General features: G+C 40.5%; 3 protein-coding genes across 4 annotated transcripts in view; 2 read left to right on the top strand and 1 right to left on the bottom strand.

Annotated features, from left to right (window-relative positions):
- The first annotated feature begins 55722 nt into the window (after positions 1-55722).
- On the top strand, positions 55723-128359 carry LOC139445024 (FMRFamide receptor-like). 2 transcript variants are annotated; one of them, XM_071226096.1, is made up of 2 exons: positions 55723-55944; positions 126216-128359. In XM_071226096.1, the coding sequence occupies exon 2, from the start codon at positions 126618-126620 to the stop codon at positions 127743-127745; it is 1128 nt and encodes a 375-aa protein (XP_071082197.1). In that variant the 5' UTR covers positions 55723-55944; positions 126216-126617; the 3' UTR covers positions 127746-128359. The 2 variants fall into 2 exon arrangements, with proteins under 2 accessions (XP_071082197.1, XP_071082189.1); XM_071226088.1 differs by having other exon boundaries at positions 55723-56017.
- Positions 113241-114866, bottom strand: LOC139444624 (uncharacterized). Its single transcript, XM_071225539.1, has one exon. The coding sequence runs from the start codon at positions 114864-114866 to the stop codon at positions 113241-113243; it is 1626 nt and encodes a 541-aa protein (XP_071081640.1).
- An 11765-nt stretch (positions 128360-140124) lies between the features above and the next one.
- The window catches only part of LOC139444615 (cell surface glycoprotein 1-like), a 5402-nt gene continuing 1347 nt past the window's right edge, over positions 140125-144179 (top strand). Inside the window, exons 1-2 of the mRNA XM_071225527.1 lie at positions 140125-140196; positions 143155-144179. The exon at positions 143155-144179 is cut by the window's right edge and continues 100 nt beyond it. Coding sequence (XP_071081628.1) covers positions 140125-140196; positions 143155-144179 — 1097 coding nt within the window. The remainder of the gene's footprint in view (positions 140197-143154) is intronic.

Here is a 144179-nt window from a genome sequence, read left to right as displayed (position 1 = left end):
GATAACAATCTTTTAGCCTTTGTACAAAGGTGTCAATAAATATTTTACAATAACCAACTTCTTGTGAAATCCAAACAAATCCCAATCCATAATCAAATAACATCTTTTTGACATATGTGACCCATGTAATGCGACCAGCAGCATCTAGAGACTTCAGTAGTATATAACATTGCTTTGAGTATCTAGTATTAGGTAAATATAATAAATGGAACCAATATTTAATACACCTTTTACAGTAATCAACATACAATCCATATCTACCACAATCTCCTAATACAGCTGCACTTGTTACATGATTTCCAACACCCAAAACAAACTTACAAATTTCACATGATTTTTTTCAACTGCTGACATTTTGTTTAAACCCCACTTGCTTTATTTGCATATCAAAAATCTTAAATAAGGTTGAGGTAGGAATATTCTTAAAACGAATTCTTATTTGCTTCAATGCAAATTCACCTTAGCCTTATTCACCAGGGTATTGACGCCCGAAGTCCAACACAAACGGTTTGAACATATTAAACCTATTTAGCTGTAATCAGGAGTAACTTTAAAATTAATGTTTCCAAATTTCCAATTCTCTGTATTTCTAAATTTGCCACCATTCCTGAAAACTAAAATTTCAGTTTTATCCAAGTTTACTTGCAATCCCCATTTCAAGCAAAATATGTTAAGTATATCAATCTTTCTTTGTAGACTAATAACGTTGTCATCAAATAAACATAAGTCATCTGCATATTATAACAACAAAATATCCCAAAGTCCTGCCCAACAAAAATACCTCTCTGCCCTGAACATTGCAACATAAGTTCTAGCTCAACAATAAATAAAGAAGACAACAGGGGACCCAATGGACTTCCCTGTCTGACACAACTTAAAGTATCAGAGAAACATGTAATTTCATAATTAGATAACTTAACGGCTGATGTAACTTATCTTTAATTACCCCAAGAGCTGTACCATGTATACCCTTTCTTAACAAGATATACCACAACAGTCTACGATAAACACAATCAAAGGCTTTTTTTTTAAATCAACAAATAAACAATAAAATCGTCCATTTGTCTTAGATAAGAAGTTTTGAATCAAACACTGTTATCAAGCAAGTATGTGAACCTACATTACTTAATTCATTTCATGGTGGTATGACAACAAAAGGTCACAAACAACCGTCACGCTTGGCCATCAACCTGGAGACATGTTGTACCCTAGAGTGGCTAGAAAATATCAAAATGTAACAGTTATGACAAAACCGCACACAATACGTTATATCGTGTGCACTAAGAAGGGTTCAGCATCATTACTCCACGGAGATGTCGGGGGCTTGGGTGGCCCGGTCATCTAAGGCGCCGAAATTCGCTGTGCAGAGTTGCGTCTCTTGGGCACGAAAGAAACCTATGATTGTGGGTTCGAATCCCGGTTCGCCCCGATTATGTTTCTAGGTTTGTTAGCAGCGTACCCGTTCTCCCGTGGTAAATATCTGAGACCTGCATTACTTGGGGCTTTCCTCCCACATTAAGCTGACACGACGTGATATACAGTAAACTACGGTTATAACGAACACGCTTATAACGAACTGACGGATATAACGAACTTACTTTTTTGTCCCTAAAATTTGCTGTAGTTATGCTGTATATATACTTAAAACGAACTACGGTTATAACGAACTAAAATTAGTGATCCCTTTGTGTTCGTTATAACCGTAGTTTACTGTAACTGGAACACTGTTGAAAGTGGCGTTAAACCCAACTCACTCACTCACCCAAAGGAAATGTCGGAAATGTGTCTGGACGACAGTCTTCTCTCTTTGTCAGTTTTTCAACTTTGCACACCACATGACAAACTTAGGGTACAACTTCATTCCTTGATCCACCAGATCAATGTGACATTCATGGGTGTCACGGATAGTGGTGACAATAGATGGAGTTACATATCTATCTTCAGTGTTTCAGGGGCATTTGTCAAAAATGAAAGCAAATGCCATGGCAAGTTTACTGCGATAACAAAATGTGAATTGCTAGATTTGCTGATTGATAACATCCATGTAAAATGTTGGGGTAAGATTTTTCGGCAAGACGTCGGCATGCCCATGGGCAAAAATTGCACTCCCTTCTTGCTGATCTGTTTCTTTATGCATATGAATCAGAATTTACCTTCAAATTCAGATATTATCGATGTTCTGATATCATTGAATAACCATCAAGTAGCCAGTTCCCTTCCACTGAGCAATATTCCTGCAGCTCCAGCCCTTGGTGTTTACATTTCACAATATTTGAGCATGTTCTGTCTACCGAGATTTCAAAGAGTGTCATACGACTCTAGATCAGAAGCTGTTTGATCAAAGTTATGACTCTGAAGGCCTCAGTAGTGCTTTCAAACGTAGACATGTGGAGGACCGGACATTTCCAAGGTTGACACATCAGTGACAAGATTGATGTCCGATGCAATTCCCTCTTTGGACTTGTACCATATGTTCCCGTGTTTGTACAGTTGAACAAATGACTTGCTTTTACATGTGTTTGTGATGGGTGCCATCGGTGGGGCAGGATACGTTCAACTGTTGGCGAACACCCCATGTCATCACTATTTGATAGTGATTCATTATATAGTCCGAAACATCGACTTCTCTTTTGGTAGAATTGTTTTATGAATATGGAAAGGGTTTTGTCGCTTTTAAGTCCAGTTGTATATGAAAGAGATAAACAAGCAAGTACAGTTCGGTCCTTTATCTGTTTGCAATGATTTTATGGAAATGTCGGTAAGCATTGCATGATATGTTGGAAAAGCAGGGAGCCATTTCAGGCAATAGTACACGACGTTTTGTTCAAATGACGTCATAATGTCATGTTCTGAATGATGTCGCCTCGGAGTGAGTGAGTGAGTGAGTTGAGTTTAACGCCGCTTTTAACAGTATTCCAGTTATATCGCGGCGTGAAAGCCCGAAGTGATGCAGGTCTCAGACGTTTACCACTTCGGGGAAACCCATGAGCACGGGTATGGTGCTGACAAACCTAGAAACATAATCGGGGCGAACCGGGAATTGAACCCACAATCATAGGTTACTGGCGTGCCCAAGGGACGCAACTCTGCACAGCAAATAGCGGCGCCTTGGCGACTGGGCCACCCGTGCCCCCTGTCGCCTCGGAGGAAAGCTAATCGTCGTTCTGAATTTCATAAACGTCCCTTGTGTGCAGTTGATCAAAATAATGACTGACTTTTCAAGGAAACGTGTCTGTCGTACAATTGCTTAAAGTGTGTGATCTTCAGAGATTTCAAAGAATACAAACTCAGTTAAATACAGATTACCTTCCAATTGAGACGCATCATAGGAGTCATACCAACATGTGTTCATTAGTAGTTCGCTTCGTTTGAGGTACGTGTGGAATTAACAGGATTATTACATCATTGCACATCTACAGTAGTATCAGATATGAGATTTCCTAAACACGAGTGAATTCTTTTGATCATTGTTTACATAAACAAGAACTTGAATACATAGACCATTTGATAAGTCACATGTTAGCAGCTTGTTTCTATCACATTCGCCAAAGAAAACTTCTTGATATCACATATGGCAGGGAGTAGGTAATGTATAGAGGCAAACACGTTATCCATGATATTTCAAGATTTAATGATGGAATTAAAAAAGCTGTGATGTGTATAGCGTACTTTCCTGAGTGTGGTAGGATTTGGCCACCTAATGCCGTGACACACACAGTGGCAGTGAGATGTGTGACTCATTTGCTACCCTAATGGTATTGAGATAACGCTCAGGTGTTGTATTAATTGTTATAAAGCTTCCTCATTTCCTTGATGCCAAATCTATTAAACGTAAACGTCTTAAAACGTACACTTGTACAACTGATGGCGCGTTTAGCAAAGTTGATGATTTCCCTGAAATAGGTCTTACTTATACTCACACACAAGTTGTTGTCACTCAGACGTTTCACTGAGCGGCATGTGCGTGTAGTAAGTGGGCGAAGCATCTGGACTTTATTACTAATGAGCAACGACTCAACAGCAGTTTGATTCTTCGTGCAATAGTGAACAGAAGACGAATGAAGCACAGAAGTACACCTTCCTTATTATGAATGATTTCCATTGACAGGTTTTGGAGGTTTAAACGATACCATGAGACGGGAACATTCCACTTCTTTCACTGTTAATATTTCAAGTATTTAATAGTGACGAGGCTGTGAGAGGTGATCAGAATATTTTCAAATAATTATGCTTCTTTATGCACGATTCTCCTAGACAAAATGTATGCATTTCATTATTGACTTATAAACCCTTTGGCCTGGCGCTCGGCATTTAGGGTTGAATCCGCCCGGGTTCGATTCCCAGCCGCGTCATACCAAAAGACGTTAAAAGATGGTACTTGTTGTTACCCTTAAGGGGTTAAAACAAGGACTGGTCGGCTCGGAGTCAGTAAATTGTGTCTGAGTGGGGTATTCATGTTAAACTGCGGCATGGTATCTCAGTGAGCTAGCACTATTAATCGGAATCAGTCCGGACTTGTACAATCAGCCACACAAACACACACACGTACATGCACATCGCTATATAAGTGCAATTATCTTGGACGCGACGTTAAACCCAATTTAACCTCACTTCACATTAAGGGTTGAAGCTGGTCGACCCGGATTCAGTGTATTGTGTCTGAGTGGGGTATCCGTGATAAACTGCGGCATGTTACCACACACACGCGCGCGCGCTCGCACACACACACACATACACACACACACACACACACACACATGCGTGCATGTTCATCGTGGAATGATCTTGAACACGACGTTAAAACCCATTTCATCTTCTCCTCACTTCACTTTGAGCACCATACAAGAATGGTTTGTTGCTGGCATGATAGATAACTCTTGCCCATATCTATTGTTACATTTGATTACATGTAGCATGCAGACGAATATATGCATTCTATATAGAAAGTTGAAAAGACATTTATTGATACATCAGGTTTATTCCATCATCTGTGAAACATATACATGTCATCTTCCCGACTACTGACTGTAAAATTCCAGTTGAACCCTAGTCGAACTAGGCTGCAATTATGGAGTTAGATTTTGGCTGGACTAACGAGTCTATGCATAGTCCAATAAAAATCGCGTAATGAACAAGACATCCGGTTCGTAAACGACATGGATTTCTACGTGCAGGCTTCTGTCGATTGAAGGATTTACAAAGCATGTGTACCGCCAACTTTCGCCATATATTTTGCAAATTCTTTCACGTTTTTAATAAAGGTACTCAATGATTTGATGCACTTCGCGGGTTAGACCCGTTTTATTACAATACCGATGTTGACTGTCGAGAAGATCGTCTTGTTAGACGCCGCCGTTTTGATTGAAGCAAATGCAAGTGATATGAGATGGAATCTGATTGATCAATAGGAAGACATAGAAGGGACATAACTCATAATAGCCACTGGTGGCGCTACGATAGTTCGGCAAGGGTGGAAACTGGACGTTTATAGTCAGTTAAAACCCTTGCCGCGGGAAGATGTACACATGTATGCATCTAAGATAAAACACTCTTGTTACATTTATTGATTTCAATTTGATTTCGTCTGCAACAAACAAACGGGAAATGAGGCAGTAATACCAGTGTCTTGAAACTTCGTGTGTCAGTTAATCGTAAGCCTACACATCTGTGTACGTCATACTGTCGGGTCCACAACACGAGATGGGTCCACAAAGTAGAAGCCGTGCTTTGTGTACCACCGAGTTTCAAGGAAACGTGTCTGTCGTACGAATTGCTTGAAGTGTGTGATCTTCAGAGGTTTCAAAGAATACAAACTCAGTTAAATACAGACTACCTTCCAATTGAGACGCATCATAGGAGTCATACCAACATGTTTTCATTAGTAGTTCGCATCGTTTCAGGTACGTGTGGAATTAACAGGATTATTACATCATTGCACATCTACAGTAGTATCAGATATGAGATTTCCTAAACACGAGTGAATTCTTTTGAGCATTGTTTACATAAACAAGAACTTGAATACATAAACCATTTGATAAGTCACATGTTAGCAGCTTGTTTCTATCACATTCGCCAAAGAAAACTTCTTGATATCACATATGGCAGGGAGTAGGTAATGTATAGAGTCAAACACGCTATCCATGATATCGCAAGATTTAATGATGGAATTAAAAAAGCTGTGATGTGTATAACATACTTTCCTGAGTGTGGTAGGATTTGGCCACCTAATGCCGTGACACACACAGTGGCAGTGAGATGTGTATTGAGATAACTCTCAGCTGTTGCATTATTTGTTATAAAGCTTCCTCATTTCCTTGATGCCAAATCTATTAAACGTTAACGTCTTAAAACGTACACTTGTACAACTGATGGCAAGTTTAGCAAAGTTGATGATTTCCCTGAAAAAGGTCTTACTTATACTCACACACAAGTTGTTGTCACTCAGACGTTTCACTGAGCGGCATGTGCGTGTAGTAAGTGGGCGAAGCATCTGGACTTTATTACTAAAGAGCAACGACTCAACAGCAGTTTGATTCTGCGTGCAATAGTGATCAGAAGACGAATGAAGCACAGAAGTACACCTTCCTTATTATGAATGATTTCCATTGACAGGTTTTGGAGGTTTAAACGATACCATGAGACGGGAACATTCCACTTCTTTCACTGTTAATATTTCAAGTATTTAATAGTGACGAGGCTGTGAGAGGTGATCAGAATATTTTCAAATAATTATGCTTCTTTATGCACGATTCTCCTAGACAAAATGTATGCATTTCATTATTGACTTATAAACCCTTTGGCCTGGCGCTCGGCATTTAGGGTTGAATCCGCCCGGGTTCGATTCCCAGCCGCGTCATACCAAAAGACGTTAAAAGATGGTACTTGTTGTTACCCTTAAGGGGTTAAAACAAGGACTGGTCGGCTCGGAGTCAGTAAATTGTGTCTGAGTGGGGTATTCATGTTAAACTGCGGCATGGTATCTCAGTGAGCTAGCACTATTAATCGGAATCAGTCCGGACTAGTACAAGCAGCCACACAAACACACACACGTACATGCACGTCGCTATATAAGTGCAATAATATTGGACGCGACGTTAAACCCAATTTAACCTCACTTCACATTAAGGGTTGAAACTGGTCGACCCGGATTCAGTGTATTGTGTCTGAGTGGGGTATCCGTGATAAACTGCGGCATGCTACCACACACACACGCGCGCGCGCGCACACACGCACACAAACATGCGTGCATGCTCATCGTGGAATGATCTTGAACACGACGTTAAAACCCATTTCATCTTCTCCTCACTTCACTTTGAGCACCATACAAGAATGGTTTGTTGCTGGCATGATAGATAACTCTTGCCGGATCTATTGTTACATTTGATTACATGTAGCATGCAGACGAATATATGCATTCTATATAGAAAGTTGACAAGACATTTATTGATACATCAGGTTTATTCCATCATCTGTGAAACATATTATACATGTCATCTTCCAGACTACTGACTGTAAAATTCCAGTTGAACCCTTGTCGAACTAGGCTGCAATTATGGAGTTAGATTTTGGCTGGACTAACGAGTCTATGCATAGTCCAATAAAAATCGCGTAACGAACAAGACATCCGGTTCGTAAACGACATGGATTTCTACGTGCAGGCTTCTGTCGATTGAAGGATTTACAAAGCATGTGTACCGCCAACTTTCGCCATATATTTTGCAAATTCTTTCACGTTTTTAATCAAGGTACTCAATGATTTGATGCACTTCGCGGGATAAGACCCGTTTTATTACAATACCGATGTTGACTGTAGAGCAGATCGTCTTGACTAGACGCCGCCGTTTTGTTTGAAGCAAATGCAAGTGATATGAGATGGAATCTGATTGATCAATAGGAAGACATAGAAGGGACATAACTCATAATAGCCACTGGTGGCGCTACGATAGTTCGGCAAGGGTGGAAACTGGACGTTTATAGTCAGTTAAAACCCTTGCCGCGGGAAGATGTACACATGTATGCATCTAAGATAAAACACTCTTGTTACATTCATTGATTTCAATTTGATTTCGTCTGCAACAAACAAACGGTAAATGAGGCAGTAATACCAGAGAGGTGAAACTTCGCGTGTCATTTAATCGTAAGCCTTCACATTTGTGTACGTCATACTGCCGGGGCCACAACACGAGATGGGTCCACAAAGTACAAGCCGTGCTTTGTGTACCACCGAGTACTCCGTACGTACCTGAATGTATGTCATAAACCGCCTTGCCATGATTACTAAAAACCCACAAAAATAACGATATAACAAAGCTCTATTACGTTAGTGTGCGTATTTTGATGTTGTTTTCGCAACACGAATGAAATCATTATCTCTTTATGCTGGTAAGATCGAGACTATGTTCATGATGTAATCAATACATTACCTCGAAGACTTGCAACAGTAACATGAAGCAGTCTCAAGATACGTGAGTTCATATGTACGTGCCATTGATTCACATGATGAAACAATAAGTATAACCTTATGTTTTTACGTGACAGACAAATGCATTGACATTATACAACGTGAATGCATTGGGTGAGGAGAGTGCCTATTTCAACATACATGCATATCTCGTTCAGTGAAAGCAATGTAACACATTATGATATGAAGGGATATTTTCAATAAATTCGCTAAAACCATTTCCACAATCATAATTAATCTCCACAAAAGACAGGATCCACTGTGTCACTCCGACCATATCATATTTCAGAGTTTTGTTAAGAATCGTAAACAAGTAGGTGCAGTCGACGACTTTTGTTTATGCCATAAGCTCGTCTGTAGGATTCCACTAGATTTGGATAGAAGAGACACTGGGGAAAGTAATTCACAGGGCTATAAACAGGTGACGATTGCTTCATTTATCCACATATCTATTCTATTAGCGGGACGGTCGGGTAGCCTAGTGGTTAAAGCGTTCGTTCGTCACGCCGAAGACCCGGGTTCGATTCCCGACATGGGTACAATGTCCATTTCTGGTGTCCCCCACCGTGATATTGATGGAATATTGCTAAAAGCGGCGTAAAACCATACTCACTCACTCCCTATTCTATTAGCGACCTGTTGAATCTTGTATCACTACACATGCATCGTCACATGGACAGTGAGCTCACCGCCAGCTAGAGTTTATTCATGAAAGAGTTCACGTGACACAAAGTTATTTCCTGAAACAATGTGTACCTATCGATTGAGAAAAATGCACATATAAATTAACAGTTTGTCAGGCGATCCCATTCCGCGTACTTTTTAACCTTTCTTTGAGAAGGCGATGGAGCCAAATATAGGTTCAGTGTTGGGTGTTCCTGTCAGTAGCGGTATGTTATATTTTGAAAGTCACAGATGGTGCTGACAGTTCCTGTGTTCGGGGCCGCCTTCGTGGTCTAGTAGCAGAGCGGCCGCTCAGAGAGCGGAACGTCAGGGTTGGATCACAAGTCATGTCAAACCAAAAGACGTTAAAATATGGTACTTGTTGTTACCCTGCCAGGTACTCCGGATTAAAGGGCTAAGGCAGGCACGTCGCTATATACGTGCTATAATACCTTGAACGCGACGTTAATCTCATTTCACCTTCTCTCATAATGTTTTGTGTTTTGTTATATTTTGTAAGCCACAGCTGGTGAGAATAGTTCTCTGTGTAACTGTGAGATAAGTGTGTAACATATGTTTTGGTATACGAGCATAAGGTTCCCATCCTCTCCCCCCCACCACCACACACACACACCCCTCTCCCCCATGATGGTGAATCATCACATCAAATCAGAGGTCAAATAATATGTTATTGGTCGGTTGGATTTTATTCGGCAATATTGACAATACCGGACTTTGTGCTACACTGTGTCATATATGATTGGTACACGTTTCCCAAAGAAAATCAACAACATCAATATCTACTTAGAAAATGCAGTACGAGTTACGAGAGGTACGAAGTATCTAACCAAAGTGAATAAATTGTGTATGTCCCGAACTAGGGCGACAGAAGTAGATATATACTTTAACGATTGACGCATTTTATCAACCTTAGCAACCAGACGGCATGCATCGCTGTTTAGGACACAACATACTTGTTTAAGTGATAAAGCTAGATCAGTATTAAACTGACGTGGTGTGCAGTACCATCAATGCCTGCATCGTCAACTATCCACCTAAAATCATAAATACAGAATGTTCAATGTTCCAAAAGGAATGTATGTAAGGAAGGAACATTGTGTTGTTCTCAGAAGGAGACATTGTTATGACATGGACCACCTTGGCTGACACAAGGTTACACTTCCGCAAAACAAGTGTTTAACGACATAAAAGGTGTTCCGCATAAAAAATGATTTGTAACTTCAGATCGATAAACGGTGTGATTGCTTGGATCCATGTCGTGTTTTATGTTTTGCTCATTCCGCTTACAATGACGTGGGAGGTAGGAGAATTAATGAAAAGATGGGGGGAACTCACATCAAACAATTAATTGGCAAAATCTTCATGTTTTAAGTTGGTTTTTTACTCATCTGCATTGGAATTAAGTAAATTAAAACGAAAATTTCTTAGGATCTAGTATGATTCTCATTTGCTCCCACTGACTTAATTAGAGCAACTTATTTGTAGGGTTAGTGCTTTTCATGGAGTACATTTCATCTCATGTCAACTATTAACATGAGGCACTGAATGATACCGCAGTATTCTCTCACACTTACCACTGCAGTGCGAGATGATTCACTTCTGATTTCAAGGTCATGTCACTGTTTCGACGTGTGAGCCGCTTTGTCATAATCCGTTTGACGGAGAGCTTTACACTTCTCTTGAGGGTAAAAACAAACGTTATGCCTGTTAAACTGACAACGACGTTTTCACAACAGTCAACATGTTTACGATGTTTGTTTACACTCAGTCTGCACTTTTGAGTTTGTCTACTGATTATATATTTTTTTAGTTATATCTAATTATCCTGTTTATTATTTTTCGCTTGTGTGTTATGTTTGTCAAACTATATTATACACCTACAGTTAATGTGTTGGTGGCAGCGTGTGAATGCATGCTGCTTCATAATAGCTTCCCCAATTATGTTTTGCAAAAACCTGTTTGTTATTCTCATTTAACAAGGTGTAAGTCATAACATTAGCATCAAGTGTGGAGATTTTCTGTGATACCTGCATGGATATTTCCTCCACGTAGAACAGAGAAAGGGTTTTACTCACGTATCACGTTTGTTTCAAGAAAAGTATGTGTCTGTAAAAAATGCAGAGCATTGTTTATCTGTTCAAAGATGTGAAATCGTTTAATTGACACTTTTTGTCATGTATAACTCATCCTATATAAATTCAGCCTCAAAAGGCAGCAGGTCTCGTGCCCGGAAACTAAATATGATATATTTTTGGAACGATCAGATAAAACTTCCAATTTTATACCAGTATGATATCTTTCTCGTAAGAAATGTCAACTTTTAAATTTACCAGTCTCATTCTCTGCATGTTACGAAGAGAACGTTGCAATTGAGTTGTACCATAACCTGACACCGACGATGTCTCCCATGTTTCCTACATGTATGCGTGTTGGCACTGCACCACACTCGACGGCTCCACACAATTGGTTACCGTCAACGACCTGCGTGACATTTGGGTTACTCCCACTGCACGAATTTATATATGATGCTCCCATTGACTGCTGTTATGATTATCCGGCTGAAATAAATTCGGTTTCGAACGTCAGTTACCCTTTTCACGCCTGTTCTCGCGGTGAGTTTAGTGAAGCTATGAAGCCTACAAAACTACTTCAAGTAAATAATAAATAAATAAATAAAACTTCAAGTAAATAAAACGATCAAATCTTTTCAATATTCTTTAGAAATCTCTGACAAAAGCAGAGTCGATTGCACATTATGAGCATGTGCTTATGAATCACTATCAAATAGTGATGACACCAGGTGTTCAAGAAAAGATGGGCGTATCCTGCCTCACCGATGGCCTCCGTGAAAGCCCCGTGTTCTGGCTACGTGGGAGATATATGGAGGAAGGTCTTTTTGTAAATTTCAACCCATGATTCTTATGTTACAACTTACGCATGGTTAAATGAGAACAACAAACATGATTGTGCAAAACCAGTTGCTAAGGTAAAGGTGTTTTGAAGCAGCATGAATTAAACACAGCCACCAACACATTCCCGTGAAGTGTATAAACAGGTTAAATAAATATAAGACAGACGCGTACAAAAACAAACAGGAAAATTGGATTTAACTTTGTATGATCGGTAGGCAAAACCAAAAGTGCAGACTGCGGGAGAAGGAACATCGTGAACATGTTAACTGTTGTGCAGAAGTAGTTTTCAGTTTAACAGGCATAACGGTTTATTTTCGCTTACGAGAGCTGTTGAGGTCTGGTAACAACGACACACGTGGAAACACTGACATAACTTTGAAAACAGATTGGAAGCATCTCGCACTCCGTCATTCAATGACCATATGGTAAGAGTTAATATCACAGACAAAAATCACAATTAAAAGGGCCAGCATTACGAGTCAGTGGTTCGAATCAACAGGGCACAACGGTAATCATACTTCATCTTAAAAGGTCTGAGATGTTTTTTTAACTGCTTAATTCTCACAGTGTGCACATGGATATAAAACAGCTTAATGGGAAACAGCACTCCAACTTTGAAAGTATTAAAATATGTGTGGGCTTTTTCTTTTGCCGATTCAAAATTTGGTTACTGTTGATTACATTTTCGCCTGTTTTGACTTCGTCGCTATTGTCACTGCACTGCGAGAAGTAGACATTCCAAATCTGACGCATCAGTGACAAAAAATGATGCCCGATGCAGTTCCCTATTTTGAATTTACCATATGATTCCGTGTGTTTTTAGTAAATACTTGACATGTCTTTGCATGTGTTTGTGACGGGTGCCACCGATAGCTCAGGATACGCTCATCTTTTCGCGAACACCTAGTATCATCACTTTTTGACAGTGATTCATAAACACATGCTCACGATAAAGACGGAATCGACAATCTCTTCTGATGAATATGAAATGGTTTTATGCCTTCTGTTTACAGCGTATTATCAGCTAATCCTTTGAACAAAGTATGTTGTTTTCACATAGACATTTCGCGCCCAGATACGTGTGTATTCCGTCTGCTTTTGTAATCTCTACAAACATAAACATTTTCGTTTGACAAATCCGTTGTGCAAGATAACAGTAATTAATTAATCAACGTATCATCTGTCAATCCTTTGATCGATGTTAGTTTAAACTCAACTGAATATTCCCTTCTCCGCAGCCCCGTGCATCTTAAATAATATGTTATACTTTCGCCACATCGGGCCTCGATTTTTTACCCACGAGCAATGCCAAATGCGAACCATTGATTGCTATACATCCGTTTCACCCTCAGAGGTATGGGTTAACGTTATTGAGTTATTTTGCACGGTCTTGGTTTGGTATAATTAGCATCAAGCATGAACTCATGAACCATTCAATATTTCACATCAGGCATACACTGAACTGGTGTCATTTGATATTCAGACAATAATAATTACACCTTCATGTCTACAAGTTGGATTTTAAATGAGGATAGGGATCGTTTCTAGAGCATAACGATGTTTTGCTGTTGGTTTATATTCTAAACCATATATGAAACACGGAATGGAATCCTAATCAATCTTACCATCCACTCATTCAGAAATCCGAACAAGCTTTCACTGCGGGCATACTTTTTGTCATCAAAGTATAATCATCAGGGGTATTTCCAAATACTGGCATCCGATGAGTTGCTACGGTTTTATTTGTCTGTTTGTTTAGGTCGAAGAAATCAATTTACATGCGCCTTTGAAATGTCAAAAACTTCATAGATCACGGGAAGCAAATCACTTATATCCAACCAATCACACTGTTTATTGAGCCGAAATAACAAAACGTCTTTCAAACAGAACCCGTTCTGATTCTATATGTGTCCTACATTTAATTTTCATACACGTTTATCAAACTACACAACGCATTAATTTACATCTTTAACAAACCATGCCTGCACTAAGCCAATTTGAATAACATGCTCCTGTGAGAAAGTGTAAAATTGTGTCAGTCAAGGTGGTCCATTTTGGTCTCCAGTTGAGGAACACACAACGCTCAATCCTTACAAATGATCTTATTCGAACATTCAATTTTTGTGGTGTTAATTATAATGGTACTGTACATCACGTCTGTTACTGATCTAGCTTTATCAAACACGTATGCTAAACAGCGATGCACGCCGTCGGGTGGAAGATGCTATGTCTTGTAAAGCGGGACATTTGGTACGAATCGAAAATGTGCAGGACTTCGGAATCCACTTACGAATCGCGTGTACCAATCACATATACACAAAGTATACCAACCAGGCCGGTATTTCAGTCGATATTGTGAAACCAAACCAATAACATAATTCTGGGACCTCTGATGACAGTGCTCGGATGCACTGGATGCATTCGATAAGCCTTTTTCTGAAGCGACTTTGTGATAATACACCACCCCGTCGGGGAACCTTGTGTTCGTCAGCATCTTCAGCATCTCTTTCCCCATGAGACATCATATCAAAACATGGGTTACATAGTTATCTCTTAACTCGTTTATCATTTAACTCTTACACAGGTTACACAAGAACATTCCTCACCGTCCGTGGCTAACACAATATAACACAACACTATTATCACTACTTTTACAAGTTTATAATTAATGTGTATTGGTCTCATTTGATAAAAACACATTGATTCAGGAAATGGTACTGTCACGCCAGCTGTTTTATGAAGACACAATCACTGCAGGTAGTGATGAGTTCAATGTCAATGTGATCAGGTATTTGTAGTGATACAAAATTCCAAGTACACGTCGCAGAATATAGATCTCTGGTTATAATAAAGCAATTTTCCCCTGTTAATAGCACTGTGAAGTCCTTTACCCAATGTCTGATTCCGGCTATACAAATTGAATAGAGTGCTACCGAAGAACTTATGGCATAAACGAAAGTCGTCGAACTCATGACTGCACCTGGTATCCTCACTAATTGATGACGACTCATTAGCATATGCTTTAATATAGTATAGTTTGAGTCGCACAATGGACCTTGCTTTCAGAAGAGATTGCTTATAAGTGTGAAAAGAGTTCTAACGTATTTATTGAAAGGCTAATAACCCTTCAAACGCTCATCTGGAAGATGTGTTACCTCTCCTTCAGGACCCATTGGGACTGTCATTGAAAGAAATTAAACGAATCTAGCAACTTCTGCTGATGGATCGGTCTACAAACAATAATAGCCCACAGTATCGACTAGAAAGTATAGTTCTTGATATCGCTTTGAAACGTTTGACCAAACAGACTCCACTAAATCAGACAAAGACCGCAATTTCTTGATTTTGAGTGAGTGAGTATGGTTTTACGCCGCTTTTAGCAATATTCCAGCAAGATCACGGTGGGGGACACCAGAAATGGGCTTCACACATTGTACCCATGTAGGGAATCAAACCCGGGCCTTCGGCGTGACGAGCAAACGCTTTAACCACTAGGCTACCCGACCACCCCTTGATTTTGAAGTTTGCAAACAAGGAAATTGATGCCTTAAATTTAAGTGACATTCTCAGACAAAGATCAGGAACCACCAATAATGTCATTTCCCTTTACGAACACAATTTCATCCAGGTTGTTCAATAATAGGAACGTGTTGCAGAACGTGGACTTGGCAGCTCATGATGTAAAGTCCACTACTTGTGGCTGCCAAGACTCATCATACAGCTATCAACCTGCATGTCTTATAATCACAGGTGACTTTGTCTATTGTTGACAATGAGAATCTTCGTCAGTTATTCAAATACGGACCAAAATACCGTGGGCAACCTCCTACCAATTGGGATCAGACCATTATAATCATTTTTGATGCTGCCGAAAAATATGCCAAGAAATGGGCCAAAAGAGGAAAGGAACCTGTTGAATGTCTTTCAGCGTGGGTAAAGTCAGTGCGTGATGTTGTCATTAGTAGAATGCAAAAACTTAAACAGAGGCAGCTGAATTGGAATAAACCCATTCCGTCCCAGCCAGCTGTGATCCAATGTCTGACTGCCCTACATGAAACGTTTGTAGTTGTTCCCACTGGCAAGGCCTCAACTAACATAACCATTATATGTAAGCATCACTACATTAATTGTTTGATTAAAGAACTTGGTATAAATGTCATACCAAATAATGCCCCATATAAGGCCAGTATTTTAACTGAGAAATAAATAAATCATAAATCGTAAACCACAAATCAGTACTGACAACTTTTGACTTGACTCTAAAATCTGAAGACATGTCCATTCCTTTTTTACTGGATTCCAAAGCTCCATAAAAATCCATACATAGTGAGATATATTGATGGGTGCAGCAAATGTACCACCAAATCCCTGTCTCAAAGACTATCCATAATCCTTAATACAATCAATGAAGGACTTCCTTTATATTCACAAAATATTTGAGACACGTGGAATTAATACCATGTGGATTCACAAAAATTCAAAGGATTTGCTTGCCTTTTTGCAATCTCAGAAAAGAACCAAGTTCCATTTTGTCAAAACATTTGATTTTTCAACTTTGTACACCACTATCACACATGAGAAACTAAAGGAAAAACTTCATTCCTTGATCAATGGGGCTTTTCTTACAAAACGTGGTGACCACAGATACAGTGACATCCCCATGGGCACCAATTGTGCTCCCCTTCTTGTTGATCTGTTCCTTTATGCATATATGAATCGAAATTTCTGTTCGGATTGTGAAAGTCAAAACAGGGTAATTTGGCCTAGAAGTTTAACTTAAGCTTCAGGTGTATTGATGATTTGATATCGTTCAATAACAATCAAATAGCCAGATTCCTTCCACTGATTTACCTACCTGAACTTTAAATAAACGAGGTCATTGAGACTGCCTCGTGTGTTTCATATTTAGATCTCTGCATAAAGCTTCAGAGCGACAAAACATTCTCCTCAAGACTCCTCACCCCACCTTCGCCTCAAAGAAATGACCAAATGTGTACAACATATGCTGACGTATGGCGTCACAACCGGTGATCAACTTTTATGAAAATGGGGTGTCCATTGACATCAGTATGCGGGATTGTACGTGGGGATTGATGGGGCCATACATAAATGTGCCATATAAGTAGTCAGGAACACTATGGAAATCTGCGTCTTGTTACTTTTCTTTATGTTTTCTTTTGCAATCAAGAGAAAGCGTTGTCGTTTTGCGAGATTTTGCGTTGTCCATGCCGTCATATAGGACGGAAACTTTTACAATTTCTGCTGAATTGACAAAATCATTGTAATGCATTCTTTTTCTAATTCCCTAATTCTTCCTACGATACTCTTCCCGTGCAATATCTAAATACAGAGCCACTGTATAACTGAAAATAGGAGAAAATGCTACACAGTGTAATATCCGAATTTTGCTTTGTTTACCTTTCAAACAAGAAAAGTTTTCCGAACACAGCAGTGCGTTTTCACACCTAATTTATATGGCTTGAGTTCAGCTGGACAGTATGATTTTGAAATGTATGAGGAATTCAGTGATGCATGTAGCGTTGCTGAGTTTGAAAAATACATGATGTAACAGGCGTCTCGTAACCGGCATACGTGAACGTAAACACTGTCCAATATGGCCGAAAGTTACTTCGGCGTTCGTGTTTGCGTAGTTTCTTAAACATTCTAAACGATTGTTGGTTATCACATTGATCATTGGTGAATTGATAAAAAACAACATATATCCGAGATCAACAATATGTTAGTTTTAAAATTCATCTCTCTGGGTAAATTTCCAAGTTTTCTTTTTATTTGAAAACAAACCGAATAACGCTGAGAATACTCATTTAGCAATTTGTCAAAGATGGTGAGATTTAAGATGTTCCTATTTTTCAGAGGTCACTTTGAGTAATTTCCCTTTGCCTCAAATGTGATTGCATGAAATCACTGAAAAGGGAATTTCCCACGGAATTGAAAACCTTGAAGAGTATTTGTGTGCGTTATGTATTTTGCATTTCATTCGACTTCAGCGTAAGGCTTGAAGATGAGTACATAGGTCTATATGTCACTCTGGCATCCATGGGTTCATGCGAATATGTAAATAAGTGTTTTAATGAAATATTGTGTAAAAAGAAATGTTAATATAGTGTCCAACATAGCATATCCTCCCGATCGAGGTAAGCAGGGGTATACGTAGAGACAGCAGCGAACTGTTCAACTCGGGGATCCCCCATGAAAACTAGTTCCGGTCAAAACTCTTGTAAACGTCAAAAGATAAAGTTTATACTTTATAAAAGTCACTTTTTAAAAGTTTTGTGAAAAACAACAGGTCATGTGATCAGCCAGTAAACCAATAAAATCATCGGAAATCCCTCAAATAATAAAATACGAATTTATATGTAATTTAATAGGCATGACCTCAAGAAAATTGTGCATATTGTGATACAGCTGAATGAATTTGCCTTTAAGACATTTTTGCTGAGTCTAACGTTATCAATGGATGAAGTCCATTCGTGTGAGATACATGTCTTATAGCCGCTCACACTCGCGTCATATTGAACGAATTTAATACTTGAAATATTTATTGTGAAAGAAGTCGAAAGTTCCTGTCTCATGGCATCGTTTGGGGAAGAATAGACCTTCAGCAATCCATCCTTGTCGTAAAAGGCGACTACGCTTGGCGTAAGAGGCGACTAACAGGATCGGGTGGTCAGACTCGGTTGATGCTTGTCATCGATCCCAATTGCGTGGATCGATGTTCATGATGTCCATCACTGGATTGTGTTGTCCAGACTCGATTATTTACAGACCGCCGTCACATAGCTGGAATATTGCGGTGCGACGTTAAACAACAAACAAACATGGCATCGTTTAAAACGTCCGGCTAAAAAACGTGTTGATAGAAATCATTCATATCATGGAACAAGTTGTACTTCTGTCTGTATATTTTTCTTCGAAAGGCTATTGCAGGAAGAACCAAATTGCTGTTGAATCGTTGCCCATTCGTCAAAAAGTCCTGCTTCACCTAAGTATGTCAGTGAACCCTGTGAGAGGCAACAACACGGGTGTGAATGTTATTACACAACTTTTTTTTAGGGAAAATATAAAATTTGCTAACCGTGCCATCAGTTGTACACATGTATAATTTTAGACCTAGCACTGATGCATTTGGCATAAATAAAAATAAGGTAGTTACAATTGTAAGCTACATATGTGTCTTGACATAAGGTGAGAAGATTATTCCACACCCACGAAACTACGTCATTCATACAGTTTTTGCTCTCCGGAAGATTTCTTTTTTATACGCAATCTGGCGATTATGGATACTGTATGTGCCTGTATTTCTTACCTACCTGTCACGTGTAATGTGATAACGTTTCCTTTGGGGAATGTGACAGAAGCAAACTGCTAAAATGTGATGTATCAAATGATCTATACATTTAAACCAGCGTTTGTTTAAACAATACCCAAAGAATTCACTCGTGTTTAGGAGATATCCTATGTAATGAAATGTTAGTTGTGCAATGACGTAATCATCCTGCAATTCCACACGTACCGGAAATAATGCGATAATGCAGTAATAAAAACATATTAAAACATTTGAAATATCAATTACAATAAAACAAACAAGTAAGTAAGATTCATATGATCGCGACGCTAAAAGAAGGCATTCTGAAGTTAACTGTGCATGTGTTCTGTGAAACCTCTGTAGATTACACACAACCAACAATTCTTATGAAAGACACGTTTCCCAGCAATGTCACGTTTTATAATTTTGATTAAATGCACACATTGAAAATGAAATGAACCGTATCATATTCAGACGCCTACCAATGTTTCCTTCTTGGCGACTTAAAGAACTTCGTTTAGAACATGACATTACGACATCATTTAAACAAAGCATTGTGTACTTTTGCCTGAAAGGGCTCTCTGATTTACCAACACACATGTCCCGTGATCGTGAGTTCGAATCTCAGATTCGCCCTGAAAATGATTCTTGATTTGTCCGTGCTCGTCGGTTTCGCCAGAGTAGTAGACTTCTAGGATTCGCATCATTTTGGAATAACTGCCGTAATAAAGTTGGAATATTGGTGAGTGCGGCGTTAAACAACAAACAAAATAATTTGTTAATTCATTCCACATTTACCTGACACTTCTGGTTATTACCGAAATACTGTTTAAAGCGGCGTTAACCCCATTGTTCCATGCCAAGTTGCTGTTGATTGATGGTGGCCCTGATTACATGCAGTTCAAATAACCTCGTCAAGTCCAAGGATTCACGGCAGTTTACTTTGGAGAGTAATTTCACGCAGCTCGTATGCTCTCGTTGACGAAATTATAATGGATTTCGTATTTCATCTGTTTTCGTTTTTACAATAATCACAAAAAATATGAGGTTCATAATAGTCACAGGATTGATTTGTTTCATCATATCTTTTCAGCTCCGATATACAGACTGTGATGACTACCATTTGATACAAGGACTAATATATGTAGATATGAATGAAATTTTATTGTGACAAATGAGTGAGTTAGTGAGTGAGTGAGTGAGTTGGGTTTAACGCCGCTTTTAACAGTATTCCAGTTATATCACGGCGTGTCAGCTTAATGTGGGAGGAAAGCCCGAAGTGATGCAGGTCTAAGACGTTTACCACTTCGGTGAAACCCACGAGCACGGGTATGGTGCTGGCAAACCTAGAAACATAATTTGGGCGAACCGGGATTCGAACCCACAATCATAGGTTCTGGCGTGCCCAAGGGACGCAACTCTGCACAGCGAATCGCTTGTGACAAATGAACACTTGTAAAACGTTATAAAGACAACCAATATAATATCGACGCTGAAGGTAATATACTCACACACTTGGATTTGCAACTTACACAATGATGCTGTGAGTGATCTTACATACGATCCAAGCTAGGCATTAAACCAATAACAGAATGGTTGGGTCGTTGGTTTGTTGTTTAACGACACCCTCAGCAATATTACAGCTACATGACGGCGGTCTGTAAATAATCGAATCTAGACCAGACAATCCAGTGATTAATGTCATGAGCATCGATCCACGCAATTGGGATTGATGACAAGCATCAACCAAGTCAGCGAGCCTGGCCACCCGATCCCGTTAGTCGCCTTTTACGACAAGCATAGTTATCTTTTACGGCAAGCCTGGGTTGCTGAAGACCAATTCTACCCCGGAATCTTCACGTGTTAATAACAGAATGGAAAGCGTACAGACGAGGACCTATGGCTTCTGTTCAAGTCTAGAAACCTTGCTTATATGTGGTTTTGAAAAGTAATAATGTCTCATCCAAACGTCAGCTTCGTAAAAGATCAAAAGGGGCCCACGTGTACCCGCTTATGAGTTTAAACAATGCATGTATAAAAAGAGCTCTGAAATCAGCATCGTGCATCATGAGTAAGCGGTGGAAAGTGCTGATGATTACAGATTTTATCTCTCACGATCAAAGGAAGTAGAAGTGTCGATCAAGAGTCATCAATGGAGCTTTCTGATAATGAGAGAAACTGGCAGCGTGGATCTTGAGTCAGCGATGGAGCGCTCTGAAGACTGAAGACGTTAGCAGCGTGGATCTTGAGTAAATGATTATTTGCTCAGATGATGGGGGAATTTAGCAGCTTGGTGCTGATGTAAGCGATTTGAGAGCTCTGACGGTTAAAGGCATTAGCACGGAGATTAGGATGGTGAGAATAGGTAACAGTGTGGACTTGGAAATAGGAGATGAAAAGAATAAATGATTAAAAACATTAGCAGGGGTGGATCTAGACTAAGCAAATATGTATTCGGATGATGCGGGAAATTAGTAAAATAGAGCTGGTGAAAGCGATTTGAGAGCTCTGATGATTAAAGACATTAGCAAAGTGGATCGAGAATATGGAAAGACGAGTTCACATGATGAGAGTAGCTGACACTGTAGACAGGGAGATTAGAGGTGAAAAGCTCTCTAATGATTAAAGATATGCACAGGGTGGAACCAGAATACGCAAATACGAATTAGATGGATGATAGTGGTTAGCAGCATGGAGCTAGAGTAAGCGATTTAAGAGCTCTGATGATTAACTATGTTAGCAGCATTGAAACGTTCATGTGACGTGAGACACTAACACAGTGCACAAGGAAACGCTAATTTGACGTGACACACTAACACAGTGGACAAGGAAACGTTTATGTGACGAGAGACACAAAGACAGTGCACAAGGAAACGTTCATGCGACGTGAGACACTAACACAGTGGACAAGGAAACGTTTATGTGACGTGAGACAGTAACACAGTGCACAGGGAATTGTCTATGTGACGTGAGACACTAACACGGTGGACAAGGAAACGTTGATGTGACGTGAGACACAAACACAGTGCACAAGGAAACGTTGATGTGACGTGAGACACAAACACAGTGCACAAGGAAACGTTCATGTGACGTGAGACACTAACACAGTGCACAAGGAAACGTTCATGTGACGTGAGACATAAAGACAGTGCACAAGGAAACGTTTATGTGACGTGAGACACAAAGACAGTGCACAAGGAAACGTTTATGTGACGTGAGACACAAAGACTGTGCACAAGGAAACGTTTATGTGACGTCAGACACAAACACAGTGCACAAGGAAACGTTCATGTGACGTGAGACACAAAGACAGAACACAAGGAAACGTTTATGTGACGTGAGACGCTAACACAGTGCACAAGGAAACGTTCGTGTGTCGTGAGACACAAAGACAGTGCACAAAAAAACGTTCATGTGACGTGAGACATAAAGACAGTGCACAAGGAAACGTTGATGTGACGTGAGACACAAAGACAGTGCACAAGGAAACGTTTATGTGACGTGAGACACAAAGACAGTGCACAAGGAAACGTTTATGTGACGTGAGACATAAAGACAGTGCACAAGGAAACGTTGATGTGACGTGAGACACAAACACAGTGCACAAGGAAACGTTGATGTGACGTGAGACACAAACACAGTGCACAAGGAAACGTTGATGTGACGTGAGACACAAAACACAGTGCACAAGGAAACTTTAATGTGACGCGAGACGCTAACACAGTGCACAAGGAAACGTTCATGTGACGAGAGACACCAACACAGTGCACAAGGAAACGTTCATGGGACGTGAGACACAAACATAGTGCACAAGGAAACGTTCATGTGATGTGAGACACTAACACAGTGCACAAGGAAGAGTTATATTGGATGGAAATCTGGGGAGAGACACGACCACAGTGGACAAAGAAGAGCTCATATAATATGGGACACTACCACAGTGAACAAAAAAGAGCTCACATGGTGTGAGAAACTAACGAGAACTTATCCTAATGAACTTAATTATGAAAGACACTAACAAAGTGGACAAGGCAGAACTCGTAAGACTCAGTGATATGAATATCAATCGGTGAATATCAATCGAGGAATAGATATTTGTTTCTTTGATATTACCCAATGTACCTAGGAGCACAGGCCTTTACACCACATTCGCCTTGCGTGACTATTTACTTCATATTGTGAGTAAACTCATAGCGTGAAAGAGAGCAAATGAGGTATTTGCTGTTTAACGCCGTATTATAAAAAATGTATTTCAACCCTATAATTACAATAGCAGTCAGTGCGAGAAAACATACAGGACGCAGGGCGTTGACTGAAAACTAGTTGTGTGAAACCGACGAACGTAGTCTGAGTGAGTGAGTGTGGGAGGAAAGCTCGAAGTGATGCAGGTCTCAGATGTTAACCACTTCGGTGAAACCCACGAGCACGGGTATGGTGCTGACAAACCAAGAAACATAATCGGGGCGAACCGGGATTCGAACCCACAATCATCAGATTCTGGCGTACCCAAGGGATGCAACTCTGCACAGCGAATCACGGCGCCTTAGACTACTGGGCCACCCGTGCCCCCGACGAGCGTATTGTTGCGCTGACATGCATATGAGGCATGGGAGACAGATCGGTGTTAGATTTGTGTTCTTAAATGATATGATAAAACTCAATGTTCAGTTCGTAACATGCTGTCTGATGAGAGTCGTGAATGATAAGGTTGACATTTTTCACAAGAAAGAAACATACCGGTATACGAGTATAAGTTACATCTGATCGTTCAAAAATATATATTATGTTTAGTTTACGAGCTCAGGTATGGTAAGAGAGATGGTTTCAGCCTGCATCTAGATAAGATGCATGAAAAACAATGATGATTAAATGATTTTACATCTTGAGGAGATACACCTTGCCGTGCATCTTTAATGGACAGATACGTTGTTGAAGATACCGTAAATATAAAACATTTTATGTAAATATTCTTATCAGGTTTTTTTGAAACGTCAAAGGGTCCCTACAATAATTACATCAAGGCACACGCCAAATACATTTGGGAGATAGCGTAGTAATCATGTAAGAGAGAATATATTAACATTCGTCAATACAACAATTTTATGACGGCTATCTGTAAAATGTTACAGTTGGTATTGACAAACCAGTAGCCGATAACGTAAGCAAACATGCCAACGCCTGGTCACTCAATGTACATAGCTAGCCGATCCCCCCTGTATTTGCTCCTTACCACAGCAGAGGGAGCCTACAACACGACAAGAAGTAAATAGCACATACCGAGTAAGCAACGACTATATAAATCCAGTGCGCTGTTCTACGTGGCGGATTTATGTATGTAGGAGTAATTGTTAATCTCACCCCGTCGTGCTGATGTTACAACTTACGCCTCGTTAAATGAGAATAACAAACACGATTTTGCAAAACAAATTGCTCAGGTAAAGATAGTATGAAGCAGCAAGTACCAAACGAGCTGCCACCTGTACATTCACGCTAAGTTTTCATAAAGTTTGACAAACATAAGACACAAGCGAACAAAAACAAACAGCCAAAATAGATTTAACCCAGAAAACATATATGTGAGAACAAACGTGTTCACTGTTGCTACAAAGTCGTCGTCAGTTTAACATCCACACTGCTGATGAAGCTACTCACACGGCGAAACTCTGACGTGACCTTGAAAACAGATGAGAACTATCTCGCACCTCAGTGGTAAATGCAAGTAAATATTACACCATTGAACGACCCCAAATTAATGGTTAATATCAGAGAAAAGGTTCACTATGAGAAGCAACATCATGAAGAATCAGTAGTTCTAATGGGGCAAGACGAGGACTATGCTTGATCTTAACATATTTTATTTAGATTCACTCATTCTTACAGTTTGCAAACGGGTATAAAACAACTTAAAACATTAAGTTTGGCCAATTAACTGTTTCATAGTGGGTTACCTCCATATTTTCATATATTCATTTATTCTGCGAACTCCCACGTCAACGTTACCAGAATGAACAAAACATAAAACACAACATGGATCAAACCAATCACACTGTTTACGGAGCCGAAATTACAAAACAGTTTTGAAATAGAACATCAATTTCGTTATGCATTTATCAAACTACAAAACACATTAATTGACATCTTTAACAAAACATCCATGCATTAAGCCAACTTGAAAAACATGATTTTTACCGAAGTGTAAAATTGTGTCAGCGTTCATTCGTTACATACGTTCCTATTTAAGCACCCAAAATTGTGTATTTGTAAGATTTAGGGTGTTTACGATGCAGGCAGCAATGCTTATGTTTATCACGTCTGTTTGTTACTAATGTAGATGAAATGCGTCCATCCTTAAAAGATATATCTACTTGTGTCGCACAAAACTAATTCACTCGGTTTATATACCCTGTAATTACCCATAACTCGCTCTATCTTCTCTAAGTAGATATTTGATCTTGGTAATACAGGTTGGAAAACGTTGTCAGGTTATGTCGAGCATAAGTATGAATCGAAAATGTATTAAATGGCTGCACTTTCAAATCCACTAACTCGCGTGTGCCAACCATAAATTGTACAACAAAGGCCGGTATTTCAGTCAATATTGCACTGTGAAACCAACCGACAAATAACATATTCTGTGCCCGGATGTAGTTAGAAAGTTGAATATGTCTTTTTTGTGATTTGACGTAGTGATAACCCACCGCCCTCGCCGGGGAACCTTGTGTTGTTCTGAATCGATTGCATCTCTTTCCCCATGAGGCAGCATATCAACGCATGTGGTACATTGTTATCTCTTTTATAATGTGATACTTGAACAGAACACATGAATATTTCTCACCATATGGGGCTAACAAAATATAACACAACACACACCAGGAACATTCAACCCTAAGACTATGTCTGTCTCCGACCGCCTCTGTGGTCTAATGGTAGAGCGTCCGCCCGGAGAGCGGAAGGTCCGGAGTTCGATCCTCAGCCGCGTCATACCAAAAGACGTTAAAAGATGGCACTTGTTGTTACCCTGTCTGGCGCTCGGCATTAAGGGGCTAAAACAAGGACTGGTCGGCTCGGAGTCAGTATACTGTGTCTGAGTGGTGTATTCATGTTAAACTGCGGCATGGTATCTCAGTGTGCTAGCACTATAAATCGGCATCAGTCCGGCCTAGTACAAGCAGCCACACACACACACACACACATATGCATGCACGTCGCTATATAAGTGCAAAATCTTGGACGCGACGTTAAACCTCTCCAACAGTTTGATTTCCCTGGCAAACAGTTATAAACGTTTACATTTCGGTTTCTCTCTTGTCTCACTCAGTAGGTACACATTGTTTTAGGAAATCCACAGTGCCACCTCAACTGTTTCCTGAAGACACTTTCCCTCCAGGTCGTAGTCACCGTCAATGTTATATATTCATTTGAAGTGATACAAGGTTCAACAAGTCGCAAAGACTACGTGGATAATTACCTCTTTTAATAGTACTGTGAATTACTTTACCCAATGCCTCGACTCGGAAGTATAAGACGTGGGACGTAAACGCCATCTTGAACGACTTGTTATATGAAGCAAGTACAGTTTTATAGCATTGCTACTTTGATGTCCGGAAGTATGGTAGACAGCCATCGTTTAAGATGTTTACCACCGTGCTAGACTATTTCTGAACCCAATCACTGATTTCCGTTATGAATCACTACTATATAGTCGTCACGTACTGAAGTAACCTCAAACACAGATTAAGTTTTGAAAGATTTTATTACTTCACTTGAGATGTATTTAAACCCCAGTAACAATAGTTAGTTCCAATTAATTCCGAATTAACTAACAAAACTAACTAAACCTACACTCCTAGCCTACTTCTATAATTACTAATGTCCTACTACTACTACTACTACTACTACTACCATCTGACACTTCCACTATCACGATACTGTTACATGAATACTGATAGTTACTTCGGACAACATCACGTCTATTCATAAGCGGAAGGGAGCCGTGAAGATTCGGGATAGAAAACGTCTTCAGCAACTCATGCTTGCCGTAAAAGGTGACTATGCTTGTCGTAAGAGGCGACTAATGGGATCAGGTGGTCAGGCTCGCTGACTTGGTTGATGCATGCTATCGATCCCAATTGCGTGGATCGAAGCTCATGATATTAATAGTTGTCCAGACTCGATTATTTACAGACCGCCGTCATATAGCTGTAATATAATTGGTGAGTGCGGCGTAAAACAACAAACCAACCAACCAATCACCAACATATTTAGTCATCGTTACGACTCGAAAACGACATGTTTCGTATGCCACAAGTGAACATGAACAAGGATGTCATATTTCTGTTCAGTCATGTGTTTTAGCGAATATCAATCCAAGCCAATTTAAAAAGTAATGGATTAGCTTTCCGTCTGCACTTATTCCCTTTCTCCGAATGTAGAGCAGTTGTGTAATAGCCCTTCGTCATAAAGTTGGACATGAGAAGACGCAAGAATGTAAATTAACTGTCGGGATGTTTTGCTTTTGATGTTAGACAGCAGGGAAAAACTATGTGTTGTATGCTTGGTTGTAATACAAACTCCCGTGGGGCAATGAGTCATACTCCGATGTCCAAGACACGTGATTTGGACACGATTCTTCACTCATGTAACTAAAGTGAAGTCTTCATGTGCTTATATTAGAGTTTTATACCGTAGGCGTGCGAGTGATTCATCTGCACATGCACACACATATCAGCGTTGTTGTTGGCGCTGAAAACCCAGCACCATAGTTCAAGTTAATATATCAGGAGCACATGAATGACAAATCTCCTGTTGGTTCTTCACGAAGAAACTGAGTAAGGTGGCAAAGTTGACCACAATGTTTTAAGTGGGATGTCCATCTGAATTACGGACATATCCACCATATTCGTTAAATAAAGTACACAATGTACATGTTTACACTGTTCACGAACACCTGGTGTCATCACTGACTTTTAGTGATCCAGTCATATGATTTTCACGCCTAATGGGGTCTGGTTTGTCGGATAATCGAGACTTTGACGTTAACGTTTTATATGTTAAACTTAGGTATACATCGCCAGTCTCCATCATGGCTTGAGAGCCCTTAAATGTGTGACATCACAGTCGGCTATAGAAAGTTTCAGTGCCAAATTTTCAGTCGTGTTTTCTGCCTCAAATTTATATATCAATGGCATTTTCTATTTTAGGGTAGAATTAGCTGTAGTCATGCTATTTCATGGGTCAAACAAGAATAGAGAGAATCATTACATTATTAAAACAAGAATTGACTTTTACTTTGTGTGAGTTCAATGGAGTTAGAACCTTCACAGAGCGAGGGCTTGCGACGGCGTTATACAATGTTTGGCCCCTACTCTATGAACACGCTGGAGGTTCATACTCCATTGAACTCACACAAAATGAAAGACACGTCCCATTTTAATTATGGAAACCCAAAAGTCCAGAAACTCTACGGTCTTTGCCCAGTTTGGGTCAAAGGTATTCACAAAATTAAACATGCTGTTTTCATGGGAACATAGTTACCAAGGAAGACAAAATGAAAAAAAAATTGTTCAAAAACTTAATATTTACACTATGTCGCCCATGGGTCTGCCCATGGGTAGGCCCATGGGCGAGAATATGTTCCTTTACTTAAAACTCATGTTTTTGTTTCGCAAATACATAAGTGTATTTCTTTCAAGTATCATGACACATAATTTAACTCATTTTAACTTAATTCAACGATTTTATAGCGATATTGAAATATTTCGCCCATGGGCGAGAAAAAGGTTTGGCCCATGGGCCATTAGTGCAGTCAGCCATGGTAAATGGAGAGATAATAATAAGGTGATCAATTATTGTCTGTTGCAGAATATGCGGTAAAACTGTAGTCATTTATACATATACAGATGAAACACACGACATGATACAGTGCAAGAACAAACTAAGGTACGGTTTCTATTAAAAATAATTATACGATTATGGATTTAATTAGCATGTTCAGGCCAACGCGGTTGAGAAACAGCATCGGCATACTCAACTGGAGTTGTTTTCTGTCGGTCGTAAGGTAATTGTTTGACTGAGCACACTTGTGTCGAGGTTGCGATATTTTCTTCTCTTTGTTGACAGCCTGCCACCGGCCTGAATTTTGAGAAAGGTCTCAGCATGGGACTGTTAATTTCTTCTTAATGATGTCAACAAGCTTACAAACTTGTAGATGTTGGGGCGGTAAGGACCAAACTTGTTCAGTGCCACTCTTCCCAGTGTTAGTGGTCCTGGAACCAATAGTGTCAAATAGGTTCTGCACAATACGTCCATCAGATTCAACTGTTCAGCAACATTGTCACTGAATTTCAGAACTCTGTCATGATCAAGGATTTCGAAGGTGAACGAGGGGAAAGGCAGACGCACCTGGATTTACCCTTAGGTTATTATTGTCTAGAGTTCACATTTTGGGGCATTTCACATACTAATTGAACACAGTTCACCTGCATATGTCCACTTTAGTGAGACAGACTGTAACCAACAATGCAATGAGCTGTAGCTCTCAATCCCTTATAACAACGACAACAACAACCAGGGTGAGGGCACAGTAAGGTTAAACCGTGTCCACCAGACAATCTTACACATATCAATTTACGGACTTACAGACAAGCACTACCAAGATTTAGATGCGGATGCCACAATTTAATGATTGGACTTGGACGAAGAATGGGATTAGATGAAGAAATCAGATTATGTTCATACTGTAGCCGTTATGGAATAGATGTAATTGAAAACGAATATCATTTTTTACTTGTCTGCAAAGCCTTCTCTCAACTCCGGGAATCTTATATTCCACCAATTTAATATAAACATCCTTCTGTTACAACATTTGGAAAGTTAATTAATTCCAAATGCCCTCAAACACTATTAAATTTAAGTAAATACATATGTTTCGCTTTTAAACTGTATCCTACACTTCATCAATAATTGCTTGTTGTTATGTATATATATTGTTTTAATCCTCTCGTGTCTATTGTAACTATCTATTTCGTTTTAATATTGACAATGTATGTCCTGTGGGCCAATGGCCTTTTTTACTTGAATAAACACACATAGCAAGGCAACTGCTTTGATGACAGACAATCTCAGGTGGCAAACGTTATATCTCCCATCAAGTCAGCTCTATTTTTCAGCGCATAATTATTTTTTTACATTTTGAATAAAAGGAATTTAAGAAATCATATTTAACAAACCTACACATTACCAAATACAAAACTTTATAACCCTTTCTAAACTTCGTTCCAATTAACCTGAATCATTCAACTCGCTCGCGAAGGTCGTATACGACTTTAAAGTGAATACATCTACAGTGTACAAGTAACTTTTAACTGAATCATATTTACTCATGATAAGCAATTATTTTCGTTCCCAATTCGAATGAGCACATTCTGGGGCTAAGTCTACAAAAGGACAGACAAAATATTTCTTTGTACAATGCAAACGATATAAACGTAGCGGCTGATAATAATCTGCAATATATCATTTGTTCTCGTTCAATCTATTGTACATATTGAAGTGATTATAAATTTTCAGGGAGTACTAAAATGTTGTGGTATAATGAATGAATTTAGAATATGAATAGCGAAAAACAGTCACCATATGGCATGTACATGTATAACTTGTCTTCCAGCACCACGCTTGTGCCGAGGCCCGTAGTAATAAAGTAATCGGTCCCATAAAAGGGGCAACAATCACGCTTTACTTGCTATGGTTCACTGCCAATTGTCAGACGACCTAAACATCAGACAGACCAGTGAAGTGTGACCAGTGTACCTGCCTGATCTTACCTCCTAATTGGTGAGCTGCCCAATACTGTCATACTGTGGATAGAGTAAGCTACTCCAACTCGTTGAGTGATACAGATTAACCAGATTATGATTGTGTTTGTAAGTTGCGTTGGATCTGTGTCGGGTTGCAGTTGTTTTATTCGGCAAGACCAGGGGTAGTTTTTTCAATGAAATCTTTTCACCGTTGAGTTTGTTTTGCATTCATTTCGTTAAATACATTGTTAGGTAGAATAATAACACGTTATATAGATTAAACATCTCCCTAACCTGAGTATAATCTCACATGTTCTCTAAGTACTGTACTATATTACTTTGAGGAGACATTGAGTAGGCATTGTATGCTGTCGGAATGACTTTACGCAAATCCCTGCGTCAATGGACCCGTGAAGATCCGGGATAGAACAAATCTTCAACAACCCATTCTTGGCGTAAAAGGGCGACAGCGCTTGTCGTAAGAGGCGACTACCGGGATCGGGTGGTCAGGTTCGCTCACCTGGTTGATGCATGTCACCGTATCCTAATTACGTGGATCGATGCACATGATGTCAATCACTGGATTGTCTCGTCCAGACTCGATTATTTACAGACCGCCGTCATAGAGCTGAAATATTGCTTAGTGCGGCATTAAACAACTAACAAACAAACAAAACTTTGAGGAATTTTCAACAATCACTATGTCGAGGTATGCATATCTTGCAATCAACCTGAATCCAGTTACTGGAATGTCAAACCCGGACTTGGTTAAAACAGGAATTGCAGTTATGTTGTAGATCTCCTGTAGTCAAGAGATGCAACAGCGAGGCAGCAATGTCAATTTATGAGGGACAGACAACTACTCGAACATATATAAACAGAGCAGCCAAAGATAAAAATGAAATCATATCATGTACGAAAATAGAAATCATATCAACACAAAAAGAGAATGTGTATGAGTACTAAAACTTGCAATAGATATGTGTACCCTACGTACACGCATGAGTCCCATTCGACAGTCTACAACACACGAATACCTGTCAAACAAGTTTGGGTACCCCTTGTGTTTAGGCAAGTTATTTAATTCAATAATTTTGTATTAAAATCCTTTTCAATTTGTTTTCATCATTTTCCCTATTCCATTCCATGCATGTTTATGTTTCTACATCTTATTGCTCATGTTCCCAAGTATTATAAAACACTTTATTGTTTCTCCTTCCTAATCTAACGTTGAAACATTTCAGGTCATTACCATCATCTAATACACAAGCGATTATACCAAGACATATTTAATTCGGTTTTATGGTCTATGCGGTCTTACAATTGATTTTATTAGTCTTTCAATCTTATGTCTAGTACATATTTTCAGAAACAGGGCTGTTAGCTGATATAAGGAAGGTAACTTCCTGTTGAATTCCCAGTTGACGTATTTACTTTTTTTTTATCAAATATGAGGACTGTATACGACATACGTTAGTCTCTTAACGACGTTTCTACATTTAATGTTTTGAATAAACCGTTAATATGCCAGTTGTGACAGGCCTAGGAATGGTATGGTAGCTGTAGCAGACAGATTGACAGTCGTTGTTACGTGCGAGATTAATTATTGCGAGATTTCGCAAGAATGTGAGATATTCAGCCAGACGTTATGCAATGAAAGACGAATCGGGTTTTTTCCCCATTAAAATACGCGCACGTGTACCTGTATATTGCATATCTAGTGTCACATAATTTCCCAGTGTGATGTATCAACGAGACATAAAATGGGAAATAAAAAAGAAACAAACTAAACTTTGGAAAATAACGCCAATGAATTGGTGTGCACGCGCATGAATTCGTATGATAAACTGTCAAAACGTTTTGAGAGATAAGGCCGGGTTCATTAAAGATCGTTCATTAAAGATACTGTTGAGCAAAGGAAAATATTCTTTTTCTCGAACATGCGCGAAATATTTCAATATCGCTATAAAATAGCGTTAACGTTTCGTGTCATGATACTTGAAAGATATACATATCTGTATTTGCGAAACAAAAACAAGAGTTTTGAGTAAATGAAAATATTCTCGCCCATGGGCCTGCCCATGGCACAAACTTTTTTCTCGCCCATGGGCGAAATATTTCAATATCGCTATAAAATCGTTGAATTAAGTTAAAATGAGTTCAATTTTGTGTATGATACTTGATTGAATACAAGTTAAGTATTTGCGAAACAAAAACATGAGTTTTGAGTAAAGGAAAATATTCTCCCCAATGGACCAGGCGAGATGGTGTAAATATTGAGTTTTTAAACCTTTTTTTTTCATTTTTTCTTCCTTGGTATGTTCCCATGAAAACAGCATGCTTATTTTTGTAAATACCTTTAACCGAGACTGGGAAAAGACCGTAGAGTTTCTGGACTTTTGGGTTTCCAGAATTAAAATGGGACGTGTTATATATATATATATATATATATATATATATATATATATATATATATATATAAACGTCGAGACAGTTTTCAATACATCAAACTTACGGTGCTTCCTTGAAACGTTGACCATTGTTCTAACAATATATGGGTCTCCATAGTAACAATATGCTATTTTAGGCATTAATAATCAACTAACAGACGCGTTAATTAAACCTTTGCCTTAATCGTTATATTCTATGAGATCCGACTATGAACGACACTGGCACGCCTTTTGATTGAGACCATAACTGGGAAGCATCTTTTGAGTCCTTCTGGTAACGAATGATCTCTTCACAAGGCGAAATCGGTCACCATAACCACCAAGATATTAGTGTGTAGTGTGGACGTGACAACTAAAGAATTACTGTCATATCACGGCTGTCAGGGCACAATTTTCAAGTAATGATCTATGATTCGAAATCTAGCAATAATCTATGATTCGAAACCTACACCTGATGGATTCTGATAACTAGGCGACGCAGCCCTACACAGAGGTTTGCAGAAGCGCCACCTAGAAATAAAAGACATATCATGAAGTTGATGACTACCCACTACAAAAGCACGACAGTGGTATCCATACTACGAGTAAAACGCTGAAATGTATATAAACTGCTGGGCAAAAGAACGTATACACCCTTTTTTAAAGGTGGCTGCGAAGGAAAAAAACAAGAAATGATTATTCGATGGTGATGTCATGTATGTGTTACGGGTGTCACAAATGCAATCTTCAAGTGTATAAACAAAAATTCAAGTCTTGTTTGACAACAGTATAAGGATCTATACCGAAACGTCGCTTTTTACAGTATTTAAGAAGTTGTTATCCATAAAATTGTGTCTACCTTGCGACTATGCTTGTCTTTAGAGGCGATGAACGGGATCCGGGTGGTCAGTCTTCAATTCTTCAGTCTTCAATGCCATCTTCAAGTGTATAATTTTGTTTTCAAGTCTTGCTTGACAACAGTATAAGGATCTATACCGAAACGTCGCTTTTTACAGTATTTAAGAAGTTGTTATCCATAAAATTGTGTCTACCTTGTGACTGTGCTTGTCGCAAGAGGCGAAGAACGGGATCGAGTGGTCAGGCTCCGTGACTTGTTTGATGTATGTCATCGTATCCCAATTGCGTAGGTTGATGCTCATGGTGTCAACCATTGTCTTGTCTTTACAGACCGCCGCCATATAGAAGGCATGTTGCTGAGTGCGGCGTTAAACAACAAACATTTCGGTAAACAGATGGAATAAATGTCATGGTCATATGTAAGACCATTATTGGGAAAACGTGTTCCTGGGAACAATAAAGAATACAAGAGGTGTGGCACGGCGAGGGCATGCTAGTCAGCGTTCATACCAGTTAAGGGGTAGATCGGTATGTTTTAGGAATTCATTTCAGAAAAGAGTGTTCTAGCCTCCACACTGACCACCATAAATCAACGCACCATTAGTCCACGAATACGACGTATGATAGATAATGTTTCAACTTCGCCATTTATCATAAACAACATTGTTATAATAATTGACCAATTAAGTTTCTCTGGGCTGTTAAAAAACATAATTCCTCTCCTAATATGACATCTCTCCGAACCATACCCTAATGATGGAATAATGACAAAAACACGATATAACTCACGGGGAATGCTATGGAAATATAACATCAGCAACCAACTTTCGCCACCTTTTCTATCAGGAGAAGTCAGCCAAAACTCGCAGCTAATGTATTAGTGGGTGAGTTAGGTTTAACGCCGCTTGGAACAGTATTCCAGTTGTATCACGGCGTGTCAGCTTAATGTGGGAGAAAAGCCTGAAGTGATGCGGGTTTCAGACTTTTACCACGTTGGTGACATCCACCAGCAAATGTGAAATGATGACGCCGAGTATTTGGAAAGCAGGTCAGCCTGTCCGTAGATACCATCAGCACCGGACTTGAAGGTCGAGATGAAAAGGGTTTTAACAACGTTTTACGATTGTCTGGAACGTAATGTGCGTCTCAGTTCTTGTTACACATACCAGACCGGAAGGCTGCAGCGAACAAGGAATAATATCCCCCGAAGGAACAATTAGGTCATCTGCGTCTGAAGACCTACAGAACATATCTGTCAGCCACAGACTTTCATTTTATTCCTAATTGTATACCACCTAACACAGCACATAATGACACACGCCCACCACATAAACGTCATCTCGGACGTTCGTCCTACTTTGTTGGTGATATAAGCAGGGACTGAAATAAATTGTTTCTCCGTGTTCTATTAGGTACGGAATGATTATGAGCTTAAGGAACTGAAGCACGGCTATCACTTCAAACAGAAGCTTACCTTTTTACAGCATCTCCAGGATCCTTTCTCGGTAGTTGTGACTTATCCTTGTAACTTACTTATATACTTGGAAATCGATATAACAGCTATAACTGGAAAATACAATATCGGCGTTGATCAAAAGTTGAGATCAACACTGCATAAACAGATTGTTTTTAAATTCAAATTCAAATGGATTGCATTCAATGTATGGTTAAATGAAGGACATGTGGAGGACATGTTCAAATGTGAAGCTTTAGTGACCAAAATGATGCCCGAAGCCATTCCCCTACTCTGACTTGTACCATATGTCCTCGCGTGTTTTTCACTTGGACAATCAACTTGCCTTTGCATGTGTTTGTGACGGTTGTCGCCGGTGTGTTAGTGAAACCCACAAGCACGATTGTAGTGCTGACAACCCGGGAAACATAATCGGGGCTAACCGGGATTCGAACCCACAATCATAGGTTTCTGGTGTGCCAAAGGCACGCAACTCTGCACAGCGAATCGCGGCGCCTTAGAAGACTGGGCCGCACGTGCCCCCTCTTAGTATTACGGTTTCCAAAGGCACTGAGAAGTGAAACACGTAACGACAGGTGAAGGCGTAAGCAAGTACATGTACTCCGTAACATTGAGTTTCTTATAATAAAGAAGATGACATCCATATATTCTCTTCCTCATCTTAGTAGTGTTACGGTTTAACAACTCGGTAAATGACCACACAATATCAATGAATATGTACATTGAAACACACAGTTGTGGGGTTACGATCATCAAAAAAAGGCACAATAAGTAACAGGCAGCATAACATAAGTCCCTGCCCTCACAAATGTCCATAATGTCTAGAACTGTTTGAATCCGGAATGTTGTCAGAAGCTGGCAGAATCCCGTATTTCCAGATAGGCATCCAGTCCGCACCGACCAGTAGATCAGGCGCAAGTCAGGTCGTAAATAGCCTCGTCACCCTCGTGTCATATATATATATATATATATATATATATATATATATATATATATTGTTGGCACAGACATAATTCTATACGCCCTCTCGTCCCGAAACATCTCAAGCTGTCGCGCCTACCCTGTTTGTTTACAACCAGGGGGGATAACTCTAGTCATACTTTCTGTTATTATTGGCCACAACAGCACCCGACATTTTACCAGCATTTCAGTCATTAGGTGCCTCTGACATTTACCAAAAATAATTCCTCGACAATCTCCTCTGCCATGTAACAGTTACCAACAAAGAATAAAAACAAATAAACACTGATTAAAGAAACAAAATCATCTAAAACAAACACAAGTCAAGGGACAAGCATATGTTTATTCATTTCGAGAACAATCAATGCGAATGATTCCACAGGAAACGCCAAACGTGACAACGGGGAAACCGGAGCGAACACAGCCTTTTTAAAGCGTACTTATCTTGTAAACGTACAAAAGCCATCAACATCAATGTCACTGTAGTAACACGTTCTAGCAATGACCACCACGTCATATGTTGCATAAATTAGGGATTAACCATTTCATTTCTCAGTTATGTTTCCCAGCATAAACAGGTGCTCAATTATTTACAATTAAAATAAAACGAATGTATTCTTTAAACACTTCCTTGTTTTGGGCACACTGATTGTTTTCCTACAAGTGCAAGGCATATGAATTAATTTTCTTTTTCAGTAAAACAGGGGCTTTTCTTTCTTCTTTCTAAACATCGTCACGATATGGCTGAAATACTGCCGATGTGACGTTAAATATTAACTCACTCACTCACTCTTTCTAAACACGACCTTCCCGAGCTTCCAGCCTACCCCACCCGAAAATCAAACGGCTGCTCCCTTCTTTCAGGGTGTTCTCCCTTTGCCGGCAGGTGTAGTTCTCATACATAAATCACCAGACTTAGATAATCCCTCGAACATTGGGGATTAAGAATATAGTTACTACCAGATCCTCTTGTGTACTGGTGTATGCACACATGTAGCAAGTGTAAGTGTTTAGACATCTTGTAACTGTAAAGGATAGTTTATTATTCACTTTGCTCATTTCACAATATAATAATAATAATAATAATAATAATAATAATAATAATAATATGCATTTATATTGCGCCAGATTCCATTCACCAAGTGGATGTGCATAACGCTACACTATTATTACCCCGGTCAATGAATCAGTGAGTACTCGATTTTCATTCTCAGCTCCCGGGGGGGGGGGGGGGGGTGGGGGGGGTGGGTGGGGTTGGGGGGGGGGGGGTGGTATACTTGTGCTGATTTTACACTAAGAGAATTAGGAACAGACCACGAGCTGGCCTGTGCGTACTGGGGAAGACATTATACATATAAAACTGAAATTTATATCAAACATCCATTTCAATTTATGATAAAACAGTTGACGCCGTTCACCTTCGCGTTATTGACTGGGCTTGGTCGGAGGATCATGCGGTTAGCCCTGAGTTAAGCTCACCAATCAAGAGTGGAAAAGACCACAGCTTTGAAGTCACCGAACCGTTAGTTTCAATCCCTCAAGCCTGCCGGCAAAGTGGAAAGTTCCCCTTCTTTCACGGAAAAACTTCAGTGTTATTTCCAATATTGAAACAGTCGGATTATTCGCATTTCTGCCAGGATTAAGAAGGATTTGAAGGATCCTTGATCTGGAGAATTAGTTCCGTTCTCAACACCCTAACCCTGTTTCAGATTCTGCTCTTATCGATTAAGAATTATAGCTCTTCGATTCTTCGTGAAGACGAGAGACCGCGTACGCTTGAGGAACGTTTATTCACATGCGCTACTAGAAGCTGTGTGTAAGTGACATTCACAAAGTAATCGTCAACCTCATAGTCATAATGTTGAAGTACCACTGGCAAAAGATATTTCGGAATAGATAACTGAAAATGGATAATATTGATTTTTTAGGTACTTGGGGAAACATGATGTACATGTACGTCGCTGATGGGAAATTAGTGTGCGTGCGTGTACGTGCGGACAGACAGACAGACAATTGTTTATTTACGTCTCACTTCTGTACAACATACTACATACATATATACATAGAACATAGATAAAAGTACAGAACCACTCAGTATGAGTTATGAGAGACGAGGTCACATAAAAATAAATACAAGTAGAATTTATAAGTGGTAAAATATATCACGAAGGTAAATCATATTCGCACATGTAGTTAAAAGGCTATCAGTAATGTTTTTATATAAAGGACATTGAAATAAAACATCGCTTTCATCCTCCACGCATTCATGACAGTTAAAACACACCCGTTCATTCAATGGTATATTATTGTAGCGACCTGTCTCAACACGGAGCGGGGCAACACCACAGCGGAATAGAGCTATAGCACGGCGGTGAGACCGGGGTAGGGGAAACTGTAAATACCGTTCAACTTCAAAACTTGTCTTAAAATGTCGATAAAGTCGGAGCTTGTTCTTTCCTGTTCCATGGCTACTTTCCTCCTGTCTGACTGACTTACTCCATTCCTGTATGAAGTTCTGCTTTATCTTCTCTCCAACCGTACTCGTTAAAAAGTGTATATAAAAAGTGTTTCCAATAGGGAAAGTGCATCTACGTGGGAGCGTGTGGGTGCGAGCGTGTGTGTGTGTTTGTGTGTGTGCATCAAATATGTTAGGCAGAAAGTAAATTATATTTGAATCGGCGCTACTATTACAATCGAAAAAAACAATCATCTCAACCATAAAAAATATCTACCAAATGCAGAATACGATTACGGTCATGTCGACGCAAGAATATGTTGAACATAAAATATATGATCTCATGAAGTGGCCATATGAAGTACGTACTATTAAAAAATTCACGAACACGTGCATAGTCAGTGGTCTGGTAAGCTGTGTCCGCCTAATCATACAAATTTATGGCTTCTGGAGTACTCAGGGATTATAGCAATACATCCTTCCGCAAGTGACGACCTTCATCAATTTTCTTGACACACCAACAACTGACGTGTCCAGTGACCTCTGTGACAGAGCCTGGATGCAGGTCACCATCCTTGAGCCACGATGTACGTCACAGATTGATGATGACCTCCAAAATTCATCCCATCCTGTCACTCACCGAGGCGCCAAATGTTCAGTTATCTGTGTGAGCCGTATCTGCCTTTTGACGAAGCGTCGACTGACAGTTTTCCAATAATATAAGGTAATTGTATTTGAAGCAGCAAGGCCAAACTTTACACGCTGACCTTTCATTGTCGACAGTGAAGCTTAAACCAGTCACCTGCTTATCCATGACATCCATTGTACCTATACATTACTTAAATGAACACAGGACTACTTGTGGTTAAATATATACAATGCACGTACACATGTGCCATGTCGACAAAGACTCGCAATATATTTAATAGTTCTTCGTATAGCGCTCTTGACAACTGTCACCTTTATACTGAATCCATTGAAAGTAAGGATTTGGGAACAATGCGTTTCCCGAGAAACATGTACAGTTGTAGGATCGCCAGACGAGACATAGTTTCACATGGAGTGATACATATACAAATTGTGAGAAATTAATTTGGGAAAAGATCTGAAAGTAGCTTTTTATTGAATGACAGCTTTCAGGAAATTGTTTCACGATATGCCAGTGTTGTCATGTGTGATGTTTAATGACATCTACAGATTCTTGAATAACATTTTACAGATATAACGATTGTATAAACCTGATATTTACCTAAATCAAGAAGGTTGTGGATTAATGCACTCTTTACATGACATGATAGATTAACAATAGTGAAATGAAAAGAGGTGTGCTTCAACTTCCTGTGAGTAGTAAGCAGTTACAATTAAACACCAGATATGTGCTTGAACAATCAAAACAAGAGGTAAATGAGAATCACTGTCGCCTTTATGTCTGGCAAGATGGGGATGAGGCCTCGTAATGTAGTTTGTCAGTTAGTCGACTCCGAGTTGGACATTGCGTGATCCACGCTGACTAGCCTGTCAGGATCTAATTGCATTTGTCCGGAGTGATTGACATTACCACCTTGAACTTTATTAACATTGATCAAGAGGAGAAGAAACATATTGTTGCATTTGGATTTGATTCAATTGAATAATCATATTAAGATGACTACGCGATAAATCGCAAAATAACAATGAAGGACGAGGCGTGATTTATTTCACGATAAAATAGTGTTCTATCATGACGTCATTTCTGGATATTCGAAAATGCCCTCCCAACTTGATGACATGGTGAATTGGAAGGCATTTGATTTCATAAGGATGTGTCCAGTAAGTTGTTCCCCACAGATGTAGCTAGGAAAGCCGATAAGCGCAAGAGTCTAACGATCGTATCCAAAAGTGGAAGAGATAGGACAATCGGTATTAGGAGAAATGGTTCCGATAATCGACATGATCTTTGAGAAATTCCGGGAAATACCAAACCGCCCCCACCCCCACCCCCTGTTTATACGATGTATTTACCTGACATTGCCGAGGTCGGATTGTATTAATATATTCATCATCATTTAAGTATGGGTTAAACTATTTTTTAAGCTCGAACATATTAGTTACATCTCTAAAGAGGTGGTACATAATGTTAAAATCTCATGTAAGAAATATATGACTCGAGTGCCCCTCGTGATTTATTCTCCCTGCAGTGTTTTATTGTATATTGTATTCGATAAACAACTCCCACTCATCGTTTATTGGCCTAGTGGAACAAATATTCTTCATTCTGTTAACCTTAAGGATCAATACTATTTTGAAAGTATATATATTTACTTTTGTTATTATTTGCGTCATAACTACAACAGTGTAACATTCAACTTATTATCATAACTTTGGGTATTTGTTTCTGCTAACCCTACAGATATCTTCTATCGGTGTTCCTGGGTCTCATTTGTGTTACAATAGTCAACTTTCCCTTCATGTCGATCAGTATTCTAGCACCTCCAGCCTTTGGTGTCTACATTTGACAGCATGTTTAGGTATGTTCTTTCCTTAAAGACTTTTAAAGCTCTTCAACATTCAAGGTGAAGCTTTCAAAATTGTTTACGACAGACACCTGGAGGACATTTCCTTGTTTGACACACCAGTTACAAACGTTATGTCCAATGCAATTCCTTCTCTTCACTTGTTCCATTATGTTCCCAAGTTGTTGTTTTCAAATGAACAATTGACTTGCCTTTTCAAGTGTTTGTGACGTATGCCATCGGTTATGGAGGATACGCTCACCTTTTCGCGAAGATATGGTATTATCACTATTTGATGGTTATTCATAAACACATATAGTTGGAATAGTACAATGGAAACTTCATGATTATCTAATGATCTTTGTCATTTAGAAATGAGATATTGAAAGAAGCTGAACCTTAGATCCACCTCCCTCTACACACTATATCTGCATGATGTTAAAACTGTATGCATATTCCACGACATGTCAAATGGTGTTATGTTCTGTTGCGTCACAGAAACAGTAAAACGTTTTTAACCTACCTTCTTCTTATTCACGTCTCATATCATTTTGACATTTCCTCTTAACAGAACACGTATCCTAGTTCTGAGTCATTCAGGCTGTATTGGGGGCATGGGTGGCCCAGTCGTCTAAGGCGCCGCAATTCGCTGTGCAGAGTTGCGTCCCTTGGGCACGCCAGAAAACTATGATTGTGGGTTCGAATCCCCGTTCGCCCCGATTATGTTTCTAGGTTTGTCAGCACCATGCCCGTGCTCGTGGGTTTCACCAAAGTGGTAAACGTCTAAGACCTGCATCACTTCGGGCTTTCTTTGCACATTAAGCTGACACGTCGTGATATAACTGGAATACTGTTAAAAGCGGCGTTAAACCAACCTCACTCACTCACTCACTCACTCTGTATTACCCTCCATGTTTGTACATGTATATAGAGTTCATACATGAACAGATATAGTATTTAATATATTAGGGAAAGTTCAGGATATAAAAGTTCGTAAGGTTGAGGGATTCCACCGACTCGACATGATAAAACAGTGAAATGAAAACAAATTAAAACGATAGAAAGTTAAGGGAATAAAACTGAAAGAGAGGAAGGCAATTTTAATTCTCATTTATGGTGTCAATTTACATATTTTTTAAGTCTTCACCTAAGTATTGAAAAGTGGTGAATATATTTGGTGTTTGGAATCCTAACAATCAGCTTGGACATTATGATATGGAATTCAAAGTTCAGGAAAACATACATGTTTATCACATAACATATGCATAAATGTTATGTTTAATATAATTGGTACTAAACTCAATGTAAATTAACACATGGTACAACATTCATGAAGATTAATCTGAAAATAACACTTTTAAAATATGAAATCGATATTTCAAATATTCCGCAATATATCACGGATTTATTCATTCTTTTTGGAATACAGTTGATGCGAACATCGTTTCCGTGCTGTACCGCAAATACGAATGAATGTCGTAAAAAGTAACCATATTTGATTAACGAGGCATTTGAAAAGATCTTTTGTTTTTTTGCATATCAGCATTTTACAAGTCCCAGAAGTGCTGAATTACTACAGCGAGATTTTTACCTTTCAAAACAAGATAAAAAGGCTGAACTTCGAAAGAGTGAGCCTGCGAGCTTTTGCACGTCTTTATATTAAATGATAAATACAGAGCTCAAGTGCCAAACGACGAAGAAGGCGTAATTTGAAGAGCTTTACACAACAAACCACAAAGGCATTTAACGCTGTCAGTGTCGTTCAGGGAACTCTCGGTCTCTCAGACGGTAGCAGCGCTATGGGAAACGCCGCCCAAATGTTTGCGTGATATTCCATATATATATATGTTCAAAATTAATCGCAGTCGCAAAACCTGTACCACGTGACTGTAAGTAGGTAAATATGTGAGATAAACGTAAATACCAGCACGATGATAACAGTACAATTCCACACAGGTCACATGTGTGGCGAGCGCTAGACAGTAAATAGAAACGCAATTGACTCACTTAAAGGGCGCCCATTACGACAATCGATGCATGAGATGCAGGCACATGGTTGTTGGCTGTGAACAGGGTGCCACACTCGACACTGCGATAAGGCCACACTTCTATACAGCTCATGGAGGTGGTAAATTGAATTAAAACGTTAATGAGATGTTTCAGCATCCACGAGAGTCACAGTCGATGACACGAGTTGGAATTGCCTACGTGACTGTGACCAGCGTCCGTGTAGTCTGCATGTCTCGTATGATATACTGTCTCATTCGGGGGTTTTGTAAGACAAACCACGACATGGCGGTCAAGCACTTATATCTTACCTTTGACAACATGGATTGCACTGCAAATGATACACGCGTAGACAAATTGCGCACAACATACATGAACACAAAAATTAACACGCAGAATGACACACATTCACTCAATCAGTGAGTGAGTGAGTATGGTTTAACACCGCTTTTAGCAATATTCCAGCAATATCATGGCGGGGGACACCAGAAATGGGGTTTATGTCGGGAATCGAACCCGGATCTTCGGCGTGACGTGCGAACGCTTTAACCACTAGGCTACCCGACCGCCCCTCACTCAGACAGACACACACACGTACAAATACTCTCTCACACTTAAACATACACACACACGCACGCACGCACGCACGCACGCATGCACGCACGCATGCACGCACGCACGCACACGGTCACACCAACTGGTAGCCTAGTTACCAGAACCTCTCATGTGTGATGGAAAACTTCGCTGAAAACCATAGCTTACCTTCAACCAACTGTCACATATATAATGTTTCAGACAACACGCCACAGTGACCCTGTGTGTTTGTAACCATTTGTAAATCACCGTGTTAACACCAAAGCAGTCGTTGAGCATGTATACAAAGACAACACAAACCAGATAGGTAAATACTTTTAGAGTACTTAATTATTTACCTCCAAGAACAAGAATCGTTTGAGCAGAAATTCCGGATAACTAGATACATTAACGGGGTCCCTTGAGACACTTAACAACGGCAAGTGATCGTTTAACTTGGCATGCGCATGTAGCACTAGCCGTCGCCGGTGGTACAGTGCCCAGCTGATAAGCTTGCATTACCATGAGCCATAAGAATGCGTATGGAAATATTGTGGAACCTCAACACCTCTTCGTGCTTCAATCCAACGACGTGGATCAATGATCGGAACTGATTCTCACGCTTGACATAGTGCAGCGTACGGAATTTGTAATTTGTAGATAAAATGTTGTTTGGACACGTTGCGATTTTGTCAGTAGATAAGTACTACTTGTAAATATGGGAATGTGTTCCGCAATCCGATTGTTGAAAATCGTTGTTAAATGGGATTTGAATATAAAACGTCGACGAAAGAGAATCAGCTTCTATTATCGGACACAACAGATTGCATTAGACGTACTCGATTGTGAAAGGCTGGTGCATGGATTACCAAACAAAAATGGGAGTGTTGAAATCAGTCGGATTTTAAACTGCGATATAAATATTTTTCTCGATAAGTATTTTTTTTCCTTCTCAATACCAACATGCTTTTCGACATTTCAAAATTTGAAAGCAAGTTTATTTATTATTAGGCGAGATTTTTATCATGGTAGAATGTGGTACAGAATTCCAGAGTGACGTCATGTCTCACAACTGTGATTGTTCACGAAGAGAGAGTGCCCCAGAAAAGGATTGATAACGTTTGTATTTTACAATGTCGATAAACATATGTTTTCAGATTTGCGTTTTTAGATGTAAGATGTCGTTATAAACTAAACTTTAAAACATTTGGCCGTCGGTTCGAAATAGCTATGCCTTACCAAGGTCCTGTGTTCGAAGGAGGAAACTATATGATTTTCTTTGCATAGTTCAGTGTAAAAGTATTACCAGTTGTGTTGAAGTGACATGACCACGTAAGGAAACAGTGTAAGTATGCTGCTGCTTGTAAACACGGTATTGTACCTCAGACTGTCCGCTGTCCATAGATCAGGGGACACCTGTGACTTGATGCGTCCATGGTTGTAGTTATATTCACCCATAACGCTGGACAATATGTAAATACGAAACAGTGATTCTCTAAATATATGCTGGCCACTCAACTCATTTCCATGTACTACTAATAGCGGCGTAAAACCATACAGACTCACTCACTCCATGCAATACGAAATAGTGTTATATAAGGCCCATTTCCCCTCTTTAGGAATTTCTACTGACGATGCATATTCTACGCATAATATACTCTGATAGTCTAGATAATGTACATATTTAAACATTGCATCAAAACTGTGACACACTGAGTAATCAAGCATATATGAATATTCCTTCTGCGTCAGATGCATCACGAATATAGGGTACAGGGTGAACAGTACAGTTCACTTTATTGTATGTACACTGTCCACTACAGTACTTGTCGAACAGCGCTGAGTGTGACACAGGCACTAACACACCCACGTACAATGTCACTTGGACACACCACCACTGTGTCCCCAGGAAAACACATGTATCCCCCCTTATCATACCACACAGTTAATCACCATGTTTCAGTGACACCCTTAGTCTTTCCAATGAAGGGTGCTTGATGGAACTCATTACAGTTCATCACTGCCTTCTTCTTCGTGGGTCAATATATTTTCTCCAAGATCTGGACTATCGTCTTCGCGCATGAGTGAACATCATGGCCCTGGGTTTCAAGGCTCGGTGGACCTGTCCAACATCGGATACCCACATGTACGTGGGAGACTGGAGACGGCCTCCCCCTGTCTTCTAGCGTGGATCTGTCTGTGGACCAGTGTTCATCATGAGGGGTGCTGAGGGCACTGCTCCTCTGGAGGTTGAATCTTCGCCTACAGTCTCAACCGATGTCATCTCTAACTTCTGCTTCTACTTCCTTCTCTTTTAGCTGGCCAGGGCTTTACTTTCTTTACATACACCAGTACACTACCGACTACTTTTTGCACTAATCCCACTACTAACAACAGATATTCCTAGTTTGGTGTTTTTTCTGGCTCTTCTATTTCATCTAATTTCAACAGCTGACTAATAAATTAATCATCTGAAATTTCAAGATCTTTCAATCCTTTGGCAGAGCGGTAACGTTAATTCGAGGAATGACTCAGATGAAGAGTTTCCAAGCAACATACTTCAAACATTGTACTCATTTCCTGACTTCAAGAAAATGTTATCGCCTTGATATTTTCATCATGATAGTAAGGTAACTGAGTAAGGTGATCACTTGAAGCCGAGCATGATGTTTTAAGCTCTACTATGCCGGCAAGATTATATCATGTACGATCGCACGCCTTCCTCCATACAAACTACTGAGAAGTTTCTTATCAGTCGTCACAATCCACTGACAACTGGATGAATATTCAAACAGCAGCAATATAGCTATGTGTCATTTAATTTCAGGATTTTTGTTCTCATCAAAATTTCACGAATTAACATACATTGCAGGTTGAACATACATACGCTACAGTTGTGAGCCTAAAAAATGAATGTATAAAATGTATGTATGTATGTATGTATGTATGTATGTATGTATGTATGTATGTATGTATGTATGTATGTATGTATGTATGTATGTATGTATGTATGTATGTATGTATGTATGTATGTATGTACTGTTTCGTATGTATGTATGTTAACCAAGAATACTGTACGTATAAAACCTAGTGTGGAACCAACAAACAACTAACAAGTGGTATACAATCAACAAATGTATTACAAAACTCTCCAAGTTTACAAATCAATATAAATTATTACACAGAAGTTACAATGGCAGTGAACAATAGAGTTGCAGTACAATATTCAACGGCACTATAAAAATGATCTCAGTAGTCAGTATTAACAACAAAAACACAGTGAAAATAATATATATTCAACCAAAGTGGTCACGCTTCCGAGACGGTCTAGGCAGGGAATCAGGGATGATTGGCGATCCTCACATGAAAGCTGGTTCTGAAAAGATGAAAATGAGTGAGAGATCCCTAACACGTCCTTGTCCTTGTCCAACATATATACTATATACAGCCTAACAAGACACTGGAATCTCAGCCAAAAACAATATAACAAAGTTACGATCATTGTTCAACAATGAAATACACTGCAATATAACAATATGTATTGACTATCTATTTCAAGGGATCATTTATGTCTGTATCACTGTTATCGCCAACTTGGAGTGTTCACGCGCATGTCAGTCCCGAGAATAAATACTGATCCTTGATAGCGAGAATGATCCTTCATATTCTTATCTTTGTTACCTTGAGACTTTCTTTCCATCCAATGAGGGTGGCACTGGTGGCCCAGTCGTTTGAGGCGCCGTGATTCGCTGTGTATAGTTGCGTCCCTTGGGCACGCCAGAAACCTATGATTGTGGGTTCGAATCCCGGTTCGCCCCGATTGTTTCTAGGTTTGTCAGCACCATGCCCGTGCTCGTGGGTTTCACCAAAGTGGTAAACATCTAAGAGCTGCATCACTTCGAGTTTTTCCTCCCACATAAAGGTGACACGCCGTGATATAACTGGAACACTGTGACAAGCGGCGTTAAACCCAACCCACTCACTCACCCCATCAAATGACCATAAGCATTTTTGTTACCATGTCAGGCTGCCCGTGTCTCAACCCGCGAACAAATACTGATTCTTGATAACTAGATCCTTGATGGCATTCGTGTGTATAAGTCACATGTCATAGTCAGAGAAATATTAACATTATTATAACTAAGAAATTAAGTTCATGGATATTAACAACTTCTGGTTTATTGCATATTGCGAAGTTTCTGTGTCGATTCGTTCACCGTTATCAAGCTGGAGTGACTACAACTAGGTGAAGTGGTGTGGATGCATGACATGTTGTGATTAGCAGCAGATTAACATCAACAACAACAGGTGAAGCGGTGTGGATGCATGACATGGTGTGATTAGCAGCAGATTAACATCAACAACAACAGGTGAAGTTGTGTATATGCCTGACATGTGTGATTAGCAGCAGATTAACATCAACAACAACAGGTGAAGTTGTGTATATGCATGATATGTTGTGATTAGCAGCAGATTAACATCAACAACAACAGGTGAAGTTGTGTATATGCATGACATGTTGTGATTAGCAGCAGATTAACATCAACAACAACTAGGTGAAGATAACAAGTAGCACACAGATAATAAGCTGAAGTCAGACTGTAGTTTGTGTATGCTTTCCTTCCCACTAACTACATGTTTCCAGTCACAGAATACTTTTGGATAGAACTTGGCCACGTGTGTCCATGGGTGCACTAATTCTCCCACAAGACACATGCGACATGTCATAGTATATAAATATATGTCGGCCACCCCCTACTTTCAATACAACACTAAAATGGTGTCATGTCCGTTCTTGAACTTCAGTAAAATATATGTCTGATAATGTGTCCTATGATATATATGCCAACCGTCACTACAGCATGGCACTAGTCCACCTGACATGAAGTGTGTTAATGTATTTGTTACGTATTGGTTTCCAGCATTTCTCAAGCCGCATGTCCAGGAGTAGGCGTGAGGGTGAATCATCTTGAAACACCTACCACCGATAGCTATCATCGTCTGAGGCGCCGTGATTCGCTGTGCAGAGTTGCGTCCCTTTGGCACGCCAGAAACCTATGATTGTGGGTTCGAATCCCGGGTTCTAGGGTCTAAGACCTGCATCACTTCGAACTTTTCTCCCACATTAAGCTGACACGCCGCGATATAACTTGAATACAGCTAAAAGCGGCGTTAAACCCAACTCACTCGCTCACTCCCACACTGTGTGTTATGCCTCTGGGACTGTCCTTGTTATGACATCAAGGAGGAGCGCGACACGGGAACATTTTAGCGAGGCAGACCCCTGTGTTTCCCCAAGCACAGTGTCTTAATCAGTCTCCAAGTAAAAAAAGGAACGGATCATCATTCCAAAATATTTAAACCACGTATGTGTACAACGTTAGTTTGTAAGACAACATCAACATCATCTTTGTTTATGTGCAATTGTTTCAGCACATTGATATGTTGTTTGTGCGGCGAGATTCTCATTGTGTGGCGCCATAGTTGATAGAAGTCGTGCCGCTACTCCCATGTACCTGTCGCAAAAATGGAGACCAATTCCTTTTTTCGATTGAAATTTAAGGCCGTACTTTTGAGAGTTTGATTTTCACTGTATTATTCTAGGATAAACCAGATCACATTTGTTATAAGTTTCCTTACATTATGTCGCTGCCAGACACAGTTACAAGACTAGCCAAGAGCTTTGACCTCAAAATCCAAAAAAAACACCATTTAACTATATCAGTGCACGCGACCGTACGTCAATCGTAGGCTTCCAATCCATGATGTGAATATCGTGAGGTAGTTGCCAGTTTATATCCGGACACAGTAAACATTGTGAGTATTGATCAAAGCAAAGATGACTGACTTGTTAGATTCGTAGAAACCATATGCCCGCTACCTAATTACGTCTGGTCTTTCATGTGACGGTGTCACTGACCGTGGATGGAATCCTTGCTGAAATAGTTTATATCAGATTTTAAATGACCTGTCATTTGACTCTCATTATAAGACGAAGCTGGACTTTGTTATAAAAATATACACGATGTAGTGGCACTTGATAATATTGAACATGCTCCTGCAGGAACAAAAAAATTCTCGTTGACTGACATACTGTTGTTATGAAAATTGTTGATGGACCCGCTCTTATCATTTTCATCACATATTTCCCATTGCGCCCTATGGATGCAGTTTCAGCAGATATTCATTATTCATTATTCTCTGTCGTTTTGAAACTGAGTTAATCGGTTTAGCAATAGCTCGTTACGCCGAATACACAGGTGTGATGATTCACGTGGACGATGGATACATAATTGCTGATCGTGGCCAACTAGTAACGCACTCACTCACTCACTAACACCCGGAAAGCATGTTGCTTCGTATACGTGTTATTATCTCAAGGTTGTACAGGTAATATTTCGTTCATTGTCATTAAAGAACAATAGTGACAATTTGAAAGGCATTAGGAATAAGTGAATATAGGACAGGGTTCTAATGGGCAACTACAGTGTCTGTATGGTCGATGATTGCTGTACTAAGAATATATAGAAGGAGTGAAAAAGCATTTTCTAGTAGATCTGTCGTTGCAATGAAATTGGAAGCTTGTCTCACAAAATTTATTTTCTGATCATTTTTAGCAGTTCAGATGATGATGTGAGGAATCAGTATTCCATTTGAACTGAAGATATTACCATGGTCTTACCAAACATTGTCATTGAAAGACTAGAACTGTAAATAGTTATTTAGTGTCAGATATTTCAATTTAACAACCGCTTTATGGAATTAACAGATTAGGACAAGAACGAGAAGAAGCAAGCGCTACCTTAATTTGAAAGGGGATTCCACATGTCATGATTTGTTGTTTGCACTTATTATCTTGTAATCCGAACCGGGAGGACAAACATGCACATAGATGAGGAGGCTGGGTTTAGGTTAACATTGACTGCTAAATTCATATGCGTGCGTTTTTTTTGTGGTTTTTTTTTGTCGCTACAAAAGTGTTTTAAACAGTCAGGGCAGAAAAGAGTGTTACCTCGTTTTTTTTACAAAAAAGACATAAATTCATGATTTGATATTAAATAATGATTGTAAATAATGTGCAAGACCGTTTTTTTTGTCTAGATTAATTAAGCCCATAAAAGCATCACCAGATTCTGGTGTGGGAAATAACATACAGTTGGGAACATGTGAACACTTGATCAGCGATGATTTTATCAAACAAGGCAAGTGTCCAACCTGAAGATATTACGGGGAAAGTAAAATAAAATCTCAATATGTCTTAGTGAGAGAGTACGGATCACACTTCGGGGATTGCAAGCTCGTGATCATGCACCTACATGTGTACTGCATCGTCAGACTGTTGTAGCATCTGTGCATTCAGATTATTCAGGTGAACAATTGACTTGACTTTGCATGTGATTGTGACGTGTGCCATCGGTGGGGCAGGATGCGCTCAGCTTCTCACGAACACCTGGTCTCATAACTGTTTAATAGTGATTCATAAACACACTCCACTATCGACTCCATATTATTATTGGATATGTAAAGGGTTTCGTCGTTTTATTTACCGCCATACTTATCGGGTATTGAGATATAGACAAGCAAAGTCATTAACCTTATTAAACTACAATGTCAATATCTTAAGCGTTACGAAAAGGTAACGCAACATGTATAATATACTCAATGAAGTAATAGTCAGCTGTTAGATAAAGATCACGTATACACTCGTTAATTCTCCCTGTATCAGGAATAGAAGCGTTCAGAGTTCACGTCTGTGAGAGTGTTGTGATGAAGGTTAAAGTCTTGATTACGGCTGTGCCTTATCAGCCAGTGCTCTTCAGGTCACCTGCGAGCAAGTCGATAAAGCGTCACTGTGGAACTGGATAGAAATCTATGTTCACGTCGTGAAGCTGTCTGCAGGCGAAATGGAGTCTTCATCAAATCACTTACAGTAGCTGCAGGGCTTCGGGTATTGGAAACATCACTGTCCAGAAATCACACTTGATTCCAAGTGTTTGATCACAGCATTTATATCTACGCCTTTATATCCGCGAGGTGTTAGATGGTATCTACCTTGTATCCATGTCATGACCAGAATAGCAAAGGTGACATGTGTCTATGGATGTCAAATGATGAGTGCGGACAGATATGTCACCCCCCTGGATCCTCGAAGGTCGTGCTGTTCGTAGAACTGTGTCCCCATTTCCAGATGATATATGTATTATGTTTATCAGCTTGGAGCTATATATAACAAGAGAGTGAGCTGTGTTTAATCGACTTTGCTTTATGCAGAGATTTCTATTGTCAACGGGGAGGGTTTTGTTGCTTTATTTCATGCCGCTTTAGGCAATATTACAGTTATATCACGGCACGTCAGTTTAATGTAGGAAGGAAGTTCTTAATGATTCAAGTCACAGACGCAGACCACTTTGGTGAAACCCACGGGCAAGGGTGAGGTGCTGACAAACATAGAAACATACTCGGAGCATAAGTTTCTGGCGTGCCCACGGGACGGGGCCCCCATGTAACTAGTGAATAATTGTCATTAATTATTGAACACCTGTAAACCCTATGCATCATGTTATTGTCAGTCATTATAAATATAAGTGAACGTCCAGGGAATGATAAATCTCGATTGTCTGACAAAATAGTTTCCAGTTATCTTAAAAGGCAAAAGAGAAGTCACTCACTGTGACAGCTATATAAATGGCTCACTGAGAAACATCCACTCCGTACTAGCTAATAATGCTTGATCCTAGTTTCAATCTATTACTGAATTACTAATATATGTCGTTTTTCAGAAACAAAAAAACCCAGCAAGGCACTGTTGATCACTAGGCACATTCTGAGGAAGCTGGCAGTATTAAAACACACAGTGCCTTCACATGAGGACAGTAGGAGGAATGTATATCGTTTAGATATTAGTTGCACTTGTAATGTAGTCTGATGGGAGGGGATAACGTCCTCGATACAATGTGTTTGAAACTTCAAAAAGAACAATGGCATAGTGTCAAGCACTCAAGAAACATGTCATCACATGTACTACTATATTTTCGCTATATCGTCAATAATGACAACAGATTGAGATTAGATGATGATTGCAAGTATTATTCACCGGTATCCTAACACAGCGTTACCTCTCTGTCCTGGCCAAGTGTATGCAATAGTGCTAAAACAAATACATCTTCAAATATCGAGGCTTAGCAATTTTCCATTTGACTATTTATTCCTGACCACATTTGTTATGGTTTATGTCGTCACAAGTATGGTTTTCTTCTGCCAATTACTATCTAAAATAGTAACAACAATCATATCCGTTTCTTCGTGGTTCTCCGAGATCCAATGACGTTGATTCCCTTCGCTGTCGTGTCGGTGATTGTTGAGTTGAGACACGATTCTTCTACAGGTTGCCGTCGTATGGCAGAAATATTGCTGGGTGAGGCGTTAGGCACCAAACAAATACTTACTTTATGTTCCGATTGTGTGAGTGGTGGGTGCCACCGGTAGAGCAGGACATGCTTAGCGTCTACACCTGGTTTCATTCATGCTTTTCAGTGATCCATTTACGTAACGTTCACCACTGTTTAGTCTTTACACCCAATGGAATGTGTTGCGGCAGATAATCGAGATTTGTGATTTTCTGGCGATAACGTTTAATGTATAGATCAACATTAACATCACAAGTCTAAAACAATGTGATCTTTTTAGCCATTGCTTTATGTCAGGACAAGAAGAAATCTGAAACCCATTGTTGATCCTAAGACAACATTACCTCTCTGGAATTAAAAATGAAGAACCTGAAAGATATTCAAAATGTTTTCACAAACGTTTGCTGTTTAGATTATTTGATCCTTATCGTACGAGACGACTTAATATATATATGACGTGTTCAGCTCGGTGACTTGGTCATGGTTCGGTGTTCGCGAACACCTGGTGTTATCACAAATATGCACTGATTCATTCACACAATTTTCATCACAATGTTACGTAATATAGAATCTGTGTGCAGAAAATCAAGACTCATTATTCTCTGGAGATTAAGTTTTGAATTATCGCGAAAACGCTAAAGGACATATTTATCTATACATTTTCTTTCTACTCTTGAGAAGAAGTCTCTAATAAAAAGAAGATAGAACGTTGGTTTTAAATGGTTAGGTTCTAAAGACTAGGCTCGAAACCGACACATCCTTGGTTAAAGTATACGGTTTAAGGTATTTATTTCAGGCTGTATAAATGGGATGGGTAATCTTCCTTGACACTGATGTTTTCAAGATATAGAGTAAACATCAGAGAACATAAAACCATATCGACACATATTAACATTGTAAATTTATTGCAAACCGTATATAAGCAAGTCTTGTTTAACCAAAGAGAGTGAACTAACACTTCCCTTCTATTGCTTTCGTTGCTGGACGTTCCTCTTAATATGGTGTTCTAAATTCAGACATTACATTTAATAAGATGATAAAAAGTTTATTTCTGTTTCTATTTCTAAACTCGTAAACTGAAATGTATTTGTGTTTGTGCGTTAAATTCGTCCCACAAAGCAGTGGTCATTTACGAAGTGTGTATGGTATTACGTAGCAATATTTCAGCAATATCACGTCGGGGGACACCAGAAATGGGTTTCGTACATTGTACTAATGAGGGTTATCGAGCCCGGGTTTTCGGCGTGACGAGAGAACGCTTTACCAATTAGGCCTCTCATCAGCCCATGGTCATTCAGCCTGATTGATAGACACATATACTCGCATATACACATGTACTCTATCTCAAACATAAGGATCCAGGGAGCCTAGATACTGCTAAAAGCCGCCATCGTTAATACCTGCTAACGAATCTGTGAAAGTAGTTTTAATTGAAGAGCTGATCATTGATAACAAGTTAATTAAAGCCCGATTAAAACTGATAATTTACTTTTTTTCGTAATGACCCTGTTTTAAAACCTTCTTCTCACTGACAGGATTTGTATTTTTTACATGACGTCATTTTGACTCACTCACTCACTCACTTACGCACTCACTCACTCAAACAATTTGTGCTCTTAATTTCTTCGATAGGTTACCATTAACTCGTTAATACCAGGATAAATCAAACAAACAAGGTTTTCAAGCAATATTATATAACTTCCCATTCGTGAACTATGATCTCTGAGGAGAGTTCCCTTCGCTTCCAACGATCAAAGCAAAACTATCAGCAACAGAAGCCCAGCAGTCGATAACTAACGTGGTTGGCTGTGATGTGGACGGCGCACCAAGCTCCGTACACTCGTGTGTGGAGGAGTTTCCTCTAATCAGAACTCAGTCGTCCACTCAACACCAGCCGTACAGAGCTTGCTGCTCCAGCAGTCTCCTCAGCTCACACCGGTGTTACGGTATATGGATTGATCTGAGAGACCAGCTAATGAAGAGACTCTTTAATTCTGGCCGTGGCATTGAACAAACTGACCGAGCCTTGTTGTCGTTTTGACGCATTGTACTTTCACAAAGTCTGGATACGAGGGCTATGTAGTGGGACGGGCAGACTCCGGAGTGAACTGTAAGTTTGCACTAAGTTTAACCGTGTCCCGCCTCAAACTGTGAGTCAACTTGGACCGCGTCAACTTGAAAAGGTATGATTATATCGGCTCGAGGTTGTACACGCGAACAGCTTGGCTGAGTTGCCTGTTGTTTATCCAGATACTTTAATGTTTTTTGATGTTCTATAATCTAAAATAGTATAATTTATCAAATGTCAGATTTAATTAAAAAACGATAAGACTACCACTGTCAGATACCACTGTCACGCTTGATGTGTAATTGTGTGGAAAGAAGAACATTTCATGAAGTTCATAACGTCTTCTTTGGACTTCGCAAATGAGGTTTGATTCTGCAGTGTTGAATATGTATAACATATATACCAAGTTTGTATGTGTGTTTATATGTCGGGGTTTGAAAAACTCCACCCCAATCCATCAATGTGAAATATTTCATATTCAAGAAAACACATCCTCTTCTCACAATACCATTGACGAGTTTCACATAATATATGGTCGCTGCTGTAACTCGTGCATCAACCAGAAATCGAGTTAGAACCCATAGAATTAAGTATCTTGTATTTTTGTCGTTTTTATCATGGAAAACACGACCTTAAACAACCCCAGTTTCGTGTTAAATGTGTGTGTGTATTTCGACAATAGAAAACAAGGTAATATGTTATCAGTACAGCTGACACATTAACAGCGTGAGATAGGTCTGTTACTTTCAGAAATATGCGTCTCGACACGAGAGCTGCCCCTGAGAGCAGCAAGGTGTCCGTCTCTGTTGTTAATAACACGAAACTTTAACATGCATGTACTTCTACTAGCGTGGGCGGGACACTGCCTTGGGTCACGACGTATCTGCATTTACATGTAGTTGTTTTAACAGTGACAATGACAAGCTTTTATTGTTCTTTAAGCCAACAGACCCATATTACACGTGCATTTACTTATATACTATGATGTACAAATATGCGCAGGTTATAACTTAATGATTTATATTTCCATCAATCACGAACACCTTACACACAAATTTAGCAAGCACAAAAATATGTTTTTTTATTATTGGATAAACAAGTGGATGTTATATCATGACAATTATATTTGAGGAAACACATGAAAGACGTATATCATTATATTGGGGACAGTACATGAATACATGATAGTCATCTTCTAAATAAGAGCATTCAATACAAAGAATATCCTTATCGTGTATAGTACGTACACCTTCCCTGAGTTTCTGAATGCCTAAAACATTATACCCTCTTCGAAATTTAAACAGAGATGTCTTATAATTAATTACTTTTATGTCACATGTACAGTCTTCTTTTTTATATCACTTTTCAAAGTAGATTCGAATGTTAACTATGGACTATTTATGAGCTTTAATACCAGTTTTGTTTATCACAAACAATCAATCTTTGAAGACATCAAGAAATAGTGGTATGTTACCGACATCTTGGGAAAAGCCATATCGGTGAAGCAGCTCTCTTATATGTGTCGCCCAATGTGGGTATGTGCAGTGAAATCAGACGGAGCCAATATCGGAGGCAATTCACATAAAAGGTGCTCCATAAAGGGACAACAGAAAACAATGTTATATGCTATCAGTACGACTGACACATTAACAGTGAGAGGTAGGTCCGTCACCTTCAGACACGAGAGCTGCCCATGAGAGCACCAAGGTTCCCGTCTCTGTAATAATAACACTAAACGACTCAGTTGATAAACCCCGTGATATAACTGGAATAATGTTAAAAGCGGCGTTAAACCCAACTCACTCACTCTCTAAGTTGATAATTAAACGAAATTTTAACTTACATGTATTCACTTCTGCGGACGTAGGCGTGACCCTGACTTTGGTGCACGATCCATCTACATTTACTTGAAGTTGTTTTGGTCGCTTTGTGAAAGTAACTTGTAACACCACGCAATACATATATACATATCAGTCATAGCGATATTACACATCGAAAAAAGGAGCGCCAGCGTGCTCATGTTTTGCTAATTTAATTGATGTTCGCATAAATGTGCAATAAAATAACACGATACTTTCTAACTGCCATTCGGTGCAAATATGACGTGTATATTATGCACGGGCAATAATTTCCGTCTCATAGATCTGTCACATGGTTCCATTAAGTCGCTATTACTCTGCTACTGTAGTTCGAGATACATATTCATGGAAGGTTGAGCTGACAAGGTACAGCGTACGTTATTTTTCAGCAATTTGTGACGCAGCGTTGCCATGGATTCTATTATGTGTACACTGTGGATTGTTGTTGAATATGCAGAAGCCCTTTTTTTCTGCCGTGATCTATCTCCATCGAAACTGAATACTAACTCGTTATCATGTATGGATATATCATAAAGATTGTGATGAATATTTCGCTAAAAACAAGGTTTTCATGTCTGTATGAAAGGTCTGTAACGCTTTAAACAATTCTTTATATATATTTCAATTATGATCCATCAATATTCTAGTCGTTCTCAAATCAAATTACAAAAAGCATTCATTGCATTTCATGAATGACTGATTAACTATTCCGACAAGAATAAGGGTTGTATACAACCTGGGGACCCCTTCGTGCCCTTCACGTTACTTGGCCATAACACATACGTGTGGCCAAGACATTCCATTTCACATTCCGCTTAAAGACGACCCGAAATTGTAAACAGCAAATTCACCATATGACAGAACACCTAAAGGATGACAAGTGATGGACATATCATCACGCGATAAATACATGTACGTACCGAGTCATGGGCATGAGACACTAAAGTGTCAGAACTAGATCATAATAAGCTGTGGAAACGCCATACTAAGTCGAGAAATCAAATAGTCGAGGGAACGAGATGTTTTGGATAATATGAGTTGATATGAATGAACAGCATCCCAAGAGCCCGTTGACGTGGGCATAAATTGTTCATGGGGAAATGTTATTCATAAGATGTATTTTGACCTTGATCTGAGAAGCATTGATGCCATGGAACAACGACACACAATAAACTTTAATTGAATTTCAACCTACATCTCATAATGTGCAGCTATGCCCTCGCATCAAACAGTAGCATTTCAAACTGCATTATAAAGATGCAATACAGGTAAACGGTACTGGATACTGGAGTAAGGCGAGACCTGTACATTTTGTTGTTTGTTTGTTGTTTATCGCAACACTCAGCAATATTCCAGCTGTGTGACGGCGGTCTGTAAATAGTCGAGTCTGGGCCAGACAATCCCATGATTGGCATCATGAGCATCGATCCACGCAATCGGGATACGATGACATGCATCAACCAAGTCGGCGAGGCTGACCACCCTATACCGTTCGTCGCCTCTTACGACAAGCATAGTCGCCTCTCACGGCAAGCATAGGTTACTGAAGACCTATTCTATCCCGGATCTTCACGGGTCTGTACTGCCACACTGTTATGAACAGCACGGGCTTTATGACTCTTGAAACGACAATTCTCATTTCCATTGTATGACTGTGAAGAACAAATACATACATGAATATGGTAACGAAGGCACGGGTGGCTGCGGGTGGCCAGGTGATCTCAGATGCTCCATGTCACTGTGCAGAGTTGCGTACCTTGGGTACCCCAGAAAACTATGATTGTGGGTTCGAATCCCGTTTCGCCCCGATTATGTTTCTAGGTTTGTCAGCGCCATATCCGTGATACCCACTACATTGCATGAAACTGGAATATCGTTCAAAACGGATTTAAACCTCATTCACTCACTGTGATAACATTTTATTTTCATTTCACAGATTTCCAATTTTATTTGCATTGACTGGGTTTGCATAAGCTCGAATATTTTCCAAAAGACAACCAGCATTGAAAGTATGTTCAATGTCAGCACTGGAAACAAATATGTAATCAAACTTCAAAGTTCCAGCTGGTGAAGCACACTGAGTATACTTAAGTCACACCGTATTATTGTCAGAACTTCAATGAAAACACGAATTCCCTGTACTCAATGTTAATCTCTACAAATCTATACTATACAACCATTCGTGTGTGACAAAAGTTATAATTTGTTTACCTCCAATTAACAAAACATACCAGATATGAATGTGTTTATAGACAACATGTTGTCAATGTATGGAAAGGAATACTGATAAATGCAGCATATTGGCCTTGGTTCTTTGGAGTGAGTGAGGTGGGTCCTAACGCCGCTTTCAACAGTATTCCAGTTATATCATGCCGCGTCAACTTAACGTTGGTGTGAGTGAGTGAGTATGGTTTTACGCCACTTTTAGCAATATTCCAGCAATATCACGACGGGGAACACCAGCAATGGGGTTCACACATTGTACCCATGTCGGGAATCGAACTCTGGTCTTCGGCGTGACGAGCGAACGCTTTAACCACTAGGCCACCCGACCGCCCCACTTAACGTTGGAGGAAAGTTTCAGACGTTCACTTCTTTGGTGAAACCCACAAGTACGGGTATGGTGCTGACAAACCCAGAAACATAATAGGGGCGAACCGGGTTTTATGGAACAAAAAACTGTTAGTAAAATTGAGACATGCTACTATTTCTACTTGGTGGATAGTTGGACTTTATTGTGGGTATGGGTATGAATACCTTTAATAATAATCTATCCAGACACTTTGAGGTATATCTGGAATAGTATGATACTCGTGTTCCAAATCACTGACAGACAATACCATTTCTGCGAAACATTAGCTTACCGGGTAATTGCAGAGAACGATTTAGATCGGAACGGATGATCAATGATTGAATTAATATGTTCATGGGTGTGGTTCTTCGTCAAATTTGTTGCAGTCTGATCTGTTTCTATATGACGTATATTGACAAAATGATGGAGGCTCTCTACTCAGTATTCAATGAATATGAAGAAGAAACACATCCAAAGAGTATTGATTTTCTGCTCGTTCCAAACATATATCTGAATTGTTGGTATTGTAATGATGATGTATTCCTGAATTAGATCCGAGGAAGCGATTGCTAAAATGCGGTACTAATACCCATAATAGAGGCCGAATGTCTTGCTGTCCTTGTTCCCATGTGGGGAATCGAACCGGGCCTTGGGCGTGAAGTGTGAACTCTTAAATCACAAGGCCATCATGGCCCAAAAATGAAAAACATTAAGTCATGGCTACTAAATAAAAGCAACATAAACTGTACGAATAAGAGAGTCGATTGCAGGATTCCGACTATAGTATAAGCATGTGTTTATGGATCACTATCAAATAGTGATGATACCACGTGTTCGTGAACTCGTGAGCTTATTCTACCCACTGGTGGCACCGGTCACACAGACATGCAAAGACGAGTCAGTCGGTCACTCAAAGTAAACCCAAGGAACATATAGATACGTGTCGATTTCCTAATTGAAACAATACGTTAACCCAGAAATTTGTACATAAAACAACCAACAGGTTGTATACAATCAACAATTGTTTTACAAAATTAACTAGGTTTACAAATCAATACAAATTACTACACAGTAGTTACAATGGCAGTACAATAGAGTGGTAGTACAATATTCAATGGCAGTATCAAAATAAAAAAGATGGCAGTGGTGAAAGCAAAATGTGATAATATACACCTTTCCGCAACAGTGGTCAAGCTTCCGCGATAGGCCTAGGCTTGGAATCCGGAGTGATAAGTGATCATCACACAAAAGCTGGTCTTGATGTAATGTCAGATGAATGTGAGATGAGGCAGACACGCACCCGCTCCACTTTTATAGTCTAACTCGCTTCCAGCATTTGCCACACAGTGCTAGACCAGTCCAGTGTCACTTGAACATCACAGAATCTTCCCCATATTTCTTTAATGCTTGACATTCATCAATGCTATTCCGGATACAGATAATTCTAGCATCTAAAGACAAAACTTTCTCAATACTGCTTATATTAAATAGCACTATATTCTTGACAACTAATCATTGTCCAAATACAGTGTAATGAACTTCTACTGAATCTCAACAGAAACAATGTAATACAGTTACAATCGTCGTTTATTAATAAATTACCCTGCCACATAACAATATGATACAAGGTAAAATAACGATTGTATCGGACATATTTCTTTTCACATGACCTTTGCATTAATTTTTAACACATTATTCTGAACCTCTGGAGATTGTCACATTGAATAATGGTACACAAAGATAAATAATCGTTTTTTTGACATATTTGGTTGTGTAATTTGATATTGTAAAAAGAATCAGGCAAATCCATTGAGTTTTTGAGAATCATCATAATATTAATTCCATTTGTTTTGAATACCTTCTGTGAACATGCATAAATATATGCGACCATAATCATTTTATAATCATAGCAAATCGCTATGAAATAGAAAACGTCAAGGTTAGAAAATAATCATTCTCAACTATATGCCGAAGTAGATTCCACTGGTCGTAAAAGGCAAAATAGTGGTTACAATTGTAAAAAGGAACTTTAAATCTGTGATGACACCAGGTGTTCGCGAAAAGAAGCATGTACTGTTCTGCCGTTAGCTTCTGCCACAATTTGTATACAGAGTTTAATTAAGAGTGTGTTTGTTGCCGAACAACACTACTACCATAGTACGATGACCTGTAAACAATCGGCGCTTGACCAGACAATCATGTGATCATGTGGGCCAGACAATCTCATGACCCTATAGCACATTAAATTAACTGATTTTGTTGAAACTAAAAACGTATTGATACTTTTGATCTACGTCTTCTGTGCAGAGTCTGCTGCCGTTAAATAAACTTTAAATACAAGGCTAACACACTTCCTATGTAGTTGACACAGCGCTTACTGTACCATTCCGATTCCGACTGTATCAATACAAGCATGTGCATGTGAACCTCTATCAAACAGTGATGACACCAGGTGTTCGCCAAACGGTCAGCTTAGCCTGTCCTTCCAGTGTCAGCCGTCACAAACAAATTAAGGATTATTGCTAATCTTTGGTACAGAGATTCCGTGGTGCAATTGCTGAACCCAGCAATAGATCTCCTTGACAAGGTGGACATAAGTTCATGGATAACAACTCTTTTGTAAAAAGCAACCTTTCGGTATAGATCATTATACCGTTTTCAAGCAGGACTCTAAAGTAATGCCTATCAAACAAATAGATCTCCTTGTACGGATTGTTCTGGAGCTTTTGAATCCAGGACAACAGAGGAATGGACATGTCTTCAGCTTTAAGTCAAGTCAAAGGTTGATGCGTGGATTTGACAGATTTCTTCCCCAGTTAGCATACTGACCTTACATCAATATGTGGCGATATTTTATATGTCACGTAAACCAAGTTCTTTGATAATGACAGTATTCAGATAATTCATTCATGGACACGAGACACAAGGTCATGGTAAAAGGATTTTAACTCATTATTAGACATCTAGAGTGAATTTTCTCCGTTCCAGGAAAGCATTTAACATTTTGACTTTCAAAATAATCCAGCCATTGCACTTTGCAATTTCACTCAGAAAGCTGGCTTCATCCCAGAGATAAACACAGGTAGCGTGCATCCCCTCCTTCATCAATTGTTTCCAACGACATTCCAGGAAACATTCTTCTTTCTCTAACCCAAGAGCAAATGATACAACTGTCAGTTTAATCCCACGCTTCCTATTACGAGGGACATGTCGTCATCATCCCGTTCCGATAAAGACGGCAGTGCAATGGTTTCTTCGGTCAGCACTTTTGTCACATTGACCTTCTCTCACGGCACATCCACGTAGATTATTGAATTTGTTGATACCACTTCGTTTGAAACTTTTTCTTCTTGTATTTTTTTTATTTTTTTTACAGATATACCCATACGATTATGATGATTTTACTATTTTTATTGTTCAAGTGATGGATAGTGTTATCGACAAACCAATTCGATAAACTTTGGACCCGTGCAGATGCGGGTTAGAATAGGTCTTCAGCAACCTAGGCGACTATGCTTGTCGTAAGAAATGACTAACGGGATCGGGTGGTCAGGCTCGCTGACGTAGTTGATGTATGTCATCGTACCCCAATTGCTTAGACCAATGCTCATGATGTCAATCACTGGATTGTCTGGTTACAGATCGCCGTCATATAGCTTGACTTTAGCCCAGTATGGCGTTCGACAACAAACAACAACAACAACGATAAACTTTGTGTCACGAGTAGATAAATAATAATTATGCAAATGAAGGTGGAACTACTTTCAGAAAGTTGTAAAGATATATGTGGTTCCTATTTGTATAACCTTAACACAAACTTCCCACAATGTCCCGATGGAGGGTTTTTGTTGTGAGTGCTTATGTCAACACACGTAATGAGAACTGCGAGAACTGCAAACCTTTTTGGAACACATAATTCCTGGGGCGGTTCACTCAGGCAGTGTATATGATTCCTAAAGCTACTTGTGTGAATTAGGGTGTCTTTACTTCGATTCTTTTAAAAGTGACTTTTTGTGATATAATGAAAGATGACCACCAAGGCATCTTTATCCCTAATACATATTTAGGAATAGGAAACCAAAGTCGACCAATAATCTCTATTTACACAATCTACCCAAATGTGTGAGCGGAATCGAACCCCGGTCTCCAGCAAATACGTTCATGACTAGAATGAGTGACCGCGGCTGTGTCAATATGTAACGTCAACAACAGACACCAGGTAACCAGTGTACAGTGTCGGACGCAATATATTCAATGGAGCGGCCATAAAACGCTGCAAACCATAGGGATGGATCACTGAAAATATGTGAGACACCAGGTGTTCGCGAAATGAACTAAATACGACATTATCAAATACACAGTGTATACAATTCCCAATATTTCAGACAACAGGACTGTCAACTTTGCAAAGTTACCAGCCCAGTCAAGAAGTTTCTAGACTTACGAACAAAAGTAACTTTAAGTCACAATTTGATTAATCAATTGTGTGTTTATTGCTTACAGTTAATTTACCTCTTACATTGAATTAAGAGTTGAATGCTTAGATGGTTTCGGGAATACAATAAAAACCCGACCATTGAGCAGGCAACTTTTAAAAACTGACCTTCCGTTAGCACAATAGACCGTCTCGGACCGTCGGACAGGCGGGTATTTTAAACCTGTGCCATTCACATTGTATCATTTGGTCTACAAGTGTTCTGAAGATAACCCTACAAGGAGTATTTGTTAAATGGTTTTCACAAGCAGCAGTAAAGGACACAAAGTTTCCTCATCAACCATCTGCAGCTGCATGGTGGTAACTTCATCAATATGTTCTCAGACTCCGGTTACGTCAGACGAAGGGGCCCGCTGACAGCTTGTCCGTCTTGATGATATGAACGAACGAGCTATACGCGAACATCCGGAGTTGGGGATGAAAACATCAAATGACCACGTTTAACGTCTCTCCATATATTTCCAAAGGATTCGTCATGTTGTCACTTGATTAGAACCATCATCTCTTGTATCCTGTAACAACATGACAGTTTGGATCGGAATACTTCGATAATGTGTTTTTCAAACAGAGATCTGTTTTACGTTTCGATTTTATAAACTGCCACTTCCGTCAAAATGGAACCAGCACGTAACGATATTATAATAAGATTCTCAGTCATGTCTGTAAATTCCAGAGTTGTTGATGCATCGACCAGCAACTGTTCATGCGTATGTCTGTGCTTGTTTCCATGTTCTAAAACTGGCGTTTGTATGTTAGACTTCCTGCTACTTGTAGCAGTCTATGTAAAGAAATGCTCCTATACGTTTTCCACGATGCACCAAGGTACCCCACTCACACGGAACTGTTACGCCATGTTACGCTGACTTCATGGCTGCATCTTGCATTACTTTCATCGTTAATCTTTTGTGAAATGGTCTGGGGCTTTTCGTATTAAAACATGCCTTCATCGGGATATATTGATCTATGTTGTATTAACTTTTCTGTTTATGTGCGTGCCTTGGATCAATTAGTTACTGACGCGATCAGAAGAATGCCTGGCCCGTTCACAACAGATTGAATAAAACAAATATTGCTTGTAGGTAATTTTGGAATGAATGGGTTGTGTAAACTTGGTTGCAAATGTTTTTTGTTTGGTTATCAATAAGATCTCATAAACAGGTTGAAAATAACACATAAAAGAATATCATGCTGTTAAAAAATCTCTTGAAATACAACAAGACTTCCGGTCGGTCGGTTTCTTCGGCACGGAATTCACTGATTGTATGTTCTCTCAAAGACCAGTCAACATATGCATTGGTTGGTTTTAAGGTTATAGGTATAGCAATTCTGAAAGAACAGTTTGAAGTTTGATATAATTTCGGCCAACCCTTGGGTACATATATACCCGTACTCTGTGACTCATTATTTTCACAGTGTCCTGCTTGCAGCACAGATGTACATTAAGGTCAAGGTCACTCTACGCATTGTCTTGGTGCCCGTGCAGAACATATAGGAATTATTAGTGGGTGAGTGAGAGAGTGAGTGAGTATGGTTGTACGCGGCTTTTAGCAATATTCCAGCAATATCACGGCGGGGGATACCGGAAATGGGCTTCACGTATTGTACCCGTGTCGGAAATCGAACCCGGGTCTTCGGCGCGACGAGGGTACCTCACCGCCCCCAGAATTATCAAAAATAACACAAACGTATGTTGCAATGCATGTCTGTCATGTGTGGATTTATATCTTACGAAATCCAGCAGATCGACATGAATGCAAAACGACTTATTTTGCATACTCTCATCCTACGACATCAAGATACACCAAGAACCCTGAACAAATAAAGAACTCATCTGGCGTCCAGTGTTATGTGGTGCTGCCGTCATCGCGATCACTCCAATACTCTCCGAGTTAGCTTCTAGTGCCAAGCGTCATTAGAAGACTCCTGCGTGCCATTCAGTTTCGTATCAGCTGATTTAATGTTCAGGTCTCTCCTGTAGTCACCCGTTACATTTTAGTTACCATAGAGAGTCAATGTGTCGTGTGAGGCAAATAGTCAATTGCCACTTGGAAGTCATAAGGAGCCGATAAGGCAAGGGGTCATAGTCTGTGTGATTCTGGAATTAGCGCCCACTACCAGCGGATCCATTCCGAACAAGGGACGGAACTCTATACAGCACATTGCTGAGTTTTAGACCGATTGGTCTCCCGTGCCCCTTCCTATCAGATATGTACCTTAAAGAAACACACTCGAACGCATGCAAGGGCGAAGACAACCGGTGAGATTGAAGTCCACATGGATCAAAGTTAAATGTTGAAACAAGTAGGGGGCGGAGTAAGAGCCAAGTGGTTAAAGTGTTCGCTCGTCACGCCGAACACGTGGGTTCGATTCTCTACATGGGTACAATGTTTGATGCTCATTTCTGGTGCCAGCCGCCGTGATATTGCTGGAATATTGCGAAAAGCGGTGAAAACCTTACTCACTCATTCGCTAACTCAAACGTGTAATTTTAGGAAAACCAATTGAAGACGAAAACGGACCTAACTCTTTAAAAAGCAATTAATCTAGCAAACAAGTTTCATCTCACTAGAAACTCCCATCATTGTAAATAATACACACAAGATCGGCTACATCGTTCATCTACTCCCCCCCCAGTGTCTCGCCGTAACGTCAGACAGTGACTACAGTGCACACACACAACTTCCTTCACGTTCCCTCAGAGTTGTGATCTGGGTAACGCCCTTGTTTGTTTTCACTGTCGACATTGATGAGGCAAAGTGATTGTGTTGTCGATGGACATACATATGGAGTTTCTGCCTCCTGGCTGTCTTTGGGTCACACACAAGACAGGAATAGGATGGTAGCTGTATTGATAACATACATGTAGGCGTTGGAGAACAAAATGACAAAAGTATTTTGATAAAGGTAGAGGAAGGATCTTTACTCTTCAAAAAAAGAAACGCAATACTTATATTTTTGGCAATCAAAGCAAATTTAGCGAACCAAGACGTGCAAATGAAGAGGTTTAATGTGTTATAGTGTCAATGACAAACTTCCCGGATCAAAATGATCAAAGCAAGGTCTTGCAAACCATTAGTCGGGAAACACGTACGTGTACGATTCGAAAAAACGCACCCAGTGCATTAACAAAAATGCCATGGAGCTGCAGGTACATGTAAGTGCAGCAGCACTAAGAACGATATCAAAGTGCAGGGATTTTGATTGTCTGGCATCTGCGTCAATCGCAGTAACAGTTCAACAACATTAAAAGGGCCGATCTACACAACAACAACGTTGATGTTCTCCCCTGGCCCTCCAGGTCCCGGAGTTGAACCCGATAGAGCACATGTGGGATGAATTGGATAGACAGTTACGCCGACGTCAACCACAACCCCAGACGTTGCAGCAGCTGGCTTTTGCGTCGCAGGCCGAGTGGGCTACCATTCCCTAGGATGTGATTCGCATACTCGTCTCTTCCATGGACAGATTTCAGGCCGCTATCGATTAAAGCGGGGGACATACTCGTTACTGATGGTAGCTGATTGTAGCCTCACCTGGGACTTTTCCTATGTACCGATAACTGAGATGACTACAATCACCAAGTGTTCTCTCCACAACATTTTGGTTCAATACCTTGTACGGTTCCTCGTATATATTTATTTTCCTACCTCACACAAATCTGGCTTTGCGCTTCTTTTTCTGAAGAGTATACTTAGGGGCAAATGCAAGTATACCCAGATTGTCTTTATGTAATTGAAAATTGAAAAATGTGTTGTTCATGTTGTTTATGTCTCGGAAAAAGTCATATTTTCAAATGTAAATTTTCTAAAGAAACCCGGGTTACATGTGTTATGTTTCTATCACGAAACTAATGACACATGATACATTTGCTATTTCTCATAACAACCACGGTCTTTCAATAATACACTTTACATGTAATGTTGATTTATAATACGCAATTACAATGTCCCTAATGGAATATATCAGACATGTTTTTGCAGCACTATCTCTAGTTATGCTAATATTAAAATGATCATGAAATTAGAATCATAATAGTGTTCTACAACCATGTGGCATGTAAAACTCTTGTGAAATAATCCATAATTAATTAAAGTCCGCTGCAAAAAAATATTTTCACAAATGAAATGATGCATTTCGTTTTTTTACAAACACGGATCTCACAAATATCTGATTGGTTTAGATACACTGTACAAATTTAGTTCTGAAACTGACACTACGTTAAATTTTATATTGATATTGAAATGTGGAGTGGTAGGAAGCGAAGGACAACACGCGGCGTCACGAGCCGGTTAGAACTGATGTTAAGCAACCCATGCTTGTCGTAAGAGGCGACTAACGGGATCGGGTGGTCAGATTCGGTATGTGAAGGAGCCTTTTTGCAGTTAATGAGGTACAATCACGTAAATCATTGCTACTTCTGTAGCATCGTTGCTCTTGACGTTCCGTAGCAGTAAACACATGTTCCCACATTAGAATTATCTTGTCTTACATGTGATCAGTATGTAACAGAGAAGCAAGTGTTTGTGTACCAGCTGACGATACAGTCAACACTCCCAAGAAATACGCTGCCGATGATCCTTCATAATTACACGTTAACTGATATGTAAACATTAAGATGCTAAGATTATATCAGATAACGTTCTATTCTTGGCGTCGGGGACTGTACTTACTTAAGAATATCTAGAACAGGGTATCAAACTTCCTCCAAACTCTCTTCTCCCAGTATGAAATCCTTTTCGCGAAAGCCTCGCTTCATCGCTAACTTTCAGTGATCCATCCATATAATTTTTACCGCTAGCTTGCCTTATACGCCCAATCGAAGCCTTTTCGGCGTATAATCAAGAAACTGGTTATTTTCCGGTTTATAATTCCATTTACAGAATGGGTTCGTTACATCGCTTCCGTCGTCATACTGTGTTTATGCTAACGTTTAGTTTTTGTATAAATGATTATCGAGTTGTTCTCAATTCTAAATCTTTCGAGTTTAATCAATTGTAAAAAATAAGTCAGCATGGTATTCAACGTTGCTTAAGCTAACGTCGATAAAACGAAGAACGTTCTATTTGGGTTTGAGAAATATCGAGGTTTTTTTAGGCGCGTAAGAATTTCAAAGAAGCCAGTTTAATCGAGCTTATAAACGAACCCAGGTGGGAGTTCTGGAGCACTAAATTGTTTGAGTGGAGTAACTCTGTCTGTTCGTAGATGCTGTAAATGATTGCACCACACCTGTGCTCACTGAGTCCTTTACGAACACATTCGCACATGCCAACTTCCACAGTGGGCACCTATCAAGTTGCTACCCATGCATGTATATCAATCTACAGCCTGTAGGAAACCAGTACAGTTGTTCAAGAAGCTATAGTGATGTACAATTAAGCGTTGCATCCGTATACTGTGAGTTTCTCGAGACTCCACAAACAACCCCTGTTTATGCATTTTCACTTATAAACATTATCAGTTCACATATCTTATGTGCGGAAGTCATGGGTATTTAGGGTATCACTGTTCATAGGTAGAAAACACTCAGTATTTATGAGCATACCTTACTAGAGATTTTAACAAGATCTCAAGACACTAAACTAGTTATGTCATAATAATCCTGTTTCCAATTTAAACGTATGTTACCGACACCAAGAAGTATTCTCTTAACTGTCTCATAAAGGGAATTTACACACACCACAATGAACGACAATCACCCCGAGTCATGCTATAACGGCGAAGAAATTACCAATGTACGAGACAAGGAAGCGTTGTGATTCCACTGGAGAATTAAGAGCGTATTGTTCCTGTACTCAGGGCCGTTTAATAACGATACATTAACACTTCATTGAGAGGTGTGAGGAGATGGGCATTGTCATGTCGCCGCTTTTCTTTGATAGAAGGGCCGGTCGGGTAGCCTAGTGGTTAAAGCGTTCGCTCGTCACGCCGAAGACCCGGGTTCGATTCCCGACATGGGTACAATGTGTGAAGCCCATTTCTGGTGTCCCCCACAGTGATATTGCTGGAATATTGCTGAACGCGGCGTAAAACCATACTCACTCACTCATGTTCCTCCATATCCACAGGTATTTTCCTCGCGATGATGAGACAGGTGGAAAACGTTAAACGAATGTGTTACTGGCATACATGTTCCACAATGCGTCAGGTCTAATTTGATACGCAGCGCTGATAGAACAGCTCGGTTGTATAGACACCTATGGAGACACCTGTGTTTTGAGGAGGGCCCCACGTGACGCACCACGTGGACCTTTCAAATTAAGGAACACCTTCGAGCATGGTCAAGTGATCATAAAGCAAGGACTAAAACAGGGTGTTATCTTGGACTATAATGGGTTTATCTTGGACTATAGCATGGGTATACTTTGAACTATAACATGGGTTTATCTTTGATTATAACAGGGGCTTATCTTGGACTATATCAGGGGTTTATCTTGGACTATAACATGTTTGTTTTTAACTATAACAGGGGTTTATCTTTGATTATAACAAGGGGTCATTTTGGACTTTTACAGGGTTTTCTTGGACTATAACAGAGGTTTATCGTGAACTATTACAGGTGTTTATTTTCCACTATAACAAGATTTTATTTTGGACGATAACAGTGTTTCATCTGACACGATAACTTGAGTTTATCGTAGACTATAACAGGGGTTTATCTTGAACTCTAACAGGGGTTTATTTTGAACTTTAAGAAGGGCGTATCTTTGAGTATAACAGGGGTTTATCTTGGACTGTAACATGGGTTTACTTTGGACTATAACCTGGTTTTATCTTGAACTATAACAGGTGTATATTTTGAACTATAAGAAGGGTTTGTCTTTGCGTATAACAGGGGTTTATTTTGAACTATAGCAAGGGTTTATCTTTGAGTATTTCAAGGGTTTATCTTGGACTATAACACGGGTTTGCTTTGGACTACAACATGGTTTTATCTTGAACTGTAACAGGTGTTTATTTTTTTACAACAGGGTTATCTTGGGCATTAACAGGGATTTATTATGGACTATAACAGGGTTTCATCTTGGACTATAGCAAGGGTTTATTTTGGACTATAACAGCGGTTTGTTTTACACTATAGCATGAGTTTATATTCGACTGTAACAAGGGTTTTATCTTGTACTATAACAGGTGTTTATTTTGTTACAACATGGTTATCTTGGACATTAACAGGCGTTTATTATGGACTATAACATGGTTTCATCTTGGACTATAGCAAGGGTTTCTGCTGGACTATAACATTTGGTTTATTTTGAACTATAACAGTTGTTAAATCTCGTATAAGAGCCCACTTCCTGCAAATCCTCTCAGCTAAGGGACACAGCTACACACGAGGGGAGGCGCTGATTGTACATTGTGTATATCAGGCACACCATATATTTTAAACAGAAAGTTTGTTCTCTTCCCATTGTCTTATGGTGTATGCCATACATTTACCACAATGGTGAAATAACAAGAAAGGCGCCATGCGTGTTGATGTCTACTATCTCCGACTGCCACAGTGGAGGTACATATCTGTCTGAGCACTAAGTCATGTTTCCGGATACTCTCATCACTCCAGTGGAAGTCTCTGAGGCACATTTTGATCAATACACTCACGGCGAAATGTAGTGGACAAAATATCCACTCTCGCTGGAACGCGGTGCCTCACAAGGATTTGGTTGTAAAAATGATCTCCCTTTATTGGCATTCTTCGACCAAACCGGAAATGAAGGGATCATACAATAAGCATGTTTGTACGGAGAATAATCTCAGGCTTGCAGCAATGGGATTACATGCAGCTGTGTCGGGGAGTCAATTGTAAAATAAAATTGTATACCATGCTCAATCTACGAATTGCGTTTTACCCAATTGTTTATTAGTAGTACCGGTTGCACCTGTGAACTGTGCGATTGTTCAAGGCAATATAGTGGCACATACATCCATAGGTAGCTAAAACAGTACGGCTTACTCATCGATGCCATTTATAAATGGTATTGACTTGGAAAACATGATTTAGATAAGCTTTTTCAGTAATACTAGTATAATTATTACACAACAGAGAAATCAACAAGTGCATGCATCAACATTGCCAATTGTTCTGGGCGTTCCGTATGTCAATACCCCCGTAACATTGAGGAGACATGACGCTAATGATGAGCCTATGGCGTGAAACCAGTGCCATTGATCCAGTTTGGTGGAAAGGAAATGTTGAACAAGTATGAAATGTCATTCTGCACTGAAGCTAACAAATCAATATATACAATCTTTTTTAGTGTTTTAAGTGGAGTAATGAATAGTGGATGATGTCATTCTGTTATTTTGTCATTAAATAGGACGTTACTTGCGCCCCTTGGAGACAACAGAAACCTATGATCGTGGGTTCGAATCCCATTTCGCCCCGATTATGTTTCTAGGTTTGTCGGCACCATACATACCCGTGCTCGTGGGTTTCACCAAAGAGGTAAGTCTGAGACCTACATCAACTCGGGCTTTCCTCCTACATCAAGATGGCGAGCGGCTATACAACTGGGATACTGGTCAACGCGGCGTTTCATGTATTCCGCGTGGGTTAACAGTTAACCTACTTCATGTATGCTTCTAGGATTTGACATGGAAGTTTCTGACAGTGCTTCCATATGGTGGACGCACTACCACTTATTGGAGTGGGAAAACATATGTATAAAACATTTCTTTCCCTGTCTCAAACCACATGTTGGTACTTAGATATCTCTTTATGCATGGCCTTTAACGCTGCCTGAGTCAAGCACTAAACGGTCATGTATTCCATTGACGTTTGTGGTAATAACGGATGACTGGGACGGTCAGATTGGTGCCTGTATGTATCTATCTCGGCTAAACAGTAATCCATATGTAGTCTGTTAGTTATTATGTACATAACGTATAAATCAAGATACTGATGATCATGCAGTTTCGTTTGTAATATACTGAGGGGCAAAAGAACCTAAACTCCTCAGTTGATTATATCATCCGTTTGACTTTCAATTGATATCTCAAGTTGGCGATGCTAGATCCTAGCACCCGAGGAATACTTCTGTATGGTTTTATTTTTTTTAAATATACTTTGATTAAATCGCATGATACACAACGGCTAATATGTACCTTAGATATCTCATCTTTGAAAAATGATAAATTGTGTCGGCGCATATTTACATTTCAAACATGGTAGGGGTCATGTGGTTCCAAATTTGTTTATAACTCAGTCTTCATTGAACCAATATTTATTGTCATATAATTAACCAGCCACATGTTACGTTTGACTAACTGCTGCAGGAATCGGTTGTGGTTAAATGGATCTAATCGAATTTAACAACAGCTCTTGCAATTTCCAATTACCTAAAGAAACACTCTATATACTTCCCTTTGGCGCTTAGTGTATATGAATTTTAAGGACAGCTTGAAATCTTAGCGAATTACGCATGCTCTAAATCCAAAGACCTTTTCAGTGTTGTGAATATCAAACTCGATGCTGTTACACAGCATGTGTGTATATTTAAAGACTCCGGGTTGAAAGTACTGACGCAGAATTTCAAACAAACAATCTCAGTACATACATAGATGAGTGCGACCCAGCCAGCCATCATGTATGGACGCATGCGCCGTGAGGGGAACGATCCAGTTCGTTGTTACACGGTTTCAACGTCAACCACCAGCTCTTCTTTACGTCATCCTTATGCCGCTGAATGTTGCAATGTTACGTGTCTTGCTGACCCCCAGATGCTCCTAGTGTGCAATGTCCACTTAGAGATGACCTGGAGTGGTTAAGTGGTTCACGTCTTTGGTTGAGAGGTCAGACAGAAAGAGACGATTCGTACAACCCAATCACACAACAATGATGGTTTGTGTCTACGCCAGAAGGTACATAGCTTTAGTATTTCTAAAGTGTACTTAACATTCCTGACGAAATCTGGGAATCTATATTGGTACCAATGGTTCACCTCCACGTGCCAGTAGGCATATGTGAGCGAACACTGGTCATCGCGCTGCCCTATGGAATGATTTACAGTTCTTATTTGACACTTGCGAATATTGTAAATTCTCGTTTCCGTTTTCCAATAATTACAATGTCAACATCTAACAATTCTTGAGCTGCCATGTTATGGATGGGATGGAATGGGATTGTGACGTGACGTGACGTGACGTGACGTGGCGTGACGTGACGTGACGTGAAGGGAACATGATGCGGACGCCATGCAATGTTATTCGTCATCTGGCGCTATATGGTCCTCTGTTGCAGCAAAACACATGTTTTTTTTATTTTCTCGACATGGCAGCTGTTCCACTCCATAAGATAAGCATGCATCTCCTATTCCACCTGTGGTTGCTGTGATTGGCATACACTGTGTGTCGATGGCGTATCCGATCATTTCCTTCTGTCGCCTCATACCCAGGTGCACATCTATCACTTGAAGCTCATGTTGCCTGTGTAACGTGAGCGGGGTTACACCTGACGTCACACACTCAGTTACAGTCATTAGACGGCACAAGCCATTACACATGTTGCCTGTGTAACGTACGCGGGGTTACAGCTCACGTCACACACTCAGTTACAGTCATTAGACGGCACAAGCCATTACACATGTTGCCTGTGTAACGTGAGCGGGTTACACCTCACGCCACACACTCAGTTACAGTCATTAGACGGCACAAGCCATTACACATGTTGCCTGTGTAACGTGAGCGGGGTTACACCTGACGTCACACACTCCGTTACAGTCATTAGACGGCACAAGCCATTACACATGTTGCCTGTGTAACGTACGCGGGGTTACAGCTCACGTCACACACTCAGTTACAGTCATTAGACGGCACAAGCCATTACACATGTTGCCTGTGTAACGTAAGCGGGTTACACCTGACGTCACACACTCAGTTACAGTCATTAGACGGCACAAGCCATTACACATGTTGCCTGTGTAACGTACGCGGGGTTACACCTCACGTCACACACTCAGTTACAGTCATTAGACGGCACAAGCCATTACACATGTTGTCTGTGTAACGTACGCGGGGTTACACCTGACGTCACACACTCAGTTACAGTCATTAGACGGTACAAGCCATTACACATGTTGCCTGTGTAACGTAAGCGGGTTACACCTGACGTCACACACTCAGTTACACTCATCAGACGGCACAAGCCATTACACATGTTGCCTGTGTAACGTGAGCGGGGTTACACCTCACGTCACACACTCAGTTACAGTCATTAGACGGCACAAGCCATTACATATGTTGCTGTCATACTTTGCGAAGTAATAAATTATAAACAACAACCATCCTAATGACACACCGGTCATTCAGTTTCGCAATAAGAGAATCGATGACGATGGCAAATTTGGATCAAAAATGATTTAAAGGAAAAGTTTCAATTTCGAAATGTTATTAATTTAGATTTTCCGTGTTTCTTTGAAAGGTTATATTCACTTGACATACGTACCTCATCACTTCGGACAAATGTGACTCCTAACTGACTTCATATATATGAGGTGTGCTGTGTTGGTAATAGATATTCTCTTTGTTTAAGGAGCTATAGCAACAGGGCAACCTCGTTTAAGGAAGCACTGTTTAACCAAGGAGATAAAAATATTTTTAATATAGCGGTATGTTACATTTAGAGCTGAACGCGCTGAATTGATTTTGGAACAAGACGCTTTACCTGGAAAGGAATGATGAGTAGGGTAACCCAGTGGTTAACGCTATAATTATTCACGGCTAATGCGAGGGTTCGAATCCAGTTTAGTACATGTGTAAAAACACTTCCCGGTGACTCCTACCTTTTTTCCTAATATTGCAAAATTTCAAGCGTAAACAAAAAAATTAATCAATCTCGATTGTCTTTCTAGACATTTCATAGGGCGTATAAAAAAATCTTGTATGGTATGAAACATTATATGAACGGATCACTGAAATGCAGTAATGGCATCAAGATTTGTGATAAGGGTACGTATGCCCTGCTCTACCAGCATGACCCGACACTCACATAATTTCTATCAAAACACTTTTTTAGTTTGTGGCCTAATGTTGCACTCAGCGCCGGAAAACCCTATTCGCTCAAGTACGAATTTTCCTTATCATATACTTCCAATGACATCAAGGAGGACGGGCTATCAACGACATGCTCTCAAACATCACTCAGCTCATTGAGTGGAATGTGGTTATCTGTAAGAACATGTACGGCATTGCCTTGCAAATATGCACTTCTGACAGTGACTGACCCTAGGATAGATGGTCTGAAAGGATAGGAGCAGAGGAGATGAAGTCTTGTCTAGACGCTATTAAGCTGTACGCGATAACGGTTATAGCTACATCAAAGAAAGACGAGGTCTTCACCCTGTCATTTACCAGGCCCTCGTGGAGCTGTTGCACGGACGTGTATCACTATGATACATCTACGACAGGACTTTACAGTGGCAGGTTCAGGTGGGCGCATCAATGTGAAGACACTCCTTGTCAACGTGACATTAACGGTACACTGGTGTAAACTGAACCTGATTCTTTGAGACCTGTGTGAACATTTCTGATTGAAATGTTTGACCTTAGTCGAAGTGGGTCTACCTTCATCTCATCAGTGCATACGTACCGGAAACGTTTATTTTCCTTTGAGAAAAAAGTCAAAATACCTCAAAGCTTAAAGTTGAAAACGCTAGAAATCGATTTCAATTGTAAGTTTATTGAGATAATTATCACCTCACTAAACGATGAGAGATGTGTGTGCGTGTGTGCGTGTGTGTGCGTGTGCGTGTGCGTGTGTGTGTGTGTGTGTGTGTGTGTGTGTGTGTGTGTGTGAGTAAAAAAAAAGACCATTCCCCAAATTGAGTTGAGACCTGTTTATTTCCAAATGAATAATCCTCTGCGACGACGAGTGTCATAATACCATGCTGCAGTTATACTGACACCGAGTCGACCAATCCTTGTTTCATCCCCTTAATGTAGGGCACCAGGCTGGGAAACATCAAGTACCATCTTTCAACGTGTTTTGGTATGACGGCCTGAAACGGAACCACCGATCTTCCTCTCTACAGGCAGATGCTCTATCCACTGGACCAGGAGCCGGTGAGGTACCTGATGTCGGTTCTATCATTGAAGTTCAATTCAATTGTGAACATGCATGATGCATTAGCTTAGATACCCAAGTGTATCATGCATTACATAAACCGTTCGGATAACATATATAACATGTTTTAGGCCTAGGAAGATGTAAACAGAGTGCATGTAGAATCGCCATCAAATGGGGAAATTGGCGGACAAAGAGAATGAGTCAGGTCATTGAAAAGTCAGGTATACAACTGAACATGGACGGATGTTCACCTACTGTACTTTGTATGGTTAAGGTACAATAGTTAGCAGATGTGTGGAGATTTAGGAGATAAACATACTGTATTTTCAATGTAGAGCTAGGTTACTTGTAGATTTAACCCCGCTAAATTGAGCCGAAGCGTGAGGTTTCAAATGTTAAATTTTCCCTTTGAAAACCTAAAGTATTTGTAAACCTGCGTTTAAGGTGAAGGTAACTTAACGATGCTGATTTTTATGACGAGGTTGTGATACCAACTGAACCTTTCGGCCCTCATATAAGAATAATCCAGTGCCCATTGGTGGGATGACATCCCCAACTGAGGATGCTTAATCTCATATTAGGGCGTGTCAGGCATCTCCGCTGTACCTGTAGGAGGACATCCGGCCTGTGGTGATGACTGACGCCTTGCGATGATCACCAACAGCCATGACTTTTCTTGTTTTTTCCTGACTTGACGCATCAGTGACAAAAATGATATCCTGTCCTACCCAATTGTTACTTGTACCGTTGTGTTCCCGTGTTTTTGTACATGTGATGCGTTCATGGGCGTCAGTTCACACAACGTAACAGTATGTTCGTTTGTGAATCGAACCAACCTAATATCTCTTGAACATGAGTAATTCTTCATATATTATGCATGGTAATCGCGTTTCTTTTGCCTGTGAGGTTAATACGTGTATTTATTTATTATATATGGTTTACTGGTATGATGTGATCGTAGCCAAGCCCATGTATAGTATAGCTGCAATATTGATAAAAACGGCGTAAACATATCCTGACTCACTTACTGAAGTAGCGTCAAGAGCGGTACACTTGGAGGTGCTGGGCTACTGCCAGGACACAGTATGTTTCAGTGATGTCATGTGGTTCTGTCAGCTCCCATCCTACCTGGGTTTCCCAAATTGGTAAACGTTTACGACCCGCACCAATTTGCACATTATTATTTATAAAGCTAGGGTTGATTGGTTGGTTTGTTGTTTAACGCCGCATTCAGCAATATTCCAGCTATATGACGGCGGTCTGTAAATAATCGAGTCTGGACCAGACAATCCAGTGATTAATATTATGAGCATCGATCCACGCAATTGGGATCGATGACATGCATCAACCAAGTCAGCGAGCCTGATCACCCAATCCCGTTAGTCGCCTTTTACGACAAGCATAGTCACCTTATTAAGCTAGGGGGCACCAGGGGTCCAGTTGTCTAAGGCGCCGTGATTCGCTGCGTAGAGTTGCGACCCTTGTGCACGCTAGATGCCTTTGATTGTTGGTTCGAATCCCGGTTCGCCCGGATAATGTTTCTAGGTTTGTCAGCAGCATACCATTGTTTGTGGGTTTCACCGAAGGGGTAAACGTCTGAGACCTGCATGACTTCGGGCTTTCTCCCACATTAAGCTGACACGCTGCGATATAACTTGAGTACTGTTAAAAGCCGCGTTTAACCCAACTCACTCACTCACCGATTAAGCGCCGTGATATAATTGAACGAGTCCAGCCTTAAAATCTCTTTGTCATAAATGTAGAACCGCTTCTCCTTCACCGAGGCCATTTCTACGATTTGGTAAACCGCCATCATGCTGTTTATCCTGGTTCACGAGTGTGTCATCAGGCTCCGTGTTACATGCAATGTTATGGGGGTTTTCATGGTGTTAACACACAAGTACGGTACTCCCTTGAATAGCTTTCACATCACTCACAATGTCGTCTTCCGGTCGAACTAAATGAATGATGTGTTGTTCTATTTCGGTTTCTAATACTATATATAACATGATCGATGCCCATCCTTGACGTCCTCCCACCATTCCGCGGATTGTGTGGGAGTGACAATGATTATTTGGCATTTGTTTAGTGTGTTGATATTTATCTTGAGCGTTTATTAGTATCGGCTGCTTCCGTGGTCTAGTGGTAGAGCGTCCACCCGTAGAGCGGAAGATCCGGGGTTCGATCCCCGGCCACGTCATATCAAACCACGTTAAAAGATGGTACTTGTTTTTACCCTGGATGTCACTCGGGGTTAAGGGGCTAAAACAAGGACTGGTCGGCTCGGAGTCAGTGTACTGTGTCCGAGTGGGGTATTCATGTTAAACTGCGGCATGGTATCTCAGTGGGCCTGCACTATAAGTCGGCATCAGTCCGGACTAGTACAAGCAGCCACACACACATGCGTGCACGTCGCTATATAAGTGCAATAATCTTGGACGCGATGTTAAATCTCACCTCACCTCACCCCACCCCACCCCACCCCACCCCACCTCACCTCACCTATCAATATCGATGCAGATGATCTCTCGGATTCCCCGTGTGGGACCTGGATATACATTCATTTATTGACGCATTATGAGATCCATTAGCTTTGTTAGTCCACACTGAAATTAATATGGTGCTTCGTCCTGTTTTAGCTTTTCCTTAGAGGTTCAAGCAGAGAAGGATATACCAGCTATCCATGTGTAAGGAAGACGGGCGTGGCAACCATTGTCCGTTAAGCACAACAGGAAGCCGGGGTCGTCGGAGGGAAAGATTCAATAAGGCCATTTTAGTGTGGATATGCAAACCGTCTGGATATGACAATAATGCATCTCCGTTCCATAGTCCTTACCACATCAATTAGCGACGGGAATAATCGATGGCATACTCTCAGCTGTCTATAATTGGTGTTTCTGCTGGAGAGTTGCTATTTCCAGCCTTCAGGGTATGGTTACATTGTGGTAATGACGACGCACTAAAGTCAGCCCCAGGGAAAGAGTGCAAAGTTCCTGTCCGAAATAATAATAATATTAATGATACTAACGATAATATGACAAGATACAGGAAAAACATGGCAAATATGCGGACCTCGCTTTCGAACTGTCACGCATGCATCCCAAGTACCAAGTTGTCCGACTACCCATCGTTCTGGGTGCTGTAGGTTTGGTACCTCCCAACCTGTTGACTGACATTGGGAGCGTACCCGGGTTTGCTACCAGGAATACAGCCCTTCAGACATTCTGGGTAATGCAGAAGGTTGGGGAGTCTTCAGTTTCTCAGAAACGTTATGGGTGGGTTCGACTAGGCAGCGCCCATTCGCTTTAGTACGCTGCATGCTACAAGACATTGAACAAGTCAGTCGTCTGATGACGTCACGGGGGATACGTCGTCATTCTTCTTGGAGGGCCAGGATTAGTTCTTGTCAGTTAACTGATGGACACGACGATCCTGGACATCCCACATATGTTCTATGGGGGACATGTCTTGGGAACGTGCAGGCCACGGAAACGCGTTGACGTTTTTTGACTGCTAGGAAGTTCTGTACGATCCGGGCTAAATGGGTTCTGACGTTGTAAGGCCGTGATATAACTTGAATTCTGTTAAAAGCGGCGTTAAACCCAACTCACTCACTTTCTCTGACGATGTCATGTTTGTTATAGACACCACATGGCAGCTGTTGTAGAAATGGTGGGACAAGCGGACGAACGCATGGCATCCATGTAACGCTGAGCTGTCTCATGTCGATGAACAGTGGCTATCTCCGTCCCCCAGATTCCACAACATAACACCCCTTCAACCACACGGCACGACCTCCTAACCGCAAAACACGCTGTTTCCATCAGCTCTGAACATACAGAACCGGCTTTTATCAGAGCAGACGACCCTCTGCCAGTTACGTCGCTGCCAACGACGTACAGTCTGGGCTCATCTCAATCTCCAACGATGATGTTGCGCTTTCTTCTGTGAGGTCTGTGAGCCCTAATTCCTTGAGCACTGAGTCTGAAGCCACTTTCTGTTGTTTGTCCAGATACTCAAAGGTCTTTGCTGATAACGTCACAGTCAGGCGTGGCATTTCTATGTTTTGTTTTGGTTTTCCAGTGTGAGTGTCTGACATGTCGTCCGTATAATTAATATACCCTTATTGCACTTGTAGATCCCCCTTCAGTCAAACTATCGAACACGATCACTCATCCAAGATGGACTAAGGTTATCTATTCTCAGTTTTAGGGACAGATCTGATATTGATATCCTTGAATACATTGTAGCAGAGCCAGGAAACATTTCTTTCTATAACCTGAGACAAAAGCTTTTTCAGTATTTCCTGGACCAAATTTCATTTTTATATTTTTTTAACTTTTCTTAAATCCTGGCATTAAGTTTGACATAACATGTTCGACAAAGATACCAAATAGTGTAAACGTTTCGGCATAATAAATTGGGTATGGTGTCTTTAGTTGCCTTATACGGTGTCATGTTAGATAAGCAGAACAAAATATTGGGCTCGGCCGACGCCACGACCAATATTTTTCTGCTCACCTGATATGACACCGTATGTGGCAGCTAAAGACACCATAACTAATGGCATCGACTGCACGTGTGCAGCGACCAGAAATACTGGCTGACACAAGATCACCATTCATTAGTTGGCATGCGGGATTATAAAAACGCGTTTACGTGCCCTGTCGAAAGCGTCAATAAAGCTTTGGACCCCACGCAGTGTCTTCCATCCAAATAGTGTGAAAATAACAATGACACCATACAGAAATAAGCTCAATAACTGTGGAGTGGATAAACATGTTTCAGTATGGATCTCCGGCTGGAGCCCTAGTGGACGGAACTAACATCCAGCCATACATGGAGGTGTTTTAGACGACCGTCACCACGTGCACCGTAAGGCGTTGCTCGTGTACAAGGGGTCATGAATTTCTAGTCGTGGGTTGGAACCCAATTTCCTCTAGTATATATTATCAGTCCCCAGTATATGTTATCAGTCCCCAGTATATATTATCAGTCCCAAGTATATATTATCAGTCCCCAGTATATGTTATCAGTCTCCTGTATATGTTATCAGTCCCCAGTATATATCATCAGTCCCCAGTATATGTTATCAGTCCCCAGTATATGTTATCAGTCCCCAGTATATGTTATCAGTCCCCAGTATATATTATCAGTCCCAAGTATATATTATCAGTCCCCCGTATATATTATCAGTCCCCAGTATATATTATCAGTCCCCAGTATATATCATCAGTCCCCAGTATATGTTATCAGTCCCCAGTATATGTTATCAGTCCCCAGTATATGTTATCAGTCCCCAGTATATATTATCAGTCCCCAGTATATGCTATCAATATGCTGTATATGTGCTTATAGCGAACTACAATTATTACGAACTAAATTTAGTGGTCCCTTTAAGTTCGTAATAACCGTAGCTTACTGTAATGGAAATTACATGTATGATGATGTGGTAACACACTGTACATGATCATTTGTAAACACAAATATTAATTGTAAACACAAATATTAATTGTAAACACAAATATTAACTTATCAATGCAAATGTACATATCAATACATATTTGCTCATACCAGTCCTCAGTCGGTTCAGCCAGGGTGAAGAAGCTCGAACACATGGTCGATGCAGTCTATGTCAGACAGATGGTGGATGAGGTCGTCTTTCAATGATCTAAGAAGGACCTCGATCTGACAGTGACGCCGATTACAGGGAATTGCAAGAATGGCCGTACAATCTTCCGCTGTTCGACTGCTCTCTCTGGATCAGCTGCCCACCTTGCATATGTCGGAGTGGCTCCCTTCAAGAATCTAGTTAGTCCGATGAAACGTCTCCAAAGAAATTGGCCGTAGTGGAAGGACAATCCTTTGACGATGGTGCTTGGCGGAAACAAGCTACAGGCGCCATTGTGGACAGATAAGTTGAACAACCCTTGGGGGATGTTGATGGCATGTGCTTCCTCACAAAAATCGCCAAATACCAGGACAGAAGTAGCTTATTTGGTCCTTCGAACCCCGCATGATGACTTGGATCTGCTCAAACGGGCTTGGAGTAGTGGATAATGTTCACTCACAGTATACAACATCGGCCTCGCACATGTGTTCTTTGCGATGCTCTTGCAATTCAGTATTTCAACACTTTTAAGTGGTGTTGATCTTCTGAAACCACTGAGCTATGGACACATTTTACAACTCGTCAGTAGTTTTAATCTTCTTAAGCGCTTTATCTGTAAACACATCGCGCCTTGGGTAGTCTAAGGGCTAGTTAGCTGTAAATTAATTTCCCTTTAATCTGTTTGATTAGTTGTATGTTTTGTATGCTTTTTGTGAGTTATCATTATGTATATTTGTGTGTCTCGTGTACATCATAAAACGTTGATCATTCATTGTTCACTGCATTTACGTCCACTCGTATACATGTGATGCTCGGGGTACCAACACCAAAGTCCCTAACAATGTGGTCGGCGTTCCCGAGTCGGTCTCACCCCATTTGTCACATACCTTAAGATCACAAATGCTATGGTTGCGTTAGTTCTCCCACTACCCAATGCTTGTTTCCCATGAGGTAAAATGGATTAGTTCCAAGGATACCTCATGCGCAATATACATGTAAACACCACACAATTTTGTCGCAGAAATATAGTATTAAAGTTTGAAGTTAAATTATCAATTTAACTAAAACACTTTTTTGCGAAAATCCTTCGAGTCCATCTCCAGCTATATTAAATAGACATTAAATCTTGAAAGACAAATAAAGTAGTTTTCAGTTACATGTCAGTACAGAAACACATCCTTGCACGTACGGTCACAGATGCTGGTCTGCTAGAGTAAAGTGATTATTACATGCGTTTAAGCAGCCTACTGATTGTACGAAACACGTGTTCCCGTGAAGATCCGGGTTAGAATTGTCAGGTCAGGCTCGCTATTTGGTTGATGCATGTCATCGTATCCCAAATGCGTGGACTGGCACTCATGATGTCAATCACTGGATTGTCTGGCCCAGACCACCGCCATGTAGCTAGACTATTGCTGAGTGCGTTGTTAAACATGAACAAAATCAATGGAACCACTTGTCAAAATGCATTAACTTTCCACGTTCGTCCTCTGTAAATACAAATGTTCTAGCACACGTGTCGTGAAATCCGTACGACTCGAACGCTCTATATAATATGTACGTAACATTCCTGATTTACAGCACGATGTTAGCTTCTGTGTGGTGCCATTGTCACAGTTAATTATGGCGACAAACCCCTTTCCATATCCATCACCATCTCTGCTAAAAGCAGTGTCCATTGGACAATTCCGACCGTATCATGCGTAACATGCGTCCATGAATCAACATCAAATGGTGATGATACCAGGTGTTCGCGAAAAGCAGGCGTCCATATTTCTTTGCAAAAGATGATATTTACAAGGGTTCGTTGCTACGAGTTACAAGCACAATCGGACGAGTGTATTAGCATGCTCCAAGTTCATTTTAGGTACACATTAATCAATCTTGTCGTGTACGTGAAGAAGTATCTGCAAACAAACAACGCTAATGTAACCAACATGTATAAGCGAGAACTCAGGCGTACTTCTCTACATATGCACAAACGGGAGTGGTTTTCTTCTCTATGTGAGCTAGTCATACATGTTACATGTTTCCGTTTTAAAGAACTTAGGTGTGCCTTTGTGTTTTGAAAGCAAATGTATCTGAGTCAGTTTTTTCAACAGGTGTCAGAATGTAAATATCACAGTACAAACGTCTACCGCTATGTGAAAACATGATCCTAGATGTATACCTTGGGTGGTGTAGCAAGCAGTAAGATAACGGTTAAAAAATACAGGAATAAACAACATGCAAAATAATTATTTAGTCCCCGCTGCAATAATAAATACAAACACTTACATGTGCTTCAGACGAATACAACGAATAGCAGCGTGTATCTTGATCGTGGAAGTGGGCGTGGATCTGAACGTTGTGAGGAAGACATAATTACCATCTAACTTCACTGAGGTTGCACTTGCCTGACTATTGCCATTAACTGATTCACCCCCGCTTTATGGGTATCATATCATATAATCAATCGTCACGATAATCCCTAAAGAGTGCTTTGCATGCCCTTTTGGTTAAGGCTTGCTATAGTTTCACACGCCTGGCACTACATGTATAATGACGCTATGCGAATGAACGTTTTCCTTCTAGCTGTCTGTTATTTTCCCTAAAGTAGATAATTTGGTGGACTTCATATTACCTGTCTCTGCAATCACGATAACCGCAGCGTCAATATTGCGATATTTATTTTCACCTATTGTAGCCACAAATAGAACTATTCATTCATAGATGGTGTTTTGTTCCGAAACGAATTTGAACTGAACACATGAACCAGTCTTTTACAAAACAATAGTTTTGTCAGAATTCTTTTTATGTACAACGTAAATCAGGTGTCAACTTTGGGCAGCGTGAAATAAATACTCTATTTAGATGGCCGTAGAATCAATGTCTGTGACAGTGATAACATTTATGACACCGTTCTGGTGGGAATATAGTTGGCAGTAGAAATTGCAAAGGAAAAAAACCAGATTAATTAGTTTAGCTTTACATGTGCACATCTTCTGTGTCAGTGTAAGAATGAAACAGACTCAAGAACAGCATGTAATAAAAGAGCCGTGTAATTTAACATTCCAGTGAAATAGCCTACAACGATTATAATATCATCACGATCATTCTCTTGTTGTGTCAACTTTTACAAAAGTCAATTTCCCTGTATGTAGAACAAAACCGCCCCCGTGGTCTAGTGGTAGAGCGTCCGCCCGGGGATCGGAAGGTCCGGGGTTAGATCCCCGGCCAAAAGACATACCAAAAAACGTTAAAAGATGGTACTTGTCGCTATATAAGTGCAATATTCTTGGACGCGACGTAAAACCCCATTTCACCTCACCTCATGTCGAACAATCTTTCAGCAGCTCCATCGTTTCGTGTCTACATTCCACACAGACTGAGATGCAACATGCCCTACCTTTGAAGATTTCATACGAAATTCATTTCAAAGCTTCAAGTAAAGCTTTCAAAGATTTCAAGGAAGACATGTGGAGATTAGATCCACATTTGATGCATCAGTGACAAAAAATATGTCTGATGCAATTTTCCCTGTTTTGACTTGTATCATATTTTACCGTGCTACTTCAGGTGAACAATTGACTTGCCTTTTCATGTGTTTGTGACGTTCTCGTGAACACATAATGATCATGATGTGGTCGGAATCGTACAACTGACTCTGCTTTTGGAAGAGTTTTATTATAAATATGGAAAGGGTTTTGTCGTTTATTTAACCAATCAAGTGCGGAACATCAAAATAAAAGTTTTATGGTTTAGATTAATAGCAACGGATTGAATACGTTCACTAATCAGTTTAGTGAACACAAACACGTAAAATAGTACCAGAATCACCCCTTTCACATCATCAAATCTCTGTTTAAATGTTTCACCTGCACTAACACTCAGCCAACAGTTACAGACACATCTCACTACCTTCTCAAAGCGGCCCGCTCTCACGCGAACTACTCGTAATTAATTTTGGTTGATTTAAATATAAATAATTCAAATATGGTTGCGTAAATGGAATCATTGAAAGAAACTTAAAGAACTTAAAGATTTACTCCTATCGACATGCTTAAAATGTACCTTTAGTCTGTCTTTGGATAGTATTATAGATTATAGCTGGAATGCTGCTTATAGCGACGTAAAACAACAAACGACGGTATCGTCATGTTTAGTCTGCAGATATGCTCGTACTGTGATATTGACATGTATAATAACAATTGATGTATATGAACTGGTTCAGGACTGTCCAATCTGTTTGTATGGAACATGCCGTTGTCGTGTTGTCATGGTCGAAGACGGTGGTTCACTATGCTCTTACACATACACATTTATAACTATGAATATACCGTACATATATTCAATTAAAGGGATAGAAGGGACCAGCTAGATCATTACCCTGGCGCACTACATGTTGTGAGTAGTTGTGTCATGAATTCGCTGTATCTTGTGGTGTGTTCGAATCTCAGATTCCTCGAATTCCCGAGCAGATCCCTCGTCTGTCAGCACCACAGTCTCGCATGTTACTGCTGAACAAGACTTACAGATGACACTCATTGGAGTATGACAGGGCCCTCTCTCGGCTCTGTACAGTTAGTCATGCAGATCATACCCTACAAATTTACAGAGTGGACAGTTTTCGGAGGACATCACTTTAATTTGCTGGAACAAGCCCACCATTAGTTCCGTCTTAAAATATATTAAATAATTAACGTCAATGCACGAGAATAACCAGTCTTCATTATCCGTCTGAACAGGCAAGCCTCCATACCGCCTGTTATTTTAGCGAGACGGCTAAAAGGGCTGCTAGAATACCTAGAAACTATTACTAAGGAAGAAGCTCGGCACATTCGTGTCGGTTATTCCGGTATTCTGTGTTCTAATAACCTTTTATAATCGAGGTAGTCAGGTAGTTTCGGCACATACAACAGAAGTAACTAAACATTAGAATAGCTAAATGTCTGCTGTCACGAAATGTTTTCGTTAACTTAAGGATGGTCTGTTTTTATTCAGGATTCACCGGCTATTTGGAGGATGAATATGTCAAAATGATAACGCAATAAGGTTTCAATAATATCTATCGGAGAGACATCAGAAGCCCCTAAACAAAGTATGTAACGTTGACTGTCATTGCTGATATCCAAAACAATCATTAAAGACTGCGAGTACCAGTCTGTATTCTATTCTGTACACATTGGAACAGTTCTTGTTGCTATATCTGTCTGGAGATCAGTATGCACGTACATGAATTGACTATAGGGCTCCCGTGCGCGAATTCGCGCGATGTAGGAACGGTCGCCATCATGGCGCGTCAGTTCTCTTTATCGGCATCTTCTGGCATCGTGCATCTACGTTTTTGCACTTGTATATATAGACATCTACGATGGAAATGACTTGTCGTTCATCAGTCTACGATAACCGTCACTGTACAGTCGATGTGTCGATGTATCAAGTTAAATACATTTTCATTTGATCAACGTCAGCTGATGAAACCTGCACGCCATGCTTACTTTATCACTGGGTTGTTCCGCCCCTTTCTTTCTGCACTTGCACTTCACATACCCAATGGTTCATGGCTGTAACTGCTGTGACACTGTGACAACTGCTCGTTCTATGGCCATTTCCAGGAACCTTTCAACATAAGATGTTTCAAAATACTTGCACTGTCAAAGGTACGAGACAGAGTAATTTCTCAGAAACTAGAATAGCATACGTTACCTGGCATTAGGCGCAATGGTACAACAGGTTAACGACTGGAACGTAGTATTTATATTTAGGTTTTCCGATTTGGTCGTCGGGTGTGCGAGAGAACGTCAGGAGATACCTCAGCGACTAAAGTAGTTCGAGCTAGGGCAGGAACCACACGTTCTGATTCGTCGAGTTGTGAACGCGGAGAAGTTCCCAGACAGCCAATCAAATTGCTGGAAGTGGTATAGAATGGGCCTACACCAGATCCAGAGTACTTGTCGATTTCCGACACAGAAAAGAAGCAAATACTAGCATATAACGTCAAGGTCAGCGAATAACCAGGATTGATTATTTGCCGAAACCTTTCCCAAACGTAAATGGCAAAATAGTTGTGTGAATTATATGAATAGATCACTGAAAATCAGTGATGACACAGGTGTTCGAGACAATGGCACGCATGTGCTTCCCTCCTATCAACAAACGTTAATTTCATTGCCATTTTCATTGCATGTTGGAATTACCTAATACCAGTTTAAACTGTTTAAAGTATTTAAAGTAGTGGGATTTTTGCTTCAAGGCATATTTTATGACTGCTAAAGTTAAAAAAAAAATGACATAAAGGAGATTTAGAATAATTGACAGGAAGTGAACAAGAAACAGGAGTAGTTGTCGGACGGATAGTTCGCAAATGATGATGGTTTTTTCCACTCTTGTCAGAAACAGTAACATTACGGTATTTGCCAGAGGGAATGTTTGCACAAACGCCCAGATGGTTATTTTGCGAAAGGCTGTCAGATACCATTTTTCTTACAACGATTTGTTTCAAAACGTGTCAAAACCAGCGAAAGCGAGTCAGATAAGTTTTCAAACAAACGAGTTGTTTGATTAACTGTATCTGATAACCGCTCGCATGTAGTAAATCTGTTTCTTACACGCCCGAACATCCCACCATTTTTGCATGGAATCGATTCCGCCATATCCTTTGATTGTCAAGGCGATGATGATTATGCAAACTACATAAGTTAACAATAAATTCGTAACACCAATTAACTTTAAGTGGTCAATAAACTACAATCCCGAAATTAGTTCATCATTATCTGACCTGAGGTCATCACCGTGGAGTAGCCAATCAAGGACCTGGAATTCGGTCTTCTACACACACATGAATGAAATGGGCTTCTCACCCTCAACTGTGTGAGAAATGCCACGTCACGTGCTTACTTCGCATATGGAAAAATGAAATATAATATCTTACATGCAAAACTGAGATACATGTGCTGAATGCACAATGAATTATGCTTTATACAGAATTGGTATAAAAGATCACCCCAACTGCACATATTCAAATGCATGTACTCAAGCATATCATAATATTAATCTCGTGGAATGTACATTGTTTAGTCATCAACGTGAAATATGTCTCACAGCTTTTACAATATTGTTCATACATGTAACGTCCCTGTTGATGCAAACCTACTGTTGTGAGTGAGTGAATATGGTTTTACGCCGCTTTTAGCAATATTCCAGCAATATTACGGCGGGGGACACCAGAAATGGGCTTCACACATTGTACCCATGTCGGGAATCGAACCCGGGTCTTCGGCGTGACGAGCGAACGCTTTAACCACTAGGCTACCCGACCGCCCCCAAACCTACTGTACGTCAATGCAGATCACGTTGTCACAGATAAAGAATACATTTTTCTTTACGGCAGTCCAGCGTTTATATATGTACTATTGGGAGATTTGTGTAAAAACCGTTGATTCAAATCCTGTATCATACGACTCATAAACACAAGCTCATAATATGGTCGAAATCGTACAATGGTTTCAGCTTTTAGAAGGGAGATATTTCTTATGCTGAGAGAGTTTTATCACTTTTATTTAGGATGCGAGTTTCAATGACGTGACGTGTTAATTTCTGATAGTCTTTGCAAGTGTAGGGATTCGGTGCAGTAGGAAGTCTGCGAGCTGCACTGCTCACGACTAACAAAGCAATTGACGAAGACAAGTGCCACTTCAGGAGTTACTTGTTACAAGAACTACTTCCGTTAGTTCAGAACATACAGCGTGGCTTGCTTATTGGAAGTGGATGTGCCAGTATCAAAACGACAATGGCAATATATGTAAATGTTGAACTATTGAAATATATTTACCCAATCAATCCAATCTATCCACCAGAAATTTATTGTACCAATTTTATAATCAAATAATTCCTTACTCATTCATTGCATTTATACCTAAAATATCACCTGTTTCCTTGACTTGTGTCATTGTGGTGTAGATACCATGATATTTGAACAATTTCGTAATGTACACATGCATACCAGTTATGTAAGCGTTGTTTGTTGTTAACGCCACACTCAGTAATATTCCAGCTGTATGATGACTATGTGTAAATAATCAAGTCTGGACCAGACAATCCAGTGATTGACTTCATGAGCATCGATCCACGCAATTGGGATACGAAGACATGCATCAATCAAGTCAGCGAGCATGACCACCCGATCCCGTAAGTCGCCTCTTACGACAAGCATAGTCGCCTTTAAACACGTTACAGAAGCAGGCACTTCTACCCTCGCTGAAAACATGTTACGAAAGTGTTTCCATTCAGTCACCCTTTTCCATTAAAGACTGACACTATTAAATAACGACTTTTCAATAATTGCCCACAGCTGTAAGCGATTTCTTTCCTCAAAATTGTAAACGCTTGCAAGTTTGGGCGGTAAGTAAGCATTACATATTAGGGCCAGACAGGATGATAAAATATGTAAATTTACACTTTTGGCAGTAAGTATCACAACTTCAGGCCCAGATAAAACGGCAATGTAGCTAGTTAGAACATTCACATCAAACTGATCCCTCGCTGTCTGTTAATAATTACAACAGAGTCTGTCTTCTGTCAGCCGGTATATTACCTGATTCGACACGACTAGGAACGACGCTACATCCCATATTGGCAAGTGCTCGTCTTTGATATCTTGGAGGACGTGTGGTAAAGTGGCCCGTGATTCTCACTGCTGACTGTTGTATTTTACGTATCGACTGTGCTGCCAGATTACGTATTCAATGATCTGGGCCGATATATCAATGTCACTTAGTGTCAAAAGCAGACTAGTTTATTCAAACTTTCCTGAGCAAATGGGTACATCGAAGATTCATTAATTCAACTTACTGCTCATTATCGATATAACATGATACATGTGAATGTATTACCGGGGATAATAGTTGCCCGTTTGTAACCATGACGTCAATGGAGAAACTGCATCCTCACGAATTCGTTAATCTTTCAGAATAAAATAGTTTTCTAAAATGAGATACGCTTTAGGCGGAAATATTACACTTTACACGGGAAGGTAATATTTAAACCATGCACGCCATGATGTCCTCTACAGAAGATGAGCACTATACTCGGTGCACCATTGTGATATTGGGTGCCATGCAATTTGCATCTGTTTGTTATACGCGACGTGATTATACAGTGAAACGGCCCAGATTGAAATTTAACGTCACATTGAACTGAAACAGCATGTCTATAATCGAACATGGAACACTCAAGCCAGTGACACGCCGTCGGGTATGGGTGACATACCATCGGGGCACGGTCAGATGCCATCGGGTGAGGGATCACACACCATCGGGTCAGGGTCACACGCCATCGGGGCACGGTCACATGCAATCGGGTCAGGGTCACACGCCATCGGGTCAGGGTGACATGCTATCGGGTCACGGTCACACGCCATCGGGTCACGGTCACACGCCATCGGGTCAGGGTGACATGCCATCGGGTCACGGTCACATGCCATCGGGGCACGGTCACACGCCATCGGGTAAGGATCACACACCATCGGGTCACGGTCATACGCCATCGGGGCACGGTCACATGCCATCGGGTCAATGTCACACACCGTCAGGGCACGGTCACACACCATCGGGTCACGGTCACACGCCATCGGGTCAGGTGAAATGCCATCGGGTCACGGTCACACGCCATCGGGTCACGGTCACACGCCATCGGGTCAGGGTGACATGCCATCAGGGCACGGTCATACGCTATCAGGGCACGGTCGCACGCCATCGGGGCACGGTCACACGCCATCGGGTCACGGTCACACGCCATCGGGTCACGATCACACGCCATCGGGGCACGGTCACAGAACATTGGGTCACGATCACACACCAATGGGGCACGGTCACACGCCATCGGGTCACGGTCACACACCTTTGGATCACGGTCAAACGCCACCGGGGCTCGATCCATGCAGCCAGCCAAGTCACAGCGCCCGACTACCAGATCCGCATTAATCTCCTCTTACGAGCAGTGTTGGGTTGTTACTCAGACTTGATTGCCTAAAGCAGTGAGATGTACAGGATGTGTAATGTGTAATGTTCCGTTGTCAGAGTGGGCGATACGTACATGCGTTGAGGGACGTGTTCCATCACCTTGTCTGACTTCAAGAAACTAGATAAACTGATTGCGTGCTGCAGACAATACGCCGCTGTTGCTATACAAAACACTGCGACGGATAATTGAGAAAAAGAGGAGTGATCAATGTTATATGTCTTGTGTGAAGGCTTTATGGGTGATTAGGGCCTTTATTACATAGCTACAGTTTCTTTATCGACACCGTTTATTGATGCAGGTTTCAGAGATCAAGTGATAAGCAGTTGCAGGTGCTTGAAAATGGATGGGACCGGGCAAAGATGCGGATGGGTAGACTAAGCAGATATCTCCTTGTTAGCCAATGAACGTCTTGCACAATGCCACGCCACAGGCACATTCGACAAGCAGACCTAATTTGAATACACTGTGGTTTATTCGCTTGTTTTGATGGTACTTTAGATTCAGGTAGATACGACGTTACTCTCTTTCGTTGATATAACGTTTGCTAATTCTCTCAAGGCATCATGTCATATGTCATTAAGTATTGCTTTCAAAAGTCTCAAACCATTGTGTCCAACATCTCATTGCATGAAGTAGACCTATTTATGTCATTACTTTAGTGTGTAGAATACAGTATTGCCCTTCGACATAATATGGAAATACATGCGACAAAATCGCTTTCCAGAGCGGAGTAAATTGTACGATTACAACTATATTATCTGTATGTGTTTATGAATCACTATCAAAGAGTGATGACACAAGTTGTTCGCGTGAAGGTGTGCACTCTGGTGGCACTCCTCACAAACACGTGCAAAGGCTGGCCAATTGTTTACCTGAAGAAACTCGGGAACAGATGGTACAAATTAAAATAGTGAATTGCATCTGACATCTTTACTTTACAGAATTGTATTCCTGTATGCATAGTCCTAAAATGGGATGTTTCAGTGGCATGCTTGCCGACACAGTCAGGGATAGTTGTATGGGTGAGATGCCAACTTTCAATTGATACTAAAAAGGGATATTGACTTTGTTTATCACATCGCCATCACCATCATTCTACAGTTACAGTGGTTTGTCGTTTCGACTGGCCCTTCTTTATTTCAGTTATCAAATTATTTTGTTCGCATGTTTGATTGCATGGCCGAGAATCGGCAAAGACAGAGGTGCAGGGTATTGATTAAGCATGGCAGAGACGGAGGAACTGATCATAACATGATCACCCGTCATTGTGAGATGATGAAAGACGTCAATTACGTACATATACATGACTCCATGTCTACTCAAGCGCAAACATTCTATGAATTATATCAGCGACGGTATTTATATGTGTCTGTGTTATATCCAGTTCCTGTAATAGCGTCGGCGAGTGTAATGAAACCATTGACAGCATAATCTGGCAATGACAGACGCGTTTTACAATTTTCATGTTAATTTCCTGTATGCCAACAACATATGGTACGAGCACCTGGTGTCACCCCTATTTGAAAGGTGTTCATAAAAGCATACGGAATAGGAGTTGTTTTTATGATCATGAAAAAGATTTGTTGTCTGTACTGTAGTAATGCCTTTGTTCATAAAAGATATCCTATGCACATGGTCAACGTATTTAGTACGTATGAGTTTTTCTAAAAGCAATTTAAACAGTTATTCGAAAAGAATTAGGTTAAAGCTTTGTGTAACGTTTCTATGGCGCCACATTTCAACATGACGTGACGTAAGAGCCGGTCGATTATTAGAGAGAATGAGGAAGTAATTTGGGTCTGATGCTTCTGTGAACAATATTGCAGTAACATCAGAGTCAGCTTCGTGTGAGGGGGACACAGTCTTAGACGCTTACCAAGTTGTCGAAACTCACCAGCATGGGTATGGCACTAACGAGACATGAATAATAATTGGGGTGAATCCGGGATTCGACCACGCAATTTTAGGATCCTGGCACATCTAAGGGACGCGACTCTGCACAAAAGCTACAGTACGTACCAGCTCCATCCTCACATAGATTCGGCTAATGAATCACATGAAGTGTCTGGACATCGAGAGTTGTTGCAGGACCGTCTGGGGAGGAGGTGAGTGTGGTGTAAGCCGACGGATCAATGTCTAGCAACCCTAACAGCTACTCGTCATCCTTCGTATCTACCATACACCTTGTATTAGTGTCGATCCTGGATCTCCCGCTGGACATTAACGTGTGGTGTCAGACACCAAAACAACTGTCTTCCTTTGACATGACAGATGGATGTCATCTTGCAAACAATATCCACCGACAGATAGACCAAGTCAGCATTTGAACACAAATCTGCAAGTTAATGATGACGTGTCTGCTGCATATGACTACTTAGTTTTAAATATTGACCATGATAACTTTGTTGATGGCGGGTGCTACTGGTGGGGCAGGACATGCTTACCCTTTCGCGAACTCCTGGTGTCAGCACTGTTTTTAAGTGGCACATTCATATGTTTTCCACCGCTACTTTGCCCTTCACGCCAAATGGAATCTAGGATGGGAGAATCTAGATTGGTTATTCTCTTGCATTGACAATATATCTTGACATGTATCTCGCGTTTTTAAAGACCAAACTGAAATCTATAAAGAGTGTGCCAATGATTATTATAGAATGACAGTTTGTGATATAGAATATATAAATCACTACTTGTGCGAGATATAAAACACGGATCCATGTTGACATAGAAAACAGACGGGATGGAACGACTTTGGGAAGAGATCTTCATGAATAGCAATGGAAATAATTTCCGCTTAGACAGTACTCTGGATAGAAATCTTTGTGTCCCGAATCCCATCGAGTCACGAAGCGCGTCGACACACCGGAGATCTTTGTCCAGCATCATTCAGGATTATATATGTATTACGCATTTGTACCTTACAGAACAGACACAGTAAGGTATGAATACTCATAAATGTAAGTTTTACACTCCCATGTTAGAGTGAGACCCATGGCTGTATTGCACGCTGCTTTACATAGTATGTTTGTTTGTTTGTTGTTTAACATGCATCAGCCAAGTCAGCGAGCCTGACCACCCGATCCCGTTAGTCGACAAGCATAGTCGCCGTTTTCTGGCAAGCAATGGTTGCTGGAGACCTATTCTAGCCCGGCTGCTTTACACAAGAGTTCATTCAGGTCACACCATGACAGGCGAATGGGGAGACAACCCCACATGGAGTGAGTGAGTAAGTACGTATGATTTTACGCCGCTTTTAACAACATTCCAGCAAAATGACGGCTTCACACATTATATCTATGTGGGGCGTGACAAGCGAACGCTTTTACCACTAGGCTACCCCACCGTCCTAGCCCACAGTGACACAGGGCCTAGATATTTACCACTTATGTGAAACCCCGCGCACAGGAATGGTGCTGGTGAACCAAGAATCAGAATTTGGGATTCAAACCCACGATCACCGGATCCTGGCTCGACTACTAGATGCACGGCGTGTTGTACGCCTTGGACGAAAGAACCATTAAAACATTATGGACGAAAGGGATTAAGACATTATCTTTGAAATTGCGTTGATTATCATGATAATTGATCTGGTGTCATTCTTTCATTCTGTCATTCTTTCATTGTCATAATGTAGTAATAGATTCTGTGTGGTTTGCAACTGATGATCTGTAGCATGACGCTGACAAGTTATGTCATACACTGTTGTTTGCTGATGAAGGCAGACATCCGTTTGATATATGATTCATGGTTCGTGATTAGCTGAACACGATATATCGTTGTCTGGCGACGTCTTAAGGTGTACAAACCGAATCCATTGTACATCCTCTCGTGTTCCTGTCCACTTGTAAATACTGCAGATCAGTGGCGAACACAACACACCTAGAAGTACTCGTCTACCACAATGGTTGCCTAATGGCCGCCTAACATCGTCAGGGAACGAGGAGAAAGTGGTTCTCCCTTAAGGCTTTTAATGTCGCCGACCAAAGTTTTCTTTAGACAACGGAAGTAGGTACTGTAAGCTGGAACAATAGCGCTGTAAACAAGAGCGTTAAAGCCAACCAGACAACTGATTCCTTTATTTAGTGCCAAATGACGCTGTGGCTTTAAGCATTTGGTAATACCAGCCGCAATACCGAATCATGGGATGAGGGTTTATGGAACTTAAGTCCGCCGACTTTAAATATGATGCAATTACTTTCAATATACGCCTTAGCTGGAGGTTTCACTTGAATTATGAGACATTTTTCCGCAAACTAACACGTGTTTATTAGCTAGGAAATGTCGCATTAACCATAAAATGAACGTCGAAGACTTCAACTGTATCTGGCATATTTATCTGAGCTTCCAGCGTGGCAAATGTTTCCATGACAACGACGAATCAATCGCTAATATATCTCACATGATCTTCACGAACTTTCTTTTCATCAAACGTTCCTTTTTACTTTGTATACTTTCCTTTCTGGTTCCTTTTTTTCAAAAATACCTGGTACCAACACTATTTGATAGTGCTTTATCAATAGATGCTAATGATATCGCTGGATTTGTATGGCGGATTATGCTTTTAGCACATAGTGCTTATGATAATGGAAACGTTTTTTGTCACTTCTTGTAACAAATATGAAATATATTAAAGACAATTTTACTAGGCAAGTCCCTGTGAAAATGTTACCAAGATAATAACATAATATTGCAAACGAATATTATTTTCAATTGCGTACAGAATGTTCACAGATGGATTTCGGGAATTAAGCCATGCTTTCCTCGTGTATACTTATGTATGCCTTTGGTTTTCAGTGACAAAAATTATGCTCGATGCAATTCCCTGTTTTGACAAGTATAATATGTTCCCGTGTTTTTTTTCAGGTGAACAATTGACTTGCCTTTGCATGTGTTTGTGACGAGTACCACAGATGGGGCAGGATACGCTCACTTTTTTAGAACCCCTGGTATCATTACTAATTGATAGTGATTCATAAACACATGCTCATGATATAGTCCAACAATCAACTCTGCTTTATGCAGAGATTTCCAGTGGATAGGGAAGAGGTTTCGTCGCTTTAATTATCAGTTTTATTAACACACAGCAAATACATTGAGGTGAGGTGAAATGGGGTCTAACGTCGCGTCCAAGATCATGGGACTTATATAGCGACGTACTTGAACGTGTACAAATGTACGTGTGTGTGGCTGTTTGTACTAGTTCGGACTAAAGCTGATTTTATAGTGCTCTCGAATAAGTGTATAGACATTTCAATAAAGTTATTCATTAAGTTATACAGCATATATCATTTACTGGTTACGTAAGTTACTAAGTTACTTACTAAATTAATTCAGTGTATTAGATACTAAAGACGATTCATTTTTAAATATGTGATATCCTTCCAGTTTTTCAATAAATTAAATATATAATCAATTTTCTTCGAGAGGAAGGTTTCAATGATCGGTAACGTATAATTTGTTCCAAACTGATTGAATACCTAACACCGTTTGTGAAAGCCAGGAATCCGGTTTTTCATGAAATGTAATATTATAATCTGTAATTAGGCAGCTGGAGCTTCATCGTGCTGTTGTCCCCTTGTAACTGGATTATTTTCCACTAAGCCGCATCCCTTTGTCTGATATGGAGGAAAGTACGATTGGTTATCCAGTAGATTGTATGGGTGTTTCACAAAGACTCCACGTATAAATTGCCCAGTCATGCTATCGAGGCGATCTTGGTCTATTGAAAAAATTCTTTTCAATCTTCCCAAGATAAAAAAAAATGACGAATGCATTATTGTAATTTTTTTGGGTTACCTATCACCTCAGCAAATGGAAGGTATTATATTGATCAGATCAGAGGATTTGTTAGTGTGTTACACGTTCAATTGTTGCCTTGCATATCTTAATATATATACAATAGTATTGACTTCAGAGCAACTGGTTTGGCCGCGGTGTTTATGATATATACACTAAAGTCGACAATACCTGGATTAGTGATCTTGTCTTTGTTGTACACCACACCTGTCACTTTGGCAAGTCTTCGCACTGAGAAACGTAACCGATTTAGTACATGTACCAATTAATAACTAACAGTCTAAATCAATATCACAGAAAAGTTAAACCTGTTTGTCCTAAAGCTCAACAATATTTCTTAATCCTGAACGACATGTGATTGTCGTAAGCAGCGACAAACAGGATCAGATGGCCATGCTCGCTGACTTGGTTCATGCATGTCATGGTATCCCAAATGTGTAGATCGATGCTCATGATGTCAATCACTGGATTGCCTGGTCCAGACTCGATTATTTACAGACGCCCTTCACACAGCTGGAATATTGCTGAGTTCGACGCAAAACAAGAACCAAATAAACAACCAGAGAGGGATTAACACACCAGGAACAAAGAGGTCTAAATCGCCCATGGTCATAAATATCCCTCCAGACTTAAGTAAATTTACAGACTTATAAATCCCTGTGTCCGTAAGATTTTTCAAAATTGCACTGAAAATACGCCAGATGATTTTGTTATACTGCCGAGAACCCCGGCAAAAGAAACAAACACCAACTGGTTCATTTCCAAGACCATTATCAGCACGGCAGCTTCGCTAGAAGGCTGACAATGGCAAACCTGATATGCCAGCCAGACATTTATCTCAGACACAGTTTCTACATCACTGGCAGGACGCTGCTGTAACTTTTACAAATAACACTGATACTAATTTCCGTATGGCATATTGTTATAGCAAATATTTCCAGTGGTCACGCGAGGTAGAATTGGATGATAATCTTACCCTCGTATGTCAAAGAAACTCCAATTCAGCAAGTCTCCATTTCTCCTTAAGGAATTTGGGGATACTGCTTTCATACCAGTGCCCTGATTCACTGCGGCATACCCTACTGTTCTACATCCCTTCTTGTAAATGATACATTGAGACAATACTGGCACTGTAAAACATTAATGGAAATGTCCGGCGATTATGTGACAGAAAATATGCATCCTCAAATTCCAACTATTACCCCAAAAGATATATATTTCTTGAAGCACGGGTCAGCTGTAAATTATACATGAATGTATATACATATGTTCTCTGATCCAACAACGGTTGTACAATGGCATGCAATGAGGGTTAAAGCGATAATCAAAGCTTTCATCTGTTGACTTCACATACATTGGCGCGTGTGTGTGTGTGTATGTGTGTGTGTGTGTGTGTGGGGGGGGGGGGGGGGGGGGGGGGATCAGCCACCCCTTCTCTGGCCAAGTCAGAAAGTGAAACTCTCACGTGTGTTCATGTGTTCTTGTCCAAACAGATACGAATAGTGTGGCACATTCAAGAACCTCACTTACATAAAAGCGTTAAAACCCTCTCCCTAATCATAAGCAATCTCTTCTCACTGTCCATTGTACGATTCCGACTATTTATGTTTGTTTGTTTGTTGTTTAACGCCGCACTCAGCAATATTCCAGCTATATAACGGCGGTCTGTAAATAATCGAGTTTGGACCAGACAATCCCGTGATTGGCATCATGAGCATCGACCCACGCAATTGGGATAGGATGACATGCATCAACCAAGTCAGCGCCCGACACAAACACTCCAAGAACAAGTCAACATGTTCTCCCGGACAAACACGAGAACCACAAAACTCACTATATCATCACACAGGTGGAAAATGGGTGAGCATCGTTTGTCATCTGAGAAGACGATCACGGTCAAAATCTTTTAAAACTAATCTTGCTGGTCGTGGTCTCCACTGTGTACTCTTTCAGACTAAATCCTATTCACTCTAGATGTACTGTATGTTTCCTGTTCCGTATTCTCCCCGTGTACGTCACAATGTGAGCTACGTATATATTAGTGTTGTGTACTCATGTCCAGCATATGACATGATAGGGAAGATTGACCAGTGGAGGCACTCTACGCATGAGGTAGCAGTAGCAGTTATATAACTCTGTGCTGTTGTGGAAAGTACTCCTGAAGTAATGGAGGTCGTAGGGGATGGTGCTGACAAACCTAGGTGTAGAATCAGTGTGAATCGGGGATGGAACTCACTATCATAGGTTCCTGGCATGTCCATGGGACGCAACTCTGCAAAGCGAATTGACCGCCTCCGTGGTCTTGTGGTAGAGCGTCCACCCGGAGAGCGGAAGGTCCGGAGCTCGATCCCCGGCCGCGTCATACCAAAAGATGGTACTTGTTGTTACCCTGTCTGGCGCTCGGCATTAAGGGGCTAAATACAAGGACTGGTCGGCTCGGAGTCAGTATACTGTGTCTGAGTGGGGTATCCATGTTAAACTGCGGCATGATATCTCAGTGTGCTAGCACTATAAATCGGCATCAGTCCGGACTAGCAGCCACACACACACATACACGTGCATGCACATCGTTATATAAGCGCAATAATCTTGGACGCGACGTTAAACCCAATTTCACCTCACCTCACCTGCAAAGCGAATTGCGGAGACTTAGACGACAGATCCAGCCATCCCATATCTTGAAGTATTTTCTATGACAGCGTTCAAGCATTTGTGAATTAAATAATTATAAATAGAGAAACACGTGGAATTGTTACAGTGTTTCATAGGGTCATACACAAACTTATATTCTCTTCTAAACAATTGGACAAATTAGCTTGTACTTGATAGAAAAATGTTTCGTTTTATGCTCACGTTAATAGTAAATGATACCGTGATTCACTCCGGCTCATTAAACAGTTTAGCCAACACACATTAAGGGAGCTCGGATCGGTGATTCCAAGCTGGAATAGGGACAGTTTAACTGAAGTCAGTTGGTCTGTTTAGTGCAGGCTCATTCAGATCCGTGTCCTGGCGACTGAATGTCCTCCTCAGGCGACAGTGAAAGAGCAACGCCAGCCATTTATAGAAGTATCAAAGTAACGAAGAACGTTCATTGGTAATTAGTTTCAGAAGTAAAAGCGAAGTCCCTACCTAGTGTCAATTACAGTCGGCCTGGAGCCGCTTTAAGTACTGCCCGGTGCGATCTCTAGTGTTTGTAATTACCAGAACGCGTGCTGGTTGATATAGGCAGTTATGCTATGCTGTCAATATTGCATTGACCTCATATGAAGATACAGCATTTAACACTCTCGTGAACAAACATATCCTACTAGCCATCATGTGTAATAGCGGAGAGAGGACTATTATTTCGATATCGCTTTGTTTCAATTCTATAGATGACTGAAATTGACATACAGGCTTCGCTGATGCGAGCAATGCCATTGTCTGATTCGCGCATGGTTGCGTTTATTTGCTATCGTAACATCGCTTGTTGATGGACATTGTATGAATTACAACTTGAAAACGTAAATGAGTTGGATGTGTGTTGATATGCATATGTTACGTGCTCCTATCTGTCTGCTGTTCTGTGTTAAAATGTAGCTATTGTTTATATATCAACCCTCATCCAACCGAGGTGAAATTAACAATGTTCCACTTTGATCACGAAGTGATTAATGAACAAAGCTGCTGTTACGTAATATCATTATTCGCTTAATATCAACATTTCTTTACAGAATAATTGTCCTTCAAATCAAACTTAACAAATTAATAACACTAGTGCCAGGTTCATGCTATACATGAATGTTTCGGCACGACTCTCATACCAAAAGACGTAAAAATATGGTACTTGTTGTTTTCCTGCCTGGCGCTCGGCAGTAAGGGGCGAAAACAAGGACTGGTTGGCTCGGAGTCAGTATAGGGGTACTCATGTGAAACTACGGCATAGTATCTCTGTGTGCTGGCACTATAAGTCGGCATCGGTCCGGACTAGTACAAGGAGACACACACACACACACACACACACACACACACACGCACGCACACACGCACACACGCACGCACGCACGCACGCACGCACGCGCGGGCGCATGCACGTCGCTATGTAAGTAATAATCTTGGACGCGACGTTAAAATCCCATTTCACTTCACCTTGAGCACGGCCCAGATATCATCTGGTATATAGATGTTTCATCACTATTTGATTATGATTCATAACACAGTCACGTCGTCGGAATCGTCTCTGATAATCATTGTCTTGTGATTATGGAAATGGTTTTGATTCGCTTTTATCATACGCAAGAATACCCGAAATGATGCCGGATGTCATTCCCAACTTTGACCTGCGTCGTAGGTTCATGTGATGTTTCAGGTGAACCCTTCACTTGCCATTGCATGCATTTGTGACGAATGAAACCGGTGTGGCAGGATACGCTCACCGCCTCGCGAAAACCGAACACTATTTGATAGTGATTTAAAAACACATGCGTATGCAGTTGGCATCGTACAGTGTTTATTATAGAGATTTCGTATTACTATAGTATGTACTTTGATTACTGACAGTATTATCTGCCCTGTATGATAATATCATGCAAATAATAGCTGAATGCATAAGGTATGCATGGTAATTGGTGTGATCAAGGAGATGGCAGCTACTATTGTGATAGGTGGTGTGACAGAAGGCAACGGTTGAAGGTATTATGACAGATGACAGGTTCTGGACTACGCTCTAGTAGGAACACTGATCTGGAAAAAAAAACAGACACAGGGACAAAAATGAAATGAGCAACAACAGGTGTAGAGACAGTGATGTAGTAAACAACAACTTATAGATCACAATCACTCATCCATTAGCGTGAGTGAGTGAGTGAGTGAGTTTTAACGCAGCTTCGAACAGTAATCCGGTTATATCATGACGTGTCAGTTTTTGTGTGTGAGGAAAGCCAAAAGTACAGGTCTTAGATGTCTACCACTTTGATGAAAACAACGAGACAAGGACGTGTATGGTTCTGACAAACCTAGAAACGTAATCGGGCGAACCGGGATTCGAATCCACGAACATAGCTTTCTGTCGCGCCTAAAAGACGCAACTCTGTAGACGAATTGCGGCGCCTTAGACGTGTGATCTAATCTTCAAGCAAACGCATCTTCAAGTACTATGTAAGTAACGGACCTAAGGAGTTTGTATTACTGTCTTATGCCATCAATGTGGCGGATATGCACTCTTGTCGTCAGGGACAACGTGGGACACATCCGCCACTGAGTTAATTACTGCATCGAATGGCTCTTTAAAGCCAGTACTTTGACAGCTTTTTGAAAGCTGACATTTACATCTTTTTAAGTTGACATGGGAGGGATAAAGTGGCATGAATTTTGAAAGGTAAAGGTTTTTACCGTGTGAAATTAAAAAGACATTCATCTGTTGCAACAGTTATTTTCTGGTTTAAATTAATGTGATTTTTTTAAATTTGAAATTTAAGTATTTAAGATGGCCCTGTGGTCTCCCTTGCTGACTTGGTTAAGAAATGTCTTGGCACTTTGATGAAGAAAAGCACATTATATTCTATTTTGAATTTATAACTGACGTTAACAGAGATTAACCCATAACGCTTATACATTTAGTTGGGTTGTTGATTTTTGTGATCCCAAATGACTCTACTTAAGGTTTGTGATTTGAATAATTCGAGACGTGCACATTAGATTTAACCATTTAAGATAAATGATGTAGGTACTTACGTTTTAATTAGATGTCATGTGATTCTCGGCCGTGAGCAATGTCTTGATCTTTGTATACGGACGTAAATGTAGGAGGAACACTTGTAGTTTGGAGGTATTATGGAACCTACGAATCATCGTTTATCCTGAAATACTAGGATGAATATCCATTACCAACGTTTCATTTACGTTTGGGCAAAAGTTTTAAGTGTGTTGCCTTTACGCTTACCTTATCATTATTCCAGGGGCAGTTGGGTAGCCTAGTGGTTAAAGCGTTAGCTTGTTACGCCGAAGACCTGGGTTCGATTCCCGATATTGGTACAATGTGTGAAGCCCATTTCTGGTGTCCCCCGCCGTGATATTCCTGGAAAATTGCTAAAATCGGCGTAAAACCATACTCACTCACTCACTCACCATCATTCTTACACCAGTGGCAACGGTTCTATATCATATACCTTATAACAGGCCTTGCTATACAAATGTAAGATTAAAACTCGGTTCTTTCGTGTGCAACGGCTATGATTTATTCACTAGGGTACCGCACCGCCCCATCCGCAGAAATGAAATTGTAATAATCTCCATACAGTCACCGCTGTCTACAAAACTAAAGATACCAGTTGAACTGTGGTGAATTGATGTGACGAAGCTAAATTAACATGCGTTTTTAATAAACATGTTTACTATATTTTAGCCAGACACAACACATAATATATCATCTGGATTGCGTTGAAATTATTTTTAATGCACTCACCCGTCTGTATAAATTGAATCAATATACTGCGTTCAAAGAGCCTTGCCAGGCAAATGTGTCATATATGTTATAGCTTCTACAGTCAATGTCCTCAATACAGTATTAGAATGAATAATTAAGCCAGACAAACAGCTGTAAGCTAATTTAGATTGTCCTGAAGAGAAATGACTACGAATCAATATATGTACAGTGTTCGGGCGGGACGGTTTGATACCCGAGTGGTTAAAGCGTTCGCTTGTCGCGCTGAAGGTTTACTGATTGCAATATGTAGATGCAGCAAAGAGGGTGTGGGTGATCAGACTGGTAAGGCTCATCATCAGCTTAGGGTACTCTGCATTTCCCAGATTGTCAACAGGGCTGTATCCCTGGCAGCAAACCCGGGTACTCTCCCAATGTCAGTCAACAGATTGGGAGGTACCAACACCCGAAGCACCGAGAACAATGGGGAGTCGGACAACTTGGTACTTGCGATGCGAGAGTGACATTTCGAAAGCGAGGTCCGCATATTTGCCATGTCTTTCCTGAATCTTGACAATCACATTAGTGTCAAAAGGGGCAGAAATTTCAATAATATAAATGATTTCCTTGGATTTATCAAAAAGGACAAGATCAGGTTTGTAGACCTGGACACGTCTGAGGCTGTATACCGGCCTATTTTGAAGAATGCTATAATGATCATGTTCCATGACGCCCTCTTCATATTCTTGGGTCGTACCATGAATTGACCTCTGAGTTAAACTCACAAGCATAGTAGGTTATCCGCACGGGTCATGGGAGATAATGTTGACATAATTAGTGATGAATAAGACCGACATCACCATCAATAGCACAATCCAGCAACAAAGGTATTCAATGAAAGAGAAGCGGTGTCATGCTGCGTGACAGATATAATCATATATAAAGTATCTTGTGATGTCGCTTTACCATTAGTCTCTAGATTACATGAGAATAAATTTGAACTAATTGTAATCTTCGTGGAGCTGAGGGAAAATATGTATCCAACCCTTGCAACGTGTCACGGCGTGTGTAAAGGAATGGGCTTCACACATTGAACCCATTTGAGAAATCGGCATCGGGAGTGATCGCCTTATCACCTGGTTACCCCTCAGTCACCCCGTCGTATAGCCAGTATATTTAAGTGTATTGAACGTTCAGATAGTTGTCAGATAGGAGACCCAAAGGTTTGTGTAATCATCTTAAGTGCTGGCTCACAGTGGATATTTCATTAATCAAATTAATCATACAGCCAACGTACCATTAATCTCAGTAAAAAGAGCTTCTCTGACTCTTCGCTGAAAAGTTATGAAAATGGGCAATGCAACTGGTAAGATCATTTCCTTTACCCACATAGAGTCGGTGGTTAAGAGACCTGGTTATAACAAATGTTATATTTGGGATAAAACTTTCCTTGTAAAGTATAGATTCTATCACCTTTTTTGGTTGAATCCCATTCGGGATTCGAACCCACACTCAGCGATCAAAGTCAGCGATCTAACCCACTGAGCCACCGAGGCTTCTACAAATCTGAAAGTTCAACAACTGGTAGTCTAGGTCACGCACTTTGTGTACCCCTCTGACAAGTGTAAATTGGCACGGTTCCCATGGCCGAAAGTTATGAATACACAAGGTCATTAGAAAGTGGTCAACTGTAACAAATGTCATATTTAGAATCTGTTCTTTACTTAGAAAGTGTTATCCCAAATACAACATGGTTTACATTTGACCACTTTCTAAATGCCATTGTGTATTCATAGCTTTCGGCAATGGGAGCCGTGCCGGAATTGGTTGGTTCTTGGAGTGTATTTCCCATTGACGGCGTCCACAGGAGGACGACTCCGTGATACTGCTGGACGAATCCTGAGTGTATCTCTGTCAAAATCATATAAGTTCCCACTCACGGTACCAGCAATGTATTCGACCGAGCGACAGACAGACATACAGAGGCTACGAAGAGACGACGAATATGTTCATGTAAAAGTAAGTACAAGAATATCCAGGATATTGGACGGGGTGATGTGGATGTTTTATGTCATATAGTACTTGATTACAATGCTTTACAGTCTAAGGGTCTACAGTAGTATTCAGAATGTGGCTTTTGTGCTGATTATGTCCAATACTCCATCGATTTCCCCGAGCGTTGGAGATTCATCCTATGGGTTAACACTTTGCCAACCGCCTGTGTTTACGCGCTTATTCCGATTAAACATCCATATGTATGGTCTATGTATTCTATTACATCCACATACATTTGGTTTGGGCGACATGATGTCCAGTGTAATCCAGGACTTAACATTTTACTTCCGGGGATCAAATATGCTGATTGAACAAGCGATCCGTCAAATGCGAGGGTATTTGAAGGCTTGAATGACAGTTCGTAAGCTGCTGAAGAACGTGTCAAGACACGAGCTACATCACATTCGGGGATCTCCAAAGCTGACTGAAGTTGTGATCCTGCACAGTGTGTGGCACCAGATAGACAGTGCGGTTTGGTTGCTGACTGTAAGAAGGCATCTGTCTAGACTGTTTCAGCTCCCACCATCACCCGTACACATGTACAGCGCCCCCTAGCGCCCCCTATTAGCTGCTGCCAGATACAAGTCAATTGACTTCAGTCTGGTCTGGACAAATGTGGTTTATCGGTGTAAGATAGAGGTATTTCACTGACGTCTATAACGAACACGATGTTTATTTTCTTTGCGAAGCCTATTTCCTTTTGTGTTTGTTTCCTGCATGTCTTTATTACATTGCGGTGTTTTCAGTGTGGGGTACGCGTCATAATTCCAGATTCTATTAAGATTTTATTTAACAATTTGACCTGGGAGTTATAACTTTGTAAACTTGCACGAAAGTAGACCTGAGAAAAGTTTTTAATAGTTTTTACGATAAACAGAGGACGAAATGAAACTGTTCCTCTCTGTTCATTTTATCATATGTTTTACTTTCAATTGAAAGTTTATCTCCCAACTGAACGGTGCTGGCGCTCAGTCGGCACTCAAAGAATACTTCATCCTGGTTTTATTTTAATACAAAAATAAAGTATTTTTCAAAACGTTTGCATCCTACGCAACTGCTGTTGTGTATCTTGGACACCTTATCGTTTGACATCAATAAATCTGTTCATTTCGGGACACATTTACAATATTTCAAACATGATAGGGGCCATGTGGTTGCAAATTCATTTATTACCCTAGCCTCCATTGAAGCAATCCATTTTGCACAAGATTACACTGCCTCAGAGTACTTTTTACAAATTGTTGCAGGAATGAGTGATGATTAAAAAGACATCAACAAAATCAAAATCAATTCTTTCAATTTTCAATTACATAAAAGACTTTCTTTTTCCCCGTAGTATGTATTAAATCTGTGATGGTCATTTCACTGTTATGTTAAATTACACGGCTATTTTATTACATGCTGTTCGTGAGTCTGTTTCATTCTTACACAGATACAGAAGATGCGCACATGTAAAGCTAAACTAATTAGTTTATTTCTTTTTCCTTTGCAATTTGCTCTGTCAACTTTTCCCACCAGAACGGCACCAACTGTCACAACTGATATCACTATGACAGACATTGATTCTACGGCCATCTAAATAGAACGTTAGTTGCCCGAAAAGAACATCTTAATTATGCTGTACATCATTCTGAAAGAGTTTTGTGTTTTCTTACATGTGCTTGTGTGGTAAACTCGTAGTTAACGGATTTGCTCGTGACGCTTAAGTCATAGGTTCGATACCCCACATGGGTAAGATCTGTTTATCCCACCTTCTAGTGTTCCCGGCCCAAATATACGAGTATGTGGACTATTGTTAATAGTGGCATAAAACTATACTCACTCATTCACTCTCTTTACAAACACATGGTTTTCAGCATTGACGCTATACAGATACTTCGGTTATGACGAACCTTAATGTTATACGTTGTTGTTGGACGTGTACCTGAATAAGTCTGAGGTACACGTACTAGAGAAGATTTTAAAGGATTAATTATTTTATGACACCGTAAACTTTACTGGAGAACAATAACATAAAACATCCGCTACGTTGTGCTTACTATGGAAACACAGTGAATGTTTAGCAAACAGAGGAGCCATGAATCGTGGCCATTACAGTCCTCCTCAGACAGGCATCCGCCTTCTTCCTCGCGACCAACGCTGATTTATGACATCAAACAAGTTAAAAGATTGTTTCTCTTGCTCAGGTAATGCGGAGCGGCTAGGACATGCTATTACGGTGTTGTCGGCTTTTCTTATGTCCGGAGTCATCAATCATTGTTCAAAATAGTCCGGGTATAATTGTCATAAAGATGTCTGATGCTGCATTGTCTAGGCTTGAAGGAACCGAGCCTGCATTGACCATCTAAAGTCTTGAGTTAAGAAGTCTCTTTACAATAGATAATAATCAGTCTGTATTTTCCTCACTTTGTGTTATCGTTCAAAGCTGCATTCTGCATTATCAGGTCTATAAGATGGCGGTGAATAATGCAGTCTGGACCAGAACAGACCAGTGATTGTTGTAATGAAGACCAGTCCACGCCGTCGGGGTACGGTCATCGGACATGATCACCCGGTTTATTAAATCGCCTTTTACGATCAGGATACATTGCAAGAATCTCCATGGGAAACATCATGTGTTGGTTACATAGCAATAGATATACGCTATCATATCACATCACAGTTTGACAATTCTATATACTGTACATGTCTTAAGCGATATTAAACACTTCTTCCGTGTAGTATGACTTTATCTGACATGGTTGTATGACACACACTCTATGAAGAATTTTATGTGTCGTGCAGACCGAAATACATCTTCCCGAGGCAAGGAAGTTAACTGACTGTAAAAGTCCAGATTCCGACCTTGCCGAACTAGGCTTGTACTCCGGAATTAAATTTTGGCTGGACTAACGAGTCTATCCATAGTCCAATCAAAATCGTGTATAGAACTTAATGGATTTCAACCTACAGATTCAGTCGACTGCAGGATGTGCAAAGCATGTGTACCGCCAATTTGGCGTCGACAGATATTTTGCAAATCTTTTCATGTTTTTAATCAAGGTGATTTGATGCACTTCGCGGCGTAAGACCCGTTTTATTGCAACATGCATCTTGATTATCGATCACATGGTTATGAATGAGCGCCGCTATTTTGTTTGAAGCAAATGCAAGTGACATGAGTGAATATGATTGGTCAATAGGAGGGACATAGAAGGGACATAACTAAGGTTGAGAACTGGACTTTTGTAGTCAAATTAACTCACTTGCCTCGGGAAGGTGACCGTAATATAACGGGTTCAATGGGTTTTCTTTTATCATCACAGCTATGTTACTAGTACTGTTGTCAGATATGTCCGGAATGTTAAATAAGCGTATAGAATACGCAATAATATCTCAACCTCAGGTTCACTACGGGGGCGGTCGGGTAGCCTAGTGGTTAAAGCGTTCGCTCGTCACGCCGAAGACCCGGGTTCGATTCCCGACATGGGTACATTGTGTGAAGCCCATTTCTGGTGTTCCCCGCCGTGATATTGCTGGAATATTGCTAAAAGCGGCGTAAAACCATACTCACTCAATCACTCAGGTTCACTACGAGTCATAGGAACATGTAACTGAAATTTGTATATAAAACATATAAATTCTCACTGCAAGTGCATAACCAGCCTAGATTTACTACCGAAACAGATTCCACTTGGCGTAAAGAGCAAACAGCTGTGGAAATTATTTGAAAGTATCACTGAAAGTCAGTGAAACAGGGTAAGAATGACCTGCCCTACCGGTAGCACCCGCCATTCACACAGTTTGCATAGAAAGTAACTGACAAAGTCTTCCGTAATGTTTTTGACATGAATATAAGTATCAACATGAGTAAGCACGGACTGCCTCTATAAGATGACGATGCTGGTACTCGTCCAGACGGTGTGTTTCGTGCCGTCAAACCGTCATCTCTGTTACCTGCTTCTGTCTATTTGTAGACAAGGTGACGCTCAGTAATACTTTATAGGCGTCCAAGGAATGAAGATTGATCCATATTATAAGAGTGGCAATAACCGACAATCACAATGAGGTTTGGGTGCCTTGAATAACACCAGTGCTGACTGTCTCTTGGTATGAGCCTCCCAGATACATTATATGGACATTTTGTACACACATTAATTAATTACACGAACAACAGGTGTCATAGAAGTTATGGTCATGGTTTGATCTCACTAGGGAATGTTAATCTTCTCATTTGTAAATGTCGACTTTTAATGGTGGATGTGAAGGTTTATCAAAATACCAACAAGAATCGTTAACATGTCGCTTCATCATAAGGTGGTCTCGGACATAAGGTCACATACACATCTCTAGTTTGGTACAATGTAAATTATTTCAAAATGGCATGTCTACAGCTCGTCCCCCCCTGGGCATCTCCCCTCAGTGCAGTTTCAGTCAGTTCTGCTGTCTGGCTCTCCCAGGTGACCGTGCTTGTTGGAGTTCCTGTAACATCGCTGCCACAAAGGATGTGTGGGAGAAATAGAGAATCTCACCCGAGTGTCTTTTAATATCAAATATATCAACACGAGTTGATAAAAGTGGAAAAATTCCGAGGTTGCCGAGGATATTTGCCACTTTTATCAACGAGTGTTGATATATTTGATATAAAAAGACACGAGAGTGAGATTATATTTATCATCCAACATCATTCTTTCAACTTTTTCAATTAGACAGTAATCAGCAGTGTCTTCAATGTAAAAATTACTGCTAACCGCTTCAGTAGCAGAGCCATTAGTGATGTCATTTGATTGTGTCGTCATGGTTACAATGACATCACTATGGTCTGCAAAGCATTGTGATGCAATTTCATTGCAGCGATATCCATGTAGATTTCACTTGATCTCGCCCACGCGATATTTTTTGGATGATAAATATAACGTAACCAGTTTCTTAGTAAACAAATATTTGAAGAAAACTTACCAATATGAAAAGTGCAACATGTACTTTTAGAAATGTTTGAAATAATACCTCTGTCGCGTAAATAATAACATAATTTATACAACAGACCCGAACAACTTATACGGCAATGGTGAGACGGAAGTTCACGAAATAGCGGTACGGAAATTGACGAAATGGTGGTACGGAAGTTGACGAAATGGGCGAGGATGTCTGGTATTGTTCACATCATCCGTCGTATATAAAGCGAGGCAGTTACACATATTTGTCTTACAAGTGAAATCCTAAACGAGTAGAAAGGAGGAAGGTTTTTGACAAGTATGTCCTGGCGTGTTAGATGCTGCTGGGTTCAGGATATCAACATGATACTGAATGTAGCAAGACGTGCTTGTTTGCGTAAATGAGAACGGAAGTGTTAATCTTTTTTCCATCAACTAGGTGATAGTTGTTTTTTACATGAAATTGTGTTAGTATCTGGTTAGTTTAGGCTGAAATCGGGTTTAACGTCGCGTTCACGATTTATTTTATTAGTTTGCGCTGCACTCGATTTAATTACTCGTATAAACACAAGCATTTAAACAAATGGAGGAAACCGACTTAAAGTCAGACAGACGGAATCAGCTGAGGGGCAACATGGCGAGGAGGAGCACACAAGTCCTTTTGTGCCTCTTTTCAGCAGTGCGTGTATCTTGAACTTGGCTCCTTTATTCAGCAGTGCGTGTATCTTGAACTTGTCGCCTCTTTTCAGCAGTGCGTGTATCTTGAACTTGTCGCCTCTTTTCAGCAGTGCGTGTATCTTGAACGTGGCACCTTTATTCAGCAGTGCGTGTATCTTGAACTTGTCGCCTCTTTTCAGCAGTGCGTGCATCTTGAACGTGGCACCTTTATTCAGCAGTGCGTGTATCTTGAACTTGTCGCCTCTTTTCAGCAGTGCGTGCATCTTGAACGTGGCACCTTTATTCAGCAGTGCGTGTATCTTGAACTTGTCGCCTCTTTTCAGCAGTGCGTGCATCTTGAACGTGGCACCTTTATTCAGCAGTGCGTGTATCTTGAACTTGTCGCCTCTTTTCAGCAGTGCGTGCATCTTGAACGTGGCACCTTTATTCAGCAGTGCGTGTATCTTGAACTTGTCGCCTCTTTTCAGCAGTGCGTGCATCTTGAACGTGGCACCTTTATTCAGCAGTGCGTGCATCTTGAACGTGGCACCTTTATTCAGCAGTGCGTGCATCTTGAACGTGGCACCTTTATTCAGCAGTGCGTGTATCTTGAACTTGTCGCCTCTTTTCAGCAGTGCGTGTATCTTGAACTTGTCGCCTCTTTTCAGCAGTGCGTGTATCTTGCACTTGTCGCCTCTTTTCAGCAGTGCGTGTATCTTGAACTTGTCGCCTCTTTTCAGCAGTGCGTGTATCTTGAACGTGGCACCTTTATTCAGCAGTGCGTGTATCTTGAACTTGTCGCCTCTTTTCAGCAGTGCGTGCATCTTGAACGTGGCACCTTTATTCAGCAGTGCGTGTATCTTGAACTTGTCGCCTCTTTTCAGCAGTGCGTGCATCTTGAACGTGGCACCTTTATTCAGCAGTGCGTGTATCTTGAACTTGTCGCCTCTTTTCAGCAGTGCGTGCATCTTGAACGTGGCACCTCTTTTCAGCAGTGCGTGTATCTTGAACTTGTCGCCTCTTTTCAGCAGTGCGTGTATCTTGAACGTGGCACCTTTATTCAGCAGTGCGTGTATCTTGAACTTGTCGCCTCTTTTCAGCAGTGCGTGCATCTTGAACGTGGCACCTTTATTCAGCAGTGCGTGTATCTTGAACTTGTCGCCTCTTTTCAGCAGTGCGTGCATCTTGAACGTGGCACCTTTATTCAGCAGTGCGTGTATCTTGAACTTGTCGCCTCTTTTCAGCAGTGCGTGCATCTTGAACGTGGCACCTTTATTCAGCAGTGCGTGTATCTTGAACTTGTCGCCTCTTTTCAGCAGTGCGTGCATCTTGAACGTGGCACCTTTATTCAGCAGTGCGTGTATCTTGAACTTGTCGCCTCTTTTCAGCAGTGCGTGCATCTTGAACGTGGCACCTTTATTCAGCAGTGCGTTTATCTTGAACTTGTCGCCTCTTTTCAGCAGTGCGTGCATCTTGAACGTGGCACCTTTATTCAGCAGTGCGTGCATCTTGAACGTGGCACCTTTATTCAGCAGTGCGTGCATCTTGAACGTGGCACCTTTATTCAGCAGTGCGTGTATCTTGAACTTGTCGCCTCTTTTCAGCAGTGCGTGTATCTTGAACTTGTCGCCTCTTTTCAGCAGTGCGTGTATCTTGAACTTGTCGCCTCTTTTCAGCAGTGCGTGTATCTTGAACTTGTCGCCTCTTTTCAGCAGTGCGTGTATCTCGAACTTGGCGATACTAACGTGACAACGCGACAACGTGATCAAAACTCAATGTTTATCGCCAGCAAAATGGGTGTTTCTTGAAAAGTATACTTTGCAATTGTTGTTATCACTGTTAATCACATTCCTAATGGCCGATCTGCCTTCTTTTCAGTTTAAATGCATCAGCAAGTATGCAGCTATCTTCGTTGATTAATAATGGCGATAATTTGTTATTCGGATTCCATAGTGCTTGGCCATTTGATACCATGCAGCAGTTTAAATATGGATGCACTACTCAGATACAGTATACGGAATCCAAACTCGAGCAGACCAGTCATTGTTATATTCCCTTAATGCCGAGCGTTAGACATGGGAAACAAGAAGTACCATCTTTTAACGTCTGTTGCCATCACGCAGCTTGGGATCGAACCACGAGCTACTCCGTTTAGGGCAGCCGCTCTATTCACTAGTCCGTCGTTTGTTTTTGTGTCTCGTCGTACTAGTATTCCACTGGATTAAAATGGTAGATAAAAACATGCATTTATCTTAGTACCTCACATTTCTCGTACTTCGTGTCGTAATCATAATACAATTCCAATTGTCCAGTACTTATAAGAAAGCTGACCATCACACAGGAATAACTGTTTCTGGGCATACTATTTGCCCATCGGATAAAAAAAGTAGACGACTTTTGTAATTGCTTCCTAGATGTATCTCTCATTTTAGGCCATTATGACAACAAACGAAGCATGACTTCATACAAAGCATGACTACATAAGAAGCATGACTACATACAAAGCATGACTACATACGAAGCATGACTACATACGAAGCATGACTACATACAAAGCATGACTACATACAAAGCATGACTACATACGAAGCATGACTACATACAAAGCATGACTACATACAAAGCATGACTACATACAAAGCAACAACTTACAAGTCTAACAGTAAATAACTCAAACATAACTGAACCGACTGTTCGGAGAATGAGCGATCATTAATGGATATGTCACGGGTTTTTTATGTGAAAAACTACAGTCGTTATTCGTTATCTTCAGTGAAATCTATTGCTGCCAGAGATAGGTACGAGAACATCGTTAAGTTATATATTCGATGATATGTTCTGTAAGAGTTGTTCCCCTTTATTTGGGCCTGTTCCGCTTGCACGGCAGGCATTTTAGGTGTACGATGTATGTATGTACGGATGTATCCATATCCTTGACATATATAAAAGATACAGTTACGTGTACTTACTACAGAACATCAATGGACCTCAACGCCCTAGCATGAGGAAGTGGTAAAACATGCAAAGCTCTGTTTAACGGCATTCATGGCGTGATATGTTAACAAGAGAGGCAAACTTAGCCTTGAGGCTGGAGGGATAATCTAAAGGAAATAGCCGACTGAAAATAATAAAATTTAGTTTAGTTGGCTTTGAGAAAAAACAGCCAAAATTGAAGGATGAAAGCGTAGATGCTTGAGGCATGGATGATGTGGACTTTAGACTCAGATCATCTGAGCCTCTGCAACCAGGCTAACAGAGCTTGGTGAAGGAACCCAAGTGCACGCAAAGTATTACCCTGCCAACTTACCCTAATAATGATCGTGTTGAACACAACCAACTCTCCATGCTGCGCAGAAGCATGTTACCACGGACATCGTTGACAGTGCATGTATTCCAAAGTCTTCTTGAAGACTCACGTCGCGGCTGTGACCTGTACATCACTTGTCAATCAAGTTTACGGACATCGTCCGGAGTATGTCTAAAGGTGCACGGGAGGGCAGGCAATAAAAGGAGATAACATGACAATCTGGTATCATGGAATTGAACCCTAGCGCTTTGGTAGCACTGGCATTGCAGTAATTAATTGTGATGGGCTGGCATAAGTACGTTTAATGGTGGCGACCGACCGAGAGCGCCATATTTGTTATTTAGGAGGTAAAGCCTTACCGGGGCCATTAAGGGCTTAGACACGGTTTATTGTCACGAGATGTGGCGCCCCGGGTACAAGGAAAAAAACGACATCAAAGGAGTACCGCTCATTAATTTCACCACAGTTGTTGCATGCATGTTGAGGTAAAATGTAAATATTCATATGCATGTTCATTGGGCTAGTCTGACAGAATAGGTTCTGTTTTCTTTGCTTCAATAGTTCGGACTAGGGTGCAAATACGAGTATAACACAAGTAGTCCTTTAATCCGCATGGTCAATGTCTTCCGTTTCATGATTTTCATTAATATGTTTAAAATGCTCATACAAGTCATCAGTGTTGTCCGAATATCACACTCTCTATAAAAGGTCACACTCAGTTGCTCATTTGCCTTTTTTGGTGGTATTATTGTGGAAGATTTATACATCACGCATTTTTACTTATTGTCATATCGATGGTTTTTTTTAACAAATCAGCATTCAAAAACTTTTCGGTACTTTTTATCTTGTGAAACAAGCGTTTTATCTGTAAACACATCCCCATCATAAGGTGACTCAGTCACTGCAACTGTGAACGCAGTCGAGGACACTTCAGTCGTTGTGATCTTCTTAATCGCGTTCTGTATGCCTCGTCTGTATCATAAAAGTGTACGCATTCATGGCTAAGCAATCGATGCGGCGCTCGCGGTACCAACAGCAGAATCCCTCGTATCATGTGTTCGGCGTACCCAGGACAATCTGTTATTGAAATGTAGCATTCCAGACCCATAACGGTATGGTGAGGGCATCTCATAGTGTCGGTCACTGTCACGCTCTAATATCACATGGTTCCATGCCAAGTGTAGGACGTTCATGGTTTGGGCGAATGCCTATGACCTGTTTAACACCTATAGCAACCCGTATTTTTGGATACGTAATGTAGATATTATGCCATTACTAAACATATCAAATACGTCTTCATGTTACCATAACAGTACAATGTAAAAACCAAATCAAATACACACTGGCGAAGTACATATATGTTTAAAGTCGCATGTGTTCACTCCAGGTATATTTTATTTATGAGAATGAACTTACTTAACTAGCTTATTTTGAAGTTGAGTTTGTTGTTGTGGAAGGTCACAGATAATTCAGAGAGCACATCGATCTTCTTGTTGAGCTATCCATAACTCCCCGAGCGTGATGCAATGAGCATAGATATTCAGCGTAGCGTGATGTGATTTGAGTTTCGGGATAACAGTAGATTGTTGTTATGAATTAGGCCGTATTTGAAGGTGTAGGTGGTTTGTGAACTCTGGAATACTTGATATTAGTTTCTAAGATAACGTTTTGCTTTTCAGTATTTAAGTAATGCGATCATCGATTGACTGTGCTCAGTATAGATGGTTCCGTGTTATGAGTCTATAGGTATCAGTAATGCTTTGGTATATGATCATTTGACATACATATAAGAATGCCTTAGTCTTATGGTGTTAGCTGCAGCAGATTTATTTTGACTCCACCTCAGACGTTTTGAAAACAGATGGTATTCATCTCTTCTTCACATACGTAATATTTGACTTGCCTTTTCATGTGTTTGTGACGGGAGCACCCGGTAGGGCAGGATGCGGTCACATTTTCGCGAACACCTGGAATCTCATTATTTGGTAGTTATTCATAAACACATGCTCCTGATATAGTCGGAATGGTCCATTCGACTCTACCTTCAGCACAGACTTCTTTTTTTGTCGCCTTTATTTACTATGGAGCAGGACATATCTTTTCATCAGTAAGAGCTTGAAGGGAAAAGGGGTAGCCAAGTAGATGAAACGTTTGCTGATCACGCAGAAGACCCGGGTTCGGTTTCTGAAGTGGGTTCAATAATTTGTGGAAATCACTTGATGCCAGGTCTGGCGAGTATGGAGGGTAAGGAAACTCCTCGAACGCACATTGAGAGGTGTGAGAAGATGGGCATTGTCATGTCGCCGCTTTTCTTTGATAGAAGGGGCGTCGGGTAGCCTAGTGGTTAAAGCGTTCGCTCGTCACGCCGACGACCCGGGTTCGATTCCCGACATGGGTACATTGTGGGAAGCCGATTTCTGGTCTCCCCTGCTGAATATTGCTAAAAACGGCGTAAAACCATACTCACTCACTCACACACTCACTCTTTGATAGAATTTCTCAGGCACAGTAGGCACCGGTAATCGTCTTTTGACTTTCTAAGTAATCAACATGGATCACACCCATGGCATCCCTAATACACAGTGGCAATGACTTACTTCACTGATCTTGAAGACTTGAATGTCTCTGGTGCCGGGAAAGAGGAATGGTGCAATTCCATGGATTGACGTTTTGACTCGGGATCATAGTTGTAAACCCACGTTTCAATACCGGTTGCTAATCTCTTTTTGAATTTGACGAAATCCTTCTCAGTTAGCTCTAAATTTCCTCAACCAATGTCAGTTGTTTTCATTAAGATCAGAATTTAGAATTTGGCACTCAACGAGCAGATATCTTAGTCATCAGTAAATGTTCATGAATAATAGTTGGAATGGATCCATGCCTTAGACCTGTGTCTTCCTCAAGTTCAGCAATGGTAATACGTCTATCTGAGTGTATATATATTTTTTTCTATTTCCTTGATTGAATCTTCATGGATGGAAGTTGAGGGACGTCCAGACCTAGGGTCATCACCAAGGCTTGTTCGCCCAGCCTTAAAGATAGCTGCCCAACGTTTAACAGTGGAATAGCTAGGGAACGTATCCCCATATACTAGTGACGTGCGGTCATGAATTTCTTCGGGAGTATTTTTCTCTAGAATTAAAAAACTTGATGGTTCCTCGGTACTCGTTCTGTTCCATTTCTGCGTCCATTTTGATCCCTATCACATTCAGCTGACTGTCACTAATATACAAACGGCCCCAACCGGCCAAAACACACTTGCAATAAACTACTCAAACTTACAGTTGTGTAGAACATGTTGTCATTATATACTTGCACTTGTATGGTGCGTCCATTTGTGTAGAACGTGTAGCTGTGTAGAACGTGTAGCTATGTAGAATGTGTAGCTGTGTAGAACGTGTAGCTATGTAGAATATGTAGCTGTGTAGAACGTGTAGTTGTGTAGGACGTGTAACTGTGTAGAACGTGTAGCTGTGTAGAACGTGTAATTGTGTAGAACGTGTAATTGTGTAGAGCGTGTAACTGTGTAGAACGTGTAACTGTGTAGAACGTGTAGCTATGTAGAATGTGTAGCTGTGTAGAACGTGTAGCTATGTAGAATGTGTAGCTGTGTAGAAACGTGTAGTTGTGTAGGACGTGTAACTGTGTAGAACGTGTAGCTGTGTAGAACGTGTAATTGTGTAGAACGTGTAGCTGTATAGAACGTGTAACTGTGTAGAACGTGTAGTTGTGTAGGACGTGTAACTGTGTAGAACGTGTAGTTGTGTAGAACGTGTAGTTGTGTAGAACGTGTAATTGTGTAGAGCGTGTGATTGTGTAGAACGTGTAGCTGTGTATAACGTGTAGCTGTGTGGAACGTGTAGCTATGTAGAACGTGTAACTGTGTAGAAAGTGTAACTGTGTAGAACGTGTAACTGTGTAGAACGTGTAATTGTGTAGAAAGTGTAACTGTGTAGAAAGTGTAACTGCGTAGAACGTGTAGTCGCACATTTACATGTGTAGAAGTAGGTGTGTAGAAAATACACAGAACATGCTGTCGTGTCTTTCCCTCCGGTCTCCTTTATAAGGCCCAATCTATCTAAGTAATATTGATCAGTAGTGTTACGAATGCAGAAGAAATCTCTTTTCACAGTCAATCTAATGTGTACTGACGTGTCCATTGACAGGACACGCACGTCGATGTGGACGGATATGTTCAATCTCGTCGACCACATGATGCATTCACGGAAGGAAGAAAACACATTTATGTCCTACTAAATGTCCTGTCGAACATCTTGAGGTTCACAGATACATAATGTAACTTTAGAGGTTGGTAGAACTGCATTCATCGCAGGTAGACATTAGCATTCCCAACTGGTTGAATTATGTAAGCGTCTGAACCACCTCAGGGCTTGTGACAGGATAGATAAGACTGTGATAAAAGCAGATCATTTGAGAATACTTTTTATAAGTGATTGCTCTTGCACCTGTGTCAAAGGCTAAATTCCCTGTCCCGAAATAATCGGTTGAGTTCTGTTAAGTCCTGTACTTCATTGCCACAGAGATTGAAATAAAAATACTGCTACTATGTAACACTTCCTCTGACCATATGGCCATGGATTGTGTTAACACGTCTTCGGAAATCTGGAGATAAAAATTGAAAGGGCATTCCAAACAGGGCTATCTTACGGGTTAATAGAAAACAAAATAGGATTATGATAAAACGACACAAGCATTTCCATAATCATAAGAAATATCTACTCGTCCTTTGCACGTGTCAGACTATATCACAAGCATGTGTTAAAGAATCACTATCAAATAGTGATGATTCTGGTTATCGCGAAACGGTGTGAGCACCCTGCGTATCGATAGCACTCGTCACAAAACTCATCCCCTCAAAATAAAACTCAACTTCGCAACAACAATAACGTCCTTTTGGAAAATGATAGAAACATGTCGAACTTCTTAACATAACAACATGTAACCTATTTAAGATGTGTAAAACACACTTCCAGCACTATTTGTGATCATATTAGCCAAGAACTTATCAAGACACACCAGATGGACAAATTAAATATAAGGCCTGCACCTCTTGTAGCAACTCATAGTTTATAAATGTTTGGTCTCTGTGCTACCTATTGTTTCAGCAGTGTTAATCACTATTCCTATCTATTGTCAATGTCTGTTTATTTGGTATCAGATGTGGTTAATATGGGCCATGAATCATGTTGACATCAGTTTTACATTGTGTGAATCACATGCTTCATGCCAAATGTAAAAAAGATATTACAGGTCAACAATGTGAATGCAAACCGAAGTGCAGTCGTGTCAAGCACATACATACATGTACATTTCAGTTAGATTATTTAGAGTTTATTTTTGTTAAAATTGTTGTTTTTCACTAAATTCAAGCAAAATGTTCATGATTAATTTTCCCATTGTTTGAAATGTTATATTCCGTCTCCGATATCATCATAACAAGTATCGTATCACGACAGCGTAAAAGAGCTTTGATCTATATCGAAAGCATGTGTATATGAGTTACTTTCAAAAATAATGATGAGACCAGTTGTTTGCGAAATGCCACAAACACATTCAAAGGCAAATCTAGCGTTCACTTTAAAAAAAGGGAACATACATTTACGGTACAAGTGAAACTAAGGTTTGCATCGAGCATCATTTTGGTCACGATGCGACAAATTTGGAGACGTCCTCCACATGTCTTCCATGAAACAACTAAAAGCCTTACTAAGACCTTGAATGCTGTAACCAACGGCCAACGAATCAAAACGAAATAGGAAAAGACACGTTGATAAGGTATTTTCAATCGAAATATTCAGTTTAGATATTCACGTTTCCTTGATGATTGTCCTTAGTTATTTAGCGAAACACACAGTGACTGTACTGCATGTCAAAGACTCCTATTTGCTGTTCAAATACTTTAGAGTAGGCGAGTAAGTCGTTATGAGTGATAAACATCAACTGAGATTGACAGTCATATAAAGTTTAAAATAGGGCACAGTGTGCATTTATTTCAAGCGACAAAACTCTTTTCAATCTAATAGAGAACTCTGCATGAAGCAGAGTTGATTCCGACAATATGAAGATCACGTGTTAATGAATCACTATCACATAAGTAATGGTACCAGGTCTATGTACAGTTACATGACGGCGTTGTGCCGAATTTAACCATGTAATCGATGATCATAGGATACAGGAGTCATCGTGGCCTCCATGCATTGCGATTCTTGTGTCGTTCAAATAGTACACGCTATCATAAGAATCGATGTGCACAAGAAGATATATCAGGATCGATTCTTACGATGTGCTTTCAGCAGTCATTTTAATGGGAAATCAATATAATTTTGATCCTACCATGACTCTCATTTCTGAAATGTCAAAAGGTGACTCTAATCACACACACACAAATTACAACTGTTCATGGTAGAATGAAGTTAATATGTCCGAAATAGAGTAGATTATGTTGTATATGTGTTACTGGTGAATTAAAAATATGCTTTAAAATACTCTAAATGTAAATCGCAGTAGTTTCTAATCCCATATAACAAATGTAACAATGTTTTGATCACACAAGGTTGCTGTCACTTTTTTGTGTCCATATACATTCAGATTTAGTAGCAAAAAGTTAAGCCTCCTTCACAATTTCATTTCCTTATATTCCCAATTATCCATTCAATGAACAGTTTCACCAATGATCTCTGTTGCGGATTGCAATTGACTTCGTTCCGGAAGATTAATGACTATATTAGCCGTTTTTATTGTATGTTGAGGATCACCCCCTGGTGAAGTGATACTCTTGTAGCATGTCCTATTACAGCTGCTGAACGGACATGCGTCAGAGAGGCAGAACAAGCAGGTGCGTGGGTAGAGGCAGGCAGTTGCACCATCAGATCGATTGCCATGTCGGCACAAATGTATTAGCACCGACAGGAACTTTCCAGTAACTTCAGATGAATGCTTAATCACATTAGTAATTACATTTGTACCTCATAAAAACTTTAATGTTCATGGTTAGTTCTCAGCTTTATTCGTCTAACCTTCTTCGCTGACGTTCAGTAGGTTTGTCAATGATGGGGAATTAAAAACAGAGATGTTGTCAAGGATAGAGAACCAGACAATCCAGTAATTGACACCATGAGCATCAATCCACGCAGGTGGGAAACGATGACATGCATCAACAAAGTCAGCGATCCTGACCACCCGATCCCGTTTGTCGCTTCTTACGAATCAGCTAATGGTTGAAAGTGTATGAGGTATAATGCAAACATGCATGAAGATATAGGTATACGGTTGACTCATTCCTTCCGGAATGTAAAACAAATGACTAAATACTCATGTGCGCTTGGATGTTGCATACATACTCACCACACCTATTACCAACACGGATACAGGATGCGATCAAATACAAATTAATACCATAAATATATCATAAACTGTGTTGTACGTGGAGATCATGCACGGTCTGCTTATAAGGATTACAACAGATGTAGAGATAATGATCAAATGTTTTGCTTTGGTGTCTTAGCAGAGCGTTATATAGTTCAAGTCATTTAGTTTATCTTACACTATCTGTTTTAAATATACCACGAACCTGCGTGTTGATAAATATCATGACCCGTGTGTGCTATCTGTACTTGTAATTGAATCTTCTTCCAGGCGCTATTTTTACTGTTTTTTTAGAAGTAGTCGTCGTAATCTTGAAGATGCCGTATGTGCTCTCATTGGTTTGTCATATCTAATCTCCTGTCCGCGAAGACTATTTTTATAATTAGGATAGCTGTGATAAAACGCAAATACGAAATACATTTCAACAACAAGAAAACAAAATCCATCACGTTCTTGTTTCAAATACTTTCAAACATATCAACATAATGTATTTCTTACTTCTTCTATGTTTTGGTTTGGTTTGGTTTGTTGTTTTACGCCGCACTCAGCAATATTCCAGCTATATCACGGCGGTCTGTAAATAATCGAGTCTGGACCAGACAATCCAGTGATTTACATCATGAACATCGATCCACGCAATTGGAATCGATGACATGCATCAACCAAGTCAGCGAGCCTGACCACCCGATCCCGTTAGTCGCCTTTTACGACAAGCATAGTCGCCTTTACTTCTTTTATGTAATGTCCGCATGCACGAAAACTCTTAATACATTAAAGAACCCTTACCAGTTAAATTACCAGTATTTCAATTTTGTTGTTGCATTGTATTTGCTGACGGCAGACGGAGACAACAAACAAATCAGTGGAGATAGGATAGAGCACACTTCTGGTTTGAACATAGCCCGTTACTTGTTCACGAGCACTACTTACTTTGTAATGTTGTTTACATTATCAATGATATCTCTGATGTAATATTTGTAGTACATGTGAATTTATTTTGTATTGAGACGTTTTTTGGTGGATAATCATATCTATATGTATCATACAGAATTGTCGCGACTCTTGATGCTTTTTGTAACTTTTGTTTATATTTTTATGAGTTTGCAAACACGAAACTACTCTTTTAAGCGCAGATACAAGACTTAGTGGTGACCCGTCCCTGTCTGTTAAGTAGCGAAAATTTACGGTTCAAGGTTTTACATTTGTAATGAGATAATTTAATTGTCCGGTAGACAACTACACAAAAAGTATATAATAAATAGGATATTCCATGTGTCACGTGAAATATTGTTTCTCTCATCTCGTGACGGGAAAAAAGGAGATATTTTCACTCTTGGTTTCGCCATTCGTGAAAATATCTCCTTTACCCCCGTCACTCAATGAGCGAAACATGATGTTTCACTCGACACATGAATTTTCCTCTATATATTTGTTAATTTTAGCTATGAACCTATTTCTTTTTCAAATACTTCTTTGCAATCTTGAAACAATACATCATTGTCAGATAATTTTTCTTTTTCAAATATCTGAAGCATCGATTGGTCAGTCCCTTAAATGTTTAATATGTTCCGTTACAGGACACCACCATCCCTGAAGCAGGATTTAAACTTGCGAACTGTTGCGAAGTGTCAGATAGAATCGTATGGAACAGCATACATGTACATGCAACAATAGCATACTTATAAATAACACTAATGGGTAATGTACACAGAAACATAGAAAAACTCTTAACTTTATCGAGAAGATTAGAATGTATCAGAAATATAAACCTCCGCTCTATAACCGAATGCTTGGCTCTGTTAGGATTACAGAGTGTTTAGCTTGATCGGATTGGGATTGACGTCCTTTCGTGTATTCAATTTGAATTCATCAGGAGAGTTAAGCTTCTGTCAGTACGGTCTGAACACTGCTGGTGTTTTGTTATGCTTAGAGGCACAACAGTTTTATTTGTTAGGGATTATGGCGTAGTGAGATTTAACTCTGCAGAAAGTCACTGTTTCTTGTAAATGTTTTAAGAATTAGATCTGGCATCCAGTAATACTTTGCAATGGTAAACACACATACGTAAGGTCCTTGAGCTGTCTTCTACTTATCAATGCACATCGGTAGCTGGAAATTCTATGTTTTATTTCCTGATTGGTTGATTTTGTGAACATGTTGAATATATGTGTGTAACATCTTTACCATTTGGATATTTCAGATAGCTGTGCCTGAGGTGTACCGCTCTAGGAGAGACTTAGCATGTCAGAGAGTCCGTAGGTGAAGGAAATGCTCTGTACTTGTAGCAGAAGGGAAGATCAGCAATTACATGCTGCATTAGAGACCACGCTATCAGCCTCTGTGAACACACACAACTTTTTCCTGTCCCACGATAGGGCTGTTAATAACCAAAGTCTTGATTACCCCCCTAAGCACCTGGCTGCTTAAGTGTGCCCACGTGAAGATGACACAGTATTAAACAAGGAGAACGATCGGCTATCTAAGAGGATGAAGATTCATTTACTTCATACGGATTGTGCTGGATATCTACTGGATGTCAAATGTGAACGTGTTTAATATTGCCCAACCTGGAATTTAATGTTTCTAATTTTTGTAATCAAAAATGGAGGAAAATGATACCTACTACAGCTTCACTAGTTCCAACAAAACGGAGCACGTGGACTATGCCGTTTTCTTCTTTGTTCTTACCCATGCCAGGTCGTTCAGAATTGGAGGTCTTTGTGTCGCGATTCTTGGATTCATTGGTAACACGTTAGCGATCATCGTCCTCCAGAGGAAGAGAATGTGGTGTAGTACAGCATACTTCCTCATTCTTCTAGCAATCTACGACAACATCATTCTCATAGTCGCCATATGGCAAAGCGTCTCCGACCTGCAGAGTAACAGCGACACAAGTATCGTTATACATAAGATAACCTACGTCTTGTTCATCCCTGTAAGCTACATTGCCCAAACCGGAACCATCTTTATGACCCTCATGGTGACTATTGAACGGTATGTAGCCGTCACTAAGCCGTTAAAAGCTCGTATTATATTCTCTCTATCATCAGCGAAGAAGATTTCGCTAGGAATATTTCTGTGGTGTTTGATATACAATATTCCGCATTATGTTGCTCTGGATTTATCCTATACTACTGTGACGAGCAAGGTACATCTGTCAGAGTTTGGAAAGCAGTATATTTACACAAAAGTATATAGCATCTATATTCAACTCCTGGCTATGTATGTTTTACCGTGGCTGGCAATGACTGTGTTCAATATTCTATTACTACGCTGTGTAAAAAAAATTACAATGATTCGCCATAACTGTCATTCCAAGAGTGCCGCGGACGATGGCCGTCGGCTGACGTTGCCGGTCATTGCCGTTACAACGGTTTTTTTCCTGGCGTATCCATTCCCGGCATTCGAGGACACCTTCTGTAAACTATTCGACCCCTCAAAGGTCGGTTTAGATGGCACCTGTGGAGCCAAAATGAAGATCCTGTTCGAGCTGATTAGCGATATTGCCAAAGTGTTAAATTCTGCAGCAAATTTCATATTCTATTGTTTACTCGGCCGGAAGTTCAGAAGGACTTTTCTGCACCTTGCGAGCAGTTGGAGACGCCGTATGTCCACCGTTGTGGTCAAGTCGTCCATGGCGTTTGACAACCAAGGAACACTGTCAAAGGCAGCAGCATCAGTCTACTTGGATAGAGAGCTCAGTCTCCGTCACGACATAGACGACGTGTAAACAGAATCAACTCAATCGTGCCATGGAGGGGCACAGCAAGACTGTGCTGAGGGAGTAACTGGCGCAATCTATCTGAGAGGACACGGCTCAATATATCCCCATGATACATAAAACCAAAAACGGCCCAGTGTACGTAAACGGGAACGTGTGGTGTTGTATGTGTGAGATGGTGTTGGAGTTATTATTCATTCCAGTGCTCATCAAAAGTGTGTCGTCATCATCCGCATATAATCTGCAGTAAAATGTAGAAACTTCAACGTTAATAACCATCCCAGTATTTGAGGCTGGGGCTTACATGTACACACAACGTCAGGATGGTAACTGCATGTGTATGGCTTTTTTCAGAGTATCAGATTGTGTGATATTTATATTATTTCCAAGACATATTAAGATGATGACACTTATATTTTCGGAACAGACTTTGTATTTTATGACTCTAACTGCAACCTAACAAGTCGAATGACGTTGCTACTTGGCAGTCTGCTTCACTTACATCTTGAGGTGATGGGGTACCTGATGATCTATGGCTACGCTGTCTTATGCTCCAATGTACGCTCGCGTTCAGTGTTATGCATCACGTGTATCATGCTTGTCTGTTATGCGTCATGCTGAGATTGAATATTATTAAAAGAAAGAAAGATATGATTTCTTCCCTTGGCTTTATATATATAAACTGGCTCCCACGGAAGATATCGCTACAATGAAAGCCTCGGAGTTTTACCACTTTTATCAACTCGTGTTGATATATTTGATATCAATAGACACTCAGGTGAGATTCTATTCATACTTACACAAACAGTAAGCTAAGTTTATAACGAACACGCTTATAACGAACAGTGTTTGGGTCCCGTCAGTTGTATATATGTGGATCTTTTGAGTTATAACCATAGTTAACTGTAGTGCGTGCGTGCGTGCGTGCGTGTGGACGTGCGTGCGTGCGTGCGTGCGTGCGTGCGTACGTGTGTATGTGTTCGAATGCATTTAATAAAGTAAAAACGATCTCACAAATAGAGAATATATTTTGACACCTTAGTTATTTGGCTTATGTATGTAGATATATAATAGATAGTTCTATCGATGCTTTAACCAATAAGACATGCATGGTATCAGGATTCGGTAAATATGCAAATGAAGTCACCTCGAAGGAACTTCTTGTTGTAGTGAGTGAGTTAGTGAGTGAGTATGGTTTCACTCCGCTTTAACTAATATTCAAGCAATGTCACGGCAGGGGACACAGGAAATGGGCTTCAGACATTGTACTTACTACTTTTAGTAAGCTATACAGATGGATGTGGGGTTTACTTTCCCCAACACTATTGCATGACGTTCCTTGAAGGATGCTTGTTTCCCGATGTATGAGACCACATGCAAACTGCCATGGCTGCAACCATATGGCACTACATCACAAATGGGGCAGTTGACTCAGAATTTATATTCCTACGCGGTATCTAAAGTTACTGTAGGGAATAGAAATGTGTTTCAAAACTCGATTATATTAAGAATGACAGATGACAAAGAGATTAATTAATATATAAACAAAACGTCCACTAGCCTTTTCTGGAGGGCTTATACGCATATTTTGTTCCTGATATATTCATGTACGATACATAAACACATGCGGCTAATACTCTGTGTATATATGTAAGTTAATGTTTCTATCCAGTCTCCAGGCGCCTGCTTAATATAATGACAGGTGTGGGTGTTCCACAAGTAATGAGTAGAGCATACAGCGCAATTCCGTAAGGCCTCATCCAGAAGAATGTCCCATTCATGACTTTAATTATGTCCCAGAGTGGCTTATTCAGGACGCGTGTACAGGAAAGGTCATTTATTAATCCCGTCCCGTCTTGGCGGTCATGTCTAGCATGATCCAGAATGTTAATCAGCTTAATGTGGAAGCTTCTGTTGGACCACACAATCAGAAACCGATCATATACATCACACTAGTCTGGAAACTGCGATAAGCTGTATCAAGCTGTCTGTTTGTTTGAGTACAGATTATTTCCGCCTTGAACAGTACTTCTGACATAACATTTGATATTATCGGGACGGATATGAGATTCGAACAAATGACAAGCGAAGCATGGTGCGACCAAATCACGGCGAATAAGAACACTGCCAAGACCCCTCTTCACACAGCAGGCACGTGAGCAGGGCATCCACGCGTGCATGGCACCAGAAGGATTACGTCGTAGTGAGTGATTGGTATCGATATGCTGCACAAACCGGAGGATGTAATTCAAAAGTTGTCGAGCATCTATACATGGTAGTGGTTCTGTATTTAAAGGAGTGAGTAAGTTGTGTTTGACGCCGCTTTTAACAATATTCCAGTTATATCGCGGCGTGTCAGCTTGGGAGGAAAGCCCGAAGTGATGCAGGTCTCAGACGTTTATCAATTCGGTGAAACCCACTGGGTCACCCGTGCCCCCGTATATAAAGGACTGGGTTTGGTATTATCTGCTTTTCTACACGGGCTCCTAGATTTGATGAATGGACTGGCTTCACGTGACGCGAGGATGAATACCCCTGACCGATTGACGCTTTGAGATAAGGCTAACGTTATACATCTCGTCAAAAGGAGAAAACGTATTTATTTATTATCACTAAATTAGCACAATTTATTCAATATGTCTATAAAATGTTAAATGTTTTGTTTATTTGTAGTTTAATGCAGCACTCAGAAATATTCCCGCTGTATGACAAAGGCCTGCAAATAATCGACCCTGGACCAGACAAACCAGTGATTGACATTAGGATAAAAAACACAGAGCAACGTATACGGTTACACAAAATACATCAAGCCACCGCGCCTGACAATCGGGTGCATTAAATGGCCTCTAACACAGGCATTAAATGTTTGGGGTCTCCACTACCCTGGGATTCCCATGGGATCTTTATAACATTCAAAGGTCCACGTAAGTGCTTACTCCAACTGGCACCTAAGAAGGACCTGAGAATCACAGAACCGTGCAGAAATAATTGACACCTACCCAACAGGATATAAGTGCAAAACATCTGGGCAGATGAGAAGTGAAGCTGGGTTGAACGTCGCCTACAATATTGTTGCACTTCCATAGCGGCGTTCATGCGTCCGTGCTCGTGTGTGTGCTCGTGTGTGTGTGTGTGTGTGTGTGTGTGTGTGTGTGTGTGTGTGTGTGACCGCTTGCACCTGTGCAGACTAATACCGGTTTTTATGTGCCAGCACACTGAGATACCATGTCGCAGTTGCACATGAATACCCCACGCAAACACAGTTTTATTACTGCGAGCCTATTAGTCCTTGTTTTATCCCTTTGATTCCGAGCGCCAGCAGGGTAACAACAAGTATCATCTTTTAGCGTATTTTAGTATGACGCCGTAGACCTTCAACTCTCCAGGCAGACGCTCTATCCACTTGACTATGGAGGTGGTCTTTGGACAGTTGACAGTGTAAACTGACATATGGGTTTCATAGCACATAAGTTTTAGATTGTCCGTCTAGTGCATTAGTTAATATCGACAGAAGACGGTGACCTCGCCTGGATGAGCACTGCCAAGCTAACTGTAATTCATTTCCCGATGAACGTCAGTGTGCAGCGTGATTACGTTTACTTATTAATCTCGCGAAGAGATACAGAACTAATAATGTCAAATGGGGCTTTGATGCCAGACAGATCATGACTATGTCGGGTCAACGGCATATAACGTTCGTTCGAAATTACAACAGATAATGCTACCCTGGCCCCAAAAAATCATCAGGAAATCCAACCACGCCGCCCTAAACGGTAAACCCCGTCATCAGCAGCTCATCTACCCTTAGTATGCACCTTAAGTTCACAGAACGTTCATATTTATCCTTTTTCAGCAGCAACTGGTTCTGTATTTCTTTCCAATTCCAATTTTACTGGGAACCACTTATGTTTGAAGTGAATGATATTGCCGTAGTTGCTTTTTAAACCAAGGGGCGTAGCTCCAAGTGTATTTTGGGACTGATGACGTCACGACAAAAACAACTCTCTGCGCTTTTATAGTTGGATTTAAACATGAAAGCTTGGTGTTTAAATGGATTGTTTTGTCACAATCGTCAGCTATTCTAACAAATTGCCTTTCTGTAACACAAGGGCTATGAATGTACCCGAATGTGACTAAAATGTTAAGGTTATCGCAACGTCACAATGGCGAAACAACGTTGACGCCTGGCTCTTACACCCCGACGGCTAATACGTCCTCCAAATGGAGTCATACAAACCAGAAGTTGGTACAACGAACAAATATCCACAAAACATATGCTGTGCACCATCCGTCAGGTTACGGCAAGGAGACGGATGGGTGTTCAGCTGTACAAGCAACTTGTCATACCAAGCATTGTGGCCACCTGATCCACGCTCTCCAACACGTATCGGTTACAGGGACTTTGGTCAGGTAAAGAAGGATGATGTGCAGTGATTAGAACGTGTGTAAAGATGGGAAGACACACACATTGTAACACAGTTGGTGCGTTTTGGTTAACGTCGTTTGGTAGGAGCGTGGATGCTCTCAGTGTTCTGAACAAGTTTACGTTATTACACTACGTGTCAGTTCGATTTTGAACGAAAGCCCGAAGTGATGCAGACCACATACGTTGATCATGTTTTGAGTTTGTAAGCATCAGACCCATGCTTTAGTGTTTCCTCGAAGTGGTAACAAGTCGATTCTTTATAACACGTTTACATGCAAATATTTACATGGAATATCTTCCGCATTCTACGCTAACAAAATAATTTGGGGACGAGTGCTTCATACATAAAATATGGTTACACGCGAACATTTGTACAACTTCTATTTCTTGGTATTTATCAAACCCCATACTACAGAACCATAGAGTAATCACATATATTTTTTTAAAAGATCATGGAGTAGTGGCTGCACCATGTGTAGCTATGTTATACTTCCACGGAAAATGTGTTTTGCCTGAACGGATGTGTTATAGACATGATTAACCCATGACAAAGATCTAAAAAATAATAATCCAAGATATTATAAAATATTTATCATGTGTTTGCTTATAAAAACATCATTTTTCGACTCTCGACTCGCCTTTTGAATATCTAGATAAACTGACAAATGGTAGGTATGACAAAAATAATTCAAGACATCAATACTGTTTTGCATAGACAGCATCGGTAACAGTGACAATGTCATCTGCAAAGAGGAACAAAAATACCTTTATAATATTAGTGTGTAGCTGTCCACCTGGAACACCAGATGAGTCCATTTGTAGTGCATGTTCAGTGATACACATTGAGGAAATGACGTATCACACAGCCTTGTCAGGCAAAAAATATTATTAGCCTGAACACACCCCTTTAGAGGAGACACCCCTATATTTTAGAATAAACCATAGATCTGTCAACGACATCAAACGCCCTTTTAAAGTCTACAAATAGTCAAACCTTACCACGTTGTTCAGAGAGATAATGTTGAATAACAGTTTGAAGGATAAATATATTATCTATGGTGCTACATCCTTTCCGGAATCAAGCTTCGTTAATTGTCGCAAGCGCTTGCCCAAAGTGCCTCACCTTGTATTGAGGATGGATGTACAGAGCTTTCTGAAGGTGCTGTAATAATGAAATATATACCTCTACAATTATTAGGATCAGAGTGGTCATCCTTGACCATAATTCAGGGAAAGAAATACTAGTATTCAAACATAAAATTAAACATCCATTCATTATGTGGAAGTAATATATGATAAGTCGAATCTGAAACTGGAATCTATGATGCTAGGTATCTGGTTCTCTGTATAACGAAGTGCGGCGCCTTAGTGGAGTCTGGACCCGTGCCCCATACATGAAGTAATAGGTCTGATGTCTGAAGAAGACAAGCCTGTTATCCATTGAGCCACCAGCGGTCTTCAACGTGGTGTTACCAACAGATGCTCTCAGAAGGTACAGGAAGACGTTTGACCCGCCACAATTCTGTGTCCAGAGTTGCACTTGTTGGACGTGTAGGATCGTACGACCCTGGTCTTGAAGGACAGTGGCACCATGTCACCGTGGGTTGTCAGCACCGATGGCCGTGTGATAAACATCTAAGACTTTGGGATTTCCCACCCAACGTGGCACAACGTGATATAACTGAAATAAATGCATGTTCAAAGCGGTGCTAATGAACGAGATTAGGGGAACTATGGTCCGTCCAGGGTTTAAACCGGGAATATTATTAGAATATATATTTTTTTAAATGTTTGAAGGAAAAATGTCATATAGCCAATTTTGTGCGAGAAAACATCTAAGTTCCTAGGTTCCTGTTATTGGTAAAGCACAAATGACGTCCATGGAGAAATAAAAGACATTCTATATGCAAGATGCTATGTTTAGTCTAGCGACTGTGTTATAAGATGTTCCTGCCTGATAATTAATGTTTCGTTCTCTTACAATTATCTATTCCTCGTTTCACCAGCGTCAACTCTCATACCCGGGTTGAGTTATAGCATTATAACCATCGCTAAAGACAACACTTTCGCCTCATACTTTCGTAAAGCGCCGTTAATGCGTGTTTGCATTACCCAGACGAGACTGATGACACGAGAACATGATCTTCACGCCCTTCTATTCCCACACAGAAGGGTTGGAAGTAATTTAATACATGAATTCACGTATGCAATCCAATGCCAATGACCTATATGCAAAGAGATGAAGGATTTTACTGCTTCTCAAAACTGAGCCGACACTCAAACTGCCTTTGTAAAATATGAATATGCTCCGCTATTACTATCTATATTTAGTATCAATACATTTCTTATATAGCGCTAGGTGTAGAACGCTCAATGGCATTAAGGTGCAGTTCCATTGGTTTCAATAAATCAAACAGTTTCTTTTTCGGATTGTTAGTTATTTGCGAATATACATACGCTAACATTAACACTTATGCATACATACAATTTGAAAAAATCAGTAGGAAGCCCTTAGATTTGTTTATGATGATTATAACAGTTCACTTCCCTGTCTATTAACTATATTCTGTCAACCTAACTTTTGGGACACAGTTTTTCTCAATTATTTTCAAATTAATCCGTGCCTCAATAGAAACCAATTTCTAAAACATTCTTGAACACTTGTGATAAACGTTACCAATATAACTATCACTACAATTTCGCTTTTGCTTTAGGGAAAATATTCTGTGTGCAGTTGCAGCTGATGGAATGTCTAACGGGTCATGGAAGCAAGTGATTCTCGTGTATGACCTGAGATCACACTTGCAATGTGAGCAATGTTTACGTCGACATCTTAATGGAGCGTCTCAAAAGTAAAGAAACACTATCTACACCTCAGTCATCTTCAGACAACCCTTCCTCAATACCAGTATTGTCGATGTCGTCATCTGAAGCATGACTGATTACAGTTGGGTTAACACGTCTTCTCTGCAGACCATCTTAAGCCCACTATTCTTCTTCTACTTCAACAACATGATCTGACCATGCTGCCACAGTTCCATGCATGTACAATAATCAATAGTTGATCAAATAACCATGATAGCAAGTCATTAAATTATGCAACACACGCATACACATACAGTTAATTTCGGACCGCCTCCGTGGTCTAGTGGCAGAGGGTCCGCCCGGAGAGCGGAAGGTCTGGTGTTCCATTCCCGGCCGCCTCATACACAAAGACGTTAATGAAGGTAATTGTTGATATCCTGTCTGGCGCTCGGCATTAAAAGAAGAATTGGTCGGGTCAGAGACAGCATACTGTGTCTGAGTGGGATATTCATGTAAAGCTGTGGCATGGTATATCAGTGGGCTGGCAATATAATATCTGCATTAGCCCAGACTAGTGTTGTCAAAACGTCCTATGTTCGAAGTCAAACTGGGAGGTAAATTTTCACTTTTCACTAATTTTCCATTTCAAAGGCTGGTAGGCTCGTGTAATTGATCGATTAATCATCACATGTACAATGAGGATGGCATTGCAAATGTGTATAAAAGTCAATGGGTGACTCGTTTGATTTAAAATTGTTATTTTATTCCACAAGAAGGAATTTGCAATTGGGTAACCTATTTGTATGCACACTCGCTATTTATCATACAATGTTGTGGCAAATAACCCTTAGACCAATCCTGAGCTGTTTCTAATATATTGTAAAGTTGAGCTCTAAGAATCTTCACAGAACCATATATTTGTGTCCATGTGAGATGAGACAAAATCATGGTGTGGTAATGATTTATGTGCATTTTGACAATGTAATTTTGGTGAATTTTTGTCAATACTTCTAATCTCCCTAAGCAATCATGTTGTGCAAAGACATTAATATGGATGTCTGTGCTGATAAAAACATACAAATATCTGCCATTATCATGATGATAATTGCATGTGGATTGAAAAGTGAGGTTTATTCACACACAAAATATTAATCTAATTTTGTAAATAATGATGATTAATCCTTACAATGTTTGTTTTTAAGAGTTTTGATTCGTGGTCTGAACTGAATGTAATCTGTATTCTATATGATATGAAACCTGAATGGACAACCCAAGAAATAGGAAATACATCTCAACAACATGGTGTTGTAGGATATCCTGGCTCTCTCAGATGAAGTCCTGTGTGAATACTGAAGCTGATACTAGTTTCCGTGCATGCTGGGGAAAATATTCCAATTCATACTGGTACAATGGTTTGTCCATTATGGGAATATTTACCAAGCTTGTTTAATATTTTGTGAGTAACCCTGATCTTTGAATACTATTACTGAATAAATCTAAAGCATATTTATTTGTTTGTATAGTATGGATAAAGAGCACAATTGAAATGCTTTTGAAGATTTCTGGTATCAATGATGACATTGAATTGTCATTGACTATATCAGCATGCAATGCACATTGAATGAATACTAATAGGTTTCAGTTTTTATGTCAAAGTTTTCCTTAAAAATAGAACAGGTGCTTACCAAAGAATATTCAATCAATTAATCAATTGCAAAGGCTTTAGAACGAACTTAAATAAGTGGCCCCTTAGAGTTTGTTACAACCTTAGTTAACTGCGTGCGTGCGTGCGTGTGCAAACGCTTTTAATAAATAAAAACTAAGTGAATACGATGTCACAAATGCAGAAATTATTTTGACACCTTAGTTATTTGGCTTATGTATATATATATATAATGGATAGTGCTATCGATGCGTTTAACCAATAAGACATGCATGGTATCAGGATTCGGTAAATATGCAAATGAAATCACCTTGCAGGAACTACTTTTAGTAGTGAGTGAGTGAGGATGGTGTTACGCCGCTTTTAGCAATATTCAAGCAATATCACGGCGGGGACACTGATAGCTTACCTCTTTCTCTACACTTGACTATCCCTTGATGTCCTGTGTGAAGAATATCTCGCATTTCCAATCTCATGGCTGTTGGAATAACTAGCCTATTTCGCCTCAACAAAAGCTCATTTTCAACACTTAGCTCGTATCGGAATGGAAAGTAACGTTTAACTGCTCCTGAAACTTTATACTTGTGTGGCCAGCCTTCTTGACAATATTTCATTAGTTGGCTGCACACTTCATCCTGATTCAATTCTGTCCGAATTTCATCTTGACGTTTTTCTGTTGCAGTATGGGTTGGCACCACACATTCTGTGTGCAGTTGCAGTTTCTTTTTCGGATTGTTAGTTATTTGCGAATATATATACGCTAACATTAACACTTATGCATACATGCAATTTGAAAAAATCAGGAGGGAGCCCTTAGATTTGTTTATGATGATTATAACAGCTCACTTCCCTGTCTACCTATATTCTGTCAACCTAACTTTTGGGACACAGTTTTTCTCAATTATTTTCAAATTAATCCAAATTCGTGTAATAATATTTACACATATCGAAATGGTTCCCCGTGCCTCAATAGAAACCAATTTCTAAAACATTCTTGAACACTTGTGATAAACGTTACCAATATAACTATCACTACAATTTCGCTTTTGCTTTTGTGTATTTGCAATTGATGGTATGTCTAACAGGTCACGTAAGCAGGTGATTCTCGTGCAAGACCTCAGGTCACACTTGTAATGTGAGCCATGTTTATATCGACATCTTAATGGAGCGTCTCAAAAGTACAGAAACACTTTCTATACCTCAGTCATGTTCAGACAGCCCTTCCTCAATATCACCATTGTCTGTGTCGTCATCCGAAGCATGACTGATTACAGTTGGGTTAACACGTCTTCTGTGCAGACCATCTTCATCCCACTATTCGTTTTCTACTTCAACAACATGATCTAAGCAATGCTGGAACAGTTCCATGCATGTACAATAATCAATAGTTGATCAAATAACCATGACAGCAAGTCTAGTGGTAGAGTGGAAGGTCCGGTGTTCGATCCCCGGCCGCCTCATACAGTAAGACGTTAATGAAGGTAACTGTTGTTACCTTGTCTGGCGCTCGGCATTAAAACAAGGATTGGTCGGATAGGAGACAGCATACTGTGCCAGAATGGGTATTCATCTGAATAATGCGGCAGGTTATCTCAGTGGGCTAGCACTATAATATCAGCATAAGCTCGAACTAGTACAAGCAGCCAAATTGTTGTTTTATTCTGCATATTTAAATGGAATGCTAGTAATTGTTTTGGGTTACGCCCTTTGATTTATGACCATATTCAAGATATAAACAATACTGTGGAAGTCTGAAACCACCTATGACAAAAAGTCTTAAAACTTAGGCAAATTAATTTTCATTCACATTGCTGACAATCAACTTTTACAAGTACAATTAAAAAAATTAAATGCACATGCTTTCATTATGACTGTTAAAATGGATATTCTGAGTTCGAAATAAACGTGAGGTGAAATGGGGTTTAACGTCGCGCCCAAGATTATTGCACTTATATAGCGACGTGCATGTACGATGGTGTGTGGTTGCTTGTACTAGACCTGACTGATGCCAATTCATTGTCCTTGCGCACTGAGATACCATGCCGCAGTTTAGCATGCATAGCCCACTCAGACACAGAATACTGACTGACCAATGCTTGCTTTAGACCCTTTATGCCGAGCGCCAGACAACAACAAGTACCATCTTTAAACGTCTGTTGTTATGACGCGGCCGGGGATCCAGCACCGGACCTGCCGCTCTCCGGGCGGACGCTCTACCCTAGACCACGGAAGCGGTCCGAAATTAAGGGTATGTGTATGCGTGTTTTGCATCATATAATGACTTGCCATCATGGCTATTTGTTCAACTATTGATTGATTTATGAACTATGATTTGTTTGTGTTTATAAAAGAAATCCCTATAAATGGAAACGTTTCATACATTTATTTATTTCTTGATCACGTATTGTGGACCGTTATTGATTTACGATATATTTTTAAAGATCACTAAATTTACAGGAAGGGCTGGGAAAATCTATTTGGCATGCAGTTATGGCCGTCATGTTTCCAAAGTTGTGTACATCACTCATTTCTCCTCAACTTGACATTATTTCAACAAACCATTTTCTTCTTGGATCTCAGAGTCTTTCTTGTTAAATTCTATCACCTAAACTTCCATAACATGTTTGGATGAGAGTACAATTTTAGTGTAAGCCTACCAAAAATGCAAAAAAATGCATAATCATTGTTATATCTGTTCACTTTGGATATATCAAATAATAATTACACAGCACATCAAACCCAATTGTCTGCTTCATTAAAAAAATATTTCAAAAACAAATTTACACTTATGACTATGTTGAAAAGAATATTTTAATTTGAAATTAAATTAAAATAAAGGTGCTTCACACAATATGTATAAATCAAATTTCTACTTAAAGCTAACAAATAAAAAATAATGATAATTTGATAATTACTTACTCAAACATGTTCAAGGTGTGTGACCAAGCAAAATATGAAAATAATGCATATTTAATCTGACACATGACTAGTTCATTAATATCAATACTGAAAAATGAATAAATACAATTTACTAAAATAAATTTCACGTATACTAATTCATAACATAGATTTTCAAACTTTCAGCTCCTCACCTTTGCCTGTTTTAATGCCTTGTCAAACTATATAATGCAAGGGCTTCGATGTCAGTGCTCATGCTATCATATACCAGAATACCATGGTAATTGGTTGGACCTGTTAGTTGTTGCATCTTCATAAATAATCCTACATCACTGAACCAAGTAATACACACCTCTCATCATAAAACACTAGTTCACAGCGATCGTAAAAACACGTCTGCACTGGTCGTCAAAATTATTTTAAAGGAAGCTAAAAGTACTCATACCATTTGTCAGAAATGACAAATTAACCGACCTTGTCATTCTAAAATAAGCCAACTATAAACAACTGCCTTGGTCCCGTCCCGCAAAATTGACTATAGCGGTCGCGCATTTCGAAACCAGAACTAGTTCATGACCACACACTTGTCACCGGAAATGTTTGTACCGGAAGTAGCGCTTCGCGAGACTTACGGGCCCTATTACACTTGTGAGGATGACCGGCCTCAGGTCATGCAAGAGAATCACTTGTTTTCATGACAAGAAAGACATTCCATCCGTTGCTACTACATCCTGTTTTCTTCACGCAAAATTTTAATGATGGTTTCGAAGGACATGTTTCTGGTGTCCCCATGTGTGCTTTTGCTGGAATATTGCTAAAAGCGGGGTTAAACCATACTCACACACTCGTTCAAGAAAGAAAAAAACGGCGTCCCGAAATGTTGACGGACTACAAAGTTGGCACCAATTTTCTGCATATATCGCTTCAAGATCATGGCTCGGGTAGTATTCAAGATTGTCAAAAAACTTTCTCCAAGCTACACTCAAAACTTAAGAGCCTTTAAACAATCGACCTGTTCCCACAAACATGAAGTAACGTTGGAGGAGATTCCGCGGGTCAAATCATGTGCAGATTAAGTCATTTGCATATGAAGCTTCTAGGGCTTGGGACGTTCTGTCGAATGAGCCTTGAAAATCAGAATCATACAAAGATTTCTGCAGACTGCTCCAGGACTGGAACAGCTCAATTTGCAGATACAGTACATGACCAACCCTGTTAGCTCCACTGCCATGTTATTTTGTGCTTATTCTCGTATTACTTTCTGTACATCCTCTGACCATGCTTGTTTTATCAAGTCTTTGAAAGACATTTAAAAGTGATACAATAAACATAAGGAAGGGAATTTATGGTTGTCTATAAATCCATAAATTATCTTCCTTTGGAGTTTGATGTACCAAACTCCACTGACACATTCCTGCACCAAACTCCACTGACACATTGCTACACCAAACTCCACTGACACACTCCTGCACCAAACTCCACTGACACACTCCTACACCAAACTCCACTGACACAATCCTACACCAAACTCCACTGACACACTCCTACACCAAACACACCAACACACCCCTGCACCAAACTACAGACACACGTTAGCATTCCCCTATAAATGGTACCAGAAAAGAGTATAATTGTGTTTCTGTTGGATAAATGTAGACAGCTAATAAGCGAAAACAGTGTATAATTCTTAACATTTTACGGCCGCTGCTTCCATTTTGTTGGGTATCGCGTCATGAGCTGTACACATCGAGTGACCAACTGCTCTCAGTTTGTCAACTCACCGGATTAATATTTTCGGAGAATTCCATGGACCCAATAAAGGCATAAAAATCTCCCCTACTCGAGTTCAGGCATCACATTCTAACCGATCAGGACTGACTCCTGACTCCAGTGCTCCTACTTTATCACATACATGTCAGTTCCACTGGTTGACTTGGGAGTTACACCCCACTCATCCACTCAAGGAATTCGAACCCAGCCATCCATTCAATCGAATCCGACATAGTTTACCTCACTCACTCCAGGCACCACGTCCGCTAACACATTCTGGGATCATTGTGACTTAGATCCTCCCGGTACATTCAAGGAAATCGACCTCACCCATCCACACACGGAATCCGACCCCATTGATTCATTCAAGGAATGCGACCCATTCTAAAATGGAATCCGACATTATCCATCCATTCAAGGAATCCGACCCCACCCACCCATTCTATGAACCCGACCCCACCCATCCATTCAAGGAACCCGACCTCTCCCATCCATTCAATGAACCCGACCCCACCCATCCATTCATGGAACCCGACCCCTGCCATCCATTCAAGGAACCCGACCTCACCCATCCATTCAAGAACCCGACCCTACCCATCCATTCAAGGAACCCGACCTCACCCATCCATTCTATGAACCCGACCCCACCCATCCATTCAAGAACCCGACCCTACCCATCCATTCAAGGAACCCGACCTCACCCATCCATTCTATGAACCCGACCTCTCCCATCCATTCAAGGAACCCGACCTCACCTATCCATTCTATGAACCCGACCCCACCCATCTATTCAAGGAACCCGACCCTACACATCCATTCAATGAATCCGACCTCACCAATCCAGTCAAGGAATCCGACCCCACCAATCCTCTCAAGGAATCCAACCCAACCCATCCTCTCAAGGAATCCAACCCCACCCATCTATTCAATGAATTAGACCTCACCCATTCATTCAATGAATCCGACCTTCCTAGCCATTTAATGAATCCGACTTCACAAATCCAGTCAAGGTATCCGATCCCATCTATCCTCTCAAGGAATCAGACCTCACTCATCCAGTCAAGGAATCCGACGCCACCCATCCAATCAAGGAATCTGGCCTCACCCATCCACTAAAAGAGTCCGATCTCACCCGTCCATTCAAGGAATCCGATCCCACCTATCCTCTCAAGGAATCCAACCCCACCCATCTATTCAAGACATCCCACATCACCCATTCATTCACGGAATCCGAACCCACCCATCTATTCAAGGAATCCGACCTCACCAATTCATTCAAGGAATCCAACTCCACCCATCTACTCAAGGAATCCATTCCAGGATTCATACCTCATTAACCTGCTCCAGGAATGCAAAGAAATCCTATGAGATTTGCGGTAACAAAGATCCGATTTAAATGAGATTGTGAATCCGACCTCATCCATCCTATCGAGGAATCCAACACACATATCCGCTCCAGGAATCTGATCCCACATTATTCTAATCAAATTATACTAATCACGACCGACTCCTGACCTCAGTGAAGATTACATTATCATATACAAGAGAATTACACCCCACCAATCCACTCAAGGAATCCGAACCCAGCCATCCATTCAATCAAATCCATCACTCACCCACTCCAGGCACCAAGCCTGCTAACCCATTCTAGGATTTCGATCTCGCTGTTGGAATGCAAAGTCACTGCAATACTCAATCCAGGTACCAGGAATTCGAACAGATCCATGTGTACCATTCCTGAAACCCTCATCACCCACTCACCCAATTTGACCTCCTCCCCCCCCCCGACCATCACTCACTCCTGAAATCCGACAGCACCACCCACTCCAGGAATCCGACCAACCCTTCTTCCTCAGGAATCCGACCAACCCTTCCTCTCCAGGAATCCGACCAACCCTTTCTCTTCAGGAATCCGACCAACCCTTCTCCTTCAGGAATCCGACCAACCCTTCTCCTTCAGGAACCCGACCAACCCTTCTCCTTCAGGAACCCGACCAACCCTTCTCCTTCAGGAATCCGACCAACCCTTCTCCTTCAGGAACCCGACCAACCCTTCTCCTTCAGGAATCCGACCAACCCTTCTCCTTCAGGAACCCGACCAACCCTTCCTGTCCAGGAATCCGACCAACCCTTTCTCTCCAGGAATCCGACCAACCCTTCTCCTTCAGGAATCCGACCAACCCTTCTCCTTCAGGAATCCGACCAACCCTTCTCCTTCAGGAACCCGACCAACCCTTCTCCTTCAGGAATCCGACCAACCCTTCTCCTTCAGGAACCCGACCAACCCTTCTCCTTCAGGAATCCGACCAACCCTTCTCCTTCAGGAATCCGACCAACCCTTCTCCTTCAGGAATCCGACCAACCCTTCTCCTTCAGGAACCCGACCAACCCTTCTCCTTCAGGAATCCGACCAACCCTTCTCCTTCAGGAACCCGACCAACCCTTCTCCTTCAGGAATCCGACCAACCCTTCTCCTTCAGGAATCCGACCAACCCTTCCTGTCCAGGAATCCGACCAACCCTTTCTCTCCAGGAATCCGACCAACCCTTCTCCTTCAGGAATCCGACCAACCCTTCTCCTTCAGGAATCCGACCAACCCTTCTCCTTCAGGAATCCGACCAACCCTTCCTGTCCAGGAATCCGACCAACCCTTTCTCTCCAGGAATCCGACCAACCCTTCTCCTTCAGGAATCCGACCAACCCTTCTCCTTCAGGAATCCGACCAACCCTTCTCCTCCAGGAATCCGACCAACCCTTCTCCTTCACCCACATCAATCCACTCTAGGATTCCGACCCCAATCAGCCACTCCATAAACCCGACCCTTCCATCCATTTCAGGAATCCGATACCACACTACTCCAGGAATCCGACCCAAGCGTCC

This window comes from Haliotis cracherodii, unplaced genomic scaffold (genome assembly GCF_022045235.1).
Source record: "Haliotis cracherodii isolate W230 unplaced genomic scaffold, xgHalCrac1.p SCAF_10, whole genome shotgun sequence".
NCBI classification, from domain to species: Eukaryota; Metazoa; Mollusca; class Gastropoda; order Lepetellida; family Haliotidae; genus Haliotis; species Haliotis cracherodii.
This window is presented reverse-complemented; position numbering and strand designations above follow the sequence as displayed.

Bases quoted from the DNA above. Each gene is read 5' to 3' on its own strand.
- LOC139444624 (XM_071225539.1), bottom strand. From the start codon at position 114,866: ATGCACGCACTGCTGAATAAAGGTGCCACGTTCAAGATGCACGCACTG.
- LOC139445024 (XM_071226096.1), top strand. From the start codon at position 126,618: ATGGAGGAAAATGATACCTACTACAGCTTCACTAGTTCCAACAAAACG.